Raw genomic sequence first — 135,503 nt, 5'->3', positions numbered from 1 at the left:
GGACATGGAAGGAGGCAGATAGCTCAAGCTTTTGGTTCTATGGGCTTGCTACTGAGACCCACACATCACCCCTCAGTGCAGTGAAATAGTGGAGGTTATTTCACATCACTGAGATATCCTGACTTTACAGCTTGATGCTGTAACAGGTGGGACTTTGGGGCCGTCTCTCTCAGGGAGTGGTGACTGCATTTTGCGAGCAGGAAGGAGAATGAGCTGAGTTTTTGGTGACCTAATGGGTGGATTCTGATAGTAATTAGTGTTTTCCACCTGATATTTTTAGCCTCCCTTCTCCCAGGCTCATGGAAGCTGCCACTTCCCTTCATCCTCTGGACTTAGGCAGGGCAGCATGACATGCCTTGGCCAATGGAAAGTAAATAATGGTGACATTTCAGCTACCATGAGCAGATGTGAACCCCTCACTGACCTGCATGTAGCATGAGCAAGAAATAAACATTTCTTGTGTAAAGGCATAAAGAGATGTTTGTTACTAAAGCATAACCAGTACACAAGCTTCAGGGGAAGGAGGCAATAACAGCTTTGACAATGAAATTTGAGACTTTTTAGCTCCTATCAAGGCAATAGTCTTGAAAGCTAACTTTGGCAACAGAAAAAAAAAAAGTATTTTGTAAATTATTTAAACTCTAATTATGTATTGACATTCAGATCTGAAAGACTTTTAGGGTTTAGGTTACTATAGTCATATAGAGACCTGAAGTTATCACGATAATAATATTATTAATAGGAGTAGTAGTAATGGCCATCAACAGTTCCTTACTACATGCTAGCTTTGTGCTAAATACTTGGTGGATATTAACTCTTTTAATCTTTATAGCAGGTCTATGAGATAGATAACATTATTACCTCCAGGCAACTGAGGCACAGAGAGGTTAAGTAATTTGCCCAAGGTCACATATACGGTAAGTAATGGAGCCAGAATTCAAATTTGGGCTTCAAGTTCAGAACTAAAGTAAGGAAAGGGGTAAGTCAGGCAAGTACAGGGTCAGATCCAATCTTTATTTTAAATATTTTGGGTGAAGGTGGTACAAAGGTATGAACTTCCAGTTGTAAAATAAATAAATCATGGGGATATCATGCACGTGGTTACTATAGGTAATAATAATGTATTGCATATTTGTAAGTTGCTAAGAGAGTAGATTTTAAATGTTCTCATCACAAGAAAAAAGTTGTTAAAAAATTTTTTTAAAAAGCATTTTGACATTTTGTTCATTTCATCCTGCACATTTTCTGCAATAATTTTTTGACTTTTGAAAATATTACACTAGAATATTATTTAACTTGATCACTGAGTTTTGGGATGCGCCTTACTTTTGCACCTGAGTGCCTCACTTACTTCACCCTGCTAGGCTGGCTTGCTTTAGAACCTGATCTTTTAGCATCTGAGTCATGCAAGCCCTTGCTACATATGGAAAAATGGAGGGAAATCCCAACTTTTCCAGTACTAAAGAGAAAGGGACAAGTATGGTGTAGGAGAAATCGGTGCTAAGACAAGGGTGTCCAGAAGCCCCAGTCCTAGCTTAAATCCAAGAATTGAGAGGCATGGTATTAGTTAAGGGGAAGCTGTAGCGAAGGGACCTTTGTTGCCTTCCTGTTTAGAATTCTGCCAAGGAGAACGGCAAGAGGCATAGCCCTCTGGCAAGATGGAGGCACCCACAGCAAAGGGACCGTGAAGGGGTGGCCACGTTGGAAAACGAGGACGCCTGAGTGGGCACCTTCACGCTGTCCCTAATTTCTCAGGGGTGTAGATAGGTGTGGACAGTTCCACACTGTGTCAGGCAGGCGTCCCCCAACTTCTCAGAAGTCGTGAAGGGACTTAGCTGAAAAGAAAACGCCATGTTCCCCCACCTCCATCCTCTACGGCCTCTCGAATGAAGGCACAGCCAGCGCTGGTTTCAGAACCTCCACTCTGTGCCGAAACTGCACAGTCTAGAGGACAATTGATTGAAGGAACTCCCCCAGCGACACCAATCAAGTAATTCAAAGCAGCGTCTGGTCTATAGTAGATGCTCTAATAAAGGTTTGCTGGATGGGTGGATGGGTGGGTGGGTGGGTGGATGGATGGATGGATGGATGGATGGATGGATAAAGAATGAATGAGTACCAGAAGCTGAACTTAGGAAGTGGAATGGGAAGATTGAGGGACGGGCAACTCCCTGGCCCAAGGGGCCCATCAGGAGCTAGAGGGGATTTCCCTACACTGGAAGAACTCAAGTCCCCCCACCCCCTTTGCCGGGACCTCCCCACAGGGGCGGGGAGTATCCTTGGCAGGTTGCGACTGGCCCAAGTCCTAAACTGCGGGCTGAAGTTCATTTCCTGAGTGAGCTCGCTCGCGCCCTTGGGCTGCTCTGTGGGCTCGCAGCTGATGCAGCGCTGGCGGAAGACAAGGAAAGAGATGGCAGAGGAAGGCTCCTGCACCTACTTGATACGCCGCCTGCCCTGGGCGCTCATCTTGCGGACTGTTTCTGTGCTGCTTTTCATTGTCACGGGGATATGCAGCATCGTCTGCATCCAGCAACTCGCACAGCAACACCGGCTCGAGTCACCTGCGGTAAGTCAAGAAGGGAGGGTAAGAGAAAGGCACATCTGTCGCCTGCTGGGGAGCGTGGGGACCCTCTGGAGGGAGCCTGGCCGGGCGGGGGTGCGGAGGGGAGGTGGGAAACGAGGGACAGAATCGCAGGCAGAGGAACCAGCTGGAGCGCAGACTGACTAACCAAAAAAACTGAAATAAAATAAAAAGACAAAACCAGAATGATGGGTAAAAAGTCAGCCAGGAGGAGAGATCTGATTGGGAAGGGACAGCAAGAGATAGAGCCCAGAGCAGGGAGGTAGAGCAGAGACAAGGTTTCCCTGGGATTCAGGACTGGGGGATAGTCCTGCCCAGGAGGTAAATCCCTCATGGGGATCCCAGGGTGGGCGGCTGCCTCTGGGAAAGCTGCGTGGACGCCGCACCGACAACGGATGACTCGCAGGCTGACTCAGAGGCTGTTCCCCCAGCAGGCTGACTCAGAGGCTGCCGGGTGCTTCACAAAGCTGGGAGGGGGAGTTCAGGGGCTCCCAGGACAGGAGCACCGTAGCTGCTCACCTGGACACCCACCACAGGGGACGTCTCTCGGGGCGCGCAGGGCCCTCACAGCCGAGAGAGACAGGCGCACGTGCCTCTTCCCCGCGTTATGTCCAGGAAACTAAGTTCTTTTAAGGTTTTTTCTCATGCTCCATGCTGGTTCAAACATACTTCCTCTTTAGGAGGTTATTTAAAAAAAGCATGCCCAAGTCAGCCCCTTGAGATGAAGCTGCATAGGAGGGTGGGCAGAAGAAAGAACTCTGATTGCCCTGTTTTCTCTTTTCTTCCAGTGGGACATAGCTGAGCTCCAGCTGAACCACACAGGTGATGCAAAAGGCGGGGGAGGCGGGGAGGGGGGCTGGTGCTGGGAGGGAGAGAAAGAGTCACAAGTGAGAGAAAGAGAGAGGAAGGGAGGGAGACAGAGAGAGGAAGAGAAAGAAGAGGAGGGAAGGAGAAATAAACAAAGAGAAAGGGAGAGAAAGAAAGAGAAATGGAGGGAGAAAATAATGAAAACGAGAAGAAGAGGGAGAGAAAGAGAGAGCTTGAGGCAGTGTGTTTCTGGGTGTGCTAACTTACTCTTTCTCTCAGTCCTTCGCATTTGATCTTCTGCCTTGGGAGAACCAAAAACAACTGAAGCCACACTGATAACAATTGCTATCATTCCTGCATTCATTCCATAAATATTAGTTGAGCATCTACTGTGAGCCAGGCACCACTCTGCTGCCACAGCGGGGACGAGAACAGACAAAAGGCCCTGCCCTCTCATTTTCCTTCTACTGCGGGGGCACTAATCAAGGGGCAGGAAAATTATGTAGCATGCCAAGTAGAATAAAGTGCATATAGTGTATTTTGGAGCAAAATGAAGCAAGGGAGGGGGGTCCACATGCCAGCCTGAGTTTGCAGTGGAAAGTGAAGTTCTTAGGGGAGGCGCCCCTGAGCAGGTGGTGTCAGCAAAGGTGTGAGTCATTCAGCCATCCCCTCCCATCCTCTCTGTAATCCTCGTCCTCTCATCCTCTGAGTTTTGAGGGCTCTGTTCTTTCCATTCCCTAGTGCAGGAACCCCTGTTCTTCTTTCCTTCTCTGCACTACTGTCCAGGCTATTGTAACAGCATACCACAGACTGGGTGGCTTACAAAGAACATGTGTTTTTTTACCAAGCATAAAGCCCTCAAGGTCCATCCATGTTGTATCAAGCAGCAGGACTTCCTTTTATGACAGAATAATGTTCCATTGTATTTAGATATACAGCTTCTTTATCCATTCGTCCATTGATAGACATGGGGTCTCTTTTATAAGGGCACTAATCCTATTCATGAGAGTGCCACTCTCGTGACCAAGTCACCTCCCACCTCCTCAGACCCCACCTCCTACACCCACCTCGAGGGTCAGGTTTCCACATAAAAATTTTGGACAGTCAGTCTGTAGCACTCAGTTTCCTTAAACCTCCATCCTTCCACCCCACCCCCACCCTTTGCTTCCAGGACCTCGAATGGACCCCAGGCTGCACTGGCAAGGGGGCCCAGAGCTGGGTCGGTCCTTCCTGCGTGGACCACAGCTGGACAAAGGGCAGCTGCTTGTCCAGCGTGACGGCATCTACAGGCTGCACATCCAGGTGACATTAACCAACTGCTCCTCCTCCCTGAAGAACACCATGTCATCCCGGGCCACCCTGGCTGTGGGCATCTGCTCCCCTGCCACCCGGAGCATTAGTCTGCTGAGACTCAACTTCTACCTCAGGTGCACGGTCGCCTCGCAGCGCCTGACGCCTTTGGCCCACGGGGACACTCTCTGCACTAACCTCACTCTGCCACTGCTGCCGTCCCAAAATGCTGATGAGACGTTTTTTGGGATTCAGTGGGTGCACCCCTAAGTTTTGCACTTTTTGTCCCAGATTTGTTGGGACACAGTCTTCTTTTTTTCTGTTTTCTTTTAAAATTATTTCTTTAAAGATTTGTATTATATGAATTATAATAAAAAATATTATATATTTGGTTGTATGGCTCTTTCCTTCTTTAGAATTAACACTAGACTGTCATTATGCAAATGACAAAGAAGGCACCCTGTCACTCAGGGGGCAAGCCCAGACATGCCTGGGCTTTCTTCAGATTGAGATGTTATCTGGGCTTTCAGGTTCAAATATAGGCTGAAAATACCCACAGAAAACATGCACATCGCTTACTCACATGCACACATTTATGAGGTCCTGAGAGGGCCACAGTTTGATGCTTGCCTAATGTCAGTTTTTACTGGGTTTTGGGAGGAAATTGTGGAGAGTTGTTTTGAACAAAAAGTTATTGCAGGAGAACAAAAGTGGCAGCTTTTCACTGGCAACAGGTGGTAGTCAGTCTTGTTTTTAATGAGCTATGAGAGAATCGTCTTTTCCCCTCTAACAATGTAAACTGAGATGAGAGGTATTTTCACATTTCCCCCTCCTTATCAAGAGCTTTTCTCTGAAAACATCACTGACTAGTGTCTGGTTATTTACTTAGCAATGAGTTTTCTTTTCTTTTTTTTTCCTGGTCTGTCTGTGTCCCTCAGAGCCATGAAGAACCTTCCCCGAGTGTCATGTCCCATGGGGGGATGACTGGAATCCATAACGGTCATATTTGTGCAACAAGAAAGGTAGAATAAGGGGTTCTTGGGCATTTTCGACTTTCAAGTTCATATTCCATCTAGGTGTAAGCATTGGAAATCATCTCAAAGCACTGCGCTATTGATGTAGGAATATTTTCCTGTGATTCCCCAAATGATGTAGGTGATGTTGGATCTGCCGGCGGTTTCTGAGTGTGGGCTGGGATCGTGTCTCGTGAAGCCGAAGAATGGAAACACGGACCAGGGAGAGGCAAAAAGTTTTAAAAAGAGGATAGTTTATTAGAGGCAGGAGAAGAGGTTGCAGCTCCTGAGAGGGAGGGCGTCCCGAATGGGGGTGCCCCATGACTGAGGCAAAAGCTCTTACTTTTATACCTTCCCTTGCCTGCTTGTGGAAGGGGAGCTGTTTAGAGAAGGGAACTGTTTGAAGAAGGGAAACGGCACCTTCTAATGAAATCCGTCTACCAGCTTTGTTCTGCTTGCCCATCCTAAAGGAATTAGCAAAGTAACCCACTCTTGTCTATCAGATCTGCTCCGTTTGTCAGGCCAAAAGGAATATTATGATTAACCTCAAGGCCTTGTTACATTATGTCCTGAAGCGAAGGAGTGATTTCAAAACCTGGAGTTTTAGGATATGGCTGTCTTTGTTTATTCCACCAGGGACCTCCCTGTCTACCTAGGGACATGCTAACTCTCCTGTATCACTAACATCACTCTATTTTTTTGCAGCATGTCTGCAGAGACCCCATAGGTAACAGATACAAGATTTAAAATCAATGGTGCAAAATAAAATTAAAAGAAATAGGACAAATCCAGTTTTTATGATGTTTCTAAACCATGACCCTAAACCTGAGGTGGCCAACTCAATAAATCAAGGGACTATGGAGTGAGGTGAAATTTGTTGTTAACTGACGACTGGAAACAGCATCGACTAGGTATTCCATCACCAAAAAGGATTTATTGGGGAGGTGGGGGAAATAAAGGACTACAATCCGGTAAGTACAGACATGGCCAGCCATGTGCACACTCTGAGCTGGACAAAGATGGAGGAAGGAGATAGAGAAGGGAAGAGGAAATTAAGGGGAGGGGCAGTTACGACCATTGAGCTCTGCTGTAAGCATGGAATTCTTCCTGTCGGGTCCTGGCGGTCACATACAGTGTGAGAACTCCTCCCAGAAGCCCTAGCTCCTCTCACAGACCAGCCCGAATGATGAAGTGCAACTTAAGTCTCTGTCATAATTTTTATCATAACCAATGGTCTTTTTTTCTAATTTTACATAGCTGAGTTTTGACTTCCCCAGAGGAATTTATCCAAGTGCAACAGGTTGTGTTGGCTATTGCACATACAACTCCTTGTTCAGCAAGGGAATAATCCAGAGCTATTCTGCTGTCCAGAACCACTGTGGCTAAGGAATCAGATGATCTTTGTTGAGTTAGCTATTGCCTTGGCAGTGGAATCAGCAAGGTCTCCTAACATCAGAAAGAAATTTCTGAGCACATGTCCATTGGCACAGGAGGGGACAATGCCCTTCCCAGGGAGGAAAAGATAGAATCAGGTTTCTCCTGGGAGTTCGCTTTTAAAGAAACTATGAAGGTTTAGTGGGGCAGACCAGTGGGAGGCCTCAGATCTGTTATGAAGAGCAAAGAGAACATTAGCTACAGTAAAAGCAGTGTCATGCAGGGTGTCAGGCGGGGTCTCTGGTCCCGCTCCCCACATAAGGACGCAGGATATGGTGAGGCCAGAAAGGAACACCCACGGAGCCATAGGTAGGGGCGTCATACCACTATACTCTCTCTGGCGGCTGGGTTGGAGATACAAGAAGCAGGAGCCACACTATCTGCAACCTGCCATCCACTTCTCTACCAACCAACCTCATGTGCTAACTGCAATCCGCTCTTGCAGGCTCAGCCACCATCTTCTTGCTAGGCCCTATTTTGCTGCTAGCATAGCCACAGCAGTTATATTAGTGGCCAATGGCTCACTGGTTACGGCTGACGGCCAACTAGCCACAGCTGATGGCCATCCAATCACGGTTGATGGCAATTTACTACCTGAGCCAGCACCTTTCCATGTGAGGCCGAGAGCCTGGAAACTGCACTCCTGGCTCTGTCCCCACACTCCACCCCTACAGGGTCTCACCTCACAATCTACCGACAAGTGTCTTCTGCGAGGGGCCCTGTGCAAGGAGCCTGGAGGTGAATGCAATATCCTGGACACAGCCAGGCTCTCTGGACACAGCCAGGGTTCCTCAGGGCACCACCAGTACTTCTGGGCAGAGCCAGACTTCCTGGGCTACTTAGGGTACCATCAGACCTCCTGGACACAGCCAGAGCCTCTCAGGGCACTGCCACTCTCCCTGGGCACAGCTAGACCCCCCTGGACGCAACCAGGGCCTCTCAGGGCCCTGCCACTCTCTCTGGGCATAGCCAGACCCCCTGGACACAGCCAGGGCCTCTCAGGGCACTGCCACTCTCTCTGGGCCTCTCAGGGTACCATGTTGGAACAACAGCGACTCACAGTCAAGGTGCTTATTCTCTATGGCAGCCGGTCAAGACACAGGAAGCAAACATCCACCGGTTCCACTACATGGTGGTATGTTCCCAAGCAAACAGTCAAGTGGTCCATCAAATAAGGGATGGAAGGCAATTCTCCATAGTCTACAGTCATTCACCAGGGCTGTGTGTTACCCTCACAATCTGTGCCCTCTCCACAGGGCAAGGGCTCCAAGTCCTCCCCAACCTGGGGGTGAGGGCCTCAGCAAGCACTTCCCAGCCCACAGGGCCGTGATGACCTTCGTTTTCTCCATCCTATGCTGTTTGGGGAACCATCCATGTCTTCCCACCCCCCCCCACGGGGGTCCAGCTCTCTGGCAGCTGCTCCTCCTGGCCTTCCTGAGACTGTGTTCATACGCACAAACTGCTCCACCGCCCTTCGGAGAGCTTTGGCCGGCACCGTACCCTGCTCGCTGCGTCATGTGTCATGCAGGGTGTCAGGCGGGGTCTCTGGTCCTGCTCCCCACATAAGAACGCAGGATATGGTGAGGCTAAAAAGGAACACCCATGGAGCCACAGATAGGGGAGTCACACCACTATACTCTCGCTGGCGGCTGAGCTGGAGAAACAGGAAGCAGGAGCCACACGATCCGCAACCTGCTGTCCACCTCTCTCTGCCAACCAACCTCACTTGCTAGCTGCAATCCTCCATGCTAACTGCAATCCGCTCTTGTTAGCTTAGCCACCTTCTTCTTGCTAGCCCCCATTTTTCTGCAGGTGTAGCCACAGCAGTTATATTAGTGGCCAAAGACTCACTGGTTACAGCTGACGGCCAACTAGCCACAGCTGATGGCCATCCAATCACAGTTGATGGTAATTTACTACCTGAGCCAGCATCTTTCCACGTGAGGCCAAGAGCCTGGAAACTGCACTCCTGGCTCTGTCCCCACAAGCAGATTGTCCTTTTATCTTTCTGCTGTCAAGACAATGAGTTGCCCAAGCATAGGGGCCATTGCCAAAGCTTTCACATGCAAATGAGTAGCCAGGGGGTGCACATAGGGCTCCCTCGTAAGTATTACCATTTACAGACCCATTGGCCAGAGTAGAGGTGTTGTCATCATTCAGCCAAGGTTCAAATACTGTATTATTACATATTAAAAGACTATCCAGATACATGGGTCTGACAGCAAGCCTACACATGGCCTGGTTTATATTGGTTGCTCTGTGGTATCATCCAATATATATGAGATGGAGCTTGTTTTCCCATTCCAGTGTTGGGTTACATTGAGGCAAGGAACTGGAGGATTTAGTTTTCTAACCCTATAACAGGAACCTGCAGAACAGTTTAGGTATACAGTGGCATTTTGGATTCCAGCGAAATTACTTATAGGGCAAACTAAGAGGTCGCTGCTGTCATGGACCGATGGAGGCGTCTGGTGAGCTCAATGAGCTCTATGGGTACTGGTACCTGTTTGCTCACCAGCCTCAGAGTTGTTGGGGGTCTTCTTTGGATTCCACTTCTGATCACCAAGTAACGTTAAACTTAAACTGAGCAAAGAGCAATTTTATTTTATGTTTTTTAAATGAGTTTATTCAGGAATGGCAGAGGAATTGCAATTCAGGACAAGCAGACAATGGTGAACCATAGTCAAGTCCAAAGAGGCAAAGGGGAGGTCAGTTTTTATTGGGTCTGGGGAGAAGTTTGGCAGGGTTGTTTAGAATAAAAAGTCATCAGAGGGCGGCCGGATGGCTCAGTTGGTTAGAGCGCGAGCTCTGAACAACAAGGTTGCTGGTTCGATTCCCACAGGGGCCAGAGAGCTGCGCCCTTCACAACTAGATTGAAGACAACGAACTTCCATTGAGCTTCCAGAGGGGCGGCCGGATGGCTCAGTTGGTTACAGCGCGAGCTCTCAACAACAAGGTTGCTGGTTCAATTCCCACACGGGATGGTGGGCTGCGACCCCCCTGCAACTAAGATTGAAAAACGGTGACTAGACTTGGAGCTGAGCTGCGCCCTCCACAACTAGGTTGAAGGACAATGACTTGGAGCTGATGGGCCCTGGAGAAACTCACTGTCCCCCAATATTCTCCAATTAAAAATAAATTTTAAAAGTCATTTTGATATGGGAGCCCCCTCACTATAGAAATTTTTTTTTTCACTATAGAAATTTTAAGTCTCCTTTTCCCTAGTTTCTTAGCTCCTTAGCCCCTGGCTTTGATTACTCTTCTAATCAGTTTCTGAATCCTAAAGATTGCTCCTAGCCTGAATCACAGAATGTCTCTCAGATAAATACTTAAAAGCCTGTGACTTCCCATCATCCCCCAAGCCATTCCAGACCCCCCAGGACAGTATACTTGATTGTAATCATTGAAGCCTAATGTTCTTTCCAATCCATTCTGGGCCCAGTCCCTGGACAATTGAGGCCACCTAAATGACTGGTGGAATGGCCACAGGCTCTATAGAGTTAACGGATTTATTAATTAAAACCTATTTTTCCTCATTTAGGGGACTTGGGGATACAGGGGATAACCCAGCAAGATTGGCAGTTGCAACCAAAGAAGCCAATGAGTTCTTCCAGGTGGATCTCAAGACCCCTTCCTCTCATCTGAGATCAGATAGGGCGACAGTTCCGTGAACCCCCAATAGGTAGGGACAGCTCTACGCCTCTGTCCAGCAGGAAGCAGATAAAGAAAGAAAAGACTTTCTGTCCCTCAATTTCCCATAGAGATTTTATGGGGATCACATCTCTCAAGGTGAAAACAAGGCAGACAGTTAGACATAGGCATCGGGTATCTACATTACCGCCCAAAAGACCTCCCCTCTCTGTCCAAAACTTCCCCTTTTCATTGTAAACAAATGGATACAAGATACCCAACTAGGTCAAACCAGCCACTCACACCAGCGCAGTTTAAAAAGATGAGGTAATAGCCTCTTGTCAGTCGTAGGTGTCAATCAAGTGGTCCCCACGTTCGGAAAGCAACAGCCCATTCTAGAGAAAAAAGGATAAAAACTCCAAGTCCTCGCCAGTCAGACCCTTTTATTTGACCCTGGGCTCTTGGCCCTTTGGGCCGTTTTGCCTTTTGAGCCTCTTTCTTTGTTCCACCTTGAACCCCTGGACCTTTTAGCCTCTGAGCCCCTTCTTTTGCTCCTAATAATGCCACCTTGGGCCCTTGACATTCTCTACGGCTCCGGTCTGCTCCTATTCCCTTGAAGTGCACTATCTCTTCTAATAAACTGCTTTTTCTCTACTTTACCTCTGTATCTCATTCAACTCTGCTCTAGACGCCAAGAACCTGGACACTGCGCTGAAGAGGCCCCCCCCTCCGGTAACAATTGGAGAACAACAGTTGAGAGGGGCAATTTTTCATCGGCTGCTGGTGGTGGACAATCGGTTGTATTGAGGCGTGTGAGGATTTTCTTCCTTCCTGCTGACCATGCAGATTGAAATGCTGGTACCCCTTCATGGCTTCCCGACTCCACTTTGGAATTAGATTGCCTTATCTATATTTTTCACATGAAGTTTTTGCAAGTAATCCAAACATAACTTTCCAGAACAAGTGAATTAATAAATATAAGTTGAAATAAAATTTATACGAGACCTTTTCAATAATTATGTTTGATAAAGCATATCTACTTTAAAATAATTTCAGATTAAAAATAGAGTTGCCATATGACCTAGCAATCCCACTTCTGGGTATTTATCTGAAGAAAAAAGCAAAACACTAGCTCGAAAAGATACGTGCACCCCTATGTTCATTGCAGCATTATTTACAATAGTCAAGATATGGAAGCAACCTAGGTGTCCATCAATAGACGACTGGATAAAGAAGAAGTGGTACATATATACAGTAAAAGATTACTCAGCCATAAAAAGAATGCAATCTTGCCATTTGTGACAACATGGATGGATCTAGAAGGTATTATGCTAAGTGAAATAAGTCAGACAAAGACAAATACCATATAATTTCACTTACATGTGGAATCTGAAAAAACAAAACAGAAACAGACCCATAGATGCAGAACAAACCTGAAGTGGAGTGGGTGGGGGGGACTGGAGAAAAGGGAAAAAAATGAATCAACCATAAAAAAAAAAAATAGTTTCAAAATCCTTATGGTAACTTGAAATCTTAAAGTTTTACTAAGTTAAATGATAGATAGTCATTGAATATCTAGATCACTTCCAAATACGATAATACACTGAAACATTAATTGCTAAACATAAGTCTAAGTTTACCTGCTTTTGGCTTTCTATTTGAACTAAAGATTTTTGAGTCTGTTTAAACATTTTGTACTACATTGAATAATTGGGGATTATAGGAGAACACCCTGACTACAAGGTCTCCAAGAATCTCCAGAGTTAGGCAAAAGGGTTTTCTTTTATAGAAAGTGTCACGCGGGGTGTCATGTGGGGTCTCAGCTCCCGCTCCCCACATAAGAACGCAGGACATGGTGAGGCCAAAAAGGAACACCCACAGAACCATAGATACGGGTGTTGTACTACTGTAGTCTCACTGGCGGCTGGGTTGGAGACACAGGAAGCAGGAGCCACACTACCCGCAACCTGCTGTCTACTTCTCTGCAGTCCACAACCCGCACTCCACCGTGTTAATTGCAATCCGCTCTTGCTAGCTCAGCCACCATCTTCTTGCTAGGTCCCATTTGCTGCTAGCATAACCACGGCAGTTATATTAGTGGCCAATGGTTCACTGGTTACAGCTGACGGCCAACTAGCCACAGCTGATGGCCATCCAATCACAGTTGATGGCCATTTACTACCTGAGCCAGCACCTTTCCATGTGAGGCCGAGAGCCTGGAAACTGCATTCCTGGCTCTGTCCCCACAGAAAGGAATAAACAATGCTAGAAAAAAACTGAACTTTCTAGAACTCAGGGAGCAGGATGAAAGGACAGAGGGCTAGGACAGTATACCAAAGGATGTTCACCCAGGGCCGCCTGTTCTCAGGAGGGGCTGTCTGCTGGCCGGAGTGAGGGGAGCCTAAATTCAGGGGGTCTGGAGGAAGGAGAGTTGCTTAACCAAAGATTGGTTAGCAAACATTTTGTTTTGATTGGTCAGTGGAGACAAGCAGTTCAGCGAATCACTTAGGACCCAAAGAATGGGAATTGGAGGGTGTGCTCTGGCCTTGTTACAGATAAATGGGACATCTGTAAGTCTTAATCTAAGTCATATGCGAAACAATGGTTCCTTGCTGTGGGGCCAAACCCCACAGCAGTTTCCAGGCTCTCGGCCTCACATAGACAGGTGCTGGCTCAGGTAGTAAATGGCCATGAACTGTGATTGCATGGCCATCAGCTGTGGCTAGTTGGCCGTCAGCTGTAACCAGTGAGCCATTGGCCACTAATATAACTGCTGTGGCTACGCTAGAAGAGAAGAGAGGAAGAATGGGGGCGAGCAAGAAGATGGCGGCTGGGCTGGCAAGTGTGGATGGCGGTTTGCGGACAGTGTGGATCCAGCCTCCAGTGAGAGTATAGTGCTGCCAGAGAGAATATAGTGGTATGACTCCCCTACCTATGGCTCCGTGGGTGTTCCTTTTTGGCCTCACCATATCCTGTGTTCTTGTGTGGGGAGCGAGACCAGAGACCCCGCAGGCCTCCCTGCACAACAAATGGCGCAGCGAGCAGGGTCTCCCACACGACACTTGCAGTATGCAGTTTTCCATTAACACAAATGATAAGGGAATTTCTTAACCTTTAGGTAAAATTCATCCTTGCCAACTCACAGCAGCAGATAGAAAAGGAACCTGCAAATTGAGCATCATCAAATTGTGCCCCTTGATTTATTTATCCTACAAATATCTAACAAGAACCTGCTATGCACTACTATGTGTCTGCTGGGACTACAGTGTGAACTGTATCCCCAATGGTCCCTGCAGAGTCAGTCAGGGTCAGTCAGGTCCAGCTGGGAAATAAATAGCACCTTCACAGTGTACAGACAAAGGACCATGTCCAACAGTGTGAACAGGGCTAAGGGAAACTGCCAAGAATGGGTGGATCCCACATGGGTTAGGGGAGGAAACAATTACCAGACCCCAGTTTTTGCTCTCTTTGTAGCAAAGGTCTACAGGAGAGCACCCGTGGCCTTCAGTGAGGCGTTCAAGTACAATTTCCAAAATATGAAAATTGTGATGGTCATACTATAATAAAATGAACACGTGTCAAAGATTTTCTCCCACTTATTCATTAATAAAGAAACCGGAAAGATGGTAAGGTAAGTTCAAATTCAAGGGACACAATAAATATAATCAGTCAAAAAAACTCTAAAATGAGGGGGCAGCCAGATGACTCAGTTGGTTAGAGCATGAACTCTCAACAACAAGGTTGCCGGTTCAATTCCCACATTGGATGGTGGGCTGCGCCCGCTGCAACTAAAGATCGGAAACAGTGACGGGACTTGGAGCTGAGCTGCGCCCTCCACAACTAAGATTGAAGGACAGCGACTTATTGCTGATGGGCCCTGGAGAAGCACATTGTTCCCCAATATTCCCCAATTAAAAAAATAAAATAATAAAATAAAACTCTAAAACAAATTTGCTAATAAATACAAAAAAGTTGCTAATGCTCATACACGAATATGTGTAGCAGTATTACTCATAACAGCCCAAAGTGGAAATAACCCAAATGTCCTTTAACTCATGAATGGAGAAAGAAACTGTGCTACATTCATACAATGGAATATTATTCATACAACAGAATATTATTCAAGCATAAAACAGAAAGAAGCACTCACACTCGCTACAGTGCAGATCACACAAGGCCACGCAGTAAGTGGTCCATTTATGAGTATATGGAATGTCCAGAACAGGCAAGTCCACAGAGACAGAGAGTGGGTTCATGGTTGCCAGGGGCTGGGAGGAAGAGAAAATGGGGAGGTGACAGCCAAGGGGCATGAGATATTTTTGGACAGGTAATGAAAATGTTCTAAAATTGATTGTAGTAATGATTACACAACTCAGTAAATACACTAAAAACCAATGACTTGTACTTTTTATTTATTTTTCCCCCTAATCTGCCATCTTGAATCTCTGACTTGTATTCTTTAAATGGTATATGAATGTGAATTATATTTTAGTTAAACTGTTACCCCTTAAAAAATGAACTAGTGAAAAAAACCACCCTATAACTTTTGTCCTTTCTCCTAGAACAAATGTACAAGTTCACATATAATTGTACAATGTCTAGACTTTAATCAAGTTGAAAATAGCTAATTTGAACCAGGTGTATTTTCTACTTACATCACATTGTGAAAAAGACAAAGCTGAGGGACAGAAATCAGGTCTGTGGCTGCCAGTAGCTGGGGGAGGGTTTGAGGACAAGGACATGAAGGAAATACTTGGGTGGTGGAAATACTCCATGTCTTGGTTGTGTTGGTGGTTACGCAACTGTGTACAATTGTACAACTGCCATTTGCAACAACGTGAATGCATCTTGAGAGTATCATGCTAAGCAAAATAAGTCAGACAGAGAAAGTCAAGAATATTTTTACTTCACTCTTATTTAGGCTATAAAACTGAAAGTAACAAACGAACAAGACAAACAAAGAAACAAAAACTCACAGATACAGACAACAGTATAGTGGTTGGTTACCAGAGGGCACGAGGGGAGAGGGTCCATTTCTTTCTCCCACTCAGAACACTGTGGGAGAGGCAAGCTCTGCTGAGGAGCTGGAGGCTGGGTCATAGTAACAGCCACACCACTCCTGGTCCCTGGTCCCTTGCCCGTGGCAGCACTGCACCCCTCAGCCTGGCCACTCTCCAGGCTTCAGGCCCCCGGACACCGACCCCACTGGCAGCAAGCAGAGCCTTCCAATTCCAGAGCAAAGTTATCAGAACATGAAACAAAAATATGGTCGTTATCGGAGGTAGAGGATTTAGAAGTGGTTCTTCCTCATAGACAGAGAACAAATTGTGGTTCCTAGATGGGAGGAGGTTGGGGGCTGGGTGAAAAAGGGGTAAGGATTAAGAAGTACAAATCGGCAGTTACAAAACAGTCACGGGGATGTAAAGAACAGCACAGGGAATATAGTCCATATTGTGATAACTGTGTCTGATTTGGGGGTACTAGATGTCTAACCACTGCTCTGTACACCTGAAACTAATATACTATTAAGTGTCAACTGTAATTGAAAATTTAAAAACAATTCTTTTAAGGTGTTCTTAATCAGAATAAAGCTTGTACTTGGGAAGTCGGCCTCACTCCTGAGCACACAGCATCTGGTTGTCCAGGTGCCTCCTAGATAGAAAAGGACCAGCTCACCAGCTTACCTTTCCTCTCCCGCAAGCTGGACAACACGTGAGCAGCATCTAAAAGACCACGAAGCTAACATTCAGGCAGAGTGTGAGCAAATCCTCCATACCAAACCAGGACACTGGGAATCTTTGGTGAGATTCACCCCGGGTCCGGTTATGCCACCAGATGGGACAAGGCCCACAAGCTACACCTCCTGAAGCTTTCTTGCCTATCTGGGTCCCAGGCTGGACCTCAACACACGGCTACTGAACACTTCTTACGTTTGGTTTGACATCACATTTTGGCTCCAATTTTGCATCCTGAGAACACTTAAACGTTTCTGCAGGTTCATTTTGTACAACTTGAAAGACCTTATATCTTCCTGCTTGCCACAAGCATATCTTTCTTTCCTGCTCACCCAATAAACAGCTGTGCCCTACTGGGATAGATTTTCCAAACAAAACACCTGGGACAGCAGTTTCCCAAAATATGCCCTCAGTGGCGATTCCCCAAGCACAGATCTGTAAGAAGTATGTGACAGCATGTGTGTGTGTGTGTGTGTGTGTGTGTGTGTGTGTGTGTTAAGTTATTATGTGTCTTTTGCAAATTTTTGTTGTTGTTGTTGTTGGGGAATATTGGGTAACAGTGTTTTTCTAGGACCCATCAGCTCCATGTCAAGTCATTGCTTTCAGTCTAGTTGTGGAGGGCACAGCTCATTGGTCCATGCGGGAATCAAACTGGTTACCTTGGTGTTATGAGCACTGCATTCTAACCATTGAACCAACTGGCCACACAAATTTTTTTTGACCTTGGGGATTCTGGCTGTGAATTTGATGTACAATTGTGGTTCAAAACTTTGCTTTGTGACCACATCAGTTGTAACAGTGGGTTGTATTAGGTGTAGGTATTATTGTTAAAATACAGGCACTGTTTCCAGACACAGAATACGAATCACGAGTTAGGATGGACATTAGATGTCATGATGATGACATAGCAAAGGTCTGTAGTCCTAGATCTGGTGAAGAATTAGAACAGACCCAGGGATGGGCCATGGGACACATGGCTTCTGCCATGTTAGAAAAATACTTTGACTCCAGGCCTTCAAATACCCACATGGCGTCTGTGCTCAATCCCATTCACACAAAGTTTGCTCCCTGGACACTGAACCTCTGGAAAGAAAGGTCTCCCCTACAGCAAGCACACTGAGGTTTGCTTGGGAACATAACACAGTGAGTACGGGGTGAACCAGGCTCCTTGGGAGAAGCCTTTGTGTCGTTTACTAAAGACAGATTTCTATCCTTCGTAACACGTGTCCATATTCAACGGCTTGCGGCTTGAGCTTTGTTTTGGCAACCACCATGCCGGAAATTGCTCACATTTTGTTTATCTTCTTTCAGGTCTGAGGAACAGAAAGTAGGCTCTGTTTTGAGGAGGTGGAAGTTAAATATACATTTATTCATTTACTGTGACTTGTTCAGGACCACATTTTACAGGATGCCTTGTTTCATTTATCGTTGTTTCTGGAAAGATCTATCACAATAGTTTTAGTTTGCATATAGACTACTTTTTCCTAAGCTTTTTGTTTTTTCAAATTTGTATTAATTTTATTGGATATGTAATTTTATTACATAGGTCTGAAGGGTACAATTCTGTAATACACCATCTATATACTGCATTGTGTGCTCACCACCCAGAGCCAGTTCTCTTTCCAATACCTTATGCTTGACCTCCTTTACGCTCTCCTGCCTCCCTCCTCCCCCCTTATCTTCTGGTAACCACTAAACTATTGTCTGTGTCTAAACTATGTACCTTGTTCATTTGTTGCTTTCAGTTTTATATACGAGTGAAATCATAAGATTTTCGACTTTTTTCTGTCTGACTTATTAATTTATAATCTCAAGATCCATCCATGTTGTCACAAATGGCAGTATTTCTTCTTTTCTTATGGCAGAGTAATATTCCATTGTGTATATATACCACATCTTCTTTATCCAATCATCTATCCAAGGACACTTTGGTTGTTTCCATGTCTTGGCCACTGTGAATAATGCTGCAATGAACATAGGGTTACATATATCTTTATGGATAAATGTTTTCAGATTTTTTTGGTAGATACCCAGAGTGGCTGTACCAGTTTACGTTTCCACCAGTACTGTATTTGTTCCTTTTTCTCCATAACCTCTCCAACACATATTGCCTTGTTAGTAATAGCAATTCTCACAGGTGTGAGGTGGTAACTCATTGTGGTTTTGATTTGCATTTCTGTAACAAATAGTGAAGTTGAACATTTTTTCATATATCGATTGGCCATTTGTTTGTCTTCTTGGGAGAAGTGTCTCCTCAAGTCCTCTGCACTTTTTTTTTTTTAATTTTTTTATTGGGGAATATTGGGGAACGGTGTGTTTTTCCATGGCCCATCAACTCCAAGTCAAGTCGTTGTCCTTCAGTCTAGTTGTGGAGGGTGCAGCTCAGATCCAAGTCGATTTGCCATTTTTAATCTTAGTTGCAGGGGACGCAGCCCACCATCCAATGCAGGAATTGAACAGGCACCCTTGTTGTTGAGAGCTCATGCTCTAACCAGCCGAGCCATCCGGCCACCCCTCCTTCAATTCCTTTTAATAATATCTTGTACTTTTCATTGTATAGGTCCTTCATATCTTTTGTTAAGTTTATTCCTAAGTATTCTATTCATTTAGTTGCAATTGCAAAAGGAATTATTCTTTTTCTGAAATTTTATTGTTAGTTTATAGGAATGTAGTGGATTTTTGTACATTGATTTTGTATACTGCAGCTTTACTGTATTTGTTTGTTTCTAAGAATTGTTTGGTGGAATCTTTATGGTTTTTTATATTAAAAAAATCATGTCATCTGAGAAAAGTGACAATTACACTACTTCATTCCCAATTTGGATGCCTTTTATTTATTTCTCTTGCCTGATTGCTCTAGCTAGAACTTCCAATACTATGCTGCTAGACTAGTTTTTAATTGGCTTATTTTGAAAAATTCTGACTTTAATTCAAGTGTATGCCAATACCTTCCAAAGTAAGGTAACATCAGAGACAGTCTTGACCAGCTGGCTTAGAGAAATTTCTAGAGCATTCACATTAAAAGATTCCTTATCATGAAGTTCTTTCATGTAAATCTAACCAAAAATTGCCACATTATTCTTTGTACATTTTCATTATGTAGTGTTAACAAGCTTAGTTGCAAACAAATAAAATACTTAAACTATTTGTTTAAAAAATACTGTGGGACAGGGAAAAATAATTAGGTGAAACATAGAACGGAGGATTTGGGGTGTGGTGAAACTATTCTGTATGATCCTACAACAGTGGGTATGTGTCATTATATATTTGTACATCACCAAGAGTGAACCCTAATGTAAACCATGGACTCTGGGCAATAAAGATGTATCACTGTACGTTTGTCCGTTGTCCGTTATGTCAGTAGTGGGGGGGCTGTGTGTGTCAGGGGCGGGGGCTACATGGGAACTCTAGGCTTTCTGTTCAATTTTGCTATCAGCTAAAACTGCTCTGAAAAATAGTCTATTTTTTAAACACCATACACCTAATGTACCTGAATTGTATTGCATGTAAATTAAAGCTCAATTCATGACTTTTAAAAAAGATACATTTTTCTGGATAATTAAATAACTTTTGAATAAGCCTGGCAAGAGACACCACTCAAATCTCTCTAGAGAAAGGACCTGCCATTCAGCTGCAAGAAATGCAGTCCCCTGAGCACTTCCAGCTGTCACCGCCTCCCGGATCCAGCCCCATTGTGATCACAGCAAGGTTTCTGCCCAACGCGGGATTCCTTCATGAGTCATCGTCACTACCGATTTCCATTGTCTTCTCTGGCACTCAGTCAGGTCTGGATTGTAGTCAGTGTTTCTTTCTACCCAGTCCTGCTTCCTTCCTTTCCATTTGTGAATCATCTTCTCTCAATAATTCTCTTAACACTTCTCAGCACCCTCTTCCTAGACAACACAAGTGTGAAGCAATGATCCCGAAAGGACACATGGCCATCTGCTATTTCCCAAGGTTCAGATAATTTTTTTCTTAACTTCAGGTGACCTGGCAGAGAGGGAGGTAGGGAGATAAACACCCAGCCCTCCATCACCTTTTCAGTGCTTTCCATGTGCTAAACCCAACTGGGAGCCGGAGATGGGGGTGGGAAGGGACCTTTATGGCATCAATTAATGTCTTCATCTCAGGAGGTGGAGCAGCGTGGACAGTGCATCTGAAGGGACAAAGTGTCTGGATACTCAATGAGCCAAACATCAGCCTGAGAGACATTAATGTAATGCTAGCTGTTGTAACAGATAAATCCCAAAGTTCCAGTGGCTTAATACAAAAGAAGTTGACTTCTTGCCCACATGAAGTGTAAAAAAGGTGCTTTCTGTTTGTGAGGAAGCTCTTCTCCAAGCAGTGACTCGTGGACCCAGGCTTTTTCCCTACTCTGTCTCAACCATTCATCAACGGGCTCATCCAAGGAAGAGGAAAGGTAATGAAGGATCATTTTTAGGATCTTTTTGTGGGCTAGATATGGAAGTGGAGTACATAGCTTCCTCTCAGAACTCATTGACTAGAACTGAACCAACCTACAGCAAAGGTGTCCAAGAAACAGTTGAATAGCTAGCAGTGTGTGCCTAAGACAAAAAGGTAACAGTTTGGGTAAATGGCTAGCCAGTCTCTGCATAGGCAGCAAACAAATTATTACCAAATATAAAAAATTTTGAATATAAAAAGTGTTATAGTAAGATTTATAAAGGGAGTTCAGGGAGTTATAAGATTATATAACAGAGATCTTGGTTAATTGGTTAATGGGAGAGGGGTGAAGGAAGGGGTCCCTGAAGCAGTGACATTTAAGGCAAATACTAAGGATGAACAAGGGTTGGAACTGGCTAGGAGGAGAGGAAAGGGGTTCAGGGAGCAGGGATCAGCAGTGGGTAATAGCTGGGAACCAGGAAGAAGCAGCCAATTTAGCTACAGTTGAGTCCCCATTTTTATAGCTTTGCTTGCCCTTCTAAAGGAAAGGATATGGTTTGAGTTTGGTTCTCAAAACACCATCTAAACAAAAATGGTAAATGGCAGCAGCCTCAGTTCTTGTTTCTGGGTCAGCATCCATCAAAGCCAACCTGGATTTTGTTTGTTTGTTTGTTTTTAGGATCATAAAGGGGAAAGGGTATCTTGAAAGGATAAAGTATTTTATCTTAAGAAGAAAACATTTCATTATATTCAGAATCAAAATACTGACCCAGGTGGACAATGCTGAACAGACACTTTCTCTGATACCCAGTAAGCAAATCTTCCTCCTTCTGATGGGTGAGATGGGGGGGGAGGGACGAGGACAAACTCTTTGAAAACCTTCAACAAATATTTGTTGAATAAATAAATGAGCAAATAAAAAAATATTCTCTAATCTCACTCAGATCGGTCAATTTCTTCACACTTGAATGTTTTAGAACATTAATGAGTGATGGTTTTTCAACTTTAAAATTTCATATCTTCCTGAAAGGTTGACAATGGAGGGTTTTGCTCAAATTTGAGGGAGCATCCTTATAAATTTTATTGTTGGTGTATTTAAATATTGTTTAATCTAAAATGAAATCTTTCTAGGAAGAAGACTTAAGCTTGTTCTGGAATCTTCTGTTCTGTTAGCTCTGTTTCTTCACGTGTTCATTCTTTTCTGTTGTTGTGGAGTTTGAGATGTCCCTTTCATGGTACGGATTTTGGTCACATGCCCAATGATTCTTAGTTACCTGCTCACCTTTGTGTTTGAAAATTCCAGTTCTCCTGCCCCTCCTATTTGCTATAATTTGACTCAGGAAAGGAGTGCTGTCAACTTGACATTTTATATCCACTGATTTACCCTCACGGCAAATTATACCACTAAATCTACTTACTACATGGGCCAGAAGAGAGAGTAAATCTAACTCAGCTAGCTCCTGTGTTTCTTTCTAAGTAATCACCTTGATAAATGCCCCCCAAAACTTCCTCCGATTTTTTAAATCCACTCACAATACACTTGGAGTTTCCTAGAACTGCCCCAGCTTCTGAGTTTGTGGTTTTCTCTGGTTTTATTTCTCAACTATCCTGGTTTTGTCTGACTCAAATAAATACTTCCAATTTATATTTATAACACAGTGGAGGGAAGGAAAGGGCAGAGACCAGCTAATGAAGCAAATGGGGTAAAATGTTAGCAACTGGTGAATCTGAGTATAGATCGTAAGGGGCGTTCTTTGTACTCTTCTTATGCAAATCACTTTTCTTTACATTTGAAATTATTTTCCAATACTAACGTGTTTTAAGAAGCTGGCTATTAAGACAATCTCAAGTTCCTTACTTGTCACTAATTCCCCAGGCCACACTTAGGCAACTGACCCACTCATGCCCCTGAAAATGGCCCTTATAAAACCACCTGTGATTCTGATGATTCAAAATCCGGTAAATGTTTTCACTTCTCATCTAACAACTCCCAGCGGTATCGGACACCATCGACTGCTACTTCCTTTTTGAAACAGATTCCTTAGGATTTTGTTTCCTAGTCCTGTGCAGCTGCTCCCGCGCAGACTTTTGTGCAACCTGGCCTCCCACACAACCGTTACTTCTTGGACCCTTGATCTTAGACCCTCTTTTCTTGCCACCTCTTTACTTGTTCTTCTAAAAGATCTCACCCTTGCCCAAAATGTCCATTAGATAAATACACCAACGACTCTCAAATTTCTATCCCAGCCAAAGAGTTTGCAGAGCTCCAGAGTCACCTCAGCATTCTCACTGGGTCCCTTCAAAGGCACCTGGAAATTCCACACGTCCCGAAGTGACTTATGCTCTTTTAGGGTCCCCCAAATCCATAAATGTGTCCACCATCTATTCAGTCGCATGAGCCGAAAGTCTTGGCTTCTCCAGCTCGACCATACTCAAATCCTTGCCAACGCCTATTCCTTTCATCATTTAGCTCTTGTCTGCATTCGTTGCCTCTCCATGTTCAAAACCTTCAGTTCCTCCCAAACTTCCCACTACCTCTCATCTGGGTCCATAGGCCTCCTTATCTCCACTCTTTGCCTCCTGCCAGAGGTCTAGCTCCTTTTCTTATTTTATTTTATTTTTTATTTTTATTGGGCAATAATGGGGAACTGTGTTTTTCCATGACTAAATTTTTATTGGGGAACAGTGTCTTTTTCTAGGACCCATCAGCTCCATGTCAAATCATTGTTGTTTTTTTAAATCTAGTTATGGGGGGTACAGCTCAGCTCCAGGTCAATTCGTCGTTTTCAATCAAGTTGTGGAGGGCGCAGCTCACTGGCCCATGTGGGAATTGAACCGGCGACCTTGGTGTTCTGAGCGCTGTGCTCTAACCGCTAGGCAGCCCCAGAGGTCTAGTGCTAACAAGCTAATGTGACCACTTATCTCCTTAATACTCCATCGCCCTCAGGATAAAGCTTTGGGTTGGCGTCCATGAGCTTGCATGGTCTGACCCTCTCATCCCCATCTGCACTATGCTAGCCACTCTCCTACGTCTGGCCCTTTGTACATGCTCTCTTTCCCAGCTGAAACTCACTTCCCCCAATCCTTTCTTTACCTGATTCACTTCAGACCTTAAATGCTATCGTTCCATGACCCAACTGATGCAATAAAAACAACTTCCACATATTGAATCAAGTGTCAGTCACTGTGCTATTAAACCCATTGGCTGACTTCATATTCCCCATGAGCTACAAAGTTTGTTTCAGTTTTACAATTGAAGTCCCTAAGCCCAGAGACGTGAGTACACTTGCCCAAGGATGTACAGCTTAGCTAGCAACGGCAAGACTAGGGCTGGAACTCTAAAATGCATGTTCTGTATGAGCCAGCAATCCCACTTCTGGGTACATATCCAAAACAATTAAAATCCCAAAAAGATATCCCCACTCCCATGTTCATGGAAGCATAATTCACAATAGCCAAGACATGGAAACAACCTAAATGTCCATCAATAGATGAATGGATAAAGCAACAAAGAAAATGTGGTATTATCCACATGACGGAATGTTTATGGCCTTAAAAAAGAAGGAAACCCCACCATATGCAACAGCATGAGTGAAACTTGAAGACATTATGCTCAGTGAAATAAGCCAGACACAGAAAACAAATACTGCGATTCCACTAATATAGCCGAGTTCACCAAAGCGGAACGTACAGTAATCGTTGGAGAGGCCAAACGGAAGGGGAGGGAGAGTGTGTGTAATGGGTGCAGTTTCAGTTAGGCAAGATGAATAAGTCGTAGGGCTCCATTGCACAACAGCATGCCTATAATTAACGTGCCGCACTGTGCACTGAAATTTTCGTAAAGTAGATCTCACATTAAGTGTCCTTAGCATACTTTTTTTAAAAAGAAACATACCCTGCAGTCTCATCTCTACTCCTCCCTCACTGGGCTTCTCCCAACACACACACTCACATGAGAAGCTGTGTCTGGATTCACATCCCAGTCCTGCTTACAATTCCACAATCCCTGATCCCAAGCCTTGGAAGCCAGACATGTTTTGGAATCCACAATTTGCAATGGGAATGGAAATGTGCATAGCCTATTGTGAGATAAAATATATATGTTGGTCTCTGCCCCGGGTTCCTGACACAGGCCTCCTAAACCTTCCATGATCCAACTGATGCAATAATAACAACTTCCACATATGGAATCAAGTGTCAGGCACTGTGCTATTAAATCCATTGGCTGACTTAACATTACCAAAAGCCCATAAATTCCTCAGTAAGAGGAACACAAGGAGCATCTTTTGGTCTAATGAGGCAACTCTGTGTGGCCCGTGGATGATCCCTGGATGGGTCCTGTCACCAGAAAGACCCAGCCATGATTAGAAGCTGGGAATTTTCAGCTCCCAGCATGTCCCCATCCTCCAGAGAGGGGAGAGAGCTGGAAATGGAGTTAATAAGGAAGCCTCCATAAAACCCTGATAGAAGGAGGTTCAGAGAGCTTCCAGCTTGGTGAACACATCCACACCGGGAGGGTAATGCTCCCAACTCCACAGGAGCACAAGTTCCTGCACTTGAGACCCTCCCGTATCTCTGGGTGATCATCCGTCCCCTTCCTCATCTCCTTTAATACACTGGTAGGCTCAAGGCAGTGTTTTCCCAATTCTGTGAGGTGCTCTAGCAAATTAATTAACCCAAGGAGAGAGTGGCTGGAACCTCCAATCTGTAGCTGGTTAGTCAGAAGCACAGTTGATAAACGACTTCAACTGGCCTCTGAAGAGGGGCCAGCAGTCTTGTGGGACTGAGCCCTTCACCTGTGGGATCTGATGCTATCACCAGGTAAATGGTGTCAGGATTGAGTTGAATTCTTAGACATGCAGCTAGTGTCTAAGAATTGCCTGTTGGCGTGAGGGAAAACATCCACATATTTGGTGATGAGACGTGTCAGAAGCCAAGTGTTTTGTGTGGGTAGTAAAGGAGACTCGCATGAGAGAAACTCACAATAAGGAATAACTGGGTTTTTCCCCGACTGGAAAAAGAAACCAAGAGCTTTTGCTTCACACATATGTTACTGTCACCAGGGGCTTCTGGGACACCCCCAGTAATCAAGCATACTAATGCCCTTGCTTTATGAGTACTCGGGCTGAAGAATAAACAAAGACCGTAAACACATCTACACGGGTTCAGTTTGGACTGCCAAAAGAGTTGTGGAAATTTACTTGTTTGGGGATTTTAGAGTTGTGGGTGCAGGATTATGAAGCTGTGATTGTCTTTACAATGCCCCAACTTTGTATAGTTGCCTTTGTAACTTTGTAACTCCCATTTTGGCAAGGGTATATTTATAACACCACAGCTATGTCATTGTAACCCGTCTCCTGTGAACTGTTGTTTCCTTGTAACATGCCCATGTGTCATTATAGAATTCCATCTGTATATTGGGTGTCACTAGTTGATGGTTCCACCTTTCTATTGTTCTGTTTTTGTTACACCTCCTTGATGCCCCATTCTATTTCCACCACGTACTGTCTCTGTTGCTGGCCTTGTCTATCAGCTTTTAACACTCCCCTCTGTTGTATCACTGTGTTGTTGTAACATCATTTCTGTCTGAGTGTTCTCCTAATAACAGTTGAAGTGTATTGAGTGCTTATCAAGAGCCAGGCTTGAATATGTATTAAATGTATCAACTCCTGTAACCCTCCATAATAATATGCTGGGCTGTCATAGCAAAGTACCACAAACGGGTCCTTAAACAGCAGAAATTTATTCTCTCACAGTTCTGGAGACTAGAAGTCCAAAACCAAGGTGTTGGCAGGGTTGGTTCTTTCTGAGGGATGTGAGGGAAGGATCTGTCTGCTCTCAGCCTGACTTGCAGATGGCCGTCTTCATATTTACATGGCATTCTCCGTGTGTGTGTGTGTGTGTGTGTGTGTGTGTGTCTCCAAATGTCCCCTTTTACAAGGGTACCAGTCATTTTAGATCAGGGCTCAGCCCAATGACTTCCTTTTAACTTAATTACCTCTTTAAAGACCCTTGTCTCCAAATATGGTCACATTCTGAGGTCCTGGGGGTTAGGAATTGGGGAAGAGGGCACAATTCAACCTCAACTTTTATGTATTCTATGGGGTCTCTTAGAAGTGACTGGGGTTCCAGGCAGTCAACTCTAGAACTTATACTGTCAACCACTCTACCTATAATTGTCTGTATGACTTGGGCTAACCTCCAGGAATCTCAGTTCTCTTGCTCATAAAATAGGAATAAAATTAGAATAGTACCTTCCTAATGGAGTCCTTCCAAAGCAATTAGTGTCTGGGACCAATAAGCATTAATAAATGTCAGCTGTGGTTATTGTCGCTATTGTAGAATTCCAACTGCATACCTTGAGTCTTGGTAACATCCTACAAGATTTGCGGCTCAAGCATCCTTGCTGTGGGATAACCACACACCCAACATAACCCAGAAAGTAGGACAGTCTCTCAGATCCCAAAGCCACAAGGAAAAATACCAACAGCCTTGAAGACCTGCTTCCTTGGGGACCTGTCTTCAAGGTTATTTGGCAGCATGGAACTGAACCCACCCCAGAAGGAAATTCATAGGAGGACCCTCAAGTTTCCCATGGCCCCCAAGGGGAGATACTAGATGTACCCCGTGGAAGAATGTCCTTCCAAGATTCATGTCCTTCCTGGAACCTCACATTATGACCTTATTTGGAAGCAGGTCTCTGCAGATATAATTAAATTAAGATGTAGTCATACTGGAGTAGTGTGGGCCCTACATCCAATATGACTTGTGTCCTTATGTGAAGAGAAGGAAAACAAAGACAGAGACAAACAGAGGGAAGATGGCCATGTGAAGATGGATGCAGAGATGGAGTAACACAGCTGTAAAACAAGGAACACCAAAGATGGTGGGTAAACACTGAAAGCTGGACGAGGCAAGGAAGGATTCTTTCCTAGAGGCTTTGGAGGGAGCATGGCCCAGCCGACACCTTGATTTTGGACTTCTGGACTCCAGAACTAGGGAACAATATACGTCTGTTATTTTAAGCCACCCAGTTTGTGACATTCTGTTAGGGCAGCCCTAGGAAACTAATAGGGTTTCCCAGTAGGCATAGGGTATCCTATGTCACCAGGAAGAGACAAGTAGGAAACTTAGGCCCCTCCTCTCTCTCTCTCTAGGGCTCTACAGTCTCACCTGTGCATTCCTGTGCATCTTCCTCTCCTTCTCTGTACTCCAGGCCCTTTCATTCTTCTCTCTCTGCACTTGGGGCCCTTTCATGCTTCTCTCTCAGGTACAGTTTCTGATTCCTGACCTGCCCACTTTCTGCAGATATCTGATTGGCCCAGCTTGAATCATGCATTCACCCTGGCCCAATCGTCTGTGCCAGATGAGAGGCATCACCTGGTGCCAAGGGTGCTATTCAAAATAGGCAACAACCAATGTAGCCAGATGCTGACTAATCAGATTTGACGCTGGCCCCTGGACCAACAATTCTGGGTGTGCACCAAGTGTTAAGGCTTTGGATGCTGGGTCGCAAAGGCCATCCTAGGGGTCCAGAGGAACCCTCCAGGAATGGGGACCGGGAGTAACAGGTACTTGCCAACCGGTATGGAACTGGTTTAATGTAATTTAATGACTGTCATGGTCATATTCATGAGTGTCACCTCAACATCAGTTGTGCCCACTCAGGAAGGTAAAATCCCTTGAGAAGGGGTAGAGATGGGTCAGGCAGATGGCATTTACCACCTCTTCCACATCTTCACTGCCATCCCACACCCTCCTGTCTGGCCACTGGAGGCCACTCTCCCACCTCTGCCTCACTCACCCCCATCTCTTCTCTTAAAGTCTATCAAGGTCACCTGCTCCAGAGACTTCTCTGTCCACCCCAATCCCTTTTGTCCCAGGTCTGTAGGGAGAACCAAAGTTTAGCTGGTTTATATGGTCCAGTGGGCGTAAGACCTACATGGTGGTGAAAATTATGGGGTTGGGGGAACTGGCCAGGTGTGGAGAGAAAGAGGGATGCTGGAAACACGTGTGCTGGCACGTGTTTAACAAGCAGCTCTCAGAGGGGGACATGACATTGTGTGTTTATTATCAATTTTACGGGCATAAGTGATTGTGAAGCACACCATTTACAAATAAAATAGGAATACTCTTCATTGTAAATTCTATATAGTCAGTTGATTCTTACAGAATGCCTTACTGTTTCCTGCTCTTGTTCTCATAGCCAACCTATGGGTGCAAGTGACAAGTGAATGTAGGTTGATATTTTCCTTTAAAGACTAAGATAAAATGGAATGACAAAGTCCACACTTCACCTGCCTGGCTGAGAGCAACTTCCTTGCTAAATCAGATCATGGTTTGAAAACACTAAACGATGACTTCCTTGATTTTTATGTGTGACATTCACAATGTAACAGGCACAAATAAGACACACTTTTAAGTCTAATCTACAGGCTTAACCTCATTTCCCCCAGCACTTTATAAGTCTAGATAATCAACGGAAAATAAAGCAAGCCCTAACTTACAGCATTTGCTGATTTTAAGTTTCCCGTGTGATGTCACTGAACAGAGTTGGCCAGTGATATCCTGCAGAACTACCTTATATAGTATTTCCACCACACATTTACAATAGATGGAAAAACCTCAAGAGCATAGATAAACTGGAAATAATAAAATCCTTAAAGCATAGGGTGGCTGTGAGTCTCAAAAAACTCACACTGTCTGGCATCCAGTAAACGCTCAATACACGGTAGTGATGAAGTTTATAAACATTTTATTATCCAGTACCACATACCATATCACACTCTTCCCCATGCCCCAGTCACACTGAGTCACAGACAATCACATTTAGTGTCAAGCCTGACTATTAGATGTCAGCTTAGCAAAGACAGATTTGGGTCTGTCTTGTTCACAGCTGTGTCCCCAACACCTAAAACAGTGCCTGACACATAGTCGGTGATCAATAGAAGTTGCATGAGTGAATGATGCTCACACAACAAGGAGTTCTGCAGACCTCCCAATAGCGAGCCCTTCGAATCCCATTGGGGGGTAGGAGTGAGTCTTTATAGCTCACATATTAACATAAATAAGGATTTTTTTTTTCAGTCTGCTTTGCTTGATGATGTTTTTCTATCCCTAAACAGGATCTAACTCAATAAATATAAGTTGACTTATAATAAAAAGTGCACTATCTGAGCTCAGGCTCATAATAAATACCAAGGGTTTGGTTAAAGTGGAAATGGTAGTGGGACCTAGGAATCCTCCAGGAGGAGTTCAGCAGCTGGGAACCCTGCCCAGCCTGGTGAGGTAGAGAAGCTGGGATCCATCACCACAGCTCCCAACTAGGCAAGGCAGGGTTCAGTCTCCCTCCAGGAGGTGGCAACCAGGCTGCACCTCATGAGGGCTGTGGGGAGGGGAGTGCAGCGGGGACCTTGGTGGCCACTCGATAGAGGCCCAAGACCGTGGCACCTTGTGCAAGCTGCCAGGCCAGGCGTGCCGCTGCCTCTGCGCTCAGGCGAACACCCAGGCGCTGGCCAGCACCCAGATGCATCAGGCCACCCCGGAAACCAGCCACTGAGTCACGGGCTTCCGAGGACAGAGGAGGCAGGTTCAAGGTCAGGGCCAGAGCTTCGGCCCCTGCACCCAGTGGCTGTAGGTGCAGGGCAATGGAGACCCAGCCAGAGCCAGCACTGGCCACAACGCGTCGCAGTTCCAAGTGCAAGAAGACATAGTAGATGCCAGCCTCATCTACTACCAGCTCTCGTGTGCGTTCATCATAACTCACACCGGGTGCCAGGAACACGCCTTTCAGGCCTGGGTTGCTGTACCAGTGCAGGAGCCCTTCGGTCAGCAGTGCTAAGGGAGGAAGAGGGGGACGCTAAGCATGGCTGTGGGCAGGGACACAGCCCTACGAAGTGGGTGGCAGGACTGAGGAAAGGGTAAGGGGCCTCTGAGGGAGGCAAGAGGTTCCCAGAGGGCGGTGGGGCTGGGGGATGGAAGGGAGGAAGAAACTCAGAGTGAGGGGTGGGGGTGGAGAGTGAAAGATTTTTAGGAACAGACAACAAGCAGGAAGAGAGGGAACTGTGATGCAAAAGAGGATGAGGGAAGGGAACAGGAGACTTTCGGAGATAGAAGGAAGGGGTTTAGAGAGGGAGGTGAAGGAAATGGGGGAGATAGGAGGAAGGGGGGATGGGGGTGGGGGTGAGGGAGAGTGGGCAGGGGTTTCAGGAAGGGTGAGGAGAAGAAGAGAAGAAAGAAAAGGGGTGGGGAGGAGAGTCTAGAAGAGGGAGGGGAGGAGGGTCTAAGGAAGGAGGGAAGGGAAGCGAATGGGAAGGAGGGTCCAGACCTCCTAGAGCCTAGAGGGAGAGACCAGACCAGGCTGGGATCTGAGGATCCAGCCCCAGCTCTGAGAGGGCAGGCTTTAGGTGGGCACAGGTGGGGGTCAGCTGAGAAGGCACCTAGAGGTCAGAAAGAGGGACAGCTTTCAGAGAGGGGAAGGGAAGAGGGTCAGATTGAGTCAAGGACCCCTCTGGCTCCCCAGACCCCTCCTCCTTATTGTCCTCCTCCCAGGGAGACGGGGAAGGCGCAGGACACTCACCATCTCGGGCCACCAGCTGTGCGAACACGCCAACGCCCTGCGGAGGAAAGGCAGAAAGTGGGTAGAGGTTCTCCCTCCCGCAGCCCTCTGAAAAGTGGGAGTCTGTGCGGGCCTTGAGCTCCGCTTCCCCCTGCTCCAAAAGAATACACTAAAACACACGCACACCCGAAGTTGGGGTCTCAATCTGACCCAACCGGTGCGGTCTGCAAAAGGACAGCACCCGCAGGATTCAGTACGGAAAAGAAGCGAGATCGCTCCAGCGGTCCTTGAAACAGGGAGGTATTGGGAGAGAAAGCGGGACACCCCGAGGGTACGGGAGAAAGTCGAGGTATTCCGGGAGCTGGAAAAGGAAGTGGGGGTCCCCTAAATGGTTTGGCATAAAGAAGTGTCCCTCTGGGTCCGCGATGGTCTGGGGCGCTGAATGCAGACAGGCTCATACTGGGGGAGGAGATGAGGAGTACCCCCGAAGTCCCGGATAAAGAACGGGTGCCTTCAGGAGTCCGAGAGGGACGGACCGTCGGCCCGGGGTGTAGAAGGGGTCGCGTTGGGGGTGCGGGTGAAGAAGGAGACCCAGAGCGGGGTAGGGGTCTCCCCCCGGGGCCCAAGCCGGGGCGCAACTCACCTGCGGGGAGTCGCCGAGGCCGGCGCGGGCGTCCGGCGGGAGCTCGGGGACCTCTGGGAGTCTCGAGCTGGGCGAGGGGTTGGGGCCGGGCGAGGCGGGGCACTGGGTCAAAACCCAGGCGCGGACCGCGCAGACGGCGCAGACCGAGGCGAGCAGCAGCAGCGCGGCGCTCAGTGCCCAGGGCAGCAGGTGACAGGCGTGGCGCGGGGGCGCGGGCGGCCGCGGGGCCTCGGGGTCCGGAACGGCGTCCGAGGAAGAGGGCATGGCCGGCGACTGGCGGCTACAGCTAGGGCCCAGGGCTCCGCGCTTTATACGGAATCCGGAAGCCCCCCCCTCCCCCCGCTTTCCGGGGCGGAGTGGGTTAGGGACCTTGGCGCCCCGCCCCAGTCCCCATAGGGCCAAACTTTCCCTAACTTTCTTTTCTCGGGATTTCTTTTCTCTCCTTCGCCCTTCAGCCTCGGCCCCACCTGTTTCTTCTTTCTCTCTCTGCCTCTCTGGGTGCCTCTTTGTATCTCTCCTTTTCTCTGTGTGTCTCTCGCTCTTTGAACATGTCCCTGTTGATTGTCTCTGAATTGGATCGCAAGGGATTCTTTGGTCCCTCTTTTTTTCCGTGTCTCTCTCTGTCTCTGACTGTCGCTGTCTGTCTCTAATTTTCTCTGTCTCTGTGGCTCTCACTTTCTGAGTCTCTGTGTCTCTTTGTCTCTTTCCCCTCCTTCCTGTCACGCCCACCAAGGCACCCTCAGGGATCCGCTAAAGCCAGCACTTCTGCAAAGGGTTCAGAGGACAGTCAGGCCTCAGCCCCTTTCTCTTCTGGAACATAAACCCCCCAGTGGAGCCCTGAGTGCCATGCTCAGCCCTTCCCCCACCCTCCCTCACCTTCCCCAGGATCACTGGGCCTTCCCTGGCCTGCCCCCACCCACCCACCTAGACCTGCTTCCTGTCAGGAGCCCCCCCATGGACCCTACAAACAGAAGGCTGGAGAATCCAGGTAGAGAAATTCCCCTTGTAGGAAAAGGACACTTGAGTGAGGCAGAGGAAATTCAAATTTCCCATTCACTCAGGCGGGGGCGGGAGGAGAAGCAGACTAGCAGTTAAACTTGGCCAAAAAGAGGAAGCAACCCCGGATTGAAAGATGGGAACAAAAGCCCTGGGCTGCACTAGAAGCCTTGCTCTGCCCAGACAACCAGGGTAGACATGCCAACCCCCTGACCCACTCCAGGCCTCACTTTCCCTATGTAAAGTGGGAGATTGGATGGCGCCATTAGTTTCAGGCTTCCGCCAGCAGTCGGGGAATTTTAGTATCCGATGCCTGCCATGTGCTTGATCTTGCACTGGGCCTGGGTGGGGAATTACGGGTAGAAAACCATAACGATACTGGCGGTGTTGATGCACAGGTGCTAAATGCTTCCGTTATGTGAGTGGTTTATAAAGTGTGATGTCCAAACAAACAACAGCAGCGTCACCTGGGGAGTTGTAACTATGCAAAATTCTAGCACCTCAATCTGTTGATACTGTGGGACAGGACGAAGCTGGCAATCAGTGTCTTAATGAGCCCTCCAGAAAATTCTGATGCTTGCCCAAGCTGGAGAACCCAGGTTGTTCCTCTTCACCTGCAGTCCCTCTGCCTGGAATGTTCTTTCCCCAGATCTTCAGCCAGCAGACATCTTCTTGCCATTTAAGCCCCGTTTCCAATTGTCCTGGGTAAAGATGACACATGGAACACCAGCCTCTACTTTCACTCTCCTAAAACCCCAGTGCAATGGCCGTTCAGTGACTGTTTTAAACCTGAAACAAACTTGTAAGCCAGCAGGTGGAAAGCTAAATATAATTTCCCTCACAGAATTTCATCGTCACCATCTGCCAAGGCTGTTGTTATTGAGGACTCCTGACAACTCTGAAAGAGAGTGTGCACGTAAAATAGAAGTTTTGTGAAAGTAAATTTCCTAGAAGAGACATCCACTTTTCTCCTTTTATTTGAAAATAAAAGGCTTTTCAAAGCAAGAAGCAACAAATGTTTATTTAAGATCGATAAGAATAGCTCTTCAGCAAGCGTTAACTGATTCAGGCAGAAGCCCAAATAGTGTCTCCAATTCGGAGACAAAGACAAGGGGTATTTATGAAAAGGGGAAGGGAATAATTACATCAATAGAAGGAAGGTGTTTCTATTGGTGCAGATAACATAACAGAGTGATGTTAATTCTAAATAATGATTTTAATTTTCAGTTCAGGAGTCCTCATTCTGTAGTCATTGTATCTGCTTTCTTGTTATCCTTGCAAACAGTTGTTTGGGACACAATATTGATTTAGGCCCAGTCCAAAGGATATTTTGCCATGTTTTAACACTCCAATGGTTTGAGGCACCAGACATGCAGGGCAGTTCCTCTGGGATGGAAGCTCCAAAACTCCATTTTAAAATGGCTCCATTTATTTATACGTATATATAGTTTTTCTTTTTTTTTTGACACTACCCATCAGGGTGGAAAAGTAGCTGGGTTTTTTTCCTCCAGAGAACGGAAATGGCAGAGTTTCTAGTCAAAGGAACGGAACGGCAGTCAACTGTAAAAAAAATCACTCTGAACACAGGAATATTAAGCAAACCTGTGAATTTGAATGTGGGAGCTGAAACTTCCCCACCCTCAACCCTCGCCCCTACTCAGCATCCGGGACCCAGAAGATAGGATGGTGAAATACCCATCTCTGAGGAATATGACCAACAAGGAAGAAAGATTTAAAGATGCTGAGGCCAAAGGGCCCTCTTCCATATCATCGCCCTGCCAAGGAGCTCACCGGCCACTGTGGGCCTAGCCCTAGCCCATAGCAGGTGACAGCCAAAAAGAACAAAAAGAGGAAGTCAGAATACTCCAAAGTTCACCATCTCAAACAACCCAAATGAAAGTTCTCTTTCTCAGGCCTGATTACGTCACCCATCAAATTTCCTTACTAGCCAGTTCAGCCATCTAGAATATTCTTGTTTGTTTAGTTGCTTACAATTATTTTTCTCCATAAAATTGTTATCTTCTGAAGAGGAGTATCTTTATCTGCTTTGTTTCCATTCTACCTCCAGTACCTAGAAAACTGCAGGCCTCAATAATATTTATTAAATGAGTGAATGAATGAATGAATTATAGCATAACAATTAATAGCATGGGCCCTCCGAGGTCCATAAACTACAGTCTGCAAACTATGAAATTTTTGTTTGATTGTTTTTGTTTTTCAGTGGCTGGAAAAAGTCAAAAGAAGGAGAATACTTCCTAACATGCGCAAATTATACAAATTCAAATTTCAGTGTCCACAAATAAAGTTTTTTGGCACATAGCCATGCTTATTCACGTGCATATTGTCTATGGTGGCTTTTGCAATACTACAGCAGAGCTGAGTAGTTGTGACAGAGACTGGCCCACAAAACCCAAAATATTTACTCTCTCTGGTCAATTTCAGAAAAAAAATTACTGCCTCTGCTCTAGAGTCTTGAATTTCAGCTCTCAAATTTCTTGCTATGTGATCTTGGGCAAGCAACTTTACCTCTATGAGCCTCATTTTTCACATCTGTGAAAATGGGAATAGTAAATCTCCAAGGGCAGCTGAGCGTTTCTGTGAGCAGTGCAAGGCACATTGTAAAGGCTCAGAAAAAGTGAACTGGCATGATCGCAGCATCTTTTCTACAACTCTGGTACACCATCATCCCCAATGCATGGATACAGAAACCAAGGCTTCACAAGTTGAAATCTTTTAGCCAAGGGCTCACAATGAGTGTTCTGAATTCCTCTCCATGCCGAGGGGCTTGGCACAGTTCTGTATACCCACTTCAGGGAGGGCAAACAAAGTCTGGCAGCCTGAGGAAGGCTCAGGCCACAGCCAAGGAGCACCATGACGTGTAGCTGTGGTTGGGACATCTGAGCCAGGAAGCCCCGCCCACCGTGGAGCTGTCAGCATCACCTCCTAGCACCTCTGTGTTCAGTTGTCTCCCTGAGGTGAGCGTGGGCCCATTTTCCTCATCTTTAGGGGAAGGACCTGAATTCTCATGCTCACCATCATAGGGCTCAAGGGAGCAATTGGGCAGGAAGCAGTTGGAGGGGAAAGCACCTCTTCCACCTCGGAGGCGCAATGAACAGGCACCTCCTCCAGGAGGTATGCCTTGATTTTTCCTAGAAAAACTCATCTTTGTTTCTCTAGGTTCTCCGTTGACCGCCATCCCCTGCATATGGCCCTCCCAGTGTCAGCTTTAGCTGGCCTGGATCCTCTGTCTCCCTCAGGGCAGGGCAAAGCCTAACAGAAATGTTAGTGATGTTTGCTGAGTAAGAGCACAAGCAAGTGAGAAAAGACAAAATGGGGGGGGGCAGGGAGGTTGTGATGTGAATTGAGGGAAAAACAAAAGGGGGAAGGAAAGCATGGAGTGAGGTCTATGGGAGTGTTAACACGTGTTGAAGGAAGAAACAGGCACAGAGAGGGGAATTTCGTTGCCCACATTAGCCACATCTCTGAAAAAGCTGGGTCCTGGATGGGTGCAGCATGTGAGTGTGTGCACCTATAGTGTTGGGTAAATGCGCCAAACATGGTGGTGCAAAGCAAGGGAGCTTTGTGGAGTTAGAGTGCACAGCCGGCTAATGGACTTGTATTTCCAATGTGATAATGCATTCTCAGAGACGGGGTGGTGGAGTCCATGCATTCACGGGTGTGTTCCTAGTTGAGGAACAGCAAATAGCACAAGGTCCAAATTAGTTGGCTTCAAATCCCAGCTGTGTCTCTTGCTAGTTGTATAACCTTGAGCAAATTCCTTCACCTCTCTGTGCCTCACTTTCCAGTCTGGGAAATGTGACTAACACCAGTGACCGCCTTGTAGGATTGGTGTCCAGGACAGCACCTGGCATACAGTAGGTGCTCTGTAGGGTTAGCCGTCATGGCTGCGGATGGAGCTGATAGTCTGGCATCTCTGTGTGACTGTATGCAGTTGTTGAACTTGTGAACAAACACCCAGGGTCCAAAGACTAGTGCAGACATCTGTTGCAAAAGTATTCAATGAAAAGAGTGAAAATGGTCATAAAAAGCAAAATGGTCAGATTGTTTATAGAATTGGTTCTCTAATCACAGGTGTGAAAGTTGAGTCATCTCTGGATTCCATAGAAATCTCTAAGGGTTGAAGAAATAGGTTCAGGGTGCTACATTCAGGGTTTGTTTCAGAGCAGAGACATTACACAATGCATTTCTGGAAGGTACACGAACAGTGGGGGATTTGGGTCTGAGTTAATTTGGGCCTTCCACTCTAAGTGCTTTTACCCATTTGCATTTTCCACGTGTTACTGTTTTGCTTTGCTTATTCCTTTTTTTTTTTTTTAGCGCAAAATCGTGGTCAAGTACACACACACAAAGAAAGAAACCAGTGGCCTGAGCTGTTTGGAAGGGAAAATTTAGTACCGGTGACATCAAAGACAGGAAATCGTGTTTCCCTGCAAAGGACAGCAGAGTAATATAGAGATGGGGAACACCCAGCAGACCAAGGTAGGGCCCAGGCAGCTCAAAGGGGCCCCATTTGAGAAGCCAGCTCATTCTGCTGGGAAGCAAGCCAGCCTGCCCCAAGAAGGAAGTCTCAGCGGGGGCTACCACCTGGAAGGGACTCTCCAACTTGCCCGGGAGGCAGCTGCCACATAGACAGGTACAAGACACCCCTATGCAGGCAATACACAATTATACAAACCGAAGCAGACACACCACACAGACATACACATTCTCTCTCTCTTTCTCTCTCTCTCTGTCTCTCTGTCTGTCTCTCTCTCTCTCTCTCTCTCTCTCACACACACACACACACACATTGAGACACATACCAAAGGCACACACAAGGACACACAGAGGGACACAATAGATGTTTCTTTTCATTTCAGGCATATACCATCAAGCACACGGAGAACAGAACAGTCACACACACAAAGACACACATACCAAAACAGACTTGGGGATACACCACACAGACATACGCAGTCACGCACTGAGACAGACGCCCAGAGACACAATCAGATACACAAGATCTGTCACCCAAGCTAGCCACCAGCACACAGAAGGACACACCCGTGGCCATGGTCACACATACCCACTAACACACAGCCTCAGAGAGACTCAAATACTCTGGGGTAGGCAATCAGGGACACATAATATCAGACACCCTGAGACAACCAAAGGCATAGAAATCACACTCGTATGCAGGCAGACCTGGAGAGACCAGCAAGACACACTTGAAACAAAACACAAGGCACTACAACCAAACGAGCCCAGGCCTCTCCCCCAGTGGAGACCCAGTCTCCATCCTTCAAACTGCTCAAAACCCCACCACCTCCGAGAGGGGACCGAGGCTCTCCTTCTGGGGGCCTGTCCCTCCCTCGAGGAAGCTCTGGGTGTAGGCCGCGGGCGCCACCTGGTGGACCAAACATCTCAGTACAGAGCTACACAGAGTTAGTGGAGAGAGGAGCTGAAAGGAAAAGGTGCTTTAGGTCTTCCACCTCAAAAGCAAAGCCCGCAGAGGAAAGAGTATGGCGACGAGGGAGTGGGGAGACAGTCGGCGGAAGCCGGATCAGGTAGGGCCTTAGCAGGAGTGGGATGGAAAACCCTCACCAGCCCCCACTCCAAGCAGCTCCGCGCCCAAGCGGGTCCTGGCGGATGCTGCTGGGACCGCGGAAGACGGTGAACCCGGAGACGGATTCCCATTGGTCGATGCCCGACCAATGAAACGCGGCGAGGGCACCCGGCGGGGCGACTGTTGACAGAGGGAAAGGTTCTCGCCCGCTTATCCATGGCTCTCAGCCAGCAGATGACCACCAGGGAATGGCCCAAGATGTGGAATGCCTATTCAAGGAGACTGCGGGACCAGCAGGATTATCACGAGACTGTGACCCTCAGAACCTTGAAAAAGGTGGGTCCGCCCCTTCCAGGGCTGACCCGGGTCTCTCAAACCCTGCTAGCTCCCCAGCCCCAACCACACCCCCGTCAATCTCCCTAGACCCCGCCCACTCCCTACCATCAGCTTCCCAGGCCCCACCCACTCCAGGTCCCGCTCACTTCCCGGGACTTTCTCCCTGGGTCCCGCCCAGTTCCCCAGCCATCAGCCACCCAAAGCTGCCCACTTCCCTGTCATTCTCCCTAGGCCACACCCACTTCCCTGCAATTACCTGCCCAGGTCTTGCCCACTCCCCAGCCATCAGCCTCAGGTCTTGCCCACTCTCCCGCCCCACCCACTTTTCTACCTTTCTTAATCCAACACCACCTTCTCCCCACGCTACGCCCTTCTATTGTCTCCTATCTAAAATCCTCGCTCCTTTCTTGGGTTCCACCTTTCCATAGCTCTGCGCCCCTTCCTAGTCCAAGCATTCAGTGCATCCCCATCCGTAGTCTGACCTCCCTGGGGACTTTGAGGCCTGTGGGTCTGACCATTTTGTCTTATTCCTTTAGGCCCCGCCCCTTTTGTGCCGCCCTATCTTCGTCCAGGCCCCACCCACACTATAAAGACCCTACCTCAACACTGTCAAGTCCCTGGTGGGGGATGGGGACTCCTCCCTAAGGAGCAAGAGAAGCCTCAGTTTCCCCGGCACCGTCCTTCCTCGGGATGCCCTCCCCCGCTTGGCCGTCTAAGGTCGCCCTACAATGGGACCCTGTCCCTGCGCGCTGTGGTCTTCATCAACCAGGCCTGCCTCTCCCCGCTGTGACCCCCCAGGCTCACGAGCTCTAATACCGGTCCGGGTGGGCGCGCCCACCCTGTCGACCCCCCATGGACTCAATAAATTTACTACATATCATCATGGCCTTGCCCAAGCTGGTTGTCCCGTACCAGTGTCTGTGGCGCGGGCCCCACGCAGGTCATTCCTGTCCCATCCGCTGACGCACTCCTGCACCGCCAAAATGTTGGTGGCTTTGGACATGTTCTGTCTGCTGCTGGGTGAGCACCCTTCCCACCAGTCTTGAGCCTCACATCCAGACACCCAAGAGGCGGTGGAGGGGTATGTCTGCCTGTCTGCCTTTATCTGAGGGTGGTTAGACTGGGGGCCCTAGTGAGTGTAGTTGGCCCGTGTATCTTCACATCCGTGTGTTCATCAGCATATTTCTGGGATGTCTGGGTCAATATCTGTCTATATGAATAGGGAGAAAGGGACTCTCCACAAGTGTGACTTGTGTATTTACCTGTCTTCCTGACTCTGGATGCTGGAGTCAGTATCTGGCTGTATGCGTTTTTTTTCTGTTTTTCGTTTTTTTATTTTTTCAGTCTTTCATGACTTTATCTTCTCCCTTCAACCATTTATTTTTTCAGCCTTTTATATGATTTTATTTGCTGTATGTCTTTGAGTTGTGCATATGGGTCTATCTGTGTGTCTGGGAGTGTCTGTGTTGTATTTATATCTGTGTGTGCATGTGTTTCTATGTGTGTGCCTGTGTGTGTGTCTGTCTGTATCTGTACTGGATTCTGGGTGTAGAGCGTATCTGCGACTGTGTATTGTATGTTTGTGTCTCTTGGGTCTCTGTGTTGTGTGTTGTGTTGTATTGTGTTGGGGAAGGTGTGCTTATTATGAGTGACTTCCACGCATGCGCTTGGGACCTGTGACTATTCATCTGGGTTGGGGGGGTGGATCCAATGGTATTTGTGTATCCAGGCGTGTGTCTGGGTCCATATGGGCCTATGTATATTGTGAATATATTGTTATATTGTGTCTATGTGTGTATATCAGAATCTGTACTCATATGTCTGGGTTAGACTCTGTGGTTGTATTATGTATATCAGACTCTGTGTATGCATATATCTGTGCATATGCCAGCCCCCCAACTCCCTAGTGGGCAAAGCCAGTGACTAGAGCCCCCTCATTGGGCCAGGCTGGGACATTAGCTTTGCCCTCCCAGCCCAGGAAGGGAAGTGGGGGCTCTGAGAGGCTGCGTTCCAGCTACCTAGCTCCACCAGACTTCAGTGGGCAACTGAATGACAGGGTCAAAAGAAGGGTGGGAGGCCTGGAGGCATGTTCATAGAGTGGGCAGGCCTGACAGAGAGCCTGGCACCTACTGGAGATAGACCCCCCTGCCCTTCCTGAATTCAGGCAGTGCTAGATGAGGGGCTCTAGGTCCTGCTCGCACACAACACCCACACCAATATCTCCTAGCTCAGTCGGTTACAGAGCCATAGGCATGAAAACACACAGAGAACCCAGATATAGACACACACACACATACACACACACAAACACACACATCCATGGATACACATGCATCCTCTCACACACACAGACTCTAGACAGGATCACACACACCCACACAGGCACCCATATGCACCACAACACCTATTCACACCTATTCACACTACACATATATATGATGCATGATATGTGCACATCCCAAGACACACACATCTGCATTCATGTACTCCCCAAGCACACAGGCACACATGCCAAGACATACCACATACATATGCCTCCAAAAACACATAGTCACATACGAGGTGTGATCAAACAATACGGTGAATGTTTAAATTTTTTTAATATATTACGGTAAAAACCACATTGCCATTAATCCCCCTCAAAATACTCCCCCTCATTTCAAACATACTTATCCCATCGTTCTTGCCACTTTCTGAAGCAGTTCTGGAAGTCCTCTTTCGTGAGTGTATTTAGTTGTGCTGTCGTGGCTACTTCGATATCCTGAATCATTTTGACTTTGAGGAAGAGCCAGAAGTCGCACGGTACCAGATCCAGTGAATAAGGTGGATGAGAACACACTGTAATGTTTTTATTTGACAGAAATTGTCATATAACTGAAGCGATGTGTAACATGGAGCATTGTCATGATGGAGGATGATTTATAGCACACTTTAAAACACACCTCCTTTTAACCATAGCTCACACTCGACTGACTACACTGAACAAGTTGAAACTTGTCACACACTGTTACTAAGGTTCAATGCGCTGCTTCCTTTATTGAAGATCCCTGACTCTCCATTGGATGGCACTCGGCAGCAGCATTCACCATATTTTGTGATAAAAACGGAAAGGCTCTGTATCATATATAACTTTTAATGCAGCAATTTATGTTCAACAAAAACTTTACAGTGTGTCCTCATCCACCTTATTCATCGGATCTGGCACTGTGCGAGTTCTGGCTCTTCCCCAAACTGAAAATGACCATGAAAGGTAAACATTTTGAATTGATTCAAGACATCGAGGCAGCCATGACAGCACAAGTAAAGACACTCACAAAAGAGGATTTCCAGAATCACTTCCGAAAGTGGTAAGAACCATGGGATAAATGTGTTCGAAGTGAGGGAGAGTATTTTGAGGGAGATTAATGGCAATGTGTATTTTACTGTAATAAATTTTTTAAATTTAAACATTCACCATGTTGTTTGATCATACCTGGTACAGTAAAGACATCGAGACTCATACACACCAAAAGAGACACACGAGAAGATTCACACCAACTCACAGCTACATAGAAATACACCAGGAAACATACATCTACATACATTCATATGTCCAAACCAGGAAACGTACATGCTCAGAGACACACTCATGTAGCAGGTGACATAGATATAGATAGCCATAAGCACACATACACATTCACAGATGCAAAGACATGCACAGCCACAATCACCCACACATATATTCATATATTAGGACACATACACGTACAGAAAAAGTGAACCCTCACACCTTTGTATATATCCTCAATATCCTAACACTTTACCCGCCTCATTCACAGTACCCCCTCCCATAATGGGTCCCTGGGGCTCTGTCCTCCTCTGGACTTCTGGCCAGACCATCCTCTTTCCCACCCTCCCACCATGTCCACGTTGTGGAGACACAGGGAAGATAGACTTCCCAGAAGGCCAAAGGAGAATAAGCCACAGGTGAGCCATCCTTGAGTGGGGTCTCCTCCACCCCCTGCAGTCAGCACCCCCACTGTGCTAAGTGAGAATGGGCCACTAGTGCCCCACATCTGGAGCTTCTTTTGCAATGACACCATCATCAAATACACTTGGTGACTCGTTGCATCACTGAGGACTGAGCACTCATCACTATGGCCTTCTTCATCTCCATCTTCACAGTAATGGGCGGGTCACTTTCACCCCATGCAGCGATGACCCGCCACGGGCAGACTTCACCATCTTTTCTGGCAAAGTGGGGACCCCCCCCCATTCCTAGTAAAATGGGAAATCTCACTACTCGATGGCATAGAGGAAATTCTTTCCTTGAGGAAAGGTAAGGCTCACAGCTTGTTGACATTGAATAGAGGAAACATCAGCCTCTTTAATGTAGGCATGGAACAAAGGAAGTTCATCCCGTTTCCCACAGTGAAGAGGGAAGCCCCATCCCTTATATGCATAAAGCCGGTAGCAGTCCTGCCCCTTTTGGGGTAGTTGGGACATCTCCCCCTTTCAAACACAGAGGAAACACCCTGCCTCATTTTTCTGCTGAAAAGGGAAGTCCCACCATTTTCAGGCATTCGGGAGGAAGTCTATCTTTTTTTTCCTGGTAGAATGGGAAATCCTGTCCCTTTCACATATGCAAGAAAATCCTGCCAATGTCTGACATAAATTAGGAAGATGTCCCACCTCTTTTCCTGGTATAACAGGAAATCCTGCCCCTTTCAGATATGGGACAGGAAATCCTGCCGATGTCTAACATAAAATAGGTGCCACTCTATCCCTTTGCCTGGTGTAACAGGAAGTCCCACCCCTTTCAGATGTGGGACTCCTGCTCGCGTCTGACATACAATAGGGAGATATCCCACCTTTTTTCTTGGTGAAATGTTAAGCCATACCCCTTGCTTCAGTGAAATAGGAAATCCTGCCCATTTCAGGCACAGTTGTGAGACAAGCCCCCATGCACGAGTGTGTGTGTGTGTGTGTGTGTGTGTGTGTGTGTGTGTGTGTGTGTGAGATGAAATGAGAAGCCCCACCTTTTTACCTGGTTTAGTGGGAAACCACACCCTCCTTTCCATATGAAATGTTATGTGAACTGTTTGGGAAAAGATGTTGAAGATTTCCTACTCTTATTGCCCCCTGCCCCCAGCAGTAATCCCTGCCTGCTCCACTCCCACCCCGCAGATCAACCTGGGAGAGAGGATGTATGTCCAGGCCCTGCAGCTGCGCTCACAGGCCTTCATGAGCAGCACCTACATGGTCATGGTCTCTAAGCAACTGGGCGACTTCATGTTTGGCGGCATAGCCAGCTTCTCCCTGACCAGCATGGCCAAGAAGATCACCAGTCACCTGAGCCCCCACTTCCTGGCCATGTGCCTGCCCAACCTGGCTTCCTCCTTCAACTGTGAGAGCAGCTATGTCACCAACTACACCTGCACCAGACACCCTGAAGACATCCTTGATGCCAGGCGAGTGAGTGCGTGGTGAGGGGAACCCAGGAAGTGTTCCTTCCCCGCACTAGCCCCAGCTGATGTCAGCCGTACCCCTGCCCATCTCTCACGAAATCCTTCTATCCTGAGCACACCTCTTTTGGGATGTACACCATGGTGTATCTGATGGTGAGTGTTGGCTGGAGGTGGGCCACACACCCGGCAGTTGGAGAACGCTCCATTGTCCCCCATTCCCCATCCCATGCTTGGTGCCAGCAGTGCCAAGCACGACTTCCATTGAGCTTGTGTGTGTGCCCCTGGAGTTGGGAGGACAAGAATGGGGAGGGCCTGTCTCCTCTTAAGGCTCATTCAGCATCCCTGTCCCAGAATGACAGCTTCCAGAACCCTCTGTCTCCCCCTCCCTGCAGCTGGAGAGGGCCTGTGCCAGGCTGGGTCCATGCCCAGGGCTGGGTTCCACCCGGGGCTGGGGGAAGGGAAATCATACCCAGCTGAGGTGTAGGTCTTAAGTCAGTGGGCAGTGAAGTGTCAGGAGGAGCTGATGACCAGGGGACCCTCTGGGAAGGAGCCAATGACCCACAGGCCCAATGGACAAAGAGAGCACAGACTCTGGTGGTGAAATTGGCTCACACACATGGAAGCCAGCCCAGAGCACTGGGCACCAGGGTGGACAGACAATGACACAGAGGCCAAGGCCATGGAGCACGTGACAGTCACACAGCTGCTTTCACACCAGCAACCCAGCAACACTGTTTCCTGAAAGACAACCCATTTGACTGCCAGCCTTTATTTATTTATTTTAAGACTAAATAACAAAGTAACTACAGCTTCTGTTGTGATAAAGGAACAGGGTCCTTGAAGCTGCAGTGTAATGGCTCTATCCCAGCCTCAACTGTGTGTGACACTGGGTGAGATACTCCTGGGGCCTCCATTTTCTCATCTGTAAAATGGGCATGTAAACAGCACCTGCCTCCTAGGGTTGTGGTTTTATGAGATAAGACATAAACAAGCAGATATACTCAAAGCACTTAGCATAGAATGTGGCCTAAATGTGACTATAATATCTTTAATAATAGGCAAAACAGACTCCCTCTGCCCTCTGGGGGAAACTGAGGGTTGAGGTGTATATCAGCACAGGTGGGGTGGCAGTGTGGACCCCACATGGCAGACAGATCACACACAAGTAGGAAGCAAGCTTTGCCCTCATTTTGTGGATCTCATAAAGATAAGCCTGTCAATTTCATGAGGAGGATGTTCTGAGTCTCCATGAATTCCCTCGCCTCGAGTGTTCCCCAAGTGCTGATGCCTGATTTCTCTCTGAAACACACAACAGCCACTTTCTCATTCTTCCTGCTCGTATCAAGGAAGTAAATTTAACCTGGTATTTAATAATGGGTTATTGGTTGCTTTTTTGTTTTTTTTTTGTTTTCTGTTTTCCATTTCAAAATCAGGAGCCCAACCCCTGCTTTTTGAGGCCTTTCTGCTGAGGCCAACCTGACTCGATTGCAGATCTGACACTGGTAGGAGGTGGGAGTGCGGGGCCAATAGGGCCTCATCTGACTGCTTGGGAAATCAGTCAATGTCTAACAATTCTCCCAAGTCCAAATCAGGGTTTCTCTACCTGGGCGCTGGCATTGACATCTGGGGTCCGATAATTCTTGGCTGCAAGGGCTCTGCATTCCATAGCCATCTGACACTGAGATCCTGGTCCTGCACTCATTTACATACACAACCTGAGTGGGACAGAGAAAGGAGGTGACTCCAACGCTGAGGGTCACTCTGGCTTATACCATCTGACCCATCAGGAACTTATTCTGGAGTCCAGTGTGAGCTAGGGGGTCTCACTCAAATTTTGTCCCCAAATAATTAACACAGGGCTTATCAGCCCTCAGCACTACTGACACTTGGGGCCATATAAGTCTTTGTGGTGGGGGAGGACTGTCCTGTGCACTGTAGAATATTGAGCACCATCCACCCACGGCATGCCATTAGCGCATACACCATCTCCATCCAGGCATGACAACCAAACTGTTTCAGATATTGCCAAGTGGCCCCTGGAGGGCAGAATCGCCCCTGGTTGAGACCACTGGTCAAAACTAGAGGCCAGTGTCGAATGTGAGGTCCCAGCCATACAGCTGAGGTCCCACCCCACAATAGCCAGAAGCCCTGGAGGTGAGGAGGAGTTTTCTGAGATGGCAGAACTGGAGGCTGCCAGCTGAAAGTGATCCCAAGAGGTCTGGCCTTGACTTGAGGGACAGGACAGGAAGTCTTGTTCAGCCCTTGATAATAATTGTAATACAAATAGCTACAATTTATTGTTTACTCTGTGCGAGGGGAAATTGGGGCTACCTCATTGTTAACTGGGCCACCTTATTGTACCCTCCCAACCGGACTGGAGGGTGGGCATTCCTGACTGCCCCTTCTCGCCAATGGGTAAATTCAGCCACAGAGAGACAAAGCTGCCAGTGCAAAGTCATATGGCCAATAAGAAATGGGAAGGTAGGGTGATGGCTTGCAATAAATCGTAACATTAGAGCAGAGAGGTGCTGATGTGGGGGGAGCAATGCAGCTCTTGGATGCTCACTATCCCCCCTAATGTGAAATCTGGCTATAAATCTTAAATCTTGATGTTCCACCCAGGCAAGGCTGGGGTGACCCCACCTGCGACGAACCCAAAGCCCAAAAGGAGTGTCCAGGGGGAGCGCATGGATCTCCCAAACCTCCATCAGCTTCCAAAGCATCCCCCAGTGAAACCTGGAAGGAACATTGTGGTTTTACTGACTGCACAGCTTCAAGACAAGTCCTCCAGGAACGGATCGCCCCCCCCCCCCCAAAGAAACAGATCGCAACTCCAGAGCCCCCAGCTCGACCCTACTGGGAGCCCTCCCGGTAATACAAGGGTTCTGGCGAATGGTACATAGACGGAATGTAGAGGGAGGCTGTGGGCAAATAAACTGAGACAGGGCCGCCCGGGAGTGGGGATGCAGGATCTCCTCGCTGCGAGTTTACCGGGCCTCTTCCTTCCCCCGCCCAATCTCTGCAAAACCCGGGGGAAATGGTGCTGATAGTGCCTAATGAGCCTCCCCGCCACGGTCCGAGGTGGGGGCGCAAGGGGCCCTGGCGAACCCCAGCGCGTGTCCCGGGAGGTCCCCAGGCCGCTGGGGAGGGAGCTCCCTCCACCGCGGCCCCCTCCGTGCTGGGGCGGGACCAGGGGGCGGAGCGGGCGGTGACCGCGGTGACGCGGACCCGCCCGCTTTTATAGAGGCGCCCCGGGGGCGCAGGGACCTTGCTTCGTCGCTGCCACCGCCACTGCGTCCACCTCCTGCCCCGCCACCGCAGCTCCCAGCTTCAGAGACACTGCCGCCGCGTCCACGCAGTGCCTCTGCCATGCGCGAGATCGTGCACCTGCAGGCGGGCCAGTGCGGCAACCAGATCGGGGCCAAGGTGCGCGGGGGACGGGGCCCCGGGAGGCGGCCGAGAGGAGCGGAGCAGGTCCTAGAGCTCCGCAGAGTTACCCGATCTTGGGCCTTTTGGGGGACGGGGTCGTCAGGAGGCGAGCGCCCCAGGGACGGTGGGGAAGGGGACGCCGGGGCCGGGCCAGGTTGGGAACAAAGAGGCTGATGGGGGTTGGGGCCCAGTTTTTTGTCCGCTGGCCACAGCTGGCTTCACAGCTGGCCCACTGTCCCCTGCACACGCACAAAGAGACCCAGCCCCTCCCCACCGGCTGCAGCCCCACCGAAGTGACAGGAGCCGGCTTGCCTGGGGTGATGACTGCTTCACCCCGCCCCCACCTCTCCCTTCTTGCTGTTTCATCCTTGCCTCCACACCATGCCTCTCGGTACCCCATTCACCTTGCTGGGGTATAGGTGGCAGCCAGGGAAGTGATTGGGGGTCCTGAGTCCAGAAGATGGAAGCCCGGGGCAGGCCTGGACCCCTGCTCCCCCTCTCTTGGTTCTTACCACTACCACCACCATCCCTCTAGTTCTGGGAGGTGATCAGTGATGAGCATGGCATAGACCCCACGGGAACATACCATGGGGACAGTGACCTGCAGCTGGAGAGAATCAACGTGTACTACAATGAGGCCACAGGTAGGCATAGGGGTGCCTGCGGGAGTGGGGATGGAGAGGCAGTGGGAGGGGACAGCATGCTGGTTCCTGGCTCTTACCCCAGCTGCCCTCCATCTGCTTCCCTGCAGGAGGAAATTATGTACCCAGAGCTGTGCTGGTGGACCTGGAGCCAGGCACCATGGACTCAGTCCGCTCTGGCCCCTTTGGCCAAATCTTTCGGCCTGACAACTTCGTGTTTGGTGAGTCCTGGGCAGAAAGCACAATCAGGGAAGGCCCCTCATTCCTTTCACTTCCAAGCGCTTGGCAAAATTTTTCCACCTATCATCAGAAACTCAATGGCGACGGTGGGGCCCCACAGCCCAGTGGGGAAGGCCGGCAGGGCAGTCAGCATTGTGATGGGAGATGCATCTGATACAGCAGGGTGGGTGTAGGTAGGGAAGCCTTCCTGAAGGAGGTGGCATTTTAATTTAACAGTATTGACCAAAGCCAGACTGCTTTAATGCAAATCCTAGTTCTTCCACTTCATGCATTGGACAAATATTTATTGAGCACCTACTGCATACCAGGCCCTACTGTATCCCCTGGGGATACAGCTGAGAACAAAACAGACAAAGCTTTCTGCACCCCCTCCCCCCACCAACCTGATATCCAGGTGGAGGGAGGTGGGATGAGAATATAAATAAGTAAAACTCAGGCACTGATCCTCTCAGCTAGGTGACTTTGGGTGAGCTCCTGAGTCTCTCTGTACCTGTCTCCTCATCTTTAAAACAGGGATTATAATAAGGTCTGTTTTGCAGGATTGTGAAGCTTAAAGCCATTAATATGTGTAAAAAATTTAGAACAATCCCTAGCACAGAAGAAAAGGTAAATAAGCATTTGTTGTTGTTTTCATTATCATTGTTATTATTAATATCTGTAGCCTAAATGATGAGTAGGACTTGAACTGACCAAAGGGCATTGAAGGGAGGAAAGATGTGCAAGGTGGAGGGAACAGCTGCTGGGTGAAGGAGTCAAAGATGGAAGCAAACAGAATGATTAATAATAACAAAATTATAATAATTTATATTATATGTAATAATAATTCTATGATTATTATTCATCTACTTGGATGGCTGGGGATGGGCTCTCCCCACAACTGCCTATGTGTCCCCTTCCCTTTTCAGGCCAGTCCGGAGCCGGCAACAACTGGGCCAAAGGCCACTACACAGAGGGCGCGGAGCTGGTGGACGCTGTCCTGGACGTGGTCCGGAAGGAGGCTGAGAGCTGTGACTGCCTGCAGGGCTTCCAGCTGACCCACTCGCTGGGCGGTGGTACAGGGTCCGGGATGGGCACGCTGCTCATCAGCAAGATCCGAGAGGAGTTCCCCGACAGGATCATGAACACCTTCAGCGTGGTGCCCTCGCCCAAGGTGTCGGACACCGTGGTGGAGCCCTACAACGCCACGCTGTCCGTGCACCAGCTGGTGGAGAACACCGACGAGACCTACTGCATTGACAACGAGGCCCTTTACGACATCTGCTTCCGCACCCTCAAGCTGACCACTCCCACCTACGGCGACCTCAACCACCTGGTGTCAGCCACCATGAGCGGGGTCACCACCTGCCTGCGCTTCCCGGGCCAGCTCAACGCCGACCTGCGCAAGCTGGCTGTGAACATGGTGCCCTTCCCGCGCCTGCACTTCTTCATGCCCGGCTTCGCCCCGCTGACCAGCCGGGGCAGCCAGCAGTACCGCGCCCTGACGGTGCCCGAGCTCACCCAGCAGATGTTCGACGCCAAGAACATGATGGCCGCCTGCGACCCCCGCCACGGCCGCTACCTGACGGTGGCGGCCGTGTTCCGGGGCCGCATGTCCATGAAGGAGGTGGACGAGCAGATGCTGAGCGTGCAGAGCAAGAACAGCAGCTACTTCGTGGAGTGGATCCCCAACAACGTGAAGACGGCCGTGTGCGACATCCCGCCGCGCGGCCTGAAGATGGCCGCGACCTTCATCGGCAACAGCACGGCCATCCAGGAGCTGTTCAAGCGCATCTCGGAGCAGTTCACGGCCATGTTCCGGCGCAAGGCCTTCCTGCACTGGTACACGGGCGAGGGCATGGACGAGATGGAGTTCACCGAGGCCGAGAGCAACATGAACGACCTGGTGTCCGAGTACCAGCAGTACCAGGACGCCACAGCCGAGGAAGGAGAATTCGAGGAAGAGGCCGAGGAGGAGGTGGCCTAGGGTCACCTCATTCACTTTATGTCTGCCCCTACCCCCCCAGGCTGCTTACTTTGACCCCTTAGAGCCCTCCTTGGGTCCCCAAGAACCCCGCATCACCTCCAAGCCTGACTTACCTCTGGTCCTTTGACCCTACTACCTTCACTTCACACCTAACCTGTAACCTTTGACCCTTGAACCCCACTTTGTCTCCTACCCCCTTGAGCTCTTCCAACTTCAACTCTGGCCAAGAGCCCTGCTTCACCTTTGACCCCACAATCCTCACCTTTACCTCCATGAGCCCTCCTTCACCTCGCCTTTGACTTTACCCACGAACCCAACGCACCCCAGGCCAATAAGCCCCAGTTTACTTTTGACCCCCTACCTTAGAGCCTCCCTTCACCTCTGACTTTCCCTCACCTTTGCTCCCACAAGCCCACTTGCCCTCTGACCCTGCCTTCTCTCTGGCTCCTATAACTCTGTTTGGTCTCTGAACTCACTCCCCTCAGCTCCAACTGACCTTGGCTTTCCATGAGGTGGTAAAGGAGTGCCACAGGGGGAGAAGGAAGCCCTGGAGCATGTGGACGAGAAGCTGCGCCCCCACCCCTCCCCACGCTTCTCCCCTCTGCCTGACCCACAATAAATAAATTGTCCTGCCATGTTTCTGCCAAGTGCATTTTTTATCTCTCTGTGGGACGGCCAACAAGCAAGGGCTCCCTCCTACAGGATGGAGGTGGGCACCGAAGGGACATCTAATCTGGGAGTCAGGGGTAGGGGGTCAGAAGTTTTGGAGTCAGACAGACCAGGCTATGCCACTAATTAACTGTGTGGTGTTGAATAAGCCACTTGCCCTCTCTGATTCTCAATTCTCTCACTTGTAATGGGATCATGTGCTTCCCCCTTCCATGATCCCACCCACCCACGGAAGGGATGTTTTTGAGGATTCGAGATCTTGTGAGCACAGTGCCTGGCACAGTGGGTGCTTGCCGATGGAACTGCTGCCATTTTCTGTGGGGCATCTTGCAAGTATGGAAAACAGAGGAGGGAATCTCTAGGGAAGGATGCTGAGGAGATGGCATCCTGGGGCTAGCACCCCAGGGACAGTCCTGCCAGAATAACAGTCACTAACATGGATGGAGCACTTCAATGTCCTGGCACATGTCTCATCTCCTGTAAGTCTCACACCAATCCTGTAATGTCTGAGCTTTTATCTTCTTTCAAACAAAGGTTATGACAGACAAGGTGTATCAGCTTTTTCTGTGTAACAAACTATCCAAAATGTTAGGAGCTTAAAACAGCAGTTATTTATTTTGTTTCCAAATCTGTAATTTGGGCAGGGCTTGGCAAGGCGGCTCATCTCTGCTCCCTGTGGCATCAGCTATGGAATCTCAGCTGGAGGTTGAGGAATCTACTTTCAAGGTGGCTCACTCACCTGGTTGCCAACTTGATGCCAACTGTTGGCTGGGGATTCAGCAGGGACAGGTAGGAGGGCATCAGTACCTCTCCACAGTCTGCTTGGGCTTCCTCACAGCATGGTGGCCAAATTCCCCAAGAGCAAGTATCCCAGGAGAGCAAGCAAAATGCATTGCATTTTTCTGACCAGGCTTCAGAAGTCACTGGTATCCTCTGGACTCCTAATCGAGGCCATCACAAAGATCTGTCCCAGTTCAAGGAGATGGGATATAGACTCCACCTCTGGAGGGTAGAGAGGCAAAATACCAGAAGAGCATGTGGGATGGGAGTTCTCACTGTGGCCATCTTTGGAAATTACAATTTGGCCCCATGACTGTGAAGCAGTGAGCTGGGTTTGAAAGCCTGACAGTTTAAGTCTAGAACTCTGATTCTAGTTTGTCAGCCAGAGTCCAGTGTGGAGACCACTCTAGGCATATTAAGCAGAAAGGGATTTAATATAAGGATTTAGCAGTTTATAACCGTTAGAGGGGCTGAGATAGTGGGCTGTAGGCCAGGGCTTCTTAAACTTCAGTGTGCAAAAAGATCACCAGGAACACAGCTAGCTAACACACAGCTTCCTGGGCCTCACCCTAGAGTTTTTGATTCAGCAGGGTGGGGGAGGTGGGACCCAAGATTGCATTTTTAACAAGTTCTCACGTGATGCTGATGATTCGGCCTATGAGACCACATTTTGGTAGCCCTGAAATAGGCTGAAACTACACAAAGCTGAGCCGCCAAGGAGCTACTTCCTCTGTTCGATGAGAAAGGTGGAGATTCAACAGGCTGCCATCAGAACTATCAAGTTCAAGAACACCTCCCAACACCCACAAAGCTGGAGACAGGTCCACTAGAGTGCTGAACACAAAATTAACTAAAACGAATATAAAATAAAATTAATTAAAATGAATATTATACAGCAGGACACACACACACACACACACACACACACACACACACACACACACACGGTGGGGGGTGGGGTCACCTCACTTCTACCTTCCAAATCTTTCACAAGCACTTTTAATTGGTAGAATCAGTTCTGCAACCAGAGCCAGAGCTGCAAAGAAGTCTGGGAAATGTAGTTTTTCCCCCCAGCTTCTGCAGTACAAAGGAAGGCAATCCAGGAGGGTGAGGAGGAAGGGAGGGATGCTGAGAGCCCATCAACTATTCCCTCCACACTCTATGCTGGACCACTGGACCCTGACTGGGACCCCAGTCTCCTCACTGGGTCCCATTGCAGCCAGGAAGAAGTGTGAGGAAGGAAGCCTGGATACACAGCCAGCAGCAACCCTCATTTGAGCTGGGCCAGCACAGTGTTGGGTGATGGAGCAGGAAGACAATGGACTAGGCAGTGAACTTCGCTGTCTATCGTCTCAAACCTAATGTGGCCACAAAAGAACTCCCTATTCTAACCCTAAAACATCCCTTTCCCCAATAAGAGGCACCACCTCATTGCTTACCCCAAATCTAGGAGTCAGCCTTGATTCATCGTTTCTCACACCTAGCATACTCTTCCTGTCTTTTGCTGAATCCAGTTGTCTCTGTCTCTGAAATATATCCCAAATCCAACCTCTGTTTTCCATCTGTCTTTACTCTGGTCTAAGCCACCATTATTGTTCGCCCAGACAACCCCTCCAGTCACTTCCCTGAGCTCCCTTCTGCCATCCTTGCCCCCTGCAGTGTATCCTTCCACAGAAACCAGAAAGGAGCCTTTATATGCAAAAAGAGCCTGTCCCTCCCCTGCTCAAAACTGTCCTATGACTCCCATCTCATGCAGATTGAAACCCAAAGTCTTGCCTTGGTCTCTACCCACTGCTGACTACATCCCATCACCCTCACCCTCTCTCATTAAACTGAAACTACAGTGGCCTTCTTTATGTGTTCAATCATATCACACTTGATTCAACCTTAGGGCCTTTGTACATGCTGTTTCTGCTACCTCTTTTCCCAGATGTGTGCATGGCTGGCCCCTTCTCATCTACAGGTTTAAGTTCAAATGGTACCTTCTCTAAGCAGTATTCCCTGGCAACTCTAAATTAGCACCCAGCAGCTCTCCATCACTTATCGATTTGTATACTTGTTCCTTTTGTCTGTCCCCTACTGTCACCCACTAGAATGTAAGCTTCAAGAGGAAAAGAATCTTAGTCTATCTAGAACAGCTTGATACAACACAGGCCCTCAGTAATTATTTGTTGAATGAATGAGCAAGTGAATGAATGACTTCATGCCACACTGGGAAGCAAATGTCTTGTTTTCTCATCTTAAAGTGAGAAAAGAAAGATGTAGAGAGTGTGGTAGGGGTGGGGGTGGGGAGTGGGAGGCAGTTTTTAAGATGGCTCCAATGATCCCTATTTCTCCCACTCATGCTCTTGTGTGATCTCCCCTTGAGTGTGGGCTGGCCCTGGTGATGGCTTCTTACCAACAACTTATGGCAAGGTGATGAGATGTCACTTCTGAGATCGGATTACAAAAGGTTGTGACTTCTGTCTTGATGAACACTATTGCCTTCTCAGCTTGTTTAAGTTGATAAAGCAAGCAGCATATTAGGAAGGTTTACGTGGCAAGAACTGAGGGCTGCCTCTGGCCAACAGCCAGCAAGGAACTGAGGCTCTCAGTCCAACAACCCACAATGAACTGAACCCTGCCAGCAGTCACACAGTGAGATTAAAAGCAGATCTTTCTCCAGTCAAGCCTTCAGATAAGGCCATAGCCCAGCGATATACCTTATTACAGCTGAGACACCCTGCAGTAGAGGACTCAGCTAAGCCAGGACCCAGAGTCCTGGCCCCCACAGAAACTGTCAGATCCTAAATGTGTATTCTTTTAAGCCATAAATTACAGCTATTTGAGATACAGCAATAGTAACTAATACAGAGAGCTCAAATGACTTGCCTAAGGTCACACAGACACCACAGAACTGAGTTAGGTCTTGAACCCAGGTCTCTCTGACTCCAAGGTCATTCTCTTAACCACTTACCTGATCTGCCTCTCATAAGAACAGACAGAACATAGCAGAAACTTGAATCAGGCCTGCAAGTATGTCTATGTATCCTTGTGTTTCAATATGACATCTGTCTGCCTGTGTCCATCTCTTTCTTAGTCTGCAATTCTGTGTCCAGCTGCGTCTCTCTCCATGCATGTGACTATGTCTGGTTGTGAATATGACTTGCAGCTGGGGCTTAAGACTTGTGGTCTATCCCTTTGTTACTGCTCTAGCTATGCCTGTGCTCTATGCCTTTCTATCTTTTGTCTGTGTATAGTTCTCTGTTATCTTGTTTGTATGTCCATCTGTCTGTCTGTCGTCTCTGTGTAAACCTATTTGTAGCTGCATCTGTCTATTATCATCTGTCTGCATCTATCACCTGGCTGGTCAAAGACTGCTCCTGTGTGCGCCATCCTTCTGTATTTGTCAGTTTGTGTTTATGACTGTATCCTGCCTGTATGACTTAGTATTTCTCTGTGTCTGTCTGCTATCTATGGCTGTTCCAGCCTATTTGTCTGTCAGTCACTTCCTGGTTCTGTGTGTGTGTGTGTGTGTGTGTGTGTGTGTGTGTGTCTGTTTGTCTGTCTGTCTGTCTGTACCTGTGTTCTGACTGCTGTTGGCTGTCCACTTCTCTGGTGATCCAGTGCCCACTCTCTGGTCCAGCTCCCTCTGGTGGCCCTATAAGGAATGGCCAGTACAGATGGACCAAAGGAAAGAGGAAGAGTTGAAGGAAGAGGAAGCATTTTAGGCAAATTGTGAATCCTGGGCTGCACAGAGAGGGAAAGGCTTGGGTGTAATGGTGGGAACCAGACATGACTTGGTCTGGCAGGATGGAACTGGGGGTCTGGTCTCTGAGCCACCAATTGCCCACCGATCCCGGGAAAGGGCTAAGAGAAAGGATGCTTGGGTTTTTCACAGTGGGTGGGGGCAGGGGCCTCCCTCTGTAGACGTCACCCACTAAACTTCCTCTCTCAGCCACACAGGAAGCTCAGCCGGCTCAGGGCCCAGCCCTGCGCAAGCACGGCCCCCAGGACCCCTAGGGAAAGGGCCCCACCAGGCCGGCCCTGCAGGGACCATGGGATCCAGAGCTGAGTAAGAGTGGCCCTTCCCCCATCCTCTGAACCAAGATTCCCAGACTAGGCCTGGGCTGGGGCCAACGGGAGGGGGGCTGGCGCAGGCCCGGGAGGGACTAAGAGTCACAGGGGCAGGTGGCCAGAATTGGAATCAGGGCAGGACTCTCAGCTGGCTTACAATATGGACTCCACTCTCAGACACACTCAGGCCACTCTCGGCCCCTCCCCCTCCGGCACCTCCCCAGCTCTGTGTAGCTAAGTTTGTAACTCAGAGCATATACCTTTTGGTATATCTGAGTGACAGGGAGCATGGCTTCTGGTTGTCAGCCGGGTGGGAGGGAGGACTTTGTGTGTCCCTGTGTGTAAGTGCTTGTGTGATATTTGTGTCAGCATGAGGGCGAAGTGGTAGGTCTCCCCATGTCAGGGACAGTGCATCTCAGTCAGACCCCATCCTCTTTCTCTGTTGCCCTCCAGGTCTTGCTGTCTCTCTTCCTGAGAGCAAGTCCCAGCACCCTCTGCGTGGTGGGCAGAAGGGGGGATAAGGGAGGAAGTCAGAGATTGCAGGGTTTACAGAAGTACCAGGGCACACTGCTCTCCTTTCTCTGATGCGAAATTTGGGGTCAGCCCCTGGGGCCCCATAAAGCCTCACATACAGAGATGCACGGGCAGAGCCTCTTGCTCTCAAGACCACAGAGACGCTCGCACATTTACTCAATCATAGTCACAGCCACACAAGAAAACGTGGACTTATTTACCTTTACACTGGCTTGGTCACACAGACTCACAGTCCTACCTGACACATACACTGAGCAGCCTCATTCTTTCAGGCTGACACAAATTTGGGATAAAATCACAAATACACACACACCTGCATGCTCACACAAGTCATGCACACACATACAGAGTCACACTCTCACTCTGCTTCATACTCCCAGTCACACACAATCAGTACCATCACATGCACAGCCTCACACAACCTACACAATCAAATCCTACACAATCAAAACTGTGGGTCATGCACACACAGTTGCACCAGTCACACACAATCACACACATACAAAACCCACATAGACACAACGACACACAGAAGCAAGTCCATGGACCTTGGACACCGTTTCTTGTCCCACAGAGGGGATACCCCTGCCGTGTTTGATTGGTTCTTTGAAGCAGCCTGCCCTGCCTCCCTACAGGAGGGTGAGTTGGGGGCATTGGGTGAAGGGGAAGATGGAGGGTGGGCCTGGGACCCTGAATTTAGAGGCCTGCTCTTCCTGCAGATCCCCCCATCCTGCGGCAGTTCCCCCCAGACTTCAGGGACCAGGTATGCAGGCTGTCTCCTTGCTCCCCTGGGCCAAGGCCAGTCCCCTTGGAGGAGGGGACTTTGTCTTGGACCCGGAGCTCAGGGATGGGGCCCAACCTGAGTGGCCAAACTGTGCGCTTTTCTCCATCCCCAGGAAGCTATGCAGATGGTGCCTAAATTCTGCTTCCCTTTTGATGTGGAAAGGTACGGAAGGAAACAGACAACAGGGACCAGAGACCCAAGGACTCAGGGATTCACACATCCAGGGGCTTAGGGACCCAGGGACTCAGGCACTCAGGGACCCTAACAACTAGAGACCTATACACCTAGGGCCCCAGTCTGGTGGACTCAGTACTAGGAGAATTATAAGGGGAGGGTGGGTGCTTGGGGAGCTGTGATTCCCGGGTCTCTGAGAGCCTCTCCCACCTCCAGGGAGCCCCCCAACCCCGCGGTACAGCATTTCACGTTCGCCCTCACCGACCTGACCGGCAACCGTAGATTCGGTTTCTGTCGCCTCCGGGCTGGTGCTCACAGTTGTCTCTGCATCCTCAGGTGTGGAATATGGGGGGAGAGGGTGAGGAAGTCTCGACCTAGAGGCGCTTCATAGAACCTGTATCCTCTCTCCACAGCCACCTTCCCTGGTTTGAGATGTTCTACAAGCTGTTGAACACAGTAGGGGACCTCCTAGCCCAGGACCAAGTGAGACCAGCCCCCCTCTCATTCTCGGGAGTCCCAGCCCTCACCCCACCACACCCCCAGCCCTGCTTAGAACTCCAAGGCCTTATCTGAGCCCCTTGGGTCCTCCCAGACCACCCAGCCTGAGTCAAGGCCTTCAGAATCCCCAATCCACGTTTTGGCTCAGACACCCCAACCCCATACAGGTCTCGGAGGTCGAGGAACTTCTTCTAAATCTGCTGCAGCATCCGCTGCCGGGGACCCAGGCCTCAGTGGAGCTGGTGAGTAGTCCCCAACCCCTGGGCGTCCGACCCCAGGTGAACGGGGAGGCTGCGCCCCAGCCTTGAGGACCATACAGCTATACCTCTCCCCCAGGTCAGCGGAGTGACGATCTCCAGAGCGCACGGCATTCCCCCCCCTGCTCCCGGGAACAGCAGGCCGGTGAGCAGGACTGGGGACCCTGGGAGGGAGGGCACTCAGGTAAGGCCAACCCTTGATTGATCGGTTCCACCCCCCGCCAAATCCTCCACCAGCTTTCCTGCTTCGTGGCCCCTGACCCAGGCCGCCTGCCATCCATTCCTGAGAACGTGAGTGGACATCTGGGAGGGGGCTCTGGGGGCGCGAGGTCCCGAAACCCACAGGGGCCGCCAGATCCTGTGGTCCCTCGCGCCTAGCGCTTCTCTCTGTCCCTCAGAGAAACTTAACGGAGTTGGTGGTGGCAGTGACCGACGAGAACATCTTGGGGCTGTTCGCGGCTCTCCTAGCGGAGCGAAGGGTCCTGCTCACCGCCAGCAAGCTAAGCACGGTGAGGCGAGGCCAGCCGGGCAGGGGAGGGGCCGAGCCCTGGCTTCTCCCATGGGGGCGGGACGACGGGGGCGCATTCCTACTCTAACCCCATCGGGCAACACCCGAGGGCTCTGCCCTTTTCAAGGTCAGGGTTGAGTTGAAGCCTGGCTTCGCCCTTATGGGGGGTTGTCAGAGTGGGCTGCGCTGTAGCTCCTCCTCATTGGAAGCGCCGAGTCCAGATTCCACCTACTAGGGGGCCATAACAAGACTGGCTCCGCCCCTCTGGAGAGTAAGATCAGGAAGCGCTAAATCCTATCTCCGCCCCTACGGGGGAAGGAGGGAGGTAGAGGGTGGAGGCTAAATGCTGGCTCCACCTCTAAGGGCGGGTCCAAATGAGTTGAATTCTAGTTCCGCCTCTTTAAAGGTGGGGGTCAGTGAAGCTGAATCGTGACTCCATCCCTAGGGGCGGGACTAGGGCGGGCTCAGTACTAGCTCCGCCTCTTTCGGGATGGAGCCAGCAGGCTGAGTCGTACCTCTGCCCCAAAGAAATTGGAATCGCGGAGGTTGCATATTAGCTCCGCCCCCTAGAGGCAAGCTAGTGCTACGTCCTGGCTCCACCTGCTCCAAGCACCGTAATTGACCGAATTCTTGGTGTCCACTTGATCCCTGAGGGGTCTGAGTTTTCACCTTTTACCCAGTAGCTGGTGGGAAGGAGGTGGGGTGGGTGGGAAATGAAGCTGGGAAAGCCACCGTCCCAGAAAGGGTTTTTGGAGTCGGGGGTCCAGGTCTGACTCCACGGCCCCCTACCCGTCCCTAGCTGACCTCGTGCGTCCACGCGTCCTGCGCCCTCCTGTACCCCATGAGCTGGGAGCACGTACTGATCCCCACGCTGCCGCCGCACCTGCTGGACTACAGTTGGTGAGGGGCCGGGACTTGGGAGGGGCAGGGTCTGGGGAAGAGGCGTGGGGTTCTGGGGACCCGGGGGTGGTGCCTGCATGACCCTGCCCCCTCGGTCGTCTGCAGTGCCCCCATGCCCTACCTCATTGGAGTCCACGCCAGTCTCGCTGAGGTGAGTGGGAGCGGAACTGGACTTCGAGGGCGGCGGAATCCCCCTACCCTCTGCATCCCCAGGTACCCTCCCCTGCCAGGGATCCTCGAACTCTGAGCGGCGGTCCCCCCCTCCCACCCCTCATTGCAGAGAGTGAGGGAGAAAGGCCTAGAGGACGTAGTGATGATGAATGTGGACTCCAATATCTTAGAGACGCCCTTTGACGACATGCAGGCGCTGCCCCCAGACGTGGTCAGTGTCACCCCCTCCCACCCTCCCTGCCGTGTCCAAGAGGCGGAGGCCCCATACCCGCCTGCTCAGCTCTGCTTTCCTGTCCTCTAGGTGTCCCTGCTGAGGCTGCGCCTAAGGAAGGTCGCGCTAGCCCCGGGGGAAGGGGTGTCCCGTCTCTTCCTCAAAGCCCAGGCTCTGCTCTTTGGGGGCTACCGCGATGCGCTCGTCTGCAGCCCGGTGAGCAGCGGGGACGCCGAGGGAGAGGCCCCGTGGGCCCCGAAGGATTCAGAATAATATTGATACCTAGCAATTATAGAGTGGTTACTCTTTGCCTCCATTTGCTCATCTGTAAAATGGGATCCAGATAGTACACACCCAATGAGTCAATGAATGGACATATCCAAAATGTTTCGATAGTGAGTGCTCAAATGCTAGATTTTACCATTACTATTATCTCTTTTAATGCTGACTACAGTGTATTATGAGATATATGCCATTATGGTCCCATTTCACATATGAGGAAACTGAGGCTTGGAGAAGACCCACAGTGGGTGAGTGTTGAAGCTAGGACTTTGATCTGCTGACTTTCAACTCACCACACCCTCAGTTTTCAACTATTCTATAAACATTTGAGTAGAGGGTTCTATCGTGAGCATCTGTCGTTCCTGTGGGCTCTACCTTTACAAAACGTCTGGAATCTGCCCATTTCTCCCTGTCCTCTGTCTCCACCTTCGTCTAGTTCCCACTACTGCTCGCTTGGATCAGCACACTCGCCTCCCAGACAAGTCTCTCCCGGGCTCCCACCCTCCCCTCCCATAGTCTGTCTTCCCAGAAGTGGCACCTGAGTGAGGTCACGTCCCACCTCTTCCCACAGCCCTCCAAGACTCCCACCTCCCTCGAGGTAAAAACCCAAGTCCTCCCCACAAGGCTCTGCACAAGTTCAGGCATACAGCAGTCGCTCAATCAACGTTTGCTACATCGATAATATGGTATAGTGAGGCAGCTGGAGTCCAGGAGAGCCTGGGGAATTCAGGACCCGTGTCCTTCTTCCAGGGCCAGCCAGTAACTTTCAGTGAAGAAGCCTTCTTGGCCCAGAAGCCGGGGTCTCCCCTGCAGGCCTTCCACCGGCGGGCTGTGCACCTGCAGCTATTCAAACAGGTGCGCCAGAGCCCTGACGGCAGGGCTGGGGCAGGCGGGGCTCTAGCAGGATCTCCTACCCGTGGGTCCCAGGTTAGGGGGGTAGGACTGAACTCGGGTTCCTAAAGATGGGAACCCCTAACCTGAGTTCCTGAGGATTAAGAACTACTCCTAGGTCCCTGGGGAGATATGGATGGGACCAAATTCCTGTTTCCGGCTTGTGGGTCCGTGCAGGTTTATGGAAGGGGCGTGTCCTGAGTGCGCACTCGCTTTGGTGGGAGAAGGCTGACCGAGACTCCAGTGCGGGGTGGAGGGGTGTAAGCTGGCTAGACTCCTGGCTTCCTGAAGGAAGGTGGGCTGGACTCCAGGGTACTTCAGTGAAGGCCTGGGTTCTAGAGTCCCTGACGGTGGGGTTGACCTCGTCCAGGGTCACTGAGAGGAGCTGGGAGGTCTGGAGTTGTAGAGTCTGACTTCCGGGTCCCTGTGAGGGGCGGGATCTGGTCCCTGAGGACAGGTCCTGACCTGGGGGAGGGTAGACTGTTGGACTTCTGGCTTCCTGAGGTGGGCTCCAGAATTCCTGGGTCCTGGGGGTGTGTCGCTAGAGGAGCCAGGGATGACTTTTACATCTTGAGGACTACAGGACTCCTAGTCCTCGCATTCATATGTGTTGATGGTGGCCCTGTGTCTAACTCTCTGACCCTCCCTCCCCCAGTTCATCGAAGGTCGACTGGAGAAGCTTAACACAGGAGAGGGCTTCTCAGATCTCTTTGAGCAGGAGATCACCTGCATTGGGGACTCCTCAGGTGAGCCCTGCACCTAGCCCGAGTCCCCAGCCCACCAGCAGCTCCCCAGCCTGAGCCTGCCTGCCATGACCACACTCTCTCCTCGTTCTAGGCACCCTTCGCTCCTACCAGCTCTGGGCAGACAACCTAAAGGTATTAACAACCAAACACTTGTTTACAGTTTATTATTGGATTAATTTAATCCCACCACAATCCGTAGGTAGGGTCATTTTGTTCATTTATACAGGTGAAGACATAGAGGCTCAGAGGAGAGAGACGTGTCCGACATCACACAGCCCTGGGGTGATGTGGGGTCTGGGGTAATCCCTGATGCCCAAACCTCTCTCCCTTGGCGTTCTCTCCCTCAGAAAGGTGGTGGTGCCCTCCTGCATTCGGTCAAGGCCAAGACTCAACCAGCCGTCAAAAACATGTACCGCTCGGTAAGGCTGGGCTTGACAGGCCACTGGGGTGACAGGGTATTTTAACCCCACATTTAAAGTGCAAACATTTTTATCAGAACTGAACCAGCAGTTAAACCATTAACGATTCTTCTTCCCACTTTTATTTTCCATTCACCATTCTAATTTTTGTTGGGATAATTTCTTTCCTATTTAAAATTAATGGCCAAGATTCATTTTTTTTCTTTTGTCTTTCTCAAACACTGCAAACCCCCACTTTTGCCCTTGTGGGGTTTTTTCTCCCAAGCCCAAGTTTCCTGGGACCAACTTTTGCAGCTCTGAATTGTCCATTCAATGTTATTCTTCGCTTGGCTTTTGAACATGAACACATTTTTATGATGTTCTATTTTTGCCACCCTCTGTTTCATTTGGAGTTTATTTCCCCCAGGAATAGTCCTTTTGTATAGTCAAAGGGGCGAGAGCTTGTAATAACTCTTTAGGTGGTACATGGGAAACTGAATATATTTGTGAGACACACACATGAATAGATGGCAAGATGCAGCTGTCAGGAGTCAGAGGGCTGAGTTCTCAAATGCCCAGGGTCAAATCACCTTGAGTCTGATTCTCTTTTGGCTCCTCCATAGGCCAAGAGCGGCTTGAAGGGGATGCAGAGCCTTCTGCTATACAAGGTAAGGCTAATGGCCAATAGCCAAAGGAGGACTGGGGAAACAGGGTTCCTGATTCACCCACCCTCTTCCTAGGATGGGGACTCTGGCCTGCAGAGGGGAGGCTCCCTGAGGGCCCTGTCCCTCACCAGCCGCTCAGATCGCCTGCAGCAGCGCCTGCCTATTACCCAGCACTTTGGACAGGTAAGATGCCCCCACCACCACCCCAACGCACACACCTGGAATTATCACCAAGTCCTCCTCCCATCCCTAGTCTCCATCTAGATATCTTGCCTCCTTCCTTGTGTACCCCAGTAGCTGGTGTCCACACTCACCCCCCTTCACACAGCCCCGACCCCATAGCTCCTGAGGCCCACCCCCCAAATCTGTCCTTTGCAGAACCGGCCCCTTCGCCCCAACAGGAGACTCCGGCTGGAAGAAGGACCTTCTGAGTCCCTGGGGGAGGGGTAAGGCTCTAAGGCAGGGGGAGGGGCAATGTTGGAAGTGGGAGGCCAAGGCTGATGGGGAAAACAGTCCCCAAATTCCAAACCTGCCAGAGCCCCTGGACTGGGACTGGGGGTCTTGGGCAGATATTCGAGGCTACCCATCCTCTCTCAGGACACCCCCTCTGAGCCCTGAGGATACCCAGGACCCATGGGCAGAAGAAGCTCTGGACAGCAGCTTCCTGGGGTCTGGGGAAGAATTGGATTTGCTGAGTGAGATTCTGGACAGTCTGAGCACAGGACCCACAAGGACAGGCAGCCTGCGGCCCAGCCAGAGCTTAGACTGCTGCCACAGAGGGGACCTCGACAGCTGCCTCAGCCTGGTGAGCCCCCCAGTCCTCCCCCACTTGTCCATTACCCGCCAGCCCATCCCCCATCTAAAGTCTAGCAACTTGCTCATCTCCCCACCCCCACCCAGCCCAACATACCAGGAAGACCAAGATGGCAGCCAGACGAGGAGGACCCCCCAGAGCCCCAGCCCCAGTTCCTGCCGGCCAGCATGCCATATCTGCAAACACTCCAGCCTTCAGATACCAAGAGCTCCTCAGAGAACCTCCCTCCCCAGCCACCCTCAGAGGCCAGTCAAGAAATCACTTCTCCATCCCAGTCTTCAACAGCTACAGACCCAAGCTACCAAAGGGCCCCTGAATCCTCTCTCACAGAGCCCTATCATCGAATCCAACATCTCTCCCCTCCTCATGAAGCAGCCGGAGATCCCAGAGCCCAGGAGAGCCCCTGCTCCCAGCTCTTGACAGCACCTACCCAGCCCAGCCCTCCAGAAAGCCAACTTCAGGTCCCCACAGAGCCTAACTCGGATATCACCCAGACATCCCAACCCCTTGACTCTTCCTCAGATCCTGGCTCCCCAAAGAACCCCAGATCCCAGCCTTCTGAGGGCCTGCTAGCAGAGCACGCTCACCTCCAGTCCCCCAAGGGGCCGGGAGCTCCCAGATCCCCTGCTGCACCTTCTAGCAACCAGCAGGAGCCCCTGGCCAGGAGCCGGCCCAGAGTTGCTGAACTTAAAAAGTGTTTTGAAGGTTAAGGATCAGGTGTCTGGAGAAGACACCAGTCCCTCAATAAAGCCACAAGAGCCCAAAGCCAGTTTTTCCTGGTGAGTTTACTTGGGGCCCTCTCTCTGCTCAGAAACCCACCCCATCCATCCACCACCTTCCCTGCTGGGATAGCCTCCAGCTGGCTTCTAGGTGGAGCAAAAAGCCCTCCCTTCCAGGAAGCCTTCATAGCCCTAGTAGCCCTAGGATCCTTGCAAGCTTACAATTCATCCCTCCACAGCCTAAGAGCTCTTAATTTGTCTCCTCCACCTAATCTAATTCCTGCCCCCACCAGCTCAAAAAAAGGTTTTATTATTTGTCATTAGCAATTTTACATATGTATATATATAAAAAGTGAGCAGCCCCACCCTCCCTTGCCCTCAGGGGCAGTCTCTGAAGCACCTTTGTCCCTTCTATTCTTAAATATGAAGCTGGATGGGTTTGAAGGCCCAGAGAGGGATCTGCCTTCCCCCAAAGTCACACAGCAAGGGAGGGATTTGGACAGAGGAAGGGGAACTAGATGGGCAGGCAGCCCCGCACTGTCTCCTTGGAGTCCTGGGGAGCCCGGGCCTCAGCTGCGTGGGAGAACTGAAAGGAAAGGAGAGGGGAGTTGTCGGGCCTGTGTGGAGATGGTGCAGCAAGCAGGGAGGCGGGTCCCCAGCCCCGGCACCCCCAACTGCAGGCAGAGTCAAGCAGAGGTGACATGCTTCGCGGAGCCAGCCCAGCAGGTGCCCTGTGGCCCCCCAAGTCCTTCTGAGCCATCAGAGGCTGGTGTCTTGATGGCAGCTGCTGTATGGAAGCAAGCGCCAGGCAGTTCTGGATAGTGGAGGTGTCTGTGGCGGACCCCAGCATTCAGATGAGCCGCTCCTCGGGTGGCAGCTTGAGGTTGGGGGGCGGTGGCGCACGGGCACCCACCTGCTCCTCACTGCTGGGCCGGTAGGTGCCTTCTGTTTGCCGCTTCTCCCGCAGTTTCCGCACCAGCAGCACCAGCCCCACAGCCAGGAGCAGGGCGGCCAAGAGGGAGAAGACCACAATGATGGCAGTGGTGGCCTCCGTAGACTGCCAGAGAGGGGACAGGTGTGACTTCCCTGAATCTGAGAATCCTGGCCACTCCCATCTTAGAAGTATCCAGGGTTCCTAATACCCCCACCCCACACCTGCCACTTTTGGTGATCTGGTCCCTCCACCCTGATCCCTATCTAGCACATCTGGAGCTCCCAGTACACCTACCACATCCAGGGTCCTCCTCACAAGCACCGGCCACATCTTGGCTCCTAGCTCCATCTCCCTCCTCCTGAGAGGGCTATGGGGCTCCTGGCTCCCTAACACGCACCACCACCCACCCCCTTCCGGTGCTTTTGGCTCTCCTTAGTCTGGGGCCCTGGGTCTCCCCAATTGCCATGTTGATATTCTGGCCTCTCCCACTTAGGGTGCTCCAGTGCCACCCCTCCCCCACCCTGACCTGTCACCTCTGGGGATCTAGGGCCCCTCCACACACTACATGTGGACTCCTGAATAACATCCTGCTGCCCTCCTCCCACTTATACCCTCGACTCACCAGGGCCCCATTGGAGCTGGGGCCGGGGGTAATGGTGCTGTTCCCATATGCAGTGGGTGTCGATGCTGTGGGGAGGTGGGTAGAGAGGAAAAATGAAGTCCCATCTATCTCTTCCATCTTGGCACAGCTGCACCTTCCTTGAGCAACCCCCACCCCCACCCCCAGAACTTCACTCTTCTGGGTCTTACATTCTCACAGAGACTGTCGCCTTGCACCAAGGGACCGACTTAGCTGCATTTGCTCCTCTGGCCACCCCCAGCCCAGCTGAGCCCAGCAGTGAGTAATCAGCCCACAGTAGTTTGAAGTTTGCACTAAGTTGGGGGCTCTGATAGTGGACGGTGTCCAGAAGCCCAACCCTCCTTTCCCCTCCCCCACCTCCTTGGTCCTCCCTCGGCCTTTAAGGATCAAGGCAGATCTTGCTTTTCCTTGGAGTATCTGACTCATACCACCCTCCCCCCCAGGCTCTTGAAACTGGAAGCGGACTGTCTGGGTCAGCACCTATGGCCAGCACGGTGGTCAACCTGCGCTCAGAGCCCCAGGCAGGCCTTGTCCTGGCTCCCAGCCTGCCCCAAACACCTCAGCCATATTGACTCGGATATGCAGGCAGGCTTCCTCTCCCCCCAACTCATAATTCTGCCCCAGTAAAGAACTCAGGAATGCTAGACCCACTCCGACTAACCAAGGAAGGACTCAGGAATTCTAAATCCCCAGCCCTGACCTTGCAGACTCCTGCCCCCAAGGCACTCCATGCCCGCTCCCCAGTTCTTGACCTCTCAGTGTCTCAGGTCCCCAGAGCTCCCTCCGGTACCTACTTTCCCCCCAGGCCCGGCCCCAGCGGGCCTGCAGCAGCGGCAGGCCGAGCGCTAGGAGCAGCCCCAGGCTGGGGCTCGCCATGGGTCGGGCGACCGGCTGGTGGCACCAGGTACCGGGTTTCTCGCGCGTGCCGTTCCTACCGCATCTCGGGCTGAGGGTACCTGCGACCTGGCACCTGAGGGCTGGAGGAGAAAGGCCAGGGCGTGGGGGAGGAAGCTGGACCCAGGCGCAGGCCCAGGGGAGGGGCGACCCGCGCCAGGGCACCCCGGAGTCCCGCCCCGCCCCGGCGCCAGAGGTCAGAGATTAAAAATTAACTCGAGGAGGCACGTTCCTGGGCTCGGGAAACCGAAGGAGAAGGGGAAAGAGGTCAGCAGGCCAGCAAGCGCGACCTGCCTCCCTACCTGGCCCGCGCGTCTTCGATCTCGCTCAGGTTCCCGGTTCAATTCCCTTGTTGGAATTCTCGGTGCGTCCCTGTCTCTCGGTCGGAATCCACCGGCTCCTCCCGCTCACGTGACCCGGAAAGTTTAGTCACTCACCTGGGAGAGGAGCGCACTTCCGGCTTGTGCACCTGAGCCTAGATGAGAGGGCGGGGCCTAGCGGGAGGCGGGGCCGCGCCCAGGGCGCACCTGTAACGGGAACCCAATCCTATAATGGGGAGGAGTAAAAAGGGGCGGAAGCGCGCAGGTGCAAACGTAAATTTTCACCTGTATTACGGGGACATTGGTAGGATCGCACAGGTGTGGAGACACACGGGTGATAGAGACACCCGGGTATCAGGCACTCCTGTCTGGGGGATTCAGATGGGGAGTCCCTAATGAAAAAATACCTGTGTGGTACATACCTGCATAGGAGCAAACCTGTAAAGAAGACATCTGCACGAATATGTAAGAAACACACCTGTGGAAGACATCTGCATTGAATCACATCTATTTGGAGTATAGCCGAATGGAAGCTTACCTGTGTGGAAAATAGCTGTATAGAACACACTTGAGTTATAACAAACACGTGACTGAGGCACTCTGGTGTAGGGTTTTGAAAACGTATTTGCATCCATCACCTATGAAATGAACAAGACTTGTATGAGAAATTCCTGTGTGGAATGTATTGGCCATACCTTTATGAGACACATCTACATTTATAGTACACCTGTATGGGACCCAGTTGTATGGAAACAGACCCATATGAGTATATACTTAACTGGAACACACCTATGGAGTGAGGGGACGCTATATAATACATTCCTGGGTAGATTTCTGTTGAGGAGCACACCTGTGAGGTGAAGCAAGTAGTCTTGTATGAGGACCATCTGCATAGAATTGAGCTCAAATGAGAGAAAGACCTGAAACCATCTGTATGAACTACATTTACATTGAAGCACATCTGGTGGCTGGGCAGCAGGAAAGTAGCTCATGTGTATAGAGGCCCACTCGTCAGGGAAGTATCTGAGAAAACACCTGTTTGGGGAATCTCCACGAGACAACATCTGTATACCCCATGCTGGAGGGCACCTGCAAATGAAAACATCTGTGCGGGGGTCTTCTATAAGAGGCACGTTTGTCTGGCACACGTCTGTTTGAGCACACCTGTCTGGGCAGAAGCTGAGTGGGAACCAAATGTGCCCTCGGGACTGTCTGTATCTTTGGATAAAAGACGACGATAATAAGATGACCTCCCTCCTGGTGACTCCAGAGTGAAAGTGATGGTTAAGGAGAAATTAATCCCTTTTAGGGTATAGAGTGATGGGTAAGAATCCCAGGTCTCGTTAAATTCCTGCTTTGCCCCTTCTGGGCACGTGGACTGGGGACAGCGCCTTAATCTCCTGCTTCCTCATCCGTGAAGCTGGAAAGCCAGTCCCACCTACTTTATAGGGTTTATGCGAGAGTCCAATAAAAGGCCTGGCACGTGCAACGCACTGAATCCTTAATAGCTATTGTTATTATTCGCCGTCTAGTGATCTGGGCGCCCCTCCCCCTAATGGTGAATCGAGAAACTGCGCTCTAAACTAGTGGGAGGGACATTCGGCAGGTGCAACAAGCGCGACAAGCTGAGGCCCCGCCTCCTGCGCTTGGTTACCGGGTCCTTGTCTCCAGCCGCGCCTGTCACACTGAGACCGCCTCCCCCCCACCCCAGGCCGATCAAGAGAGAGCAGTCAGCCCGGCGTCTGGATGCGGCGTCAGCCCCTTTAAGACTGCCAAGCAAGCCCAGAGCTGCGGGGCCCAAGGCTGCCCAGGGTCAGCCGGAGGCCCCACCCAGGTGGGTGGACGAGGCGGTACAGGCGGGCACCTCCCAGGCGGCTCTGGCCAATAGGAAACTGAGTTTGCAACCGCGCTGCGGGTTGATCTTCCGTTTCCTGGTCTAGGTGGGGCCGAGAAAAGAGGCGCGCGGGCGGAACGTAGGGACCGAGGGAGAGCTGCGTCGTGCTCTTCTGTTTCTGTGGCAGAGGGGAAAATGTGAAATGACCTGGCGGGCAGATGGCGTTAGGTTGGTTCTTGAATATCTCCGGGAAAAACGAGAACTTTAGTTCCTGAAGATTAGTAGGGGAGGGAGGTCAAGAAGAAAGGGATTAAAAAACCCAATCCCTGACCTCTCCCTATTTGCCCCCTTGGGCAGAGGGTAAACTGAGGCACGCAGACGCGGAACACTGAAACCAGAACTGAGACCATTAATCTTTCTAGATCCTCATCCCAGAATGAACCTTGGTGCTCCCTAGGCTGTGCCATACCCGAACATCGCTGACGTCCCTCCCCACACCCCAGCTCCGCCCCCAGCCCCCTTTCCTCAGAGGATCGGGGGAGGAGACGCAAGTCTGGCGCGGGCGGCAACGGCTAGCAGTCACCGCCTCCTGCAAGTGCCAGAGCTAGTCCGGCAGCGCCGAGGCTGCGGTGGCAGTAGCGGACCTGCGGGGCCCCGGGGGGGAGGGGGAGCCGCAAAGCCCCCGCTGAGGCCGCTGCTGCTGGGCCTCCCCTTCCCCCCGGACGGGCGCCATGCGGGGGGGTCCGGGCGAAGCGGAGCGGCGGCAGCGATGGGGTCGCCTCTTCGAGGAGCTGGACAGTAACAAGGACGGCCGCGTGGACGTGCACGAGTTGCGCCAGGGACTGGCCCGGCTGGGAGGGGGCGACCCGGACCGCGGCGCCCAACAGGTACCCACGCCGGAACCCCAGCTTGGCGAGTCGCGCTCGGGCCCTGCCTGCGCCCGGTAACCTGAGTCCCTGAATGGAGTGCCGGGAGCCGTCAGGAACTGCCTGTGGCTGGACTCCAGCAACTGTGCCCAGCCTAGGCTGCTCTGTCCCCTTCCCCCAGCCCACCCGTGTCTGAGCCTAACAGGTTCTTTCATGACAGGGCCACGGAGGTCCCCGGGCCTGCAGTTGGACTGCGGTCCTCACCCTCCTCATCCCCCCCCCCCCCCCCCCCCCCCGTAGGGGATGTCTGCCTGAGAATGGAGTCTGGTCCTATCCTGCCCACTGCCCTGGACACACCCTCCTCAGAACTCTTTGCACAGCCCAAGACATACCCTGCTTTCACCTCCCGAAGACACACCCTTCTCCCCCTTCTCCCCCTTCTCCCCCTTCTCTGGGCACCCCACTGCCCTTCCAGCCAGCTGCCCCAGCCTCTGTGTTTACATTCCTGTCCTTTCCTGGGCTTGGCTCAATGCCCCAGGCTGCCCCAGCCAGGGACCCAATCCTGTCTGAGGCCATCCTCAGCTGGGGATGAACCTATCAAAGCAGGAACTTGCCCCTCCCCCCATACACAGATATTCCCCACACCTGTAGCCCCAGAGGCCACTAGAGTGTCTCCACAGCATCCTGACACCTCCAGTCCAATGACCCACTTTCCAGGTGGGAAAACGGAGACCCCATGGCTGCTCAGCTTGGATCTGTCATTGCCTCAGGTTGCCCAGTCTCTAAAGGGAGCTCCTGAAACTGCCATAGAACAGGTTTTTATAAGAGACAGCTGGGAGGACAGGCTTTCAGAGACAAGAGCCCAAGGCTACCTCCCACTTACCATCTCTATAACCTTGAACGGGTTACTTGACCTTGGAGAGCCTCAGTTTGCTCTCCAGGAAAACTGGACAATCACTATCCACCTCACAGCCCTACTGTGGCCTTGGACATCTTGCTGAGCAGCGAGCTGATGGAGGGAGGGGGTGACTTCCCCTGTCCTCTGTGCTCTGGGGCCCTGGGTTCCTGGGGCATAAGCTTGTTGGGCCTACTCCAGATGGGGAGCAGCCTCCTGGAGCTCCCTCTGTCACTTTCCCTTTGCCAGGGCCTCTCCCCGGAGGGTGGTGCTGACCCAGATGGTGGGCTGGACCTGGAAGAGTTTACCCAATACTTGCGGGAGCGGGAACAGCGCCTGCTGCTTCTGTTCCACAGTCTGGACCGGAATCAGGACGGTAAGGCCCGAGGATGGGGCTGTGGGGACCCAGGAGACGCCAGTGGGGTTAGAACTGACGATGCCAGGAGGAGTGAGGCTGCTTCTCCCTGATGACTCACAGACTATTTTGGGAACTCTCATCACCCCCAGCTAGGTGGTTCGGGGCCCAGCCAGCCCATCCTACTTCCTTTCCCTTTTGGCTTGGGACCCTTAGATTTTTCGAAGGGATAAAGATTCCCCTCTATTGCTCCTGGATTCCCTATGAGACAGAAACCCCCGCTCCCCATAACATCTTCTAGGTCTCCAATATCACCTCTTGATCCCCCATGGCATAGGGGACCCCATAATTACCCCTGCATTTACACTTTCATTCACGAAACAGAGGACCCCCCCAACATTTCCCAGTTCCACTTCTCTGATCACAATTAGTCAGGGATCACCCCCAAGACTGCTGCAAACCTCACCCTGGGTTTCTGGACTCCCTGGTCTTACTAGACCACTCCCATTCCAAGCTGTCCTGCTCCTCGGTCCCAGGGGCCCTCACACACACACCGTTCCCTATCTCGGGTCCCCTTCCAGGTCATATCGATGTCTCTGAGATCCAACAGAGTTTCCGAGCTCTGGGCATTTCCATCTCCCTGGAGCAGGCAGAGAAAATTCTACACAGGTGAGGAGTTGGGGTCTGGAATCTCAAGTAACTCTGGTCCTTGGGACCCTTCAGCCACCTCGAGCCTCTGGGTCCCAAACCCAGTCTCATGTGGGTGGAACTGAGAAGTTGAGCTTTGGAGTCAGGTCCATTTTGGGCCAGTCATTTCGCCTCTCTGAGCCTCAGTTTCCCCCACTGTAAAATGGTGAACTCTAGGTGCAGAGGAGCATGGTCTACCCCTAAATATGACCAGAACCTCACTCCAACCCACCCCCAGCCTCAGGCACTGATTTTGTCCCACCCCTAGCATGGACCGTGATGGCACCATGACCATCGACTGGCAGGAATGGCGTGACCACTTCCTGTTGCATTCTCTGGAGAATATGGAAGACGTACTCTATTTCTGGAAGCATTCCACGGTGAGGTGGGAGTGGCTTTCCTAGCCTGGTAGCGAGGTCCTCTTCCCCCTGCCCTGGGGGCCTAGATCTGGTCTCCCCAGGGCATGGAGGGGCTGGTCAGGATGCTCTAGAAGGAGAAGCCACTGAGAGCACTCAAGGGATGAGATCCTGCTCCTTTTTTCCTCCATTTGAAGCTCCGGGAGGAATCTGCTGGGCTCCTTATATGGAATGTCCCTGGTAGGATCTTGTGTGGTCCTGGAAGTATCTTTTGGGATTCTTATGTAGGAGACCCTTGAATGGGATCCTTCATAGGGATCTGATTGGCTCTGGAGGGATCTTTATGTGGCAAATCCCTCAACTGGATTTGGTAGAGGTCCCCAGGGAGGGATGTTAGGATCTTATGTGGGGGACCAATGGCTTGGATATTTTGGTGGGATCGGTAGGGATCCAAGAGGCATCTCCTGGGCTCTCCAAGCAAGATTCACTGGAGGACTGTCTGGATGTCCTGGGATTCATGGAGACACCCCCATTTAGAGCTGAGTTACATCTCTCTGCCCCCACCGTGGCATGACACCCCAGCCCCTGCATCCGCAGGTCCTGGACATTGGCGAGTGCCTGACTGTCCCTGATGAGTTCTCGGAGAAGGAGAAGCTGACCGGCATGTGGTGGAAGCAGTTGGTGGCCGGTGCGGTGGCAGGCGCTGTGTCGAGGACAGGCACAGCCCCCCTGGACCGCCTAAAGGTCTTCATGCAGGTGAGGGTCCCTGGAGAGACCCACGCCCCCCCCCAGACCTGGGCCCCTAGAGGGCACCCCAAAGTCACCTTGTCTCCCTGCCCAGGTCCACGCCTCCAAGACCAACAGACTGAACATCCTGGGGGGCCTACAGAGCATGATCCGAGAAGGGGGTGTGCGCTCCCTGTGGCATGGCAACGGGATCAATGTGCTCAAGATTGCACCTGAGTCAGCTATCAAATTCATGGCTTATGAACAGGTGGGGCAGGTGTGGGGAGGTGTGGGCTAGGATTTGCAGGATTGGCTTGGGGGTGAGGAATGTCTGCAGGAGTGTGCATCTGCTGTCCTGCATGATGCCCATAGCAGGAGGACAGTAGAGGGGAGGTCCAAGTGCGTGGAAGGCTCCAAACCTGAGGTCCTGCCCACCACTCTGTGTTCCATTCTCAGATCAAGCAGGCCATCCGGGGGCAGCAGGAAACACTGCATGTGCAGGAGCGATTTGTGGCTGGATCCTTGGCTGGTGCCACAGCCCAGACCATCATTTACCCGATGGAGGTGAGAAGGAGGGACCCCGGCAGAGGCTCCATTGCAGAACGGGAAGCCTGCAATGACTGTTTCAGTCCACGGTGTGATAAACATTGGGGTTATAACTTTGCCTCTCCCTGATTCAGACTGTAGCTTATTACAGCAATACTGTTTCATGTGTAGTCTGACTGTGTATCACAATTGGAGATGTGACTTCTGGGGACAGTGGTATTGGTTATAACTGTTTAGACAGCCATTGGGGCGGCCAGCTGTTTATGGTTATGCCTCTTCTAAGGATGCTTGTTCCCAGGGGAATTGTTTCTAGGTGAAACTGTTTTCAGAAAAATCACTTCAGGTTGTGTAGTGCATTAGTTAGGATTCTGAGTGATGGAAAACTCAAATCACATAAGTGAAGTCTGGAGGTGAGCAGTTCAGGCAGTGGCTGCCACATGCAACTCTGAGGGGCATAACCATTTCTAAGTATAGAAATTAGGGATAGCAGAGCATTCTAGATAGAGAAAGTGTTTTTTATTTTTTGTTTTCAAATTCAGTTATTCTCAGGGCATCTCCTTCTAGGAGTAGCTATTTCTAGGTGTCTTCCTTCCTTCCTGGATGTAGTGATTCTGGAGTCAGCTTTCGAGGGATAACTGGGTTCTCTCCAGGTGCTGAAGACGCGATTGACGCTTCGCCGGACCGGCCAGTACAAAGGGCTGTTGGACTGCGCATGGCAGATCCTGGAGCGAGAAGGGCCCCGCGCCTTCTACCGCGGCTACCTGCCCAACGTGCTGGGCATCATCCCCTACGCCGGCATCGACCTGGCCGTCTATGAGGTCTGTGGGCAGCCCATCCTCTCTCCTTTCTTCTCTCTGGGGTCTGCTGAAAGGCCATCCCCTTCCTGTGGGGCTGACTCAGTTGTCCTTCATGGCAAGGGGAGATAATCCTGGGCTGGAGAAGCACCATGGGCCTAGGGACCCTGGGGAACCCCTTCAGATATTAGACTTCCCCATTCTTCCACTTACCACTGCAGTTTGGCCTCCCTGGGTCTCAGGATACAGGAAGTCAGGGCCCACTCCAGTTCACAGAATCATGAGAGCAGGTGAAGATGAGCTTCAAAGATGCCCAGTTTGCCCCACAGCGTGTATCACACCCGCCTGTATCTCCAGGCCAATGTCTTCAGAGCCTGCCCATTTCGGCATCTGTGTCACCATGAAAACCACATCCTGTGACCAGCATCTTGGGGCCTTTATCAGAAAAGGGAAGAACAGGGGATTCTGGCTGTTTCTCTTCTAGGAACTTTGGCCATTGCTTTTACCTACGCCTGCTGGGATCACCAGGTTGTCCAGTTAGCACAGCCCCTGTGTCAGCAGGCAGCCCCCGAAATTTTTGTATCTAGGACAGAGCCAACTTTATGGGCAGACGACCTGTGCACTTGCCAAGGGCCCTGCACTCAGAAGGACCCCTCACTTGGTTTAAAGCCCTGCTAATTCCTAATAATCATTGAATGAGGGACTGCACATATTTTTATTTTGCACTGGGCCCCGCAAATTACATAGCTGGTCCTGATCTAAGATCCTCCATACCTGCCATCCCTACCTGCCCTCCCAGCATCTAGCATCTAGCAGCCAACTAAGACATGAGAGCTGGCCATCATTCATTCATTCATTCATTCACCCAATTGCTTAAGCATCCGTATGTGTTGGTCGCTGGGCTGACTGCTGCGGATACAGCATTAAATGAGAGCAACACAGTCCTTGCCCCCTGGGATTCACATCAATGATCAAGGAAGCCAGTCAACCAGTAAATAAGTACTTTCAGATCCTGCTATGTTCTCAGAAGTTGATAAAACAGGATATGTAATCGAAAGTAATAGTGGACAGGAGAGTGGATCTAGGAATGACTCTGAGAGGTGACCTTGGAGCAGCCATGAGTTAAACATATATTGGGAAGGAGTGTGAACATGACAGAGGGTACGGTGAATGCCAAGGTCCGGAAGCAGGAAAGAATTTGGCCTGTTGGTGGAGTGGAAGTCTTGAGTGGCTGGAGGGAACTGAAAAGTCGGCAAGGACTCAATGAGAAAGAGTTTGGATTTATTCCTAGTGCAACAGGAAGCCATTGAGGGTCATGAGCAGAAGTAAGACATGGATGAAACTTATTTCATCCATTCTTTACCAGAAAAGAGAGTTTGGAGGTCAAAGTAGTTTGAGAAACACTTTGCCCTCTAATATGAGGTGTGATCAAACAATACGGTGAATGTTTAAATTAAAAAAAAAAATTATTACAGTAAAAGACACATTGCCATTAATTCCCTCACTTTGAACACACTAATCAGATCGTTCCTGCCATTTTCTGAAGCAGTTCTGGAAGTCCTCTTTTGTGAGTGTCTTCAGTTGTGCTGTCATGGCTGCCTCAATGTCATGAATCATTTTGACTTTGGGGAAGAGCCAGAAGTTGCACTGTTCCAGATCCGGTGAATAAGGTGGTTGAGGACACACTGTAATGCTTTTATTTGACAGAAATTGCTGTACCAGAAGATATATGTGACACGGAGCATTGTCATGATGATGATTTACAACGCACTTTAAAACACACCTTCTCTCAACCGTAGCTCACACCTGACTGACTGCACCTAACAAGTTGAAACTTGTCACTCACTGTTACTAAGGTTCGATGTGCTGCTTCCCATAATGAAGATCCCTGCTTTTTCATTGGATGGTACTCGGCAGCAGCACTTACCGTATTTTTTTTATCACAGTGGAAAGGTTCCGTGTCACACATCGCTTCTGGTACAGCAATTTCTGTCCAATAAAAACATTACAGTGTGTCCTCTTGACCTTATTCACTGGATCTGGCACCATTCGACTTCTGGCGCTTCCCTAAAGTTAAAAGGATTCAGGACATGGAGGCAGCCACAACAGCACAACTAAAGACACTCAAGAAAGAAGACTTACGGAACTGCTTCAGAAAGTGGCAAGAACAGTGGGATAAGTATGTTCGAAGCGAGGGGGAGTATTTTGAGGGGATTAATGGCAATGTGTCTTTTACTGTAATACCTACAATTTTTTTAAATTTAAGCATTCACTGTATTGTTTGATCACCCTCATAGTTTCAAAATCTATGTTAGTCCATTAAAGACTCTGAGAAGTCCTGCAGAAAAGTAAGAACTGTTTTTTAGCCCAGTGTTGGCCCCACTTATCCAGGCATCAGAACCTGTTTTTCAACAGAACAGTTTTTAAAAACATATTAAACAGCTATTTGGCAAATATTGGTCCAGACTCAAGAGAAGGCTATTTAAAATCATGAAGGCAATAATGGTAAAACACTTGCTTCTCCTTTGCCCATTCCATGCCCAGGCCAGATATCACTAATCCATCACAGCACTGAAGTCTGAAATGGGTCTAACTGGGCTAAAATCAAGGTGTTGGCAGGGCCGCGGTCCTTCTGGAAGCTCCGGGGGCGAATCTGTTTCCTTACCTTATCCAGTTTCTAATGACCGCCTGCATTCCTTGGCCCGCGGGCCCTTCCTCTGTCTTCAAAGCCAGCCTAGCATCTTCCAACTTGCCTCTCTCTCTCTTTTTCTCTCTCCCTCTCCCTCTCCCTCTCCCTCTCCCTCCCCCTCCCCCTCCCCTCCCCCTCCCCCTCCCCCTCCCCCTCTCCCCCTCCCCTCTGCTTCCATCATCACATCTTCTTCTTTGACTCTTACAAGGAGCCTCCTGATGACATTCAACCAACCTAGGATACTCTAGGATCATCTCTCATCTCCAGGTGCTTAATTTAATCCTACCTGCAAAGTCCCTTTTGCCACATAAGGTTCCCTATTCACAGGTTTCAGGGATTAGGGCATGGACAATGGGGGGGGGACATCATTATCACATATCATAGAGAGCTGAGGCAGGGACTGAGTGAGACGGTGCAGGTACAATGTTTATGTGGCACCTAGTGGTAAAGACTGCTCAGCTAGTACCAGCCGTCATGGGATACAGAAGCCAGCCAGGGTCCTGGTGTCAGCCACCTCCAACCCACCCCATTCCCCTCTTCACCCCTGCCAGACCCTGAAGAACCGATGGCTCCAGCAATATAGCCACGACTCGGCAGACCCAGGCATCCTCGTGCTCCTGGCCTGCGGCACCATCTCCAGCACCTGTGGCCAGATAGCCAGTTACCCCCTGGCCCTGGTCCGGACCCGTATGCAGGTCCAAGGTGAGGCCTGGGTGGGAGGATGGGGCAGGGAAGGTCTCACAACTTGGGTCCCACCTCCCCTTCCCCAGCTCCTCCTCCTGGGTTGGTAGAATCCCAGGCTGGAATCCTCCTGGATTTGGATGGCCTTGACTTATCCCAACCATTCTCTGGGACTCAGTGTACCTATTTGTGACACTGGACTGAGAGCCCTTAACCCTGACTAGGACAACAGATGCAGCGAGTGGTGGAAGAGCGCCCTAGCAATCTTAGCCCGGAGGCCACTTGGTAGACGTTAGCATTTCTGGGCTGGTAACTTGGTATCTAATTTGTAAGGCTGGGTTATAGTGAGGGGAAGGCAAGGAACCAGGTTAAGGAGGAGCGGGGCCAGGCTGGTTTTGTTTTATTGTGTATCTCTTTTTTTTTCTTTTACGGGTTCTTTCCCAGCCTCCCATCTACTATCCCTGAATCTATTTTGGGAATTTCCTCTGGAATTTTAGCATTTGTATTCTGTAAATTTCTCTGGAGGGTTATCAGTACATAAGACAGATATGGTCCCCCACCCTCAAAGAGCTCACAGACTGGAGAGGAAGAAAGATGCTGAATAAATCTTTTCACAATTGAACATGGATTTAGGGCTGAATAAAGGGGAGAAGGAGCCCATTAGACTGGGGTGCCCAGGAGGGCTTCCCTGAAGATCTGGCTTTGGAATGGAAGTTGCAAGCATGACAAGGACGAGTAAGAGCTAGCTGGGAGAAGAGAGTGGGACTCCAGTTTCAGGAAAAGGACACTTCTGTGCCCTTCCCCACCACACACACACACACCCCTGCTCTGTTTTGAATCATTCCCCAAACTTGGGTCATCCAGATTGAAGTGAAAAGGTGGACCGCCCACTCCAAGGCCAGTAGAAGTCCTGACTCTGAGGAGTGGTAGGTCCTGCTGTTAGTCTAACCCTCCTCCCTCCTGCTACAATGGCCACCTGGCCCAGCCCTGGGAAGTAGGAGGGGGAAGGGAGAGGGGGACCTTTGCCTGACCTGGCCCCCTGCCCCCTCCCAGCCTCCATCGAGGGCACCCCCCAGCTCTCCATGCTGGGTCTGCTCCGTCACATCCTGTCCCAGGAGGGCGTGCTGGGCCTCTACCGGGGCATTGCCCCCAACTTCATGAAGGTTATCCCGGCTGTGAGCATCTCCTATGTGGTCTACGAGAACATGAAGCAGGCCTTGGGGGTGACGTCCAGGTGAGGGACCCAGAGCCACCCCCACTAAGATCCCTCACCTCAGTCATGACGTCCCCCATACCTCAGCCACTGGAGACTGATGGCCCAGCCAATGGATGCCAGGGACACCCCCACACAAACCACCAGATCCCCGTGCTTCGTCTACTGGGTCCTGCGTCCCACATCAGGCTATTGGATCTCATGTTGCCCTGTCCCACGCAAACACTAGGACCTGGACCTCAATGTCTTCACCACTGGGTCCCCCCAACCCAGCCAACCGACCTGAAACCCCAACCACAGGAGCACATATCGCTATATCTAAGCACTCAGACCCCAGCTCCCTCAGGCACCAGGTCTAGTGTCCTCATACCACACTGGATCCCTGATCCCCAACTCCACTGGTGGTTCCCAGACCCCATGCTTTAAGCCCTGGATCTCCAAGTTTGGCCACTGGATTCTTGGTATCAAGAAACCTCAGCCACCACATCCTGACAGTGCACTGCCCCAATCCTGGGGTCCCCACACTGGATACCAGATCCCCTCGCCCCAGCCACTGGATTCCTGAATTCCTTTACCTCCACCCTGAGTCCCAAATCCCTCTGCTTCGACTACTGGATCCCTACATTTCTACTACTACACCCGCAACCCTCAACCCACCGGTCTCAGATCCCAAGCCTCGACCCGCTGGAACCTGACTCGTAAAACCACAATCACAAGAGCCCAGCGGCAGAGCAAGGGGGTCCTGGCTATTGCAGCTATTGGATCCCCAATCCCTTCGCCGCAGGCCCTGAATACTGAAACCTCACTCATAGGAAATGGACTCTGGCACTTCCAGGCACTGGATCCCCATCCCTTAGCCCCTGGTTTCTGACCCCAATCCTCCCAGGCACTGGCTCCTGAACACTCAGATCCCATGGCTAGATCCCAATAGGCTGATCGCAGCATCCTGGATCTCACGTGTCCCCCGTCTCAGACACGCCAGTGCCCAGAGACCTCCCCCATAACATGAACCCCCGTAGTGTAGGGAGACTGTGGAAACCCCAGGTCCTGGCCTCCTGAAAACCCATGAGACTTGTCCAGTTTCCTGAAATGGCTCGCACCGACACTGGGTCCACCCCCCGCCTTCCTTGCATGGCCACACCCTTGGGCCCTATGGGCACAGTGCTCCCTCCAATGGTTCCCCCAACCCTCTGCAGTGTCTTCCACTCCCTTCCAAACTTGTAGGCTGATAACCCTCAGAGCCTGGGTCCCTCTGGAAGAGCCAGCTGCTCTTTCCTGGAGACTGGCAAGGAAGTAATCTGAGGTAGGGGACACATTAAGGGGACCTCCCTCCAACCCCAGCACTGCCAGCCTCTTCTCAATCTTCAAAGGTGGAAGCCAGGGGCAAATGGACACAGACCACCCTTCCCTAAACCCAAGCATCCAATTATGCAAAATGGACCAAATCCCCAGAACTCATTCCAGGTCTATTTTTCTATGGAGAGGAGCAGACATCTTCCAAACCCCCACTCTCACAACTAACCCAAACCCCCAAGACCCCCTCATACATTCTTCACTTTATAGTTGGATCCTGAGCTTAGGATAACTGGGGGACCCTCCCTCCACTCCTCGCAAGTATTTGGGGAACCCATTAAAAGACTTCAGAAGAGGAACTGGGATGTTTGTAGTGGGTGGAGGACCCCCCCAAGGCTTCCACCTCCCCCCACCTACACCATACCCCACCTCCCTGCCTGTGTGTGTTATTTCAAAGGAAAAGAACAAAAGGAATACATTTTCTAAGCTCTTTTCATTGTGGTTTTTACTAAAAGGGGATGGGTAGCTGTGGGACCCCTTCAAACTACCCACAGGGAAGGGACATGGACCACCTTCCATCACTCACAGTTGAGGAGACCAAGAAATGACTCCCTCTTTGAGCCTCAGTTTTCACATCTGTAAAGTGGAGGCAGGGAGAAGTCCATATTCAAGAGCTCTTCTAATTTTCCTGTATTGTTTCTAATTGAACAAGTGTATTCATTTCCTGGTGCTGTCATAATAAGTTACCACAAATGGGGCTTAAAACAACAAATTTTAGATTGATATTTTTTTTGTTGTGGCAAAATACACATGGCATAAAATGTACCATCTTAACCATTTTAAGTGCACAGCTTAGTGGCATTAAGTGCATTCAAATTGTTGTACAACATTCCCCACCATCCATCTCCAGAACTTTCTCATCTTCCCAAACTGGAACTCTGTCCCCATTAAACATTCACTCCACTCCCCTCCCCCAGCCCATGGCACCACCATCTACTTCCTGTCTCTATGAATCTGACTCCTCTGGGGACCTCCTGTGAGTGGAATCACACAGTGTTTGTCCTTCTGTGTCTGGCTTATTTCACTGAGCATCATGTCCTCCAGGTTCGTCCATATTGTAGCAGGTGTCAGAATGTTCTTCCTTTTTAAGGCTGAGTAATCTTTCATTGTCTGGATGCACCACTGTGTTTATCCATTCGTCTATCAGTGGATACTTGGGTTGTTCCCACCTTTTGGCTATCATGAATAAAAAACAACAGAAGTGTATTTTCTCACAGTTTTGGAGGGCAGAAGTCTGAAATCAAAGTGACAGCACAATCGTGCTCCCTCTGAAGGCTCCAGGAGAGGGTCCTTTCTGCCTCTTCAGCTTCTGGTGGCTGCCAGCAATCCTTGGTACTCTTTGGCTTGTAGACACATCACTCCAATTTCTCCCTGTCTTTATATGTCCAAACATTTTCCTGTGTGGACCATGATGGTCACTCTTCAAGATGTCCCCTAGTGACTTGTGCCTTTTAGTATTCACATTCTTATGTAATCCCCTGTCTCAAGGGGATTATTAGGTGGGTCTGTATGACCAAGAGAATACAGCAGAAGTGATGGTACATTACTGACAAGATTAGGTTATAAGAGACACTGCAGATACCATTTTTGTGTTTTAAGCTGCTGTGGTGTATGTGGGAGGATAATTTGTTATGCAGCAATAACTAACTGATACATATACACATCCATAGATATATTTCCCACAAATAAGGGATCAAGCTTTGTTAACTATTTTGTATTTTTACTTCATTTGAATTTTGTCCTTAGCATCAATTCCCAGGAGGGGTGTGCTGTGTCAAAGGATATGGCTATCTCAGAGTCGTGGCACCAGGAAAATTGTATGTACCGTGTTTCCCTGAAAATAAGATCTAGCCAGACCATCAGCTTTAATTCGTCTTTTGGAGCAAAAATTAGTATAAGACCCAGTCTTATTTTACTATAAGATTGGGTCTTATATAATACAACATAATATAACATAACATATAATATTACAACATAAGACCGGGTCTTAAATTAATTTTTGCTCCAAAAGACGCATTAGAGCTGATTGTCTGGCTAGGTCTTATTCTTGGGGAAACACGGTAATATACACAACTACCAACAAGGAATTAGCATTACCAATTTCACTGTCACCACACTGGCATCAAGCATTGGCATTTTAATTTTATTTAATTGGACCAGCTAACGTCCATCTTCTTGTCTGCATTCTTATACCCCATGACTTTATGGCTAGGATTTAGGAGGTCCTGCTAACTGACATGTAGTGTGACACCAGACAGGCTGCTTTTCTCTTTCTAAGCCTCAGTTTCCTCACCTGAAAAATAAAGGATGTTTCCACTGACATCTTTCAAGGAAAACAACTTGCATTTATTGAGCAAGTACTATGTACCCTGGCTCTATGCTAAGCCCTTTAATGTATTATCTCATTCATTTACTCATCATATATTTATTGAACAATTACTTTGGGCCAGATCCAACTCTGGACACGGGATACGGAAGTGACTAAAGAGACATTGACCCCACATTCCAGTCGGGAGAGACAAACAATACATAGTGTAGAGGGATATAAATGATAAACATCTAAGTTTTGCTTTGTCTTGTGCACCTGAAACTAATTAAAATAAAAAATAAAAAAAAATACATAGTGTAATTGAGAAAGCAAATAGTAATGTAGAAAGCAAAGGTGCTATGGAGAAAAATAAAGGAGGGAAGGGGATAAGGAATATCGCAGGTTGGAGTTTAAATGTTAAACAGGGTGGTCAGGGAAGACCTTGAGAAGATGACATCTCAATACAGATTTAAAGATGGTGAAGGAGGGACGCATGGGGATGTGTAGGGAAACCGTATCCCAGGCAGAGGGAACAGTCAGTGCAAAGGTCCTGTAGCAGGACTGGGCCTGCCATTTTGGAGGAAGAGGGAGAAGGCCCATGTGGCTGGAGCAGAGTGATCGAGGGGAAGAAAGGGATGAGGTGAGGGCAGAGAGGGGATGGGGCAGGTCATGCAGGGCCTTGTGGGCAACAGGGAGGACTTGAGCTTTTACCCCGAGGGAGGTAGGAGCCCTGGAGGGCTGTGGGCAGAGGAGGGCTGGGACCCGACTCAGGTGCTCACAGGTGTCTTCTGATGGCTATAATGGGGAGGACAGACTGGGGGGAAGCAATTCAGGAGCGGTGACAGGTGTGACTAGGGTGGAGGTGACTGCACTGGTTCAGGTGAGCAATGATGGGGCTGGACCAGGGTGGTGGCCCTGAACATGGTAAGAAGCAGCCAGATTCTGGCTATGTGAGGTCTGGCAATTAAGTTCACAACCTCATCCTAGAAAAAGTGCTACACACCTCATTGATGAATATCACTATGGTCACCTTGGAAGCACTCCCCTTGGGAAGCTATGCACCAATGCCAGCGCCTAGTCCACCCTTCAAAGCAATTTTGGAACTCTTTTTCTGGAATGGCCATTAGAGCTGTTGTCATATTATCCTTGATTTCCTGAATGTCATCAAAATGTCTTCCTTTCAATATTTCCTTTATCTTCGGGTAAAGAAAGAAGTCATTGGGGGCCAGATCAGGTGAGTAGAGAGGGTGTTCCAATACAGTTATTTGTTTTCTGGCTGAAAACTCCCTCACAGACTGTGCCCTGTGAGCTGGTGCATTGTCGTGATGCAAGAGCCATGGATTGTTGGCGAAAAGTTCAGGTCGTTTTCATCTTTTTTTTTTAAGGGAAATAGGATTTTATTGGGGAAGAGTGTGTATTTCCGGGACTTTTCCAAGTCAATTTGTTGTCCTTTCAATCTTAGTTGTGGAGGGTGCAGCTCAGCTCCAGGTCCAGTTGCCATTGTTAGTTGCAGGGGGCGCAACCCACCATCCCTTGTGGGAGTCGAACCATCAACCTTGTGGTTAAGAGCACACGCTCCAACCAACTGAACCATCTGGCCACCTGGGAGCTGAGTGACAGCTCATTGACTTCATTCTAGTTGCGGAGGGTGCAGCTCGCTGGCCCATGTGGGAATCGAACTGTCAGTCCCATTGCCCAGAGCCCGAGCTCTAACCAACTGAGACACCCATCCGCCCCCTCATCTAACTTTCTCCCACGGCCTTTCCAGCACTTCCAAATAGTAAACTTGGTTAATTGTTTGTCCAGTTGGTACAAATTCATAATGAATAATCCCTCTGATATCAAAAAAGTTTAGCAACATTGTTTTGACCCTTGATTTGGACTGATCTAACCTTTTTGGTCATGGAGAATTGGTTGACTTCCATTGTGCACTTTGACGCTTTGTTTCGGGGTCGTATTGGTACACCCGTGTTTCGTCACCAGTGATAACACGGCCCAAAAGGTCTTGGCAAACTTCGACTCTCCTTTGCTTTTGTTCATCGGTGAGCTCCTTTGGGACCATTTTTGCTCACACCTTTCTCATGCCAAGATTTTCAGTTAAGATTTTCCTGTTTCTCTATCGATGTTTACTTGGTCTGCTGTGCTTCTCACAGTCAGCCGATGATTTTGACACACAATTCGACAAATTTTCACAGTGTTTTTGTCAGTTCTGCTCATTACTGGCCTCCCTGACCTCTTTTCATCAATGACACGTTCTCTCCCCTCAGAAAAACGTTTAATCCATTTGTACACTGTAGTTTTCTTTATGGTATTATCCCCATAAACTTGGACTAACATGTCCCCAATTTCATTTCCACTCTTGCCAAGTTTAACAAGAAATTTAATGTTTGTTCATTGCTCTAATTCAAGCTCAGACATTCTCGCAACAGCACACAAAAACACGCAACAATAATAATGAACGCCACTCAGCAAGACACCGCCACATGTCGACACAAACACAGCTGTGAGACACTGATATACCAAGGTTATGAAACCTCACCGAGCTGTTTGTACAGTGCTGCCAATGTAAGTGCAAATGTTGGCAAGTTTGCGAACTTAATTATCAGACCTCGTTTTTTGAAGGTTAAACCCATAGGATTTGACGACAGAGTGTGGACATAGAGAAAGGGAGGAATCAGGGATGACATCAAGGTTTTTGATCCAAAGACCTTGGAGAATGGAGGTGCCCTCAACGAACTATTGTTGGATCCTATTGACAGCACTATGCAGTAGAGCTTTGCATTACTTCCGATGTCCAGATGGGGAAACTGAAGCGTAAAGAAGTAAAGCGGGTACCCCACCATCACACACAGCAAGAAGTGCCTGAGATAAGATTCCAACCCAGGTCTTTCTGACTCCAAACCTATGCCTGTCTTCTTTGGGAACCAATTGTGTCTCTTTCCCCCAACGCTCCAAAGCCTTTCCATTCTCACTTCCGTCTCTTATTGCCATGACAATGAAACACAGTGTATTAGTTTCCTATGGCTGCTGTAACAAATGACCCCAAAACTGGTTGCTTAAAACAACACAGATGTTTTATTCTAAAGGGCAGAAGCCTGATATGGGTCTCACTGGACTAAAATTAAGCTGTCAGCAGAGCTGGCTCCTTCTGGAGGCTCCGGGGGAGAATCTGTTTCCTGGCCTTTTCCACCTTCTAAAGGCTGCCTGCATTCTGTGGCTGGTGGCCCCTTCCTCCACCCGCGAAGCCAGAAATGACCTTAAAGTCTTTCTTATATCATCTCATTCCAATGCCAACTGTTCTGACTCCCTCTGCCCTGTCTAAGGATTCATGAGATTACATTGGGCCCATTTGGTTAATCCAGAATAATCTCTCCATGTCCTCATCAGCTGGACAGTAACCTAAGTTCCACCTGCAAACTTAATCCCCCCTTTCTCATATAACACCTTCACAGGTTTAGAGGAATTAGGATGTAGAGATTTTAGGGGGAGACCGTCACTCTGCCCATCATATCCAGCTAGGTCACAAGGGCCTCTGTGACCTCATCATCCCCTGGGAGTCAAATTTGCAAGGCGCCCCTCCCACATGGTAGGCAAACCTCTCATCAGGCATTTGAGTCTCAGTGTGCTGACTCTCTAGCTGCCATGGGAGTCAAACCTGAGGAAGCTCAGAAGCCTTGCTCAAGGGTCCAGACCCTGTTTAAGAGGGTCAATGCCTTATTCACCAAAGCTCCACCCCCAGACCCACCCCCACCCCTCCCACCCATCTCTCAGAACCTGGGCTGTACACATGTGTTTGGGCATGTGCATGAAAATGGCCTGCAGCACCTCTCATCACAGCAGGTAAGTGGGGAACCACAGGTCACGCAGTATCTCTAGCGAGGACTGCAGGAGGAGGAAGCCATAGCCCCTCTGCATGGCCCACTCCTAGAATTTCATCTTGAAGCAGTGAAGACCAGGGTAGACCTTGCACCAGGAGGGGGCTCTGGAGCTGTGTCTGGGGAAGCTGCCCCAGCCTGGCTGAGCATGGGCAAGAGCTGGGTCTGCCCTGCAGGTGCTGGACACTGGAGAGCAGCTGATGGTCCCCATGGACGTTCTGGAAGAGGGAAACGAGGGAGCCTGGTGGAAGTTCCTGCTCTCAGGAGCCATGGCTGGGGCAGTGTCTCGCACTGGCACAGCCCCTCTGGACCGTGCCAAGGTGTACATGCAGGTGTGTGTGTGGGGGAGGGGCACAGTGCTGGGGCCACTGGTGTGCGGATGGACAGAAGTGGAGCAGATAGAGTTCAGTATGGGAGTGGTGGGTTTGATTGGAATCAGGTAGGAGGGTGGGATTGGGACACGGGCTGAATAGAGACAGAGTGGGGGTTTGAGTTGGAGATGACGATGGAGCTGATGTGGGTGGGGCATGGAGAAGAGTTGGGGAAGGAGTTGAAAGAATTGTACCAGGGACAGGGTTGGGTGGGGATCAAGGAATTGGGCCTAGGGGTCTTTGGATGGCTTTGAAGACAAAGTAGGACTGGAGAGGAGAGGAAGATGAGGGATAGATAGGAATGTGGCTTGTTGTTGGGTTTAGGTCTGCATTGGGTTAGGTAATTCTAGGACTAGCCAGGGAGGGAGCTGGAAAAGGAATGGGGATTGGAGGGGTTGGGGATGGGTGGCTGGGGACAGGATGGGCTTGAGCTCCAGGATGGGACAGAGATGGAAAAAGGGTGGAGGGCTCTCACAGGGCCGGGGCCTCCCTACCCCCAGGTCTACTCCTCCAAGTCGAACTTCATGAACCTGCTGGGGGGGCTACGGAGTATGGTCCAAGAGGGGGGCTTCCGCTCCCTATGGCGGGGCAATGGTATCAATGTACTCAAGATCGCCCCCGAGTATGCCATCAAGTTCTCCGTCTTTGAACAGGTAAGGAATGGTCTGCTTTCCCCAGCCCCATCCTCAAGCCCTCACCTCTCCCATAACCCCCTTTCCCCCTTCCCCCAAAAAAGCGCAGCTCATTCTCCAAGACACACGTTCACCCTCCAGGTCTCAGACTTCTCCCCTTGGATGGGTTTCAGGTAGGAAGATGGTTATTCTCTCATGTTCCTCTTCCTGTCCTAGTGTAAGAATTACTTCTTTGGAGCGCATGGGTCCCCACCCTTTCAAGAACGGCTCATTGCTGGCTCCCTGGCTGTGGCCACCTCCCAGACGCTCATCAACCCCATGGAGGTAAGATAATACCTCATAGAAGATGAAACAAGATGAAAATTAGTTGTGGGCCGGGCTGCTACTGCTTCCTTCTCCCTCCTCCTTCATGTAAGATATACATCAAACTTTTATTTCAGATGGCTATCCAGCCACCACAACACTATTTACTGAGTGGGTGCCATTCTTTCTTCCCCAATGATCCAACAAGCCACCTTTGTAATGTAGAAAATTCCTGTATATATATTTGGGTTTATATCTGGCCTTTCTCCTCTTGTCTCTCTGGTGTCTGTTCTTGCGCTACTAGCTTTTATTTTATTTTTTTAAAGAATAGCCTATTTTGTAGAGCATTTCTAGGGTCACAGAAAATTTGGGCAGAAAGTACAGAAAGTTCTCATATAATTCTCCCCACATATACAAAGTGTCCACTATTATTCACATCTTGCATTGGGTTGGATATTTGCTACAATTGACGAGCCAATATAGATGCATTATTATTAACTAAAGCCCACAGTTGACATTAAGTAGGGTTGTACATCCCATAGGTTTTAACACACGTGTAATGATGTGTGCCCACCATTGCAGTATCATACAGAATAGTTCCGCTGCCCTAAAAAGCCACTCTACCTGTTCACCCTCCTTCCTTCCCCTTGAATCCCTGGCAAGCACTGACCATTTTACTGTCTCTATAATTCTGCCTCTGTCTTTCATTTTTGAGGCTTGGTATTATGTTTTATCATTCTCCATCCCTCTCTCCTTTACCAGTTTTCCAGGCTATTATCCTCTGTTGCTTTTTCCATATAAACTTTAGAAGCAACTTGTCTAGTTCAGAAGACAAATTCACCTATTGGTATTTGTTTTGAACTGGGATGGTGTTCAGTTAATAAATAAGTTAGAAACAATTGCCATCCATATGATGCTGAATCCATGTAGCCAGGAACTTATTCATTCGTTCAAGTCTCCATTTATGTTCTTTCATGGTCTTTTAAAGTTTTCTTCATATAATTCTTGCCCTGGTCTGGTTAAGTTTCTTCCAAAGTGTATTTGTTTTCATCAGCTGCATAACAAATCACCACAAACTCAAGTAGCTTAAAATGATAGTTTTTTATCTCATTGTCTGTGGGTCATGTCTGGGCACTGGCTAGTCGGGTTGTCTGCTCAGGGTTTCATCAGGCAGAAATCAAGGTGTCAGCTAGACTACCAATGAATCCACCTGAGGCTTGGGTCATCTGCCAAGCTTCCTGGTCATTGGCAGGATTCAGTTGTTTATGGTTGTAGGACGGGTGGCCTCAGTTTCTAGAAGCCATCCACTGTTCCTGCCACATGGTCCTCTCCACAAGAGTATGCTTGTTTCAGCCCAAATGGACATTGTCTCTGATGTTTCCAATCTCATTACTTCTGTCTCTGGCAATAGACCTCTTCTAAATGGCCCTCCTGATTAGGTCAGGCCCACCCAGGACAATTTCTCTTAAAGTCAACTGCTTTGGGGGCCTCTATTACGCCTGCAAAATCCTGTCAACTTTGTCATTATCATGTAACCTGATCAGGGGAGTGACATCTCATCATCTTCACAGGTCTAGCCCATGCTCAGGGTGGGGGAAGGACACTATACAGAGTATGTATATCAGAGGGGCAGGAATCTTGGGGACCACCTTAGAATCTTGCCTACCACACTTGCTGTTCTGTCTTTTGCACAATTGTAGAGTTGCCAATATTTTTATATTGAGGCATTTTGATAAAAATTCTGATTTCTGGCTCTTTCAGAAAATTGGCATATCTGGCCACCTGGGGCTTACACTCTCAGGGTGCTACATTTGGCTCATGTTAGGTGGAAGCTTCCACAGACCCCACTCAGCTCACGTCACTTCCCTTCCCCTCTTGGCCTCTGTCAGCACTTGAGCTTGTGAACCCTGGGTTGAGAGCACACACAGGCTAAGAGATGGCACACAGGGGCTTCTGGGTTTGACACCAGCTCTGAACATTCCTGAGTAGTTTCCTCATTTGTAGATGGGGACAATGACCACTCCTGAGGGTCATTGAGAGGATTAAATCTAATGAGCTGCCTCACTCCTCACCCTCCCCAGGTGCTGAAGACACGGCTGACCCTGCGCCGGACGGGCCAGTACAAGGGGCTGCTGGACTGTGCCAGGCAGATCCTGGAGCGGGAGGGCACCCGCGCCCTTTACCGTGGCTACCTGCCCAATATGCTTGGCATTATCCCTTACGCCTGCACCGACCTGGCCGTCTATGAGGTGTGGGTCTTGCAGAGGGAGTGGCGGGAGCGGTGGGAACCTAGGACCTAGCGAACTTCCTCCTCTCCCCTTTTCTCTTGCAGATGCTCAGGTGTTTCTGGCTGAAGTCAGGCAGGGACATGGAGGACCCGAGTGGCCTGGTCAGTCTGTCATCTGTGACGCTGTCCACGACCTGTGGCCAGATGGCCAGTTACCCTCTGACTTTGGTGCGCACCAGGATGCAGGCTCAAGGTCAGCCTGGCCCTAGGGGCCACCGTGTATGCCCCTTCCCCCTTCACTCCCCCTCTCTGACCTTTCTCATATCCCCAAACTCTCCACATCTGATTCTGGCCTCCTTTGCTGACCCTTGAACTCACCAAGACTTATATTCACCCCCAAATCTGATCCCAGCCCTCATATGAACACTGCAAATTACTAAAATGAACATCCATCTCCCAAATGACTCCCCCCCAAATGTGATCCAGGCCCCCATACTGACCTCAAGACATCCCAAATGACCTCCCAACTTCTCCAAATCAAATCCAACCCTCAGTTGGCTCCAAAAATCGAAATGGCCCCTAAATTCACCAAATCTGACCCTTAGATATCCAAAACTCATATATTTCCCCCAACCCTGGAAATTCCCCAAATGTGACTCCCTCAAATGGACTCTCAGCCCCTAAACAAATCTTCAAACATCCAAACGGGTCCTTAGCCAACCACCTCGATCTTGAAAATGTCCCCAAACTACTCAACACACTCCTCAAAATCTTTAATACATCTTAGAAATTCCCCCCCAAATAAGCTCGAATGTTTTCTAAGATGTTCCCGAAAACAAACCCTGAAAATTCCTGCCAGAATTGATCTCCTTACTCTCCCCAAACTGACCAATTTCCTCTAAAAGTCTTCCAAACTCCTTTCCAACCAACTCCCCAGATCCCCGCGCCTGGCTTCACCCCACTACCTCCCAACATTCCAGCCCTCCAGGAGGCTGCGTCATCTCTGACTGAAGCCCTGAGCTTGCCCCTGTCCCCACAGACACCGTGGAGTGTTTGAACCCCACCATGTGTGGAGTCTTCCGGGGGATCCTGGCCCAGCAGGGCTGGAGGGGGCTATACCGAGGCATGACCCCCACCTTACTGAAGGTGTTGCCGGCTGGAGGCATCAGCTACATGGTATACGAAGCCATGAAGAAGACCCTGGGAATATAGGCAGTGAGCTAAGCAACACATCTGGGGCAGCAATGGACAGGAGCCCCCCAGGCTTTGGCTCCAGGGCAGTTTTTGTCAGTAACAGCAGGCTGGGGGCCTGGGTCAGAAGATGCCTGGGGCCCCCTCCCCAGGATGCAGCCCGGGACAAGTTTGGACTCCTAGTGGTCTGTCCTGGCTCCAGGGTGAAATGGTGAATGTGGAATAAACAAATTAGGAATAAAGAGATGATTTCTGCTACTTGGGTCCAGGAGAGGAAATGGGGACCTGGATACTTGGGTCCAAGGAGGAGCTGTATATCTGGGCTCCCTGGATCCTGGAGAGGGGCTGGGTACTTTGGGCCCTCGGTCCTGAATGGGAAGCCTTGATGATGCCTGTATCTAGGAGAGAGGTTGAGGGCCTAGGGTCGGAGCTTGCAGTTCAGATTCTACAGCCTTAAGTGAAGCAGGTATGGGGTATGGAATTAAGGTTTGGGATCCCTCAGTCCTGGGAGGGAGCCAACGGTCTAAGACCCTTGAGTTCAGGAGGGGAGCTGGTTCCATGAATCCTGGAAGAGAAGATCCCTGGGTGGAGAGAAGAACGGGGATACAGGGGATCCCTGGGTTTCCGCCTGCTCTCGGATCACTTCACCCCCGCAAGCACCCGAACTCCAAGGCCTCAAGCAGGCCACGTGCATGGCCCACCCAGCCAGGCTCCACGGGCGCTAACCCTGACGTCAGGCCTGAATTCCGGTAGTCCGTAGCCACTGCCTACGGCGGCTGCCACTCACTTCCCGCTCCAGCTAATCCCCTATAGCCGTCTAGTGGTCGGCTCTGCCCCAATGCAGCGGCGCTTCCACTGGCTCCCACCAAAACTGGGCACTTTAACTTATTGCTACTTGTCCGGAGCGGTGTCAATCACTTAACACCCGCCCCCGTCGCTCAGCCATTGGCTTAGAAGTCAAGGCTAGAAAACGATTCTGATTAACATGGAAAGTAATCCCGGCCAAACCCAAGCACGTCAACCAGAACTCGTCAGGGATTGGATTAAATTGACTATCAATCCTTACAAGCACCGCCTTCCGCTTGTACTCATTGGCTTGCGTACACGACTATCTCACCGGGTGCCAGCCCAGCCCGTTAAAAGGGGCCTTTCGCTAGGCCCCTCCTTCCTGTCCATTTCTGACGTCGCCCCGCGATTCTGTAAGTCCAGCTTTATTGGGCCTTCCGCCTTCTCGGATCGCCTTGATTTGCCCGCCCAGCGCCTGCAGCCCGCAGCCCACTGCCTCCGAGAGCTTTCAGTCACACGGCGCCTCCCGCCCATTGCCTCTCGCGGCACTCCGATTGGCCGCTCGCCTGCAGAGCCCGCGATTGGTGTCCGTGGAGCGGCGGCGGCTTCCCATTGGCGAGGCGGCGCCGTGGGGCGGCGGGAGGGGGCGTCCCTCTCCCCCCTCGTAGTCTTCCCAGCCGCTGGGTTCCCAGAGTGCTCCGCGGCCGTGTGGAGCGAGGCCTTGTTCCCGCGTTGAGCCGCCGCCACCGCCTCCTCCTCCTCAGCTTCAGCCTCCGCGCCAGGCCCGGCCCCGCCGCGCCATGTCGGACTACAGCACGGGAGGACCCCCGCCCGGGCCGCCGCCGCCCGCAGGCGGGGGCGGGGGAGCCGGGGGAGCCGGTGGCGCCGGGGGAGGCCCTCCACCGGGCCCGCCGGGCGCGGGGGACCGCGGCGGCGGCGGTGGCCCAGGCGGCGGCGGCCCGGGCGGGGGGTCGGCTGGTGGTCCCTCTCAGCCCCCTGGCGGGGGCGGCCCGGGGATCCGCAAGGACGCCTTCGCCGACGCCGTGCAGCGGGCCCGCCAGGTGAGGAGGCCGCCGGCCTGAGGGGGGCGCGCGCGCGGGCGGGGGAGGGGGCGGGGTCACGTGCGCGCGCGTAGGGTCGCGGGGGGGGGCGCCGGGACCGCCGCGGGGTCACGTGGGCCGGTAGGCTGGGGCTTGGGCAGCCCCTGGCGCCTCGAGTGGGGTCCCTCACGGGTGACCCCCTGCTGGGGAAAGGGCGTCTGGGGGTCCCCAAGGGCGGCCCCTGACTGTGTAGGGGCTCTGGAGCGCGGCCAGTCACTTTGGGGGTCCCCCCCATCTTAAAACACGAAAGCATGCTCCACTCTCCAGGAAGGAGAGGGTCCACCTTTCCCGGGGAAGGGCTTGCTTTGCCCGAACCTCTCCATCAGGGGAAAGCCCTGTTTGCCCCAAACCCATTCCCATTTAAGCCCGCCCCTCAGGAAGAAGGGACTTTGGGGGAAAATATCCTTCTTGAGCGTGGAAAGAGGACCCGTTTGCTGCCAGAGCGGCCAAGCACTAAGGCGAAATGGGGAGGGTGGGTGTAGGGGCTGGCTCTTTTTGGTACTTCCGGTGGCTCTTAAGCGTGTTCTGTTTCTTTTTGGGAAAGAGGGGAAGGTCCCACCGCAGTGTTAGGAGTCTTGATGACAACATGGAGGTGTCACATGCTGGTGGGACTGACCTCCCCAGCTCCATTTGCGTCCTCCCTGGGGTCCTGGAGGGGAGGAGGCCTTCAGAACAGGAGGACTTTGCCGCCCTTTTGGGAAACAGACCCCAGTGGACCGGGTTTGTCCCAGTGCCTCCAGGGAATGGTGGGAAGTCCCGTTAGGTGAACGCCCTGTTCCTGCCCTGTGTGGTCTGTGGCTTTCTCACCTGTGGGGTGGGCTAGTGTTCTGATGTGCATTTTGTTTGCCCACTGAACTGTCTTCATTGAGAAGCAGCTATAACTGGGGGAATTGGTGGGATCTGTTGGGGTGGGATAAGATACCCATCTGGCAGCCCAAGAGCTTTGCTGAAAGTGTTTTAAAAATATTGAGAGGTGAAAACGTAGCTCCTTAGTTCCCGGTTTGTGTTTCTTTGGAAAACTTGTAGTAGTTCCACAGATGGGCTCTATAGTGTTAACTTTGTTGTGTTGGGTTTATTTGAAGTTGCTGTTCATGTGGCTAAATTGTAACATGTGTTCCAAAAGGGTCTTTTGTTTTTGTTCAAATGTAGATTTCAGATGCCCTGAAGCAAACACTTCCTGAGATTTGTTCCACAAATGCAAAGATTCTGAGGGTGAGGGAGATAAAGGAAAGTTGTACCTTTCAGTATCCCAGAAGAATGTTCTAGTTCTCTGCAGCCCTCCCTTGTGGAGACCTGAGGACCCTCCATGGCACCAAGCATCTGTTCTTTTCACCCTTAGAACAAGTTGGTGTGGGTTACAGTCTGGCCACAAACAATTTAGGCCCAAATCCCATTGAGAAGGGGAGTTTTGAAATTCCTAGATAACTCTTGTACTCTGAGGCCTTAAGTGAAAACTCCTTCTAGAATGTCTTAACAGGCTCTTTCCTAAATTAGGAAGTAACCACTCCCAGGCTAGACAGCAAGACAGGATAACTGGAGAGGCTGAGAAGTTGATCTGAGCACCATGGAGGGTTCTTTGGTGGTAATTCTTCTGTCCTTACAATTTCATTTCTAGATTGCAGCCAAAATTGGAGGCGACGCTGCTACAACAGTGAATAACAGCACTCCTGATTTTGGTTTTGGGGGCCAAAAGCGGCAGTTGGAAGATGGAGGTAACAACCTGCTGGAAGGAAGGGCTGGGGGTAGAGAGTGAGGTGCCTTTGTTTGAATGTGGTTCAGAGTGGGGGGGAAGCCCGCTGCCGTTCGGTCTTTTAAAACCTCAGCAATTCCAGCTTTGTTCATTCTTTTTGTTGGGCCGCCATCCTGAGGTATCAGGTGGCTGAGGAGGGTAGATTGACTGTGACTAGGTCCAAGTTGTAAGTTCTCAAGATCGTTCCTCCCCTTCTGGTAGGCTGGGGAAATGCTTGCACTTTTATTGAGGCTCCGTGTAAGTCACAATTGGCTGGCCCTGGGGCATGTGGCATTACCCACAGTAGCCAAAATGCTCAACTGGGTGGCCAGCCGACTTTTTTCAACTAGGACCCCACTGCCTCAGGTCTCGTCCTAAACTGGAAGGACTCGAGTGCAGACATCATTGTTCCCCCATTATAAAAGGCTTTTTTACCCTGAGTGCTGGTGGTGGGATTGATGGAGTCTGCCTCCCTCTGGGGTTGGTCTCTGCTACTCCTGTCTCAGCTCTCATGTTGGGGGGGGGGGAGGAAGGGGGATCGTTTGCCCGGACATGTGGCACCAGCATCAGATTTGAGGCAGCTGTGGGTGGGTGGGTGCTGCATCTGACATCCTCTCTCTTTCACAGACCAACCGGAGAGCAAGAAACTGGCTTCTCAGGGAGACTGTAAGTCCATTGGGTGACACAGGCAGCAGGCAGAGGGCCGCTTCAGGGTCTTAAGAGGTTGTTAGGAGTCAGGAGCTAGGAGAACTGAGCCCCTGTCCTTTGTGGAGGCTCCGGGTATTCATCATGTGGGATCTATGAGCTTCAGGGTGCCCGCTGCCTGTGCTCCTAGGAGGAGGGCTCAGCCTGTAGTAATGCTAGTTGGCCCCCTGCGGACAGGAGCCCTGGGAGCCAGTGGTGTTTGGGGTCCCAGACAGGAGCCAGGCCAATCTTTCTTTGGATTTTTTCTCTGCAGCCATCAGTTCTCAACTTGGACCCATCCATCCTCCTCCCAGGTAAGTTGTGATTTGGCAAACATGCCCTTTCCTTGTCTGTCAGCTGTCTCTGGCCTTTCTTACTGCCCTGGGGGAGAGCTCTGGCTGGGGGCAGAAGGCACTGCCTTCATCCCTGTACTTACCTGTCTGCAGGGCTGGCGGGAGGAGAGGGTTGTGCAGTCGGCTGTAATCTTGGAAGGGTGGTCTCTGCACCCAGGTGCTTTCTGGGTTGGAGTGAGGATGCTGAGAAACACAAACATCTGTCTTCCTAGAAAAGGCTGGTTTTTTGGTCTTTGGTTTTTCATGTTTTCTACAAATAATTGTTCCCCTGAGAGGTGGTGGAGACGGTGGTGGGGGGGGTAGTCTTTCCTGCTTTTTTGCCCGCTAGAATGACCTCAGTGGATCTGACATAGAATCCTTTGCAAAGGGCCACATTGTTTTTGTTTTTTTCCTTAATGGACCAGAAGTTTTATAAAATACAATAAAAATGATTGTGAGGAAAATGAAATGAAAAAGATACAAAATTCATTTTTTTTAAAAAGTCAACAAATGTAAAATGACTCCATCAGATTGCTGTGAAAGTGTCTTGTGTCTCCCTCCCGGAGTCAGTGGGGCAGGACTGGCTCAGGGACCATGCTCTCCCAGAACAAGCCTCTCGTGGCCCAGGTGGGGAAACTAAGGCCTCGAGAGGTAAAGTAACCCACTGTGAAGAGAGGGAGCCCTGGCCCCCAAGCTGTTAGATTTGGCTTAGGGGTCTCGGTTCCATCATAGGAAGCAGGGTCAGAGGCCAGAAACATCGGGGGGCCTCTTCCCCAGGGAGACCCCCTGGGTCTTTATCCCTCCTCTGCTTCTTTCCTGTTTGAGACTGACTGTCCTTGTTTTTCTTGGCAGGACTTCAATGACCGAGGAGTACAGGGTCCCAGACGGCATGGTGGGACTAAGTGAGTGTGGGTCACTGTGGTCAGGAGCACCCATTGTCCCCCACTCTGGGATAGTGTCCTGGGAACCCCTGCCAGCCCAGGAGCTTTGGCCTGAAAGGGCCTCCTGTGTCCTGCTCTCCCCTGTCCTCTCTGGGCAGGGAGGACAGTGGAGCTCTTGACATGACTGCTGCCCCCAGAGCGTCAGTGGGGCCGTGGACCCCACCACCCAGTCTTCTCAGTGCCGGCTCCTCCGTCCTCTGATTTTCTCCTTTCTTCTCCACCTAGTCATTGGCAGAGGAGGCGAGCAGATTAACAAAATTCAGCAGGATTCGGGCTGCAAAGTCCAGATCTCGCCAGGTATGAGTGAGCTCGATTTGTACCTGAACACGCGCTGGGTTGGGGCTGGCTCTTTGCACTTCAATAATCCCCTAACTTTTGCCTTGACTGGATAGATGTGAAATGGGCTGGCATTTGTTTATTGTGTTGTTGGTTTATTGAGTACCTTCTATGTGTCAGGCTCAGTGCAGTATCCACTAGTGCAGCACCTCGAGGCATAGCTGCAAGTTTCGTTTTCTTTCATTTTACATTTGAGGGGAGGGCTTAGGGGGATCTAGACTTGATCACAATGAGCCTTGTTCCAGACCTGCTCTGAACCGTTACATTAAGTTGCCACCTAAACTAAACAAGAGGCTGGGAGGTGTATTAGAAAGAATAGCTTTGAGGTGGGGCCTGGGTTTGAATCCCAGCTCTGCCTGCTCGTCTGCAGGTGGTTGCTTTGCTGGGTTTTCTGAGGACTTGCTCTAGCAGAGGAGTTTATTGACTAGAGGGTGTGCATGTAATTGTCAGTGGTGGCGGGAGTGGCCCTGGGATTGGACCCTGTAGAATCTGCCTCGTCTTCCACCTCATTTCCTAAAAGCTCTGCTTCCGTTGTTGGACTTTAAGCTTCCTGACTGTGGCCTTTATAAAGCAGCCTCCTAGGTGTTTGGGGAGGTAAATTGTCGGGCTGCTGAATGGTGGCAGAAGTGGCGGTTGATTGTTCTGGAAGCTTCCTCCTCTCCACCGAAGGCCTTTCCAGGGTCTGCAGACACGGGAAGGCAATGAGCCTATCTCCTCTTCTCTCCAGACAGTGGTGGCCTCCCTGAGCGCAGTGTGTCCTTAACAGGAGCCCCAGAATCTGTCCAGTAAGTGCCTGGCTGGGCCAGTCATTGTGATGGGAGTGGGCAGAAGCCCTGTCTATCCCATTGAAAGTTGGAGAAGACTCCCACGCCGTGTCCTTGCACCCCGGCCCCAGGGACTGTACTTTCTTCCTCCTCATCTGTCAGATGCAGATGTTGGAGTCACCTTCCCTTTTAGCTGGGGGGAGAGGGGGCGCCAGGCCAATGCCCTTTCAAGTGACAGCACCCCATTCTTCCCTTTCCCAGGAAAGCGAAGATGATGCTGGATGACATCGTGTCTCGGGGTCGTGGGGGCCCCCCGGGACAGTTCCATGACAACGCCAATGGGGGCCAGAACGGCACAGTGCAGGAGATCATGATCCCTGCAGGAAAGGCCGGCCTGGTCATCGGCAAGGGCGGGGAGACCATCAAGCAGCTGCAGGTGAGGGCTGGCTGGTTTGGGCGGCTGAGGGCCCACAGCCCACCAGCTGCTCTGCCACCGTTTTACCCTTTTTGATCATGGAACCCACCCCACTCTCCCGCCGCCACCACCCTGAGCGCACGAGTCGCCAGAAAGTCCTTTGAAAGCCCTACAGTGACAGTCAACATTGGTTTTAAAGGAACGAGCTGGAGTGAAGATGATTTTAATTCAAGATGGTTCCCAGAACACGAACGTGGACAAACCTCTTCGGATCATTGGGGATCCTTATAAAGTGCAGGTGAGTGCACCCTGCGGGGGGGTGGGCGTTCTGGAGGAGTGAGGCTGCAGGCAGGTTGGGGATTTGAATGAAAGTGGAGATGTTTTCAAGAATACTGGCTTTGAAGTCAGCCCAGGACTCAGTGTTCTTATGTCAGATTCTCCCTCCCAATGGTCTGTATGTAAGCAAGTGGCCTAAACTCTGATCCTCTGTTTTCCTGTCTGGAAAATGGGGGTGCTGGCCATGCCTGCCTCTCAGGGTGGCAGTAAAGAGCTCTCAGCACCTTCGTGTTGGTCCTTCCGTAGCTTAGTTAGGCCTGAGATCCTCGGTTTGCGGGAGGCTGCGGATCGCATTGGGCAGCAGGGCTGCCATGTGTGTACCGTGCCTGTGTTTGCAGCAAGCTTGCGAGATGGTGATGGACATTCTCCGAGAGCGTGACCAGGGCGGATTTGGGGACCGGAACGAGTATGGGTCCCGGATTGGTGGGGGCATTGATGTGAGTGTGGGCCTCCCCAGGAATGGAGGGCCGTGGGTTGTGGGCTACTCGTGGCCGGTGGGCAGCTCAGTTGTGGGGGCAGAACCTGGCTGACATTTCTGCTGCCCTCCCTCGCTCCCCCCCCTCAGGTGCCAGTGCCCAGGCATTCTGTTGGCGTGGTCATCGGCCGGAGCGGAGAGATGATCAAAAAGATCCAGAATGATGCTGGTGTACGGATCCAGTTTAAACAAGGTCAGGGTCGAGCCACGTGATGTGCCAGCTGGTCCTGTTCTCTTCAGCTCACCCTGAGGTCCACTTCGGGCAGCTTGGCACCATAGTTAGCCTGCTGAGCCTCTCGGTGCCTCATTTCTTCTAGACCTTGGGACAGCCTGTGAGAGTTGGTCATGGGCACACTTTCCAGGTCCAAAGGGAGCGTTTTTTTCCTCCTACGAATCTAGCCCTTCCCTCTTCCCCACCAGTGGCCCATTCTGACGGGGCATCTTGGGTAACCTGGGCATCCTGGGCTGGCTCAGATCACTGCCCTGACTCTGGGCTCCTACCAAGCCTGTGAGTCCCTGAGGGCAGGTCTGTGGGGAGGAGAGACCTCTCTTACTTTTCAGAGGTTCTTAGTTCTGTAAAATGGATCCTTAGTTCTGGGGGTTTCAATTGCAGAAAGAAGCCTCAGCAACCGCCCTCCCTAGCTGGTGGGTTTTCTTCTCTGAGGATGTGGGCCCGTCCGCCTGCCTCCTTCCTCGCTCCTGAATACACAGAGCGTGGCGAATGGCCGAGTCTGAGACTCTTGTCTTGGCACAGTGTCTGCCCTCAGGAGGCATTGGTTGGGAGTTGTGCTTCTCTTTTGAATTTTGTGTCTGTTCTCTGGGTGCTGGCCGCAGATGATGGGACAGGTCCTGAGAAGATAGCTCACATAATGGGGCCCCCAGACCGATGCGAGCACGCAGCCCGGATTATCAATGACCTCCTCCAGAGCCTCCGGGTAAGTGGCGCGTGGTAGGTGAGAAGGGCTGGTGGGAGCAGAGGGGCCTGGCTTCCTACCTTCATTCTCCATCTCCTTCCTGTCTTGCAGAGTGGTCCCCCAGGCCCACCAGGGGGTCCTGGCATGCCCCCTGGGGGAAGGGGCCGAGGAAGGGGCCAAGGCAACTGGGGCCCTCCTGGTGGGGAGATGACCTTCTCCATCCCCACTCACAAGTGTGGGCTGGTCATCGGACGGGGTGAGTAGGTACCACCCTGCCCTCCATCTCTCCCCTACTCTTCTGCTCCTCCTGCCCTCTCTTCACTGCCTGTGTCCCCTGCAGGTGGTGAGAATGTGAAAGCCATAAACCAGCAGACGGGCGCCTTTGTAGAGATCTCCCGGCAGCTGCCGCCCAATGGAGACCCCAACTTCAAACTGTTCATCATCCGGGGCTCACCCCAGCAGATTGACCATGCCAAACAGCTCATTGAGGAGAAGATTGAGGTGGGCTCGGGGAGGGTTCTGGGAGGCTGGACCTGGCTCCTATCTCCTGCCCACTGACTTCGTCCCATTCTCCTTCCTCCAGGGTCCCCTCTGCCCAGTCGGACCAGGCCCTGGGGGACCAGGCCCTGCTGGACCCATGGGGCCCTTCAATCCTGGGCCCTTCAATCAGGGGCCACCGGGAGCTCCCCCTCAGTGAGTATTTCTGTCAGCTGCCTGGGATTTGGGACACGGGGGTCGTTATGCTGGCAAGAAGAGTGACAGGCCCCATCTCCATTTTGATTCACCACCAAGAGGTCCATCCCTGCCTTTCAGAAATGCTGAGTTTTCAGGCCCCAAACAGGATCCAATCCAGCCCTGTGTTTTACAGATACCATTTTGTTACAGAATGTGATAGGGGTCGCTCTCAGTCTCCAGCCCATGCGTAAATCCGTGCATGTTGAATTGGGGGGTGTGGTTTCGTAGCCTGCATCTTCTGCCTTGTTAGTTGTCTCACATCTTTCTCTGGGCCCTCTTCCTACCAGCCTTCCCTGCCCCTTTAGAAGAGCAGCCCTGGCTCATGTGTTCCCTTTCTTTTTCATCCTGCAGTGCTGGGGGCCCCCCTCCTCACCAGTACCCCCCCCAGGGCTGGGGCAATACCTACCCCCAGTGGCAACCACCTGCTCCTCATGACCCGAGTAAGTAAGGCCACCTGCTTGGGGGCAGCTCGGGGCCTGGGCACGAGGCCGGCTTCCTGTGCCTCCCCTCAGCCCGCGTTGCTCTCCTCCTGCAGGTAAAGCTGCCGCGGCCGCCGCAGACCCCAATGCAGCCTGGGCCGCCTACTATTCACACTACTACCAGCAGCCCCCAGGGCCCGTGCCTGGCCCCGCACCGGCCCCCGCAGCCCCACCCTCGCAGGGCGAGCCCCCGCAGCCCCCACCCGCCGGCCAGTCGGACTATACTAAGGCCTGGGAAGAGTATTACAAAAAGATCGGTGAGTGTGAGCGCCGCCTTGGGGGGCGAGCGGGCAGCTGCACGCCGTGCTGTCCTCTGACCTCTCAGTGCCCGCCTCCTGCAGGCCAGCAGCCCCAGCAGCCTGGAGCTCCCCCGCAGCAGGACTACACGAAAGCCTGGGAGGAGTACTACAAGAAGCAGGGTGAGCTCCACACAAAAATAAGTCGTGGCATGTAGTGTGCAGCACGGAATGGGGCTGGTGGCGTCGTCGTAACTGCCAGACGCGCGCTTACAGGCTCAGTGCTCACGTGCTGAGGAACAACTGGCGAGTGCTGGATGTACGCCGAAAACTAGCAATATTGGATGTCAACCGTACTTAATGTAACATTTTAAAAAGCAGGCTGAGCCGGTAGGGCCTGGGGGGGACAGGGCCAGGCCCACTCTTGCGCCCAGCCACACTCACTCTCTCTTCCACAGCTCAAGTGGCCACAGGTGGGGGTCCAGGAGCACCCCCGGGCTCCCAGCCAGACTACAGCGCCGCTTGGGCTGAATATTACAGACAGCAAGCCGCTTACTACGGACAGACTCCAGGTCCTGGCGGCCCCCAGCCTCCACCCACACAGCAGGGACAGCAGCAGGCAAGTGGGAATTGCCACCCTCCTCCTCCTCCTTTTTCTTTCCAACCCCCGGCCACCGTCCATCCTGCCTTAGTGGGTAGCGCCGGAAATCCCTTCCCCTGCGGGGTGTGTCCTTGATGCCTGCAGCGGGGGCCATGTGGCCGGAGGTCTCCGGGAGTCCCCAGGAGCCGGGGGAAGTGTGCGCTGGGTCCAGAGGTTAAAGAAGAGGCCTCCCTCCGCCGGCCCGCTTGTTCCTGTGTAACGCTGTCTGTCGTGATGCTGGGGGAGAGCGCGAGACAGATAAAAGGTGGAACTGTTGAACTGGTGGGTAGTCCTGGGGGTGGGGCAGGCCGGCCGGCCGCTGAAACGTTGGGCACCATCCTGGCTGCTAACTCAGAATCTGGCCACTTGGGAAGAAAACGGATCATTTTTCCCCTCTCTGCATTACTTTTTTGGTTTTTGTTCTTTTTATTTTTAAACCCACCATCTTTCCCCATCCCGGAGTCCAAGTGACTGTGTAGGTGGCCCCAGCACGGGGTGGTCCTGGCTCCGGTGGGGACTCGGGGAGCCTGCCAAGGGGACGGCCCTGGGGCCCCCCATCTACTCCGCCTGGGCTGGGCCTCTGTTCTGGCGCCTGTCTCTGTGTCCCAGTTTTGTCTGTGAAGTGGGCATGACGATCGCTGCCACCTTCCAACCTACCTCACAGGGGTGTTGTGGGGACACCGTGATCTCTGAGATTGTTCATGTTGTGATGCGCCGGGAGCCGCCTACCTTCCCCTCCAAACCCCGAATTGGCTTTCTCTCTCTCTCTCTCTCTCTCTCTCTCTCTCTCTCTCTCTCTGTCTCTGCGGCCCCTGCTTCTGTCCTCCTCGCTTTTGTGTCCCTCTTTCTCCTCTTCCATCAAGGAGCCAGTCTGACTTCAGCCGAGTCCCTGGAGCACTTGACTAGACAGTTACAGACACATCCTGCTGGCCACCCACCGGCTCGGGAGAGGGGCTTCCTGGCCCCCTCCTTGCCAGCTCCCTGACTCCCGCCCCTGCCACCCCTCCTCGTAGTGACCAATTCCTATCTCTTCCCTCTCCGCAGGCTCAATGAATCGAATGAATGTGAACTTCTTCATCTGTGAAAATTCTATTATTTTTTTTTTTCATTTTGTTTTGTTTGGGGGCTTTGTTTTGTTTTTTTTCTGTTTGTTTGGTGAGAAAGCGATGGCTACCATGGGGGGGTGCAGGGGAGCCCTCTCTGTGAGTGGCTCGGAGGTCAGTGCCCGGCTCTTGCTCTTTCACTTACTGTGTGTCTCACATGCTCTTTTTTTTTTTCTTTCAAAATTGGGATCCTTCATGTTGAGCCAGCCATAGAAGATAGCGAGAACTAAATCTCTGCCAAAAAATAAAATTTTTTTAAGATAAACACAAAAAAACAAAACAAAACCTATAAAATTATATATATATACATATATATATATATATAAAATCTCTATACCACCTCCCCTCGGCCTTCCTGAAACTGCCTCTTTCAGGGGAAAGCAATTCATTTTCTCCCTACCACCCTTGGCCCTCTTCATGTTTTTAAAATAAACGTTTAAAAAGGAAAAAAAGTCACTCTTGCTATCTCTTTTTTTTTAGTTAGAGTTGGAACATTCCTTGGACCAGGTGTTGATATTGCGGGACCCCGCCCCCACCCCTCCATCAGTCCAGCCCCTCAGCCTCTCTGCTCCTCCTCTCGCTCCTCCTTCCTTCCTAGCTTGGCTTCCCTGGCCCCTCCCGTGCCCCCACTCCCAGGACTGGTCTGTCGTGTTTCATCTGTTCAAGAGGACATTGAAACTGAAAACAAATTGAGAACAAAACAAAAAAATTGTATGGCAGTTTTTACTTTTTATCGCTCGTTTTTAACTTCACAAATAAATGATAACAAAACCTCCCCACGTCTGCTGGGTGCCGTCTCTATTTCTCTCTGTCTCTCCACCCCGTAGAGTTTTGAAGCAGATGTTTGTTCTTTATAGATGTTGTAAAAGCCTGATAACAGTGATTGGAAGTTACAAGCTTTGTGTTGTGTTTTTTCTTTGTTTTTAAGAAAACAGAATTATAAGAGAAAATAGTTTTCTGCAGGCGCGTTGTGCTTTCCTATAACTTTTTCCCCCACCTCCCATTTTTTTTGTTTTTGTTTTTGTTAAATAAAGTGCTTTTTGTCTAAAACTGCGTGCTGGCCGCAGTGTGTTTATAGAAGAACAAGACTTGGCCAAAGAGAATGGGGTACAGGCCTCCAAAGCCTGGGGTTTTGCCTTGCAGGAAAGGAGAAGCAGGCCCCCTCCCCACCTAGGATGGTCCTTGGGGGCAGGCGTTCCCATGGATGCAGCCTGCCACCGCAGCAAACCCGGGCCCTGCCTCCCGGGAGCCAGCCCAGCCTTACTACATGCCTAGCTGGGGCCTGGTTCATTAGTGAGCGCTGACGTGGAAACCGGGCCTGATAAGGAAATGGTGCCAGTCCCAGTGCTTGCTGGCAAGCGGTGGCCTCCCAAGGATGAGATGGGAGGGTGAACTGAGGGGCCACTTGAACTGTCTGGCCCAGGGACGGTCACCTTGGGGCACACTGGCAACACTTCTTTTGGATTTACATTTGAATACCAACACTTAAAAATCACGTCGCACATTCAGAATCGGTGCTTGGGCCCAGGGGCTTAAATGGCAGCACCAAGCTGGAGCCAGCAACAGGGTTGCCTCTAGGTGGGGCGCTTCACAGCTCGAGACCTTCCATGCCTCTAGGAAGCTGCCCCTGTCTAAGTGTGTTGGTCGCCCTCAGCCCACCCTGTGGCACTGGGGGCCAGGAAGGGGGGTGCTGTTGCTCTGGGGTCATGTGGTTAGCTGAGAACCTCAGGCTCCCCTCAGATGCCATACCTTGCAGGCACTGTGCCCCCTTCTGAGCCCTGTGTGGGTTTGGGGGTAAGGGAAGCATCAGCCCCCAACCCCCTCCAGTCTCACTGCAGGCTTTCGATGACAGAGCAGCACTTAGCAAAAATGTTTTCTGGAGCTTCTTCTGCCAAGATCTAGAGGGGGAACGAAAGGGTTGGTTCCCAGTCACAGTGGGGTTATTGCCGTCCACCCCAACAACTAGGGCGAAATGGGTTCACAGGCCTCCATTAATTGCTGGTAACGAATCAACAGGTAGAGTCCCAGGGCCATACAGGTGAGGGAGGAGGGAGATGGGACAAGGTCACATGTTATGGCTGGCCACTTGGCGACACAGGCTGTATAAAGATGCTGTCCCTCCAAACAGGCCATAGGAGGGGAGGAGGTGGGGGAATCGCCCACTAGCCCTCCCATCCAGTCCTTGGTCAGAGCTAGTCCACAGGCGTTGCTGTCCCTTTAGCTTCATCTCACGTTCCCACCTTCGGTCGGTGGGAGGGAACATCACCAACGTTCCCGATGTTCATAACAATGAAAAGGACAGGAATTGTGTGGGTCACTTGGAGAATGAAGTTATCCCTACTTCCTATCTTGGGAATCTATCTGGCTGCATTTGTGTTGAACTGTGGTTGGCCAGTTGTCATAATCTTATGTTTTGTAGATAGGATCTAAAATGTATTGAATTTTTCAGTTTGGGAGCCATTCTGTTTAGACCTTGAACATTGTCATAGCTGAGAGGCCACAGACTGCACCAGTACTGCCTAACAGAGGGACTGGAATTCCCCGGTGGATACGGTGGAGCAACAGAGGCCTGGAGAGACCTGGGGTCATGCTGGATCTGTTCCCCTGGGAACCAGGGCGGGTGGGTGGTGAGCAGGGAATACCTACGTTTCGGAGCAGGTTCTTTTGCTGGTAGAAGGTGAAGACAGGCTCACACAGGGTGTAGTGCGTCTCCAGGCGCTGGCGGATGGCTGGCTCACAGTCATCCGCCCGGTGCTCCACCTGGCCTCGGCGCAGCGCTCTGCGGACCATCGTCTCCATGGAGCAGTCAAACACCATAACGACGTCGGGGGCCCGGCCCACCTACGCAACCGGGAGAGAGGCTGGGTGAGGAAGAAGATGGGCTCGATGGCCCCTTGCTCCCCCAGAGATCAGGAGTCTAGGATTGTGGGCCCAACAAAGAACAATTAGGCCCCTTGGGTCCTTTTTTAGTTCCAAGTTTCTGTCTTGCGTACTTGGTTTTTGGATGAGTAAGACATGGGCAGACCTTTGTTAAGTCAAACAACACTGTCAGGAAAGAGTAAAGAGTGCCTGAATATCCTCAGCCACCCAGTTTCACCCTCCTTGGAGGCAACCAACTATTGTTTTCTTGTGTCTCCTTCTGGAGCTATTTTAGGCATATAATGTGCAAGCCAATCCAGTTCTGATACACTTTTTTCTTTTTTATACAAGTAGTGAAGACACTGATTTGCCCTTGACTTCTATTCGCTCTGTATAACTGGAGGTGACTCCATATTGGCACATGAGGTTCCTGATTCTTTTTAACCACTATGTAGTATTCTGCTGTATGGGTGTACCATAATTTTCTTAACTAGTCCTTGTTCCATAATTTACTTAACTAGTCCTTGTTAATGGGTATTTACATTGAAATATGCCTTTTAAGATAGGATTTAAGTGGTCTTCACTTGCCTGCCTCTTGCCCAGAAACTTTCACTAGGGAAGGTACCCAGCTCCCTGCTGCCCACAGCACTAGTCTGCCCTCTGACTGGCCTCACCTCAGGGACACCCTCCTGGATCACAATGGCTTTCCACTGGAAGTTCACCTCCTAGTTCCTCCAGAATTTGCTTGTAAAATAGAATCCAACAGAACATATTTAAAATTCACAACCAAGTGGGGTTCATTCCAGGAAAGCAAGGATGGTTCGATACAACTTACTGTATTAACATCTTAAGAAAAAATCATGATCATCCTCATAAACACAGAAAGGGCAGTGACAAAATCCAGCACACATTCTCGATTAAAAAAAAAGAATTGATAAAAGTATCCTCAGCCAGCATCTTAATGGAAACTTGCTTTCCCACTGAAGTCAGAAACAAGGCAAAATGGCCCCATCTTGCCACTGTGATTTGGTAAGGTATGAGAGGATTAGCTAAAGCAATGAGGTAAAGCAATTTGAGAGCTCTGAATTGGAAAGTAGATAAAACCATGTCTGTTTGCAGATGATGTGATTATATTTCTGGAAAACTCAAGAAAATCAATAGATAAACTAGTACAGACTTAAGAAAATGTGATAAAGTAATGGGATGTAACATTAACATACAGAAGTCAAATCGAACATGTATTCAAAAATCAGAAAAGAAGGCCCCCTTTAAAACAGCAACAAAATTTCAATATAACAAGCTAAACTCTTCCAAACATGTGCAAAGTCTTAAGAAAAATCTTCAAGGAAAACTTGAATAAAACATTCCTAAGTGACTCAAAGAAGACTTGGAACAAAAGGAAGATAGAAATGTTCTTGGATAGGAAGACTCAATGTTACAAAGGATCTGAGAGTTCTTAAATTAGTTTATAATTTTAATGTGATCCCTATATGATAAGATATATTTTTTCAGTTGAGTTGGGTTGCTTCTAACATTCATCTACAAAATCAAGCAGGAATGGCCGGGAGAAGCTGGGCAAAGAAAAAGCAACGGGTGTTTGGGGCGGGGGCGGAGGCACCCTACCCTACCAGATATTAAAACCTAATAAAGCCACATAATTAAAACAGCAGTGCACAAGGGGACAAACACCCCTGGAACAGAATAGAAAGTCCAGAAATAGACCTAAGTGAAAGTTGGTATATGGCTAGACTGGCATCTCAAATCAAGGGAAAAAAAGACAGACTTTTAACTAAATGATGCTGGAGCAACTGGATCGCAATTTGGAAAAAGATCAAATTGAATCCTTACCTCATTCCAAAAACTAGGATAAGTTCCAGATGGATCAGAGATACAAATGTAAGAAATAAGATCACACAAGAACTAAGTAAACCATGGAAGAATTCCCTTATAAACCTAGGATTGGAGAAAAAAAGGAAAAAAACAACAACAACCAATAACTGTAATATGATTCAAAATTCAGAAGAAATAACAAAATATTGATAAATTTGACCAAAAAAAGGTAAAATAACTTATACATGGCAAAAGAATAAAGAAAGCAAAGTCAAAAGATAATTGACAAATTGGGGGTGGGGAAATATTTGCAACATTTCATCACAAGGGGGTGGTAACCCTACTATAGAGAGAGTTCCTGGAAATCAAGAAGACCAACATTGTGTTAGGGTAAAAAAAGCAAAGGAGACAAGAGTGCATAGAAGAAATGAAACTTCAAATTTTGGAAAAGATGGTCAACCTCACTCATAGTAAGGGTGTGTAATGCCCATTTAAAACCACCGAAATACCATTTCACACCAAAGCAGGTTGACAAACATACAGAAGTTTGGCAGCAGCCTGTGTTGGTGTGGCTGGGAGGAAATGGGCACTTTTGCCTGCTGCTGGTGGCAGTGCAGAATGAGGAGTGAGGTGATATGTAGTAAAATGTTCTATGCATTTCTTTTTAATCCAGCAATGCCACTCCTAAAAACCCATCCTAAAGATACTAGCAAAAAAACAAAACGACACACAAAGATTATGTAGTGTGGAATTGTCTGTAGTGACAAAAGATTGCAAACAACTTATTGTCTACCATTAAGTTGTTCAACAACTTATTGCCCTTGGGCGATCAGGAGAATAAAAATGGCACTGCCACACAATGGAATACTAGTATATTGTAAAGTTTTTTAAAAACTGAAGACTAGTGTATATATAGAATGTTGGTTTTTGTGTGAGACAGAGGGACACACACACACAGACACAAAACCTTTGTATTTGCAAAAAGAAACACCAGAAGGACAAACCAAAAACTCGTGAGGAAGGGAGGACACAGTTTGGGGTGGGGAGTGGACAGGGATGAATGGAAACAAACTCTGGATATACCTTCTTATGTGGCTTTTAACTTTGGAATCATTCAATAATTTACAAATTCAAAATTTTTAAAAAGCAATCCCTAAATATCAAAACCCAAATGAATGAATGTATCCAATTGGGTGTCAATTTTTTCAAGCGACCCTATATTTTATAGTACATCCATAGTAAGACTCAAGAAAACCAGTGCAGCAAAGAAATCTTCAACTTCCTTCGGGAGTTTTATTCTTAGTTGTTAATATAGCTATGTTATTTGGAAACTATTTGCATTTAGTGAGATTATGCAAGTGAGTTCGTTAATGGTATTAGGAACCAATATTTTTAGGGAAAAAGAAGTAAAAACACTGATGTTAATTGTGAGCTGGAAATACCATTATCAACTTCCGATTTTTTTTTCCTTTCAAAAGTGTGTGTTTCCTAGCTCTGGCCACTGGAAAAGCCTGGAAACAATGTAGCAGTGAGTACCTCTGGCACCCAGATTGGACACACCACTAGAAAAGATCTCATTGGAGAAATATCTGGTTCCAAAACTGGGCAGGAAATGTGAAAGGTGGGGGCGAGAAGTCTTGTGTCAGAAAGCAATTTTAAAAATAACTTTTGTCCTTTTGCTGAAAAGGACACAAGTGACAGTGTGAAAGGGCTCCAGTTGCCCAAAGATGTGACAGCTTGAGCACCACCAACAAAAAAAGACAGCAGTTGACTGACACACATTAAACATATGAAGAAGACCCATGAGTTCATCATGATGAGAGAGAGAACAAAACAAAGGAAAACAAAATAATGAACCTCATTGCCACCATTGGAGGTAAGTAGGACACCAACTCTTTGGTACGAAAATTGGCCATTAAAGGGAAAGGGAAGCATTTATACCCCCTGTATGGTAGGAACTGTATTTCAGGATAACCAAATGGCCCTCGTTGAGGAAGGACATTTCTTCCTTAGGGAAGAATTCCAGCTAATCAACGTGGGGAAAGTGACCAGAAAAGATAGTTACCACGAGATAAGAAATTGATGGGAGTATATAGCTGACACTGTGGACTGTTTAGGGTGCCACAACAAAACAGCACAGGCTGGTTAGTGACTCCACAGAAATTCTGTTTTCTCCCAGTCCTGCAGACTGGAGGCCAAAACCAAGGTTCCTCCTGAGGCCGCTGTCCTTGGCCTGTAGATGCCGTCTTCTCCCTGTGTCCTCACATCGTCTTCCCTCTGTGCATGTCTCTGTCCTAATCTCTTATAAGGACACCAGTCAGATTACATTAGCGACCATCTTAATAAACCCTTTTAACTTAGTCACCTCTTTAAAGACCCTATCTCCCAATAGTCACATTCTGCGGTCATGGGGGTTAGGACCTCAACATATGAAATTGGGGGGACAAAATTCTGCCCCTAACAGGCCCCCTGCTAAAAGTGTGGCAACCAGGCCTGTAGGAGCCTCCAGAAATAATACAGTACAAACAACGTTCAAATTCAATGCTCTACACCGAACTTGCAACTGATTCAGGTAGTACCAAGCAGGGGAAGAAGCCGACCACTGAGGAATAGAGACGATCACAACCCTGCCAGCATCAGCCCTGGACAGAAAAAGAGCTCTGCAAGCACAACGCAGCCTCTGTTTTTCGCACTTTCTCAAGCCTGCCCCCTGGGTCCCGGTGAACACTCAGGGGCCTGACTCATCTGAACACACGCGGACACCTTTAAACAAGAAACCAGCCGTGGCAGAGAGACAGCTGAGCATCGCACGCCACCCAAGGGAAGTGCGCATGCACGCTTATGACGTGCGCTGGCAAAACCAATCTGACTCCTGAACCAGACTCCAGACACACTACCAACTTCCAGAAAAAATAGAGGAGAGAGGAACATGGTCAAAACAAAACGAACTTTGCAGTCAGCAAAACCCACACTATGAGATATTAGAACCAGAGACTCGACTTCTTCAATAAAATTGCAAGAAATCAAAAGCAACAGAGATGGCAGGAGCACCTATAGATGAAAAGGGACCTCAGAGACACAGCAATCATTGCAGTGGGTCAACTTTACTTAAATCCTGATTAAAACAAGATGCGAAAACAAAAAGCTTTTGAGACGTTCACGGAAATGTGAATATTGATCAGGTATCTGATGACATTAAGGTGGGATAACAGCCGTGTTGCGATTTTACAAAAGTCTTCATCGTTTAGAAAATATAAACTGAGATATTTATGAATTTAAAAATGCACAAAACGTATCGAACCTGAATCTAAGTACACCTGTTGTTACCTTTCAGTGTGCAGGGCAAACGAGGGATGGAAGGAGACAAGTTAAACAGTGCCATAAAGAAGGAAGCACAGGGACAAATCCAAACATGAGACATTGTGCAGGACCACTAACTGCCCCAGATTTTCAGCGGGTCAAGGGCAGCCAGCAGGGAGGACGGCCTGCCCTGGATTAGGGGAGACCTAGCAAGTGTGGACCTGGTTTTACTCCTAAATCTAACCAGCTGGAAATCAAAGTGACATTTTTCAGACATTGAGGAAATTCGAATATGGACTGGGCATCAAATGGTCCCAAGGGATTCACATTAATTGTCTTGGCATCGCTTGGGTGAGGAAGTGCCCATAACGGGATCTGGGATATGCTTCAAAATGCATAAATCGGCAATCATGACCAAGGGTGGCTTTGGGGCGGCCAGCTACCCTGTTTCCCCGAAAATAAGACCTAGCCGGACAATCAGCGCTAATGCATCTTTTGGAGCAAAAGTTAATATAAGACCCGGTATTATATTATATTATTATATAAGACAGGGTCTAATATTATAATAAAATAAGACAGGGTCTTATATTAATTTTTGCTCCAAAAGATGCATTAGAGCTGATTGTCCGGCTAGGTCTTATTTTCGGGGAAACACAGTAGCTCAGTTGGTTAGAGCATGATGCTCTTAACAAGATTGCTGGTTCAATCCCCACATGGGCCACTGTGAGCTGCACCCTCCACAACTGATTGAAACAACTACTTGACTTGGAGCTGATAGGTCCTGGGAAAACACACTTAAAATAAATAAAAGTTTTTTGTTTTTTTTTTAAAAAGCAAGGGTGGCCAAACCTCCATAATGATCTTGGTACGTGGGGTTATTAGATCATTCCGATTCTGTGTGTTTGAAATCTGGCATCACAAAAATACCAAAGATTTCCTTGCTGGCTTTTCCACTTAAGGGAGCATGAGTACCCACAAATGCCACAAACCCTTCTCTCTCCTGGTGAGGACAGCGGCTGTGACGTGGGTGCCTCTCCCCCAAGCTTCTGAGTTTGCCTGAGGCTGTGCGGGATAAACGTTCATTCGTGGTTCACTGCCAACCTTGTTATTTTAACTTTGAATTCCATAAACTTCCTTTTTCTACTTAACTTTTTTGTTTTAAGGCAATGATAGCACTGAGGCAAAAGGAGAGTGAATGTTACTTGCTGTGGAAGTAACTGTAAAACAAATACATACGAATACTAATAGCCTGGTTTTGATATGGAATGATGGTCAAATAAGATGGCGCCTTGGGGGCAGCTGGGTGAAGGATACAACAGGACCTTTGTACCATTCTGGCAACGTCCTGTAAGGCTAAAACAGTTTTAAAAATAATAAATGTTCTTCCGTGAGCCCCCTAAAATCATTTTTTGCAGGTGACACTGTGGGAGAAATATCGGCCCAGATAAGTGGGCCTCCTAACCCTGGGCGTTCATTTTAGTTCAACCTGATTACAATGATCAGAGCTCCACAGGCTTTGCCTGGCTCTGCCCACTGCCCCTTGAGCAGATGGCTTCCTGGCGGGCTTCCTGTGTATTCATTTGACATATGCTGCCCACCAAGGGCAGGCCAGAGTCTGAACAAACAGTCCTGCCCTCACTACCTATATTGTGTGACCCGAGGCAAGTTCCCCAATCCCTCTGTGAGAAAGCAGGATGCCAACAGTGCGAGAACCGTTCTTCTAGAATGTCTGGAAGATCACAGTCAACCTATGCAGAGTGTGGAGAACAGTGCTGGGCTCAGTAAGAAGCTCAGGATGAGTTCATGTTGCCGTTACCATGGGCACATGCAGGCCCTGTGTTGCCAAGTCAGGCAATTTAAATTTTTTTTTTTTTATTAGGGAATATTGGGGAGCAGTGTTTCTCCAGGGCCCATCAGCTCCAAGTCGCGGTCCCTCAATGTAGTCTTTGTCTTTCAATCTAGTTGTGGAGGGCACAGCTCGGCTCCAAGTCCAGTCCCCATTTTCAGTCTTTAGTTACAGGGGGTGAAGCCCACCATCCCATGTGGGAATTGAACAGGCAACACTGTTGTTAAGAGCTCACGCTCTAACCAACTGAGCCATCCGGCCGCCCCAGGCAATTATCAAGAAAAGCTGGGAGTTTTGTTGTGGCATCTCCCGAGTTTTGAAAGTGGGCCACTCATTTAAAATAAAAAAAGGGACAAACATTTTAGAGAAAAAACTGAACACATCGGTGGATCAAATAGGGCCCGAGGGCTGGGAGTTTGTAGCCTCCGTTCTGAGACTGTGGCCATTTGTGGAGTCCATTCAGCCAGCATTTATGACTGGGCGCTTACTTTAGGGCAGGCACTGGCCCAGGGCTGGCGAGGTCAGAGGAGTCCATTAGCCCAGCCTTTGCCCTCAGAGCTCCCAGGCCGGGAGAGGGAGCCCATCACTTACCCTTTAACTTCATCACAATGAGCCCCACAGAAATGCTTCAATGGAAGTGCAAACAAAGGGCAGGGCCCCACCCAACAGGAGACAGCTGTCCCAGGCTGGGTGACCTTTGTTTGATTCTCACCTGGACTTCTTTGCTAGATTCTTCTTCTGGAATCTAGCAAGTTCCAGAAAAGCCTGGAGGCCTACAGCCTGCCTCAGTTTCTCTTTTCCTGCTCAGCCATTTCCAAATGCTCCAGTCCTTGCTGTTCAGGTGCCCGGATGCGCCTTTTCATAACGTCAGCGTGGCTGACGTGTAAAAATAACCTGAAGAAATTCATTCCAACTTGTCCAGCACCAGCTGGCTCCTCCCTCATCTCTCAGCTAGCTCTCCAATATCCCCCTTTCAAGGGGCCATCGAAGTAGTGTCCCTCCAGGGTGTCATTCTGTCTTCTGTTCTTCACTGCACTTACCACTAGGAGAAATTTCTGTTTAGTTTTAAACATGATGTATCTCTCTGTTTCTTGGCATCCTAAGAGCAAAGCCCAAGCCTATCTCACAAATGCCCGAGTTCAGAGTCTGTCTTCAAGGACTCTTTGGGGAATAAATAGATGGACGAAGAATTATATTCCATTTTTATGGCCCAGAGATGCTGCTAAACATCCGTGCTACTCAGTGGGCAGGAACTGTGCAGGGAGCTACTAAAATGACTTTGTCTTTGCCCTCAGAGAACTCTCTAGCTCTTCACCTGGGTTCTAGAAGCTTCCAACAACCTGACTCTTCCTTGATAATACAAAACTCCATTTCCCTCTGTTCATCTCCTCTCCCCTGAGTCTCACCCCTTCTGATCTCCATCGCAGGTAGGGAGGGAGGAACGGCTTCACACCTTACACCCTAACACCCTCACACACTTTTGGGTCACTCACAATGCGCTCGAACTCCTTAGCTTGAATCAGCTCCCGAGGGAAGCCGTCGATGAGGAAGCCTCGGCTCTCTGGGCAGGACAGCATGTTGTCATTGATCATATCTAGGATGATACCCTGGAAGGAAAGGGGTGATGGGTCATTGTCCATAGGCCCTCACCTATGAGGTCACCTTGGCAAGTTGTCTTTCTCAGTCTGGACCGCTGATGAATTTGGGAAACACCTGCTCCACCAACCACCCAAGATTCCGAGTCTGCCCAATGCCCTGGGGCCTCCACAAGCACTTCGAAGAAGTAGGTACAGCGACTGTCTACTGGGCAGGCATCTACTGTGTGCCAGGCTGGCTGGGGCTCATTTGCTCATCACAGCCACCTTACAGGTAGGTACTGGAGTGACCTTGATTCTGTGGGTGAGGAAATAGGTACAGAAGGAGCCAATGATATATGTGCCCAGGGTCACAAAGGGAATAAATACTAGCTAATTTTATTGAGTGCTTCAGAAGTACCAGGAACTCTGCCAAGTGTTTTATAGGAATGATGTCATCCAAAGCTCACCACAGACTCTTGCTGTGGGCCTAGCTGCTCTCCCATTTTACAGATGGGGACACAGAGGCTCAGGACAGCCAAACAGTGGCAAGGAGGGGAGCCACAGCCTTCCAGGCCCATCAGCTTCCATGGGGCCTTTCTGGGAAGTTCGTCCCCACGTAGCCTCTTCTTCCGTCCGCCCCTGCACCTATGAGCTCTCACCGTGGGCACCAGGAGTCCCTGTAGCATGATTTCACGAATCTTCTGGCCCCGCCGGGTACCACGTTGGGCCTCCTGCCGCAGCAGCTGGCCCAGCCCCACATGGCAGAAGCCATACTTTGTTGCCATGTTCCTGCACTGCGTGCCTTTGCCACAGCCTGGCCCGCCCATCACAAAGATGATCAGGGGGGACTTGAGCATGTCTGCGGTGACCAAGGAAGAAAGAGGGAGAGGGGTTGGTGCCGGTAGGGGTCAGTGGGCACTGATGCGATTGTGTCCACAGCTTAGTGCATGTCCTGGACACAGGCCTGCTGGCATACCCACTTTTGCCTTAGGGTGGCATCTGAGGGTGTGTCCTGGCCCATTGGTGTATCCAGGCATGGCATGCATTAGTGCTGCTGTAGGTTCTGTGGGTGATATAAACCTGAGCAGGCTAGGCCCTTTGTACACAGCATCTCCTGGAAGTGTCACAATGACTCTAACAACCCAATTTACAGTTCAAGAAACTGAGGCTCAGACAGGGGCAGGTCCATCCCCCAGACTAATCTCATACCACCCTTCCCTTCCTTCACTCCGGTCCAGCCTCCAGTGGTGGCCTGGACTTTTTGTCCCTTAAACTTGCCAAGCTCAGTCCCCCCTCAACTTTTCTCTCCTTCTAGGAAATCCCTGCCCCAGTGCCTTCAGGTTGCAGCTCACCCATCATCATTCCCTGTGTCAGAACCCAATTTCCTTCACAGCAAAGGCCACGATCAGTAATGACTTTGTGTACTTTTTCTTGTCTCCCTGCCAGACTGTACTCCATGAGGGCAAGGACTATTTCTGTCTCACTTGTGCCTATATTTCTAGTAATTTAGTTCCTGACATATAGTAGAGGGTGAGGACTGAGTGTCCACGGCTACTGGATATGTCTATGGGGTGCTGTAGTTTATGGTGGAATTTTGGTGTCTTGCTTCCCTCCGCCTTTGCTTAGCCAACTTGTATGCATCCTGCTGGGCCCAGCTTAAATTTCCCCTCTTCCTTGAGCCCTTAGAGCCAGCTGTGCTTTTCCTGTAGTATTTCCTGGATTGTAGACACCGTTTTCTGAGACACTCTCCTGCACTATACTGTAATCTCCAAGGGGACAGGGAGCTGGTTTGGCACAGTCACCATGGAGTGCCCAGAATCCAGCACAGCGAGCGCTCAAGTCGATTAATCAATGGCTAATCTGTGAGCATGCCCAGTTGTATTACTACTATTGGGGGCCACACCTGGACAAGTGGGATGGGGTACTTGGACCTTCCTCTTGCCCTCTACAGCCTCTTTCCCTTTCCCCCAGTAAGCCAGCCATCCCGCGATATTACCCTTCTCCTTGGGCCTCAGGGGCCTGCCCATTTTGGGCAGCTTGGACTTGAACAGACCCATCCTGCCAACGGCCCGTGGGGTGGTCGCGCCCTATCCCCGCTCAGGCCCTGATCCCTCCTGGCTCGGCTCAACGTCACAAGGGCACCTGTCCCAACCATTTAGCAAGATCATGGGGTGTCCGCGGAGCAGGGGGAGCAAATGAACCCCAAAAAGGTTCAGATGGAGTCGCGGCGTCTCGACGCGTCAGAGAGGGCCTCGGTTGCTATGGTGACGCGGCCTCCTAGGACTCACTTCCGGAGTGGAGCAGCGCAAGCGCAAAGCGCCGACAGCCAGCGAGGGTGGATAGGTTTTCTCCCCTCCCAGTATGCCCCGCTGCCCTCGCGTGACGATCTCGCGGGGAGGGCGTGCCCATATGTCATGATTAGATTAGCCGTACTATATAAAGCGGTTCTCTGGTGTGCAGGCGCTGGGGGGCACTTAAATCAGACGCGGACTGCCTCGCCGCTCTGAAAGGGACCGGGAAACTAGGTGACAGCGCGTTGAAGGGCCCGGGGCACAGGGGAAGTTGCCGTCGTGACGCGGCCTGCGGGAGAGTTTCGCTTTCAGGTTAGTCGGCGGCGCAGGCGCAGACGTGTTAGCAGCGGCCACTGAGGCGGAAAGCTGCCTGAGCGCCGCTTTCGGGTAGCTTTTCCCTGGATCGGTGGCACCACTGACTTGGGGTCCTCGATCCTGGCCAGTGACCCGACACCACGAGGGCAACTTCCCCCGGACAGAGGGTCGCGGATCCTAGGAGAGACGAAAAGGACCCGGATCGGATCAGACCCTAACCGCTGACCCTTGCCCATGGCGGCCTTCGTAAGTATGAGGCGGGTTTCAGGAGACCCGGCGGCGGCTTCTGCAGCCCCTCGGCATCTCGCTTTCTCTGTCCGCAGGGCCCCGGCAGCCATAATATCACTGAGTATGTCGTTCGAGTTCCCAAGTAAGTCCCAAATCCCACCTCCCACCCCCCTACCCCCCAAAAAAGGGATTAAAACCTTCCCAGCCTCTAGGCGTTCTCGGCGCTGCTGGTGAGTCCACCTCCTGAGTGGCAGTGACCTGAGGGCGGGGCTGGGTTTGAGCTGAGGCCTATCCATGGCATCATTGTTTTTTGAACAGAATGCTGGAAGGAATGAATGAATTCTTAGTGCGTTAATATGCAGTAGGATGCAGCCCCTGGCCTAGTATTTCCTCTGCCAGGAATACGTTTTCCCCAGCTGACAATGCTGCTGGATTCTTGTTGATCCCAAAAATCCAGTTCCAGTATTTTCCTCCGCCAGGAAGCATTCCCTGCTTGCCCTCCCTTCTCTCCAGGGCTGAGTTCCAAATTATCCCCACATCTTGGGTTCCCTTAAATCATTGTCCCTTCTTCTACATGGGATTGGGAGTATGGCTCTGGCTCCGCTGACTGACTGGGAACCTCTGGGGTGTATTAAAGGCTCCCATCATTGCCTGGCACTAAGGGCTGAACTGGGGAGTTTGTTGGATTGATTGACTGAGCACTGCTTCTTTTTGCCCATTCCAGAAATACAACCAAAAAATACAACATCATGGCCTTCAATGCAGCCGATAAAGTCAACTTCGCTACTTGGAATCAAGTAAGTGCCTGTTCCAAAAGGGGTTAGAATTTGATCCTGGACTCCGTGGTTATAATCGTTGCTTAGTTGTAATAGTATCTAAGGCTTAGTTTTCTCAGCACTCCCCCAGTGCAGATAAATGATGAATAGGGCCCCGGCTGAGCTGCTGGGCATCCCTTTGAATAAGATTTGTTAGGCCCTGCAGGAGGCCTTCTGAAAGGAGAATATTTAGGGGTTGTGCCCACTGATGGGCATTTTGGACCTAGATTTATCTGGGCAAGGGAGGGGGAGACAACCTGTAGTTGAGCTCAGAGCCCCCATTGTCAGAGGCTCTGGAAAGGGCTTTGGAAGCTGTCTCAGTCCATTGGGGCCTCTCTGACAGAACACCATAGACTGGGTGGCTTATAAATAATAATAGACATTTATTACTCACAGTTCTGGAGACTGGAAGTCCAAGATCAAGGCCCCAGCATATTCGGTGTCTGGTGAGCCCCACTTTCTGGTTGATAGACAGCAGTCTTCTCGCTCACTGTCCTCTCAGAAGGGGCAAGAGAACTCTGGGGTCTTTTTTTTTTTTTTTTAAGGACACTCATCTAATTCACCAGGTCTCCACCCTCATGACCTAGTCACCTCCCAAAGGCCCCACCTTCAGATACCATCCCACTCGAGAGTTAGGTTTCAACATATGCATTTTGTGGCGGAGACACAAACATTCAGTCTGCAGCAAAAACCACTAAGGGTTTTAAACAGGGTGTTGTAAAGTGATCTCTGTGGGGTTGAGGCAGATGAAGCAGGGTTGAGGCGACAGCTCTGGTCATGGTGAGCAATGATGGTCTTGAGGCAAACAAGATGAGAAGTGATTGAATGATGGTGTGTTTTGGAAGTGGAGCCAACAGGGTTTGTTGATGGATTGGATATGGAGGGGTGAGGGCCAGGGCAGAATTACGTGCATTTCAAAATAATTTCTACTGCTAAATTGCCCAGAGATCGAAATTTAGAAAACCTCAGCCTTTAATGGCATCTGAATTCACGGGGCGGTCCAGAATCGAATGCAGAGAGAGAAGAGGGCCAGTTCCAAGCAGGTTGTTTTTCCTGACCACCACAATGGTCTTACTGGTTGTTGTTTTTTTAACTTATTTGGAAATAATTTCAAACTCTCAAAAGCTGCAAAAATAGACGTAGTATAAGGAAGGCTTGCCTGAATCCCTTCACTCACATTCACTGAGTGCCAACTTTCTACCCTTGTTTGCCAAGCAGGAAGTTGGCTTGGAGTGTCTGCAGCTCAGTCTGGGGGGAGTATAGGGTGTTCTTGGGGGTGCGGACACATCTCAAGCAAAGGCAGACACCCTGATAAGAGGTTTTGCTTCCTGCTCCCTGCCCTGTCCCACTAGGCCCGGCTGGAGCGTGACCTGAGCAACAAGAAGATTTACCAAGAGGAGGAGATGCCTGAGTCAGGCGCGGGCAGCGAGTTCAATCGCAAGCTGCGGGAGGAGGCTCGGAGGAAGAAATATGGCATCATCCTCAAGGAGTTCCGGCCGGAGGACCAGCCCTGGCTGCTCCGTGTCAATGGCAAATCAGGGAGGAAGTAAGTGGTGATGGCGGCAGGTGCCTGCCCTCTGCTGGGGGCTCTCTGTGAACTTCTGTGTCCCATATGCACAGCTGGGGTGACAGCATGTCCTCTCACGTGGGGTTTTATTTTTGAAGATGAACTGACTTGGTGCTGGTGCAGGAGCTCTAAGGGCCAGGATGCAGGAAGCCCGGCACCTGCCTTGGTCCTTATAGGCAGAGTAGGGACACTCTGTAAAATCGTCTGAACTTTTGCGGGGGAAGAGTATGAGGGTGGAGGACAGGAGGTTGCCATGGTTCAGTCCTTCCAGCCTCTGATTTTGCTTGGAGAACTGAGGTGGCTCTGTAGAGGGGGAAATGGGTGGGCCGGGGCTGGTCCCTCTGGCCAGGCCGTGACCATGTATGTCCCTCTGCAGGTTCAAGGGCATAAAGAAGGGAGGCGTAACAGAGAACACGTCCTACTACATCTTCACTCAGTGCCCTGACGGGGCCTTTGAGGCTTTCCCCGTGCACAACTGGTACAACTTCACGCCGCTGGCCCGGCACCGCACGCTCACCGCTGAGGAGGCCGAGGAGGAGTGGGAGAGGTGGGTGAGCCTGGGCAGGGCTGGGACAGAGGCAGGATGCAGAAACGTCATTCCCAGCTTCACCAGCAGGGGCCCACAATGACTGTAAATGGGGTCCATCACCATAGCTGTGTGCCTGGCTGGGAGCTGGGGACTCCATGGCGACCAAGTCAGACCCCAGCATCCCTCAGGGAGCTCCCAGTCCAGTGAGGACATCAAACCATCAGGACACAGGGTCCTGTGAGAGCTAAGGAGGTGGTGGCTGGGCTGAGCCCTGGAGCACAAATTGGCAGAGCAGGGCAGGGTGTCCCTGGGTGCCTTGTGTTCTCCCAGGCTGGTGTCTATTGCCTGAGATTGGTCTTGAGCCCGAGAAGTGCTGGGATGCCACCACCACCCCCAGACCGTTTCCTGGAGGGTCCTGGGGCAGAGGGAACTGAAGGGCCAGCTCTCCCTGTGTGATGTTAGGATGTGAGTCCCCTGGAGTCAGATCATCCCTCACGTCACCTTGGTCATGTCTGTGGGTCCCCTCTGGGGATACCCAGTGAGGTATCAGATCTCACTGTACCCCCACCCCTGCCCACAGGAGGAACAAGGTCCTGAACCACTTCAGCATCATGCAGCAGCGACGCCTCAAGGACCAGGACCAGGACGAGGAGGATGAGGAGAAGGAGAAGCGTGGCCGCAAAAAGCCCAGTGAGCTGCGCATCCACGACCTGGAGGATGACCTGGAGATGTCCTCTGATGACAGCGAGGCGAGCGGCGAGGAGGGTGAGCTGGGTGGAGCCCCCTGGTGGCTGGGGTGGTCAGGACAGCCACCTGAGTTCTACCTGGGGCTTAATTTATAAAGGTGGCCCAGTACAGCATGGAGAGGTTAAGGCCATTGAAAGAAAAGTTGAGTCACCATCCTCTGGGAAATGATAGGCAGGCACAGCACACCACAGGGCCACTTGGGTGAGGCACCAGAGTTGGCAGGAGGCAGAAAGGAGTGATGGGAAGGACTCGGCCACAGCCTTTATCGGGGCTTCTGAGGGAAAGACAAGGCAGGGCAGGATGAACACTTAGGATTGGCCAGTTGGAATAATTCCAATGGGCTCTGGGTTCCAGGGGTGATTTAGGGCAGGGAATCCCTGAGTGTGTGATTAGAGAAAGGGGCTGGCTGGAGGTATAGACCTGGGATTGGTTGGTTTGCGTATAAGAGATGCGCTCTCAGCAAGCTCTTTCCTTTCTCTAAGAAGTGGCTACTTCTGGGCATCTCTCCCCCATTGGCGAGGTCCCCACAATGTCCCAACATGATGAGTGCTTAGCCCTCCTCCACTTCCCCAGGTGCCAAAGCCCCCAAGGCCAAGAAGAAGGCGCCGATGACCAAGGCGGGCCGGAAGAAGAAGAAGAAGAAGGGTTCGGACGATGAGGCCTTTGAGGACAGTGACGATGGGGACTTTGAGGGCCAGGAGGTGGACTACATGTCTGATGGGTCCAGGTGAGGCAGGTGGGAGGTGGCTGTGAGAGCCCGGGCCAGCCTGACGGATGCATTCACCTTCTGCCGGCTCTTACAGCAGTTCTGAGGACGAGCTGGAGGGCAAGCCCAAGGTCATCCAGCAGGAGGAGGGACCCAAGGGTGTGGATGAGCAGAGTGAGAGCAGTGAGAGCGAGGAGGAGAAGCCGCCTGAGGAGGAGAAAGAGGAGGAGGAGGAGAAGAAGGCACCTACGCCACAGGAGAAGAAGCGGAGGAGAGGTGGGCTCAGCAATTGGTCCCTGCCCCCTGCCTCTCGGACCCCTTCTCTGAGACAGAGCTAAGGGTGGGCGCAGGGGTTTCTGGGCCTGACACCCCTCCTCTGGTCTTTACAGACAGCAGTGACGAGTCAGACAGCTCGGAGGAGAGTGACATCGACAGCGAGGCCTCCTCGGCCCTCTTCATGGCAGTAAGGCCCAGCCCTGGGGTGGGGGTGGGGTGGGGTGGACTTGGTGCCTGTTTTCCAGTTCACGTCCCCAATCCCAAAATTCATAGAAAAAGAAGACGCCCCCCAAGAGGGAGCGGAAGCCATCAGGGGGCAGCTCTAGGGGCAACAGCCGGCCAGGCACACCCAGCACAGATGGTGGCAACACTTCCTCCACCCTGCGGGCGGCTGCCAGCAAGCTGGAGCAGGGTGAGTGGCCTTCCAGCCCCAACCCACCTACTGTGACCTCTTGACCTCTGTCCTCGTTCTCCCCACTGAGCAGCAGGATCTGAGCCCAGATCTAGGGCAGACGCCTGTCTACCCCTGAGCCTCGTGGGCACATAGTCCTGGCACTACCTCGCCTGGCGTTTTCCCCACGGGTCCAGCCTCCCAGTTCTAATACTCAGCTCTTCCTCTGCTCACACAGGGAAGCGGACCAATGAGACCACAACAGCCAAGCGGTTACGCCTTGACACAGGGCCCCAGAGCCTGTCTGGGAAGTCGACTCCTCAGCCCCAGTCCGGGAAGTCAACTCCCAGCAGCGGGTAAGTTGGCTGAGGATGGCAGGGGCAGGGCGGGGGCTGCAGGGAGGGGGTGCTTTCCACTCACTTCCCCCCTTTCCACTGGCTCCTCAGCGATGTGCAGGTGACCGAGGACGCCGTGCGCCGCTACCTGACGCGGAAGCCCATGACCACCAAGGACCTGCTGAAAAAGTTCCAGACCAAGAAGACGGGGCTGAGCAGTGAGCAGACGGTGAACGTGCTGGCGCAGATCCTCAAGCGCCTCAACCCCGAGCGCAAGATGATCAACGACAAGATGCACTTCTCCCTCAAGGAGTGAGGGGCTGGCTCCTCCCCGTCTGCCCAGTAAATAAACTCTAGTCTCCAGAACTTCAGGGGCTCTTTTTTTTTCTTGAAAAATTTTATTTGATAGGGGAATATTGGGGAACAGTGTGTTTCTCCAGGGCCCATCAGCTCCAAGTCATTGTCCTTCAAGCTAGTTGTGGAGGGCGCAGCTCAGCTCCAAGTCCCGTTGCCATGGTTTTCAATCTTTAGTTGCAGGGGGTGCAGCCCACCATCCCATGCGGGAATTGAACCGGCAACCTTGTTAAGAGCTCGCACTCTAACCAACTGAGCCATCCGGCTGCCCCACTTCAGGGGCTCTTGAATTCCACACACTCACTGTCGTGGGTCCCACTCCCCATCTGTCACCTGCTTCCTGATTCCCAGGACCTGGCATTGATAAGTCTGGAAAAACCTCAATTTACTTCGCCCATTGTCTCCGGCACCTCCTTCCGGAACTTTTAGGTGCCTCTTAGAACCTATTTCAAATTCTGGGTAATTTATTCAGGTCTGCCTTCCACTTTACCACAGTTCTCTCTTTAGCTGTGGCTTACCCACCACTAACCCATTAAGTACTTAGTTCCTTTTTCAGATCAGCTGGTCTGTTTTGAGTGTTTTGCCCCTAATGTTTTTGATTCCTTCTTTCATATTTTTATTTTATGCATCCTTGTCTTATAGTCTCTGTCAGACAGGTCAGTACCTGAAGCTCATGGCCATCCTGTTCTATCTTCTGACTGTGATCAACTCTTGTGTTTTGTAATCTCAAAAGAGGGGCTGGTGACCAGCTTAGAGCTCTATCTGTGGGACTCCTGAGTGGTCTACTTTGCAGGGAAGTCCTTCCAGATGGTTTTTGCCTTTGCTCCTGCCAGGAGTCCCAGCCTGAGCCCATGTCATGCTGGAGACCCTGCTCGCTGCGCCATTTGTCGTGCGGGGCGGCCTTGGGGGTCTCTGCTCCCGCTCCCCATACAAGAACGCAGGATATGGTGAGGCCAAAAAGGAACACCCACGGAGCCATAGGTAGGGGAGTCATATCACTATATTCTCTCTGGCGGCACTATACTCTCACTGGAGGCTGGATCCACACTGTCCGCAACCAGCCATCCTAACTGCAATCCACGCTTGCCAGCCCAGCCGCCATCTTCTTGCTAGCACCATTCTCTCTCCTCTTCCTCCTCGTAGCCACAGCAGTTATATTGTGGCCAATGGCTCACTGGTTACAGCTGACGGCCAAGTAGCCACAGCTGATGGCCATGCAATCACAGTTGGCCATTTACTACCTGAGCCAGCACCTGTCTATGTGAGGCCGAGAGCCTGGAAACTACTCTCCGGGGCTCCGCCCCCACACTCCACCCCTACAGGCTCTCGCCTCACAATCTACGCGACAAGCGTCTTCCGCGAGGGGACCTGTGTGAGGAGCCTGGGGGTGAATGCAATATCCTGGACACAGCCAGGCTCTCTGGGCACAGCCAGGGTTTCTCAGGGCACCACCAGTGCTTCTGGGCACGGCCAGACTTCCTGGACTTCTTAGGGTACCACCTGTCTTCCCGGACACAGTCAGGGTTTCTCAGGGCACCACCAGTACTCCTGGGCACTGCCAGACTTCCTGGACTTCTTAGGGTACCACCTGTCTTCCCGGACACAGCCAGGGTTTCTCAGGGCACCACCAGTACTCCTGGGCACTGCCAGACTTCCTGGACTTCTTAGGGTACCACCTGTCTTCCCGGACACAGCCAGGGTTTCTCAGGGCACCACCAGTACTCCTGGGCACAGCCAGACTTCCTGGACTTCTTAGGGTACCACCTGTCTTCCCAGACACAGCCAGGGTTTCTCAGGGCACCACCAGTACTCCTGGGCACAGCCAGACTTCCTGGACTTCTTAGGGTACCACTAGTTTCCCCGGGCACAGCTAGGATTTCTCAGGGCACTGCCACTTTCTCTGGGAACAGCCACACTTCCTGGACACAGCCAGGGCTCTCAGGACACGGCCACTCTCTCTGGGAACAGCCCGACTTCCTGGGCACAGCCAGGGTACCTTCAGGGCTCAGCCAGACTTCCTGGACTCAGCCAGGGCTCTCAGGGCACTGCCACTCTCTCTGGGAATAGCCCGACTTCCTGGGCACAGCCAGGGTATCTTCAGGGCTCAGCCAAACTTCCTGGACTCAGCCAGGGCTCTCAGGGCACTGCCACTCTCTCTGGGAACAGCCCGACTTCCTGGGCACAGCCAGGGTATCTTCAGGGCTCAGCCAGACTTCCTGGACTCAGCCAGGGCTCTCAGGGCACTGCCACTCTCTCTGTGCCTCTCAGGGTACCCTGCTGGAACAACAGCGACTCACAATCAAGGTGCTTACATATTCTCAATGGCGGCCGGTCAAAAGACAAAAGCAAATATCCCCCAGTTCCACTAACAACAGTTCCCAAACAAACAGTCAAGCGGTCCATTAAATTAGGGATGGAAGGCAATTCCCCATAGTACATAGTCATTTCTCCAGGGCTGTCCTGGGGTGAGGGACGACCTTGACCCCACCCTCATCTCCCACGGAGGACTCAGCAAGCGTTACCTCCTGGGACTATAAGTCCTGCATCCGGGCTGCCTGAGCAGGAACTTCCCCGGCCCACAGGGCTGCAACGACCTTCGCTTTCTCCGGCCTGTGCTGGTTGGGGAACCGTCCACATCTTTCCACCTCTCCACGGGGCTCCATCTCTCCAGCAGCTGCATGGCTTTTCCTGTGCTGGTGGGAGAACCGTCCACGTCCTCCCACCCCTCCACGGGGGTCCAGCTCTCCGGCAGCTGCTCCTCCTGGTCTTCCTCAGACTGGGTGTTCACACGCACAAACTGCTCCACCGCCCTTTGGAGAGCTTTGGCCGGCACCGTATCCTGCCGACTACGCCATGTGTCATGCTGGAGACCCTGCTCGCTGCGCCATTTGTCGTGCGGGGCGGCCTTGGGGGTCTCTGCTCCCGCTCCCCATACAAGAACGCAGGATATGGCTAGGCCAAAAAGGAACACCCACGGAGCCATAGGTAGGGGAGTCATATCACTATATTCTCTCTGGCAGCACTATACTCTCACTGGAGGCTGGATCCACACTGTCCGCAACCAGCCATCCTAACTGCAATCCACGCTTGCCAGCCCAGCCGCCATCTTCTTGCTAGCACCATTCTCTCTCCTCTTCCTCCTCGTAGCCACAGCAGTTATATTGTGGCCAATGGCTCACTGGTTACAGCTGATGGCCAAGTAGCCACAGCTGATGGCCATGCAATCACAGTTGGCCATTTACTACCTGAGCCAGCACCTGTCTATGTGAGGCCGAGAGCCTGGAAACTACTCTCCGGGGCTCCGCCCCCACAGCCCATTTTGGGTAGTTCTTAGCTCTGGGGCTCTCCTTATGTGTTGGCAAAAACCCAAAGCCCTTTTATTGCTAATGTTGGCATCTGGGCCCTATTTTTCAGCTTTCCAGTGATGTTTCTGGGGCTTCCCTTATTTTCTTACAAGTTGGTTATGCATTTGTTTTTTGTAGCATTGCTGTTCTTTGTAGCATTGGTGTTCTATAGTGGGCGGACTTTTCAAGTTCACAGACATTAATGCTGCTGGAAATGGAATTTTGAACCTTTGTCCTGAGTGATGCAGCTGGAGACAGGACATCAGGCTTCCATCTCGCCTGAGACTGGAAACTGCAGGTGGAAAATTCTTTCCACAGGCTCTTGGCTGCCAATCGCGAATGCCTGAGATGTCAGGCTAACTCCTAGGAATGTCCCAGGTCGGTCCAACCTCCTTCCCCATGCTTCCGCTAGGCCTTTTTTGGGGCAGCAGGAAAGAAGCCCTCACCCCTTGCCCTGGCAGTTTCACCCTGCACTGTCTGCCACGTGGACTGCAGTCTAAGACCTCCCTACCAGGCCAGGCTATGCCCCAGTGGTTGGAAACAGGCCTGGCATGCAGCAGGACCTGGTTTCAAGTCCTATCTGTGTTTCTAAATTCTGGGTGACTGGACGAGTTTCCCCCCCACCCCTTTATTGAGTCTGAAAGTCTCAAAAAGCACTGCAGTAAGAACAACCTCACCAAAATGATTGAAGCAATCCACTTTAGCTGGAGTTGCAGGCATTTCCAATCTTTTGCTGATACAAGCAAGGCAACAAATAGCTCTGAGCTTTTGTCTTTACTCATCTGTGGAGGACAAATTCTGGAAGTGGGTTTCTATGGTCAAAGGGATGGGATTTACAGTTTCAGTAGCAAATGCTCAACTGCTACCAACTTACACTCCTACTTACAGTGCAGGGGTTTGCCTGGGTCACACATGCATGCCAGCCATGTGGAAGCAAACTTTGATTTTTGCCAATGTTAGGTGCAGTGTCACCTGTGTGAGGTCAAGCACCTTTCAAACATGCACAAGCTATTTGAATAGCCTTTGCCTCAAAAGCTCTTACCAGTGTATTAAACATGAAATGTGCCATCTAGTCTCAGAACCCTGCGTGGGAGGCCCCCTTTCACTAGTGAGGGACAAAAGCTCACTTCCCAGGCGTCACTCTGGGCTGGGTATGGAAATCATTGTGACGTGCAGCTGCCGCTGAGACCCAGTGGGAGTCAACCTGCGCTCTGGTGCCCTGGACACTGGGATGGCAATGAGGCCCCAGAGTCCTTAGGTGGGCCTTCTAGGAGTCCCTTCAGGGTGAACTTCCTGCCCCTTGTGTCCCAGTTCTTGGCTGTCCCCAGGCCTCTCCCTTTTCCTGTTTTGACGCTGGCTCGTCCAGGCCCGGAGACAGGGGCATGATGTCTTAATCCTCCAGGCAGGAATCGTGATGGAGGAGTCCCCATTAGCTAATCCACCTGCCAACCCACCTCTTCAACAGACACCCATTCCACATGGTGCCTAACACAGGGGCTCCAAAGCCTCAGCTCCCTGCCTGAGTGGGAAGGGGTCCCACGGAGCTCCCCCCACCTCTCCCTCCAAACAGCAGGTTGGTGGGGACCCTGGTTGCTAGCCTTGGGCTGGGCCCTGGCAGTCTCCACAACTCTCGTAAATCGTCAATCAGGGTGGAGAGGGTGTCAGACATGGGTCTGTGGAATGTCTGGATGGGGGGTGAGCCCTTAACGCTTAGAAGGACAGGATGTGGGGCAGAGGGAGCCCGCCTGCTTGTATCTGAGGATGTGGAGGGAGAGCTGGTGGGGGACATGGGGGTTTTCGTGCCTGTGCAGCAGCTGGCAGTGAAGAGGTTATTCCCCAGCCGAGCTGGGGATAAATTGAGGGCGCAGGGCATCCCCCCTCAGGACCTGCCCTCACAATGGCCACAGGAAGAGTCCTGCTCAGCTCTCTGCTGCTCCTGTCACTGCAGCTGGGCTTTGGCGGGGGCCCTGGTGCTCCAGGGGTTCCGGTGGTGGAGGGAGCGCTCTCACCTGAACCAGCAGCAGACAGAGAAACCTGGAGGCCACAGCTGGGTAAGGATCCCCAGGACCCCGCCTGATTGCCCAGCTCCTTCCTGGCCAGCCCATGCCCACTATCAGTAGCCCCTTGTTTCCCCCCAGGTGCCCGTCTGCGCAGAGCCCCGCCTGGTCCGTGCCAGCTGTGGAGCCTGCCCCTGCCGGTGGCAGAGCTGGGCCTGGGCTATGCTTCGGAGGAAACAGTCATCTTCCGCTACTGCGCTGGCAGCTGTCCCCGAGGTGCCCGCACCCAGCACGGCTTGACCTTGGCCCGGCTGCGGGGCCAGGGCCGAGCACACGGTGGCCCCTGCTGCCGGCCCACCCGCTATGCTGATGTGGCCTTCCTCGATGACCGCCACCACTGGCAGCGGCTGCCCCAGCTCTCAGCGGCTGCCTGTGGCTGTGGCGGCTGAGGGTGCCCAACCTGGGGACCTACAACCACACCAGGAGTTTGCTGACTTATTTATTGGAGACTGGGATGACGAGAAGAGAAGGGGATGGGCTGGGGCAACCAGCAAGCAACACAATAAAGGAAACTGCTCCTGGAGCCTTGCGACTCTGTGTTCAGTGGGGTGCACCCTGCCCCTGCCACCTTAGCTCCCGGTGGGTGGGCAAGTGGGGCCCTCGGCTTCCCCTAAAGATCCCAGCCCCAGCAAAGAGCCAGTGCAAAGAATGCCGGCTTGTCCACTCTCCAATTTTATTCACAAACACAGTGTCTCTGAGGAGCTGGGGGTCAGCAGGCTGGGGGTGGCTGCCCAAGCTCTCCTGGGCTCACCCCCTCAGGGAGGGAGCGGCAGATCACTGAGATGCGTCGGCCCCGGGGCACCCGACGCTCCCCGAAAAAGGACTCTTCGTCTCGAAGGATCTCATGGGAGAAGTCATAACGGGCTGAATCTCTGTAAAAGAAAACAGGCTGTGGCTGAGTAGGGTGAGGGCACCCCTATTTCAGGCCGAGATTCTGCTGTGTGGGGGACGGTAGTGTTTGCTGTGAGGGCTGAATGAAGTGCTGGGTGGGTGTCTGACAAGTGGTGGGATGGGGATTCCTTGGCTGGACAGTACCTGAGGATGTACAAGGAGCGTGGCTCCAGCAAGAGTTCTAGCCACTCTCCCGGCTCCTGGGTGTGCACCAGGCGCATGACACTGGGAGACAGCAGGGACAGCCCGGCGATGGTGGCTCCGCAGAACTGGAAGAGGCAGCATGGTGGTGGGTCTTGCTCTGGCCTGGCCACCCCCACCTGGCCCTCCCCCGGGGAGGTGGAAGGTTCTGGCCTCTGCCCACCTTGATGCTGTCCACGTGTGGCTTGATGTAGCCCCGAGGTTCCAGGTCTAGCACATGCACTGAAGACAGCAGGGTCTGGCTAGGGCCAAAGGCAGCTGCCTTCACACGCTGCAGGATGGCCTGGCTTGCCTCTGACCAGCGCGACTTTTCTGTCTCTCGGAAGCCATGGATGGCCTGCACAGAGAGCTCAGGTCAAATATGGCAACTCCCGGGGGGGAACTGGGAAGCTGAGGTGTGGAGGGACAGAGTGCAGAGCAAGGGGCTGGTTTTCCCAGCATGACCCTTGACCTCGCCCTCAATTCATAGACTTGGTCCTATCTAAGCTATGATCCTGGGTCTCAAACTCCTGCCCCATCTAGTCTGTCCTCAGTACTTGGTACCCACCCTGAGGCTGGATTCAGTCCCAAATCCCTCCCTAGTACTGACTTTGCCCCAATATTCAATTCGGTGTCAGTCTCCGCCTCCAACCCGTGACCCTTCCTCATCTCGCTCCACACCCGTTTCTGCCCCTAACCCTGCTCCTGTCTCTCAAAAACACCCCTCAGTTTCAGGTCCTGCCTCCAGTTATGGCCCTGCTCTTGTCTCCAAAGTGTTCTCCCTGCCCCCAATGACTCCAATGCTTCAAGACTCCGCCCCTATCCCCAAGGTCCTGCCCCCAGACGTAGCGCCATCCCATCCCAGAGCTCCACTCCCCTGTCCCCGCCCCCAACGCCCCTTCCAACGCCCCCTACGGGGCCACGCCTCCAGCATTGCCCGCCTCACCGCGTCCCAGTGGTCGTATTCGTAGCGGCGGCGACGTAGGTCGGGCTCCAGCTCGCGGCTCAGCGTCTCCTCCTCGGCCGTCGTCAGGAAGCCGGGCTGCACCACAGCTGCGTCTCGCAGGCGGTTCAGCACGGCGGGGCCCGAGCCTCGCACCCAACTCGGCCCGGACAACGTCCGCCTCGCCAGCTGCCCGCTGCCGGCCATAGCCCCCGAGCCAGGGAGTGGAACCGACGGGGTTCAGGGCAACGCCTCCGCCGCAGAACCATTGGCTGCGGCTGCACCGTGCCCCTCCACGGATTGGCTTTCCTTAGCGTCCCGCCTCTCGCTCGAGGCGACAGCTTGCCCTCTCAAGCTATTGGCTCCTGCTAGAGCCCGCCTCCTCTCCCGCACTATTGGGCGTCATTACTTCAGTAGTTTAGACTATTGGCTGTTCGGCAAGTCCATCCTCCAGGGCGCAAAGGCAGGACCTGATCTGGGGTCCCGGGTCTGGGGTCATAGAATTTGGGCCTTAGGACTGGAGGTTAAAGGTCGAGTACATTCAGTCTGAGATGAAGGGGTCAGAGGCACAGAGCTCAGGGGAGTGATGTTAAGGCAGGATTATGGGATAGGGCCAAGTTTTCAGAGTTAGGGGTTGTGGCCAAAGTTCAAAGCAAGGCATCATCCACTTTCTCTATGGGATTATTCCCACTGGCATACAAACAGGCTGGTTTGCAGCTTATAAACAAACAAAAAACAAACCCAATTCTTTTCTTCTTGGTAAAATTGGCATATCACCATTTTGCAGCCCTTGCTGGAATATATGGTGGATCTAGATAAGGATTCTCATCGGCTCCCGAACACCAAAAGTGGGACAACTGAACTTTCTGTGCCTCCTGATGGCAGTACACAACCCAAACTAAGAGGTTATTTGCCAAAAAGTGGAACCTGAGTCCAATCAGATTTCTCTAGATTTATACACCAAGTTACGGGAAATTCCAAGGACGGATGTCACCACCTTTCCTGACCCAGTCATCAAAATCCAGACTGAAAGTCTACAAGACAAACGACCGTTTCACCAACAAGTATATTTCAAGGAAAGAGACTGAAGAGGGGGCGATTGGGAGATTTAGAGATCAAATAGTTGCAATGTATGCGCTTTACTTGAATCCTGATTTGAATAAACTAACAAAAAAAACTGGAAAATCTGGACACTGGTTGGTTATTTGACCATAGTAAGTACTGTAAACTTTTTAGGTTTGAAAATGGTATTGTGGTTGTCTTTTTAAAGATTACTTGTCTTTTTAGAAATACATACTGAAATATTTACAGATGTAATGAGAACTGAGATTTACTTCAAAAATCCAGGGCCTTGGGGGACAGGGAGGGACTTATCACAATTGGCTGTGAACTGGTAATTGTTGGTGTGATGGGTACACGAGGCCTCATCCTGTATTTTCTATTTGTGTGTATAAAATTGTCCAGAATGAAAATTCAGTCAAATGTAACCAATGAAGGCAAATTAAAAAGTCCTTTGACTTCAAAAAATTTAAAAATTCACCCCAGTTCTCCCTCCAGCCCCAGCCCCGTGTTCTCTGCTTTCCTTTAGTCATTCCTTGAACGACTTGTTTAGTTCCAGTATTTTCTGGCCCATTCTTCCTGGGTTCACTCCAAACTGGCATTTGGACTCCCCAGCATCAAAAAGTGCTCTTATTTGCCACTAGTGACTTCCGTCGTGCCAAATCTACTTGCCAGTTCTCAGCCTGACTGCTAATTCATTGCCACGCATGTCTCCTACATTTTTATTTCCAACCCTGATCCCAGATGTACCCAGCCCTTGAGATGTCTGAGGCACATATGACATTGAAAATGTCCCAAATCAGCTTCTGATCCTTGCCCATGAAACTGCTCAACCCCCCAGCCTTCCTGTCTGTTAATGTCTCCATTTTCCTAGCTGTTTTGAGCCAATCCCTTGAAATTTATGATTACTTTCTCTCTCAAATCTCACATCCCATCTGCCCTGCCTTTAAAACCTGGCAGGGATTTGACCTCTTCTCACTACTGGCCGCGCTGTCAGCCTTCATCTGGATCATTCCAACAGTCTCCTAACTGGCTTCCCGGTTTCTGAGCTTGCTGTACTCATCCCACCTCCGCATGGGAGCCATAGTTATCCTTTCTGTTCCTCTTCTCAAAACCCTGTGGCTCACCCCCTCCTTGCTAAGGCCTACCAGTGTTTGGAGATCTGTAATCCTCCACTTTGCCCCATTCTTCTCCACTCTCCCCATCACTCACTCTACTCCAGCCTCGAGGCTCCTCCCAGGTGCCAGGCCCTTCCTGCCTCAGAGCCTTTGCACTTGCTATGCCCTCTGTCGGGACTGCTCTGTCCCAGGATAGCAAATGCCTCCCTCCCTCACCTCCTTCAGGTCTTTGCTCAAGTGTCACCTTCTTAGCAAGGCCTTCGCTGCCCACCCCATCTAAAACTGGTACACGCACACACACACAGAGTCTCTCTACATACTTCTTTCCCTGATTTTGTTTTTCAAATGATCTACCCCCACAAGAATACGTTCTTTGAGGACAGGGATTTTTGTGTTTTCTTTACAATGTGTCGCAGCCTCTAGAACAGTGCCTGGAATGGCGTACATGCTCAGTTGAGGTTGCTGAAGTTAGGGAGATGGCGGTCAGAGCCTCCAGGTCAGGATGAAAGCAGAAGGGACCTTGTGAAGTGCATGCATGGTTGTGGAGCAGGGAGGCCAGGTGCCACAGGAAGGGAGCAAAGACTACAAAGATTTAATTTAAAATCACAGTGTCTCAGCCAGGATACCTGCCCTTAGGGGCACCCCCAAATCCAGAGGTCCTCAAGGGGCTTGTCCAGGCTTGGCAGTGAGGGGCGGGCAGGGCTACAGTCCCAGCATATGACCCCTCAACTTTCCTCCAGAGGGTGAAGTCCACTCAGATGCTCGCTGGGGCAGGTTCTGCTGCTGTCGCCGCCACCACAGGCTCCTTCTGCACCAGCTCAGGCTCGTCCTCACCATCCTGGGGTGGGTGCACCAGAACCTTGTCTAAGATGCCAAACTCCTGGGCCTCCATGGGGCTCATGTAGCGGTCTCTCTCCATGGCTGACTCTGCAGAGGGTGGGGAGGGGGAGGCAGGACGAGTGGTTAAGAGCAGAGACCTGGGGCTGGGTTTGGATCCCTTTCTGCCACTTCTTCCCTGTGTGACCCTGACTTCCCCCTTTGTGCCTCAATTTCCCCATTGCTAAAATACCTATTGAAATTTTTATTTTTTTACTTGTTATTGTTGGATAATACACAGCCAGGAGAGGGCATGGATCGGAAGTGGATAATATGATGAATTTCAGACTGAACATAACGCACATGGCCAGCATCCAGATCAAGAAATGGGATGTTGCCAGACCCCCCTGAAACCCCGCTTAGGCACACTTCCTGTCACTAATTCCTCCTGCCCAAGAGTAACCAGTATCCTAACAGTGGTCTATCAGCATAGATTAATTATGCCTATTTTTGTTCTTTACATACGTGGAATCACAGTGTTACTCTTTTCCACTCAGCTCTAGGTTTCCGAGGTTCATGCAGCCTGCCGTGTGTCATTGTGGACCATTCCCTCATTGCTGTGTAGGATTCCGCTGTGTGAATAACCCTCCACTAATGCACTCACTCACTCTATTGCTATGGGCATCAGGGTATTTTCCCATTTGCTGTTTGTATGAACAGGACTGCTGTCAGCATCTTTGGTGGACATAGCACTCAGTTCTCTCAATTACATGCTGAGCAGAGAAACCCTGCATCTTTTCGCATATTCAGCCTTAGCCAGTAGTGCCAAACAGCTGAAGTCAGGGAGCTGCAGGTCAGTGTCTCAGTGGCTGTACCATTTTCACTCTGGCCAGCAGTTTATCAGCGTCCCAGTTGCTCCGTGTTCTCGTCAGCATTCAGTATTGTCAGTATTTTCTATTTCAGTTGTTCTAGTGGATTGAAATGGCATCTCTTTGTGGCCTAAACGTGCCTTTCCCTCATAACTCACGATGTCATGATGAAACATCATCACTAAAGATGGTGAGCATCTCATCTTATGTTTCTTGGCCACTCGGAATATTCTTTGTTGAAGATCCTGCTCAAACCTTTTGACCTATCTCAATGACGTTTCTGTGAGGATTCTGTAAATTGGTCTTTTTTAAGTGCTTATAACAGGGGTTCTCAACTGAGGGTGATTATATCCCCCAGGGGACACTGGGCAATGTCTAGAGACAGTTTTGGTTGTCAAAATTGCAGGGTGCTCCTGGCACCAAGTGTGGCAGCTAGGGATGCTGCTCAACATCTGACAATGCCCGTGACAGCCCCCACCAGAGAATGATCCGGTCCCAAGTGTCAATAGTACTGAGGTCAAGAGGCCCTGGCCTAGCGCAAGGTCTGTCACTTGTGTTGGTTCACATACAGGGAAGCAGCTGGGGGCCTGCCTGGGGAGGGGCACTCACCAATCACCTGCAGGCTCTGTTTGGTGTGCTTGGCGTAGATGTTGTACAGCTGCTTCTTGAGTTTCACGATCTCCTCTGCCTGAATGGCGATGTCTGTAGCTTGGCCCTGGGGGAACATCCCAAGAGGGAGAAGGTTGCAGCCAGCGTCAGCCACTCACGGGGAGGCTGGAGATGGGTCTTGGGAGC

The 135,503-nt window shown here is 50.7% G+C and overlaps 14 protein-coding genes across 19 annotated transcripts in view; 9 read left to right on the top strand and 5 right to left on the bottom strand.

Annotated features, from left to right (window-relative positions):
• Window positions 1-1,057: 1,057 nt before the first annotated feature.
• Window positions 1,058-4,961, top strand: CD70 (CD70 molecule). The gene is made up of 3 exons (XM_019710747.3): window positions 1,058-2,566; window positions 3,370-3,403; window positions 4,560-4,961. The coding sequence occupies exons 1-3, from the start codon at window positions 2,381-2,383 to the stop codon at window positions 4,946-4,948; spliced, it is 609 nt and encodes a 202-aa protein (XP_019566306.1). The 5' UTR covers window positions 1,058-2,380; the 3' UTR covers window positions 4,949-4,961.
• Window positions 4,962-29,632: 24,671 nt separating this feature from the next.
• TNFSF9 (TNF superfamily member 9) lies at window positions 29,633-32,438 on the bottom strand. The gene is made up of 3 exons (XM_019710753.3): window positions 32,096-32,438; window positions 31,474-31,510; window positions 29,633-30,731 (listed from the first exon to the last, which is right to left on the bottom strand). The coding sequence occupies exons 1-3, from the start codon at window positions 32,357-32,359 to the stop codon at window positions 30,271-30,273; spliced, it is 762 nt and encodes a 253-aa protein (XP_019566312.1). The 5' UTR covers window positions 32,360-32,438; the 3' UTR covers window positions 29,633-30,270.
• Window positions 32,439-38,554: 6,116 nt separating this feature from the next.
• Window positions 38,555-45,799, top strand: LOC109434075 (phospholipid phosphatase 1-like). The gene is made up of 2 exons (XM_019710763.3): window positions 38,555-38,993; window positions 44,160-45,799. The coding sequence occupies exons 1-2, from the start codon at window positions 38,874-38,876 to the stop codon at window positions 44,460-44,462; spliced, it is 423 nt and encodes a 140-aa protein (XP_019566322.2). The 5' UTR covers window positions 38,555-38,873; the 3' UTR covers window positions 44,463-45,799.
• A 1,413-nt stretch (window positions 45,800-47,212) lies between these two features.
• On the top strand, window positions 47,213-51,352 carry TUBB4A (tubulin beta 4A class IVa). Its single transcript, XM_019710773.3, has 5 exons — window positions 47,213-47,311; window positions 47,685-47,866; window positions 48,405-48,513; window positions 48,621-48,731; window positions 49,656-51,352. Exons 2-5 carry the CDS (start codon window positions 47,810-47,812, stop codon window positions 50,711-50,713), a joined length of 1,335 nt encoding a protein of 444 aa, XP_019566332.1. The 5' UTR covers window positions 47,213-47,311; window positions 47,685-47,809; the 3' UTR covers window positions 50,714-51,352.
• A 4,777-nt stretch (window positions 51,353-56,129) lies between these two features.
• DENND1C (DENN domain containing 1C) lies at window positions 56,130-64,816 on the top strand. Its single transcript, XM_019710766.3, has 23 exons — window positions 56,130-56,216; window positions 57,327-57,391; window positions 57,472-57,515; window positions 57,649-57,698; window positions 57,927-58,046; window positions 58,124-58,193; window positions 58,376-58,450; window positions 58,545-58,610; window positions 58,703-58,756; window positions 58,864-58,974; window positions 59,773-59,873; window positions 59,979-60,024; window positions 60,154-60,255; window positions 60,346-60,471; window positions 61,288-61,392; window positions 62,084-62,174; window positions 62,266-62,306; window positions 62,522-62,593; window positions 63,196-63,240; window positions 63,313-63,420; window positions 63,616-63,683; window positions 63,835-64,042; window positions 64,138-64,816. Exons 1-23 carry the CDS (start codon window positions 56,200-56,202, stop codon window positions 64,759-64,761), a joined length of 2,409 nt encoding a protein of 802 aa, XP_019566325.3. The 5' UTR covers window positions 56,130-56,199; the 3' UTR covers window positions 64,762-64,816.
• A 1-nt stretch (window position 64,817) lies between these two features.
• Window positions 64,818-69,337, bottom strand: CRB3 (crumbs cell polarity complex component 3). The gene is made up of 5 exons (XM_019710775.3): window positions 67,541-69,337; window positions 67,139-67,321; window positions 66,327-66,391; window positions 65,684-65,827; window positions 64,818-65,356 (listed from the first exon to the last, which is right to left on the bottom strand). Exons 2-5 carry the CDS (start codon window positions 67,218-67,220, stop codon window positions 65,285-65,287), a joined length of 363 nt encoding a protein of 120 aa, XP_019566334.1. The 5' UTR covers window positions 67,221-67,321; window positions 67,541-69,337; the 3' UTR covers window positions 64,818-65,284.
• Window positions 69,338-69,978: 641 nt separating this feature from the next.
• On the top strand, window positions 69,979-80,985 carry SLC25A23 (solute carrier family 25 member 23). The gene is made up of 10 exons (XM_019710771.3): window positions 69,979-70,279; window positions 71,403-71,529; window positions 72,090-72,177; window positions 72,464-72,575; window positions 73,149-73,307; window positions 73,393-73,545; window positions 73,734-73,841; window positions 74,474-74,641; window positions 77,858-78,008; window positions 79,041-80,985. Exons 1-10 carry the CDS (start codon window positions 70,124-70,126, stop codon window positions 79,223-79,225), a joined length of 1,407 nt encoding a protein of 468 aa, XP_019566330.1. The 5' UTR covers window positions 69,979-70,123; the 3' UTR covers window positions 79,226-80,985.
• A 2,588-nt stretch (window positions 80,986-83,573) lies between these two features.
• Window positions 83,574-92,785, top strand: SLC25A41 (solute carrier family 25 member 41). The gene is made up of 7 exons (XM_074337681.2): window positions 83,574-86,701; window positions 86,913-87,068; window positions 87,608-87,760; window positions 87,956-88,063; window positions 90,124-90,291; window positions 90,375-90,522; window positions 91,309-92,785. The coding sequence occupies exons 1-7, from the start codon at window positions 86,504-86,506 to the stop codon at window positions 91,479-91,481; spliced, it is 1,104 nt and encodes a 367-aa protein (XP_074193782.1). The 5' UTR covers window positions 83,574-86,503; the 3' UTR covers window positions 91,482-92,785.
• Window positions 92,786-92,942: 157 nt separating this feature from the next.
• On the top strand, window positions 92,943-104,240 carry KHSRP (KH-type splicing regulatory protein). 2 transcript variants are annotated; one of them, XM_074337678.2, is made up of 20 exons: window positions 92,943-93,066; window positions 93,211-93,307; window positions 94,962-95,058; window positions 95,703-95,741; window positions 96,034-96,073; window positions 96,944-96,993; window positions 97,258-97,329; window positions 98,096-98,153; window positions 98,394-98,568; window positions 98,747-98,845; window positions 99,222-99,320; window positions 99,449-99,551; window positions 100,193-100,293; window positions 100,384-100,528; window positions 100,613-100,773; window positions 100,856-100,965; window positions 101,359-101,447; window positions 101,543-101,743; window positions 101,828-101,905; window positions 102,181-104,240. In XM_074337678.2, exons 1-20 carry the CDS (start codon window positions 93,047-93,049, stop codon window positions 102,456-102,458), a joined length of 2,112 nt encoding a protein of 703 aa, XP_074193779.1. In that variant the 5' UTR covers window positions 92,943-93,046; the 3' UTR covers window positions 102,459-104,240. The 2 variants fall into 2 exon arrangements, with proteins under 2 accessions (XP_074193779.1, XP_074193777.1); XM_074337676.2 differs by having other exon boundaries at window positions 93,047-93,307.
• A 24-nt stretch (window positions 104,241-104,264) lies between these two features.
• On the bottom strand, window positions 104,265-117,174 carry LOC109434080 (adenylate kinase isoenzyme 1). Its single transcript, XM_074337683.2, has 5 exons — window positions 117,030-117,174; window positions 115,537-115,736; window positions 114,794-114,907; window positions 106,112-106,306; window positions 104,265-105,363 (listed from the first exon to the last, which is right to left on the bottom strand). Exons 1-5 carry the CDS (start codon window positions 117,043-117,045, stop codon window positions 105,295-105,297), a joined length of 594 nt encoding a protein of 197 aa, XP_074193784.1. The 5' UTR covers window positions 117,046-117,174; the 3' UTR covers window positions 104,265-105,294.
• Window positions 117,175-117,263: 89 nt separating this feature from the next.
• On the top strand, window positions 117,264-123,443 carry GTF2F1 (general transcription factor IIF subunit 1). 4 transcript variants are annotated; one of them, XM_019710802.3, is made up of 13 exons: window positions 117,264-117,480; window positions 117,612-117,729; window positions 117,807-117,853; window positions 118,436-118,508; window positions 119,879-120,072; window positions 120,470-120,640; window positions 121,203-121,387; window positions 121,943-122,096; window positions 122,173-122,351; window positions 122,465-122,538; window positions 122,625-122,763; window positions 122,981-123,098; window positions 123,189-123,443. In XM_019710802.3, the coding sequence occupies exons 2-13, from the start codon at window positions 117,718-117,720 to the stop codon at window positions 123,391-123,393; spliced, it is 1,551 nt and encodes a 516-aa protein (XP_019566361.1). In that variant the 5' UTR covers window positions 117,264-117,480; window positions 117,612-117,717; the 3' UTR covers window positions 123,394-123,443. The 4 variants fall into 4 exon arrangements, with proteins under 4 accessions (XP_019566361.1, XP_088648443.1, XP_019566362.1 ...); XM_088792317.1 differs by having other exon boundaries at window positions 117,284-117,729; XM_019710803.3 differs by having other exon boundaries at window positions 117,291-117,729; window positions 122,176-122,351.
• Window positions 123,444-126,824: 3,381 nt separating this feature from the next.
• PSPN (persephin) lies at window positions 126,825-129,442 on the top strand. 2 transcript variants are annotated; one of them, XM_019710807.3, is made up of 2 exons: window positions 126,825-128,826; window positions 128,914-129,442. In XM_019710807.3, the coding sequence occupies exons 1-2, from the start codon at window positions 128,673-128,675 to the stop codon at window positions 129,219-129,221; spliced, it is 462 nt and encodes a 153-aa protein (XP_019566366.2). In that variant the 5' UTR covers window positions 126,825-128,672; the 3' UTR covers window positions 129,222-129,442. The 2 variants fall into 2 exon arrangements, with proteins under 2 accessions (XP_019566366.2, XP_088648441.1); XM_088792315.1 differs by having other exon boundaries at window positions 128,896-129,442.
• Window positions 129,443-129,483: 41 nt separating this feature from the next.
• On the bottom strand, window positions 129,484-131,115 carry ALKBH7 (alkB homolog 7, RNA demethylase). Its single transcript, XM_019710805.3, has 4 exons — window positions 130,850-131,115; window positions 130,088-130,261; window positions 129,868-129,992; window positions 129,484-129,704 (listed from the first exon to the last, which is right to left on the bottom strand). Exons 1-4 carry the CDS (start codon window positions 131,051-131,053, stop codon window positions 129,542-129,544), a joined length of 666 nt encoding a protein of 221 aa, XP_019566364.2. The 5' UTR covers window positions 131,054-131,115; the 3' UTR covers window positions 129,484-129,541.
• Window positions 131,116-133,595: 2,480 nt separating this feature from the next.
• CLPP (caseinolytic mitochondrial matrix peptidase proteolytic subunit) overlaps window positions 133,596-135,503 on the bottom strand; it is a 4,668-nt gene continuing 2,760 nt past the window's right edge. The window contains exons 5-6 of the mRNA XM_019710804.2: window positions 135,318-135,423; window positions 133,596-133,950 (exon numbers count right to left, since the gene is read on the bottom strand). Of these exons, the coding sequence (XP_019566363.1) occupies window positions 133,778-133,950; window positions 135,318-135,423 (279 nt within the window). The 3' untranslated portion in view covers window positions 133,596-133,777. The remainder of the gene's footprint in view (window positions 133,951-135,317; window positions 135,424-135,503) is intronic.

Source organism: Rhinolophus sinicus, chromosome 15 (genome assembly GCF_057876585.1).
Source record: "Rhinolophus sinicus isolate RSI-liver-muscle chromosome 15, RSI-T2T, whole genome shotgun sequence".
Classification (NCBI taxonomy): Eukaryota; Metazoa; Chordata; class Mammalia; order Chiroptera; family Rhinolophidae; genus Rhinolophus; species Rhinolophus sinicus.
The sequence above is the reverse complement of the archived record's forward strand: the minus strand, read 5'-3'. Positions and strand labels throughout refer to the sequence as shown.

Coding starts and splice junctions, on each gene's coding strand:
- CD70 (XM_019710747.3), top strand. CDS start 2,381: ATGCAGCGCTGGCGGAAGACAAGGAAAGAGATGGCAGAGGAAGGCTCC. Junction 2,567..3,369: donor ACCGGCTCGAGTCACCTGCG/GTAAGTCAAGAA, acceptor CTTTTCTTCCAG/TGGGACATAGCTGAGCTCCA. Junction 3,404..4,559: donor GCTCCAGCTGAACCACACAG/GTGATGCAAAAG, acceptor CTTTGCTTCCAG/GACCTCGAATGGACCCCAGG.
- TNFSF9 (XM_019710753.3), bottom strand. CDS start 32,359: ATGCCCTCTTCCTCGGACGCCGTTCCGGACCCCGAGGCCCCGCGGCCG. Junction 31,511..32,095: donor GCCTCGGCGACTCCCCGCAG/GTGAGTTGCGCC, acceptor TTTCCTCCGCAG/GGCGTTGGCGTGTTCGCACA. Junction 30,732..31,473: donor ACAGCTGGTGGCCCGAGATG/GTGAGTGTCCTG, acceptor TTCCTCCCTTAG/CACTGCTGACCGAAGGGCTC.
- LOC109434075 (XM_019710763.3), top strand. CDS start 38,874: ATGGCTCTCAGCCAGCAGATGACCACCAGGGAATGGCCCAAGATGTGG. Junction 38,994..44,159: donor CCCTCAGAACCTTGAAAAAG/GTGGGTCCGCCC, acceptor CCCACCCCGCAG/ATCAACCTGGGAGAGAGGAT.
- TUBB4A (XM_019710773.3), top strand. CDS start 47,810: ATGCGCGAGATCGTGCACCTGCAGGCGGGCCAGTGCGGCAACCAGATC. Junction 47,867..48,404: donor GCAACCAGATCGGGGCCAAG/GTGCGCGGGGGA, acceptor CCATCCCTCTAG/TTCTGGGAGGTGATCAGTGA. Junction 48,514..48,620: donor GTACTACAATGAGGCCACAG/GTAGGCATAGGG, acceptor GCTTCCCTGCAG/GAGGAAATTATGTACCCAGA.
- DENND1C (XM_019710766.3), top strand. Junction 57,392..57,471: donor CCCTGCCTCCCTACAGGAGG/GTGAGTTGGGGG, acceptor CTCTTCCTGCAG/ATCCCCCCATCCTGCGGCAG. Junction 63,421..63,615: donor TTACCCAGCACTTTGGACAG/GTAAGATGCCCC, acceptor TGTCCTTTGCAG/AACCGGCCCCTTCGCCCCAA.
- CRB3 (XM_019710775.3), bottom strand. CDS start 67,220: ATGGCGAGCCCCAGCCTGGGGCTGCTCCTAGCGCTCGGCCTGCCGCTG. Junction 66,392..67,138: donor GGGCCGGGCCTGGGGGGAAA/GTAGGTACCGGA, acceptor ACCTCCCCACAG/CATCGACACCCACTGCATAT. Junction 65,357..65,683: donor GGCCCAGCAGTGAGGAGCAG/GTGGGTGCCCGT, acceptor CTTTCCTTTCAG/TTCTCCCACGCAGCTGAGGC.
- SLC25A23 (XM_019710771.3), top strand. CDS start 70,124: ATGCGGGGGGGTCCGGGCGAAGCGGAGCGGCGGCAGCGATGGGGTCGC. Junction 73,308..73,392: donor GCCTAAAGGTCTTCATGCAG/GTGAGGGTCCCT, acceptor CTCCCTGCCCAG/GTCCACGCCTCCAAGACCAA. Junction 74,642..77,857: donor TCGACCTGGCCGTCTATGAG/GTCTGTGGGCAG, acceptor CACCCCTGCCAG/ACCCTGAAGAACCGATGGCT.
- SLC25A41 (XM_074337681.2), top strand. CDS start 86,504: ATGGGAGTCAAACCTGAGGAAGCTCAGAAGCCTTGCTCAAGGGTCCAG. Junction 86,702..86,912: donor AGCACCTCTCATCACAGCAG/GTAAGTGGGGAA, acceptor TCTGCCCTGCAG/GTGCTGGACACTGGAGAGCA. Junction 87,761..87,955: donor AGTTCTCCGTCTTTGAACAG/GTAAGGAATGGT, acceptor TTCCTGTCCTAG/TGTAAGAATTACTTCTTTGG.
- KHSRP (XM_074337676.2), top strand. CDS start 93,047: ATGTCGGACTACAGCACGGGAGGACCCCCGCCCGGGCCGCCGCCGCCC. Junction 97,330..98,095: donor CAAAGTCCAGATCTCGCCAG/GTATGAGTGAGC, acceptor TCTTCTCTCCAG/ACAGTGGTGGCCTCCCTGAG. Junction 101,744..101,827: donor AGAGTATTACAAAAAGATCG/GTGAGTGTGAGC, acceptor CGCCTCCTGCAG/GCCAGCAGCCCCAGCAGCCT.
- LOC109434080 (XM_074337683.2), bottom strand. Junction 114,908..115,536: donor AGGGACTCCTGGTGCCCACG/GTGAGAGCTCAT, acceptor CTTTCCTTCCAG/GGTATCATCCTAGATATGAT. Junction 105,364..106,111: donor AAAAGAACCTGCTCCGAAAC/GTAGGTATTCCC, acceptor TTCCCCCTCTAG/ATCTTGGCAGAAGAAGCTCC.
- GTF2F1 (XM_019710802.3), top strand. Junction 122,097..122,172: donor TACATGTCTGATGGGTCCAG/GTGAGGCAGGTG, acceptor CGGCTCTTACAG/CAGTTCTGAGGACGAGCTGG. Junction 123,099..123,188: donor AAGTCAACTCCCAGCAGCGG/GTAAGTTGGCTG, acceptor CTGGCTCCTCAG/CGATGTGCAGGTGACCGAGG.
- PSPN (XM_088792315.1), top strand. CDS start 128,673: ATGGCCACAGGAAGAGTCCTGCTCAGCTCTCTGCTGCTCCTGTCACTG. Junction 128,827..128,895: donor AACCTGGAGGCCACAGCTGG/GTAAGGATCCCC, acceptor CACTATCAGTAG/CCCCTTGTTTCCCCCCAGGT.
- ALKBH7 (XM_019710805.3), bottom strand. CDS start 131,053: ATGGCCGGCAGCGGGCAGCTGGCGAGGCGGACGTTGTCCGGGCCGAGT. Junction 130,262..130,849: donor AATACGACCACTGGGACGCG/GTGAGGCGGGCA, acceptor CTCTCTGTGCAG/GCCATCCATGGCTTCCGAGA. Junction 129,705..129,867: donor CGCTCCTTGTACATCCTCAG/GTACTGTCCAGC, acceptor TTTCTTTTACAG/AGATTCAGCCCGTTATGACT.